This window comes from Phaseolus vulgaris, chromosome 1 (genome assembly GCF_000499845.2).
Source record: "Phaseolus vulgaris cultivar G19833 chromosome 1, P. vulgaris v2.0, whole genome shotgun sequence".
Taxonomy (NCBI): Eukaryota; Viridiplantae; Streptophyta; class Magnoliopsida; order Fabales; family Fabaceae; genus Phaseolus; species Phaseolus vulgaris.
This window is the reverse complement of record NC_023759.2, coordinates 41880444-42023020: the sequence shown is the minus strand read 5'-3', so window position 1 is coordinate 42023020 and position 142577 is coordinate 41880444. Positions and strand designations below refer to the sequence as shown.

The following is a 142577-nucleotide window of genomic DNA, read 5'->3' as shown; positions in this document are numbered from 1 at the left end:
GTTTTTTTCTAAACATTTAATAAAAACTTAAATTAAGTACTTAATAAATTTAGAATTTTGATTTACATATATATCACCTTTATTATATACATTGAAATCATATATCATCATATTAAAAAAATATATCCATTATTAGATATATATATAAAAAAAAAGTTAAAAGACAAAATTTTATTTTAAAATATTTCAAAGATAACAAAATAATATTAAATAGAAATAATTATTTTTTAAACTTAAACCAAAATTTTATAATTTATTAAATAATCACTTTAAGGATTAGTTTATTCAATATTTAGAACAAAAATTTGTAATTTATTATAAATGAAAAACTCTTTTAAATCTAACCTACAAAATATATAACTCTCAGTAAAAGAAAATCATTAAATAGAAATTAGTTTTAAAGATCAAAATAATTAATTACCATATTGACTAAATTAAAAATCATTTTATAAATTAAAAAGAATTATTGATAACTAAAGTAGTTTCTATTATTAATAAAAAATTATAAAGTAGTTTTTAAATTTATATCTAACCATTAGTTATCAAGATTTTAGCTACTAATACTCTAAAATAGTCTCTATTAGTCTTTTAGAAACTAATTTATAATATAAGATATTAATAATTAAAACTTTAGTAGCTAAACTAAATATCAATTCAGAAACTATTTTATAATTTTTTATTAATAAAAGAAATTATTTTAAATATCACAAACTTTTTAATCTCAAAAAAATATTTAATTTAGTCAATATAATAACTAATTATTTTTATTCATAAATTTAATTATTATTTAATAAATATTTTTAATTCTCATCCTTAAGTAGAGCATAATAAAATGGAATTAAAATAAAACTTAGATAGACTGTATTAGGTGAGCGCCGTTGTTGACTTAAATTTAAAGTTTCATCTTAAGAATTCAATTTTATAAAATGTATTTAATGTTCTCAAAGTCAAACACCAAGTCTAATTAAAAATGAACAATAAATATACAAACATTTTGTATTAATTCTTATTAATTATAATAATTGAGATTTATTCAATTAATCTCTTTCCTAGACCCTCCCCTAGTCAACAATGATGTCGCAATTATTTGCATTCATGTTCTTCTTCATCCTCATCAAACTCAATATTTCCCTCCCATAAATAGGAATATATATATATATATATATTATAAAGAAATAGATGTTAGTGATGAAATAGCTTCTGAAATGAAATCAGTGATGATGAAATTTGTGGAGCGGGTTGACATACATAACCCATACATATCCACATCACATGTACATCATATAAAGTGTAGTTTTCATTTTTAATTGTTATTCTTTTCCTTATCCAACTTTGAACAAACATCACTGCATATGATAACTTACCTTTTCTATACAATTATATTATAATTTTTATTATTATTATTTTAATATTTATTTATATTATTTAATTTTAAATTATCCTTTATTATATATTTTTATTTTTAAACTTATTACATCAAAAATTATATATATATATACACATATTTATTTTTAAATTTATTACAAGAATTATATACAACTTAAGATTTGTTTAAGAGTTGGAAGTAAAATTTTCCTATATATACTTATGTTGACATCACTGATTATGTAATGTAATAGCAACTATTGGCGTTTTGCACTTTCACATTATAATAATGGTTCACAATTTTTTTCTAGTAAACATGTATATGAACTATGAAAAATCATTGGAATATCTTTGAAATGCTCTTTTTAATTATTTAATTTACTATTGATAAAAAAAATGAAAATTATTGTAGTGAAGGAAACTACTCCAGCAGTTACTAAGCAAGAGAATTAATATGATCATTTTAATAAAAAAGATAATATTTTAGAGAATTTGTTTTCATTTTGTGCAAGGAAACTAGTCATTAAAATAAGTTGTATAAAGTGGTTCATAATATATAAAGTATAATGTAAATATATTTTTAATTTTTTTTAATATAATAGCATTTGTTATTTTTTAAATGTAATTATCATTTTAGAAATAAAACGGTTTATAAACTTTTGATTTAAATTTATACGTTCCGGTGTCACGTGACACTTAACTTCATACAGTTATTGATGTTGAGAAAAGAAAAAAGTCACCTGAATGTATTTGTAGAGATCGACCATATTTTTAATAACAGAAAACATAATTTTTTAAACTTACCCTTTATTATATATATTTTTATTATAAATATGAATTTATAAATATAATTTTATATTTAATACTTTTATTTATTTATTATTAATATTTATATTTATTGATATGACTTAATTTACAAATGTTTAAAAAATAAGATATGTACTTTGTAAAACATAAGTCATGATGATTAAATTAAGTTGATTTTAAATATAATAATTTGATATATTAATTATAATATGCGTATATATTTTTTAATAAAAAAAAATATTAATTTTTATTTTTTTAAATATAATAATTGTTTTATAAAAATATATCGATTCATAAGTGAAGCCGGTGTAAACCATTTAAATTGTCAACTAAAGGAATTGGACAAAGATTTAATTTAGGTTATAACTTTTTTTTACTGATTTATTTTACAATTTTTTATCCACTGAGTTTCTGTACAATAAATAGTAGCAGGTTCTTTTTATAGTCGTAGATATCCATGAAATAATTTTTTTTAAATATAAACTTAAATAAAAAATTGATGTTAAAATATAATTCAAATAAAATTATATAATAAAATATTAATATAAATAAATGTAGTTTTGAATTACGCTACAAAGTACAATTTAAAAAAAATCTTTAAAAATAACTTCAATTTTACAAGTATAAATAAAAAACATAAACATTTCATATTAAATTCTAATCATTTTTTAATTTTAATATTTTTCTAACAATAATTTTACCTTTTTCATTTGATTTTTTTGAAATATCTAATAAAATCACTAATTAATAAGTTGTGAATATCCGTAACGATACTCACTCTTCTTTTTTCTTTACATTGCTATATATTCCCATTCATTTTGATAGGTGTAAGATTTTGTTTGATTTGGAAGATGAATTTGAAAAAGTGTAAAATGAGAGAAAAGAAGCATAAATGGAGATTATTTAGATTAGGAAAATGATTCATCAACACTCAAAAAATATTGAGTAACATCTTAAGTACACATAGAAAAGGAATAGAATTAATATTATAGATTTATAGGATATATATGATCTTATAAGAAGAGAGATAGGAAAAAAAATAAATGTTTAATAGGTGTGTATCAAGTGAAAGTATATGTGTATCATTGTCCTTTTATATTAAGGAAAAAAGAGAAAGAAGTGAAAGAAAATGAATGAAAGGTTTGATATAAATTTGATTGATTTGATTAAATAAAGTAATTAACTAATGTATAACAACTTAAATATCTTTAGCTAATAAATATTTTTAAAAAATAAATATAAATTAAAATCGAGATATGATTTAATATGAAATAATCATTAATAAATAAAACATAATAATTAAAAAAATGTTTAAAAAATAAATTTTATAAAAAAATATTATTGTAAATATTATTAAGATAAAAAATAATAAAATATTTTTTAAAATTATTGATATTTATAAGAAATGAAAAAATTGATATATTACTATTGTTATTATTTTCTATTATACTAAATAATTTTTTTATTAAAAAATAGTAAAACTAAGATAAGAAGAGAAAAACTTAATACAACATTTTTAATATATTAATTTTTTTTCCTGAAATTTGTAAGAATTAAAATTGTTATTATTATTCCATGACAACTGTATATAATAATTACAACTCTTTATATATTTATATTCTAAATGTGAACTTATTTTCTGATTTCATAAATTTAAAACCATATATTAAAAACGTTGACAATTATAGTATTTATTATTGTATTTTAAATAAGGAAAAATCAAAAGAAAATTTAATCAACTCTTAATTAAATTTCTATAAACTAAGATTAATAATTTTTAGGAAAAATTAAATTTAAAATATCAATAAATAAAAATTGATGAATAATATAAAAAAATTATCTTCAAGTTAACAAAAAAAGAAAACTTTGAATGTAATATTTATTATCTTAATTCTTATTTTGTTTCTATTACTATTACATATGCATAAACATTTAATAGAAATAATATATCAGTATATTATACAAAAAAATTCTTCTACACCAATTTTTTGTTCCATCACATTATGAGTTGGCTTTCTAAGTAAATCTTCTCTCAAAAGAGAAACTTTTTAAGTGTGCATGTAAACTTTCTTTGTACAATAAAAACAAAAAACAAAACTCACCCTTGAAAATCTGAATAATAGTTCCGAGGTAAGAGAGGATAACATAACATAATGAGTGATGTCAGCATCGATTTGGTTCCTTCGCTGAAAGGAAGTAAAAGAGAAAATAAACTAAACCAAGTGGATGCATGTCATGTTGGTGGCCACCTTGTTCAACGTACCCCTCTTTTTCAAGCAACTTCATACCCAGCTATGTTCTGTTTATGCTATTTTATGTCCCATCTCTCGCCAATTTTGACACATGGAAATAAATCTCATCTCATCTCTCTTCCCTATATATACATCTTCATTCAACCTATAAAGGGGAAGAAAGGACCAACTGGGTCATACAAAACAAGAGCAAAACAAACAAAAACTTGTAAAGTAGCTTTCAATCAATTATCTATTGTTGCTTCTCCAGGTTTGTAGTTTGTTCTGGGGTGCAAAAGTTCAATTGGGGTTCCCTAAAGGTTCAGACTTTGTTTGTAATATGGAAGAGGGTGGGGGTAGTTTAAGGATTGGAAGTTCATCCATTTGGAGGAACAGTGACGCGGAGATATTCTCAAACTCATTCGAACAACCGAACGATGAAGAGGCTCTCAAATGGGCTGCTATTCAGAAGCTTCCCACGGTTGCACGTTTGAGGAAGGCTTTGCTCACCTCACCTGATGGGAAAGCCAATGAGATCGATGTACAGAAACTTGGGTTGCAAGAAAAGAGAGCTTTACTTGAAAGACTGGTGAGAACTGCTGAAGAGGACAATGAGAAGTTTTTGCTCAAGCTCAAGGACAGAATTGATAGGTGAGAATCCCACTCTCATTTCTTTCTTCTTGATTTTAATAGAGGTCCCTTTGATCGAAATGTACTAATGGCTTCTCCTATTTTTCTTCCTTGGATTGGATGATATTAGAGTTGGAATTGATCTTCCTACCATAGAGGTTCGTTTTGAGAACTTGAACATCGAAGCAGAAGCTCGTGTAGGAACTAGAGCTTTGCCTACATTCACTAACTTCATAGTTAATATTGTGGAGGTGAGTATATCGGTACCAGCTTAATTATATGCTAGAACTTGCTAAAGGATCTTAGCGAAGGAGCTAACCTGCAATTGTGTTTCATTTTTCTGCTTCAAGGGCCTTATGAACTCTCTTCATATACTTCCAACCAGGAAACAACATCTAAACATTCTCCAGAATGTTAGTGGAAAAGTAAAGCCTGGCAGGTATCGACGCTGTGTTTATTTGATATCTCTTTGGAGGAGAAGGGCATTAGCCATAGGACCTCTGTAACCAATATAACACGATTTTTTATTTTCTCTTCTCCAGAATGACATTGCTTTTAGGCCCTCCAAGTTCTGGGAAAACCACACTCTTGTTGGCCTTGGCTGGAAAACTTGATCCAAAACTAAAGGTTAGAATTAGAACAATGAAGAGAAGTACATTTATTTTGTGTAACAATGTTTTCATGCTTTTAGTTCTATTTTCTTATCTTAAAGCTCTAGCTAATATTCTGTGACCTTTTTATCAGTTCTCTGGAAAGGTAACTTATAATGGTCACGGGATGAATGAGTTTGTACCCCAAAGAACTGCTGCTTATGTGAATCAAAATGATCTTCACACTGGAGAATTGACAGTTAGAGAAACCTTGGCCTTCTCCGCAAGAGTCCAAGGAGTTGGACCTCGTTATGGTTAGTTGATAGGAATTCTTTATGCTTACACTCATTATAAAATTCAATGTTCCAAACACAGGTTGACTTTTTTGAGGAAATTAACTTTTGACCATGTCTAATACCTGTAGACTTGCTAGCGGAATTGTCCAGAAGAGAAAAGGAGGCAAGCATCAAGCCTGATCCAGATATTGATGCCTACATGAAGGTAATGATTTTCATTTGTGAAGAATGCGTTTTTCAGAAATTCTATTTTTCTACTTCTTGCTGTTTATTTCAAAATTTCTTACCAGTTCAAGAAACTTATAATGATTAAAACGTGTGTAATAAATAAGTTGTAACAGCTCACAAAGCAGCTGCTTCCAATCTCAGATACATGCATTAGCAGCTAGTTATCTTGAAAACTAGAGCGTCTATTTCTTTTCCATACAAAATAGGAATGACTGATTGCTAATTGGTTGTTCTTTTGATTCATAATGCTCAGGCTGTAGCATCTGAAGGCCAGAAGGCAAATATGATAACAGACTACATACTGAGGGTAAAATTTATACATAAAAATCCATCTCTGATAATTGTCAATTCATTTAATATTTTGTTTAAAAGTCTCTTGTTTCTTGGATATACATTTGCAGATTTTGGGACTAGAGGTTTGTGCTGATACCGTTGTAGGAAATGCAATGTTAAGAGGTATCTCTGGTGGACAAAAGAAACGTGTTACAACAGGTAAAGTTAACCTGATTTCCACCAGTGTATCTTGTTTAATCTCCTGAAAATTTAATTGCAAGTAAGATTCTATTAGTTAAAAATTATATATCTATATATACAGGGGAAATGCTGGTTGGACCAGCTAAAGCTCTTTTCATGGATGAAATATCCACTGGGTTGGATAGCTCAACAACTTTTCAAATTGTGAATTCACTCAAGCAATATGTTCACATTCTCAAAGGAACTATAGTCATCTCTCTCCTGCAACCAGCACCAGAGACATACAATCTATTTGATGACATTATTCTACTCTCTGATAGTCACATTGTGTATCAGGGTCCCCGTGAATACGTGCTTGAATTTTTCGAATTAATGGGTTTTAAATGTCCTGAGAGGAAAGGTGTGGCAGACTTTTTGCAAGAAGTAAGCGTCCTTGCGTATTGGCTCAACAATTAAATCTGTCTGCTCAGGTAAAAGAGGGTTTCATACATTTAATTTTGACCATTAATTATTATGTTATAGGTAACATCAAGGAAGGATCAGGAGCAGTACTGGGCACACAAAGATCAGCCTTATAGATTTGTCACAGCCAAAGAGTTTTCAGAGGCACATAAATCATTTCATGTTGGGAGAAGCCTTGCTGAAGAACTTGCTACCGAATTTGACAAGTCTAAGAGTCACCCAGCTGCTTTGACAACCAAAAAGTATGGAGTGGGAAAATGGGAGTTGTTAAAAGCTTGCTTATCCAGAGAATATTTACTTATGAAACGCAATTCATTCGTTTACACCTTCAAGCTTTTCCAAGTAGGTTTGGAAATTGAATGCTTCATTTTTTTGTCTTATCGCCTATTGCTGTTATGTTCTTACTGATAGCTTTCCCCTCCTTTCAGCTTGCAGTAATGGCAATTATTGCCATGACCATTTTCTTCCGGACTGAGATGCACAGAGATTCAGTGACTCATGGAGGCATATATGTGGGTGCCTTGTTTTATGGGGTTGTTGTGGCTATGTTCAATGGACTGGCTGAACTTTCCATGGTTGTTTCAAGGCTTCCTGTTTTCTACAAACAAAGGGATTATCTTTTTTTCCCTTCATGGGCATATGCTCTTCCTGCATGGATCCTAAAATTCCCTTTGACTTTTGTGGAAGTGGGTGTTTGGGTATTCCTTACCTACTATGTCATTGGTTTTGATCCATATGTTGGAAGGTAAAAAAGTTATGCTTTCTCATGTACTCAACAATCTAGTGAATTAGTAGTTTTTCTATTATTTAATTTTCTATTTGAATCCTGCTAATAACTAATAGAGAATTTATATGTCAACTTAATGCAGATTGTGTAAGCAATACCTTGTTCTTGCACTAGTAAATCAAATGGCTTCGGCACTGTTCAGAGTAGTTGCAGCAATTGGGAGGGAAATGACAGTGGCTCTAACACTTGGGTCGTTTACACTGGCCATCCTTTTTTCTATGAGTGGTTTTGTCCTGTCAAAAGGTATCATGGATACAGAACTAAACATTCCTAGGCTTTGTCCCTTTATGTTCTAGACTAACAATGCATCTTTGTTCCCTTTATGGCCCCAGACAATATAAAAAAATGGTGGCTATGGGGCTTCTGGATATCACCTATGATGTATGGGCAGAATGCCATTGTAAATAATGAGTTTCTTGGGAAGAGATGGAGACATGTAAGTTTTAACTAATCTGTATGTTTACTTTCATGCCTTCCTATGGTTTATAATATAAATAATATGACATTTGAACATATTTTCCCATGATAGGTTCTACCTAACTCTACTGAGCCTCTAGGAGTTGAAATTTTGAAATCGCGGGGTTTCTTCACTCAGTCATACTGGTACTGGATAGGTGTTGGAGCTTTGATTGGATATACATTACTTTTCAACCTTGGCTACATCCTTGCCCTTAAATACTTAAATCGTGAGTACCTTAAATGTATGACAAACCACCTAAGGTAGGCCTATGTACTAATTTCACCAAATTAATCATGCAGCATTTGGGAAAGATCGGGCTGTTATATCAGAGGAACCTCAAAGTAATGACCAGAATAGAGGTAGTAAAAAGGGAACTAATGTGATGAAGAACACAAAACATAGCTTTTCTCAGCACTCAAATAGAGGTAATCAATGCCATACCAACTGAAAATGAATAATGTATATCTACACAAGTAATATTTGATTTTTCAATTCACATTACACCATACGGCTAACATTGGGGCTACTTCAGTGAGGAATGGTGAAAGTACAAGTGGAAGCACCTCTCCCCATACTTCATGTACTAGGAACGAAGAAGTTGATGCAGAGACAAATCATAACAGGAAAAGAGGAATGGTTCTTCCATTCGAACCTCATTCCATCACCTTTGATGATGTAACATATGCTGTCGACATGCCAGTGGTAATGTGGAAACAAAAAAATAAATTGAAAAGGCTTGTGTTCAACTTTTCTAGCATTATTGTGACAAAATTATTAAATACTTGCAGGAAATGAGGAACAGGGGTGTTGTTGAAGATAAATTGGTTCTTTTGAAGGGTGTCAGTGGAGCTTGCAGGCCAGGTGTTCTCACCGCCCTAATGGGTGTCACTGGTGCTGGGAAAACAACTCTGATGGATGTACTTGCGGGTAGAAAAACTGGAGGATATATTGGGGGAGATATCAGAATCTCTGGTTATCCAAAGAAGCAAGAAACATTTGCAAGGATTTCTGGATACTGTGAGCAAAATGATATCCACTCTCCTCATGTTACAGTATATGAATCCCTGCTTTATTCAGCGTGGCTTCGGTTGTCCCCAGAAATCAATGATGGAGCCAGGAAGGTTAGTAATCCATATCTCATGCATTCTCCATGTTTTAATGTTTGTTTTTTTAGTTTTGCATAGGAAGATAACTGGTTTGAACACTTGAATATCCATGAGTATCTATTTGAATATTCCAACCAGGATTGGAATGCAAATCCTGGTTAGAATTATTATGTCATCAAATAACTCAAGTAACAAAATGTTCGTTTAATCATCGTTACCAAGTAAGTGTTAAATGGTTGCAGATGTTCATTGAGGAAGTTATGGAACTTGTGGAACTGAAGCCACTGAGGCACGCATTAGTTGGATTGCCTGGTGTCAGTGGTCTCTCAACCGAGCAACGGAAAAGGTTGACAATTGCAGTTGAACTTGTAGCAAATCCTTCCATAATATTCATGGATGAGCCAACTTCGGGACTAGATGCAAGAGCTGCTGCGATTGTCATGAGAGCAGTTAGGAACACAGTAGACACTGGAAGAACAGTTGTGTGTACCATCCATCAGCCAAGCATAGATATATTTGAATCTTTTGATGAGGTAACATATGAAGAATTAAAAAGGTAGCAATTTCAATTTGTTCTCTTCCATTTCTGAGTTTCTAATCTTTTTTGTGACCATGAAATGCAGCTTTTGCTAATGAAGCAAGGAGGGCAAGAAATATATGTGGGGCCACTTGGACATCATTCTTCCCATTTAATTAGTTACTTTGAGGTAGAAAATATGCAATGATAAATAAGGAATACTGAATTCATGTTGTGCTTCATATAATTAACTTCATGTAAAAATTTCACTCATGTGCATGCTTTCATCTCGAAGGAAATCCAAGGTGTCAGTAAGATTAAAGATGGCTATAATCCAGCAACATGGATGTTGGAAGTCTCCACTTCAGCAAAAGAGATGGAATTGGGGATCGATTTTGCAGAGGTGTACAAAAGTTCAGAGCTATACAGGTATTTTCAATTGAAGTCAAATCAAACTATAGAACTCAAATATAATTCACTGAAAGAACTTATAATGCAAAAGGTACAAGACCTTTTTTTATAACAGTATAGAATGTTTACTGATATTTTAGACTTTGGCATTCTTGTTTCAGGAGAAACAAAGGTCTTATTAAAGAATTGAGTACACCAGCTCCTGGTTCCAAAGACCTTTATTTTCCTTCACAATACTCAACTTCTTTCCTCACTCAATGCATGGCTTGCTTATGGAAACAACGTTGGTCTTACTGGCGCAATCCTCTATACACTGCCATTAGATTTCTGTACTCAACCGCTGTAGCTGCTGTGATCGGTAGCATGTTTTGGAACCTTGGCTCCAAAATGTAAGATCAAACCACAAACTTACAAACTTGGAAATGTTATGGCTTTAAACTATTACAATCAGTAACTAGCATTTGATCTAACAGTAAATTTTGACATCAATCTTTGCAGTGACAAACAACAAGATCTTTTTAATGCCATGGGCTCCATGTATGCTGCTGTTCTTCTTATTGGCATTAAGAATGGTAATGCAGTGCAGCCAGTGGTTGCTGTTGAACGAACTGTCTTTTACAGGGAAAAAGCATCTGGAATGTATTCAGCTTTGCCATATGCTTTTGCTCAGGCAAGCAAGCAATTCCTTATATGAAAAAACTTGTCCTTCGAGTGTGTCTATATCCTCACAAATCATCTTTGTGAAAGTCCCACATTGTCCAGGGTGCAGCTTACATATCTATTAGGCAATTGTACACATTACAATTTGGTTTCAAATATAGCACTGCTAATAACCTTACTTAACACAGAAAATGTTGAATGAAAAATAATTTATGCATTGAATTTCTTTCTAACATAACCTCTGCATTTTTCTGATATTTATCTTGTTCTTTGCAGGTTGTAATTGAGCTCCCATATGTTTTAGCACAAGCTGTGGTATATGGCATTATAATTTATGCCATGATTGGTTTTGAGTGGACTGTTGCTAAAGTTTTCTGGTACCTATTCTTCATGTACTTCACCTTCCTAACCTTCACCTACTATGGCATGATGTCAGTGGCAGTGACCCCAAACCAACACATTTCTTCTATAGTTTCCTCTGCATTCTATGCAGTGTGGAATCTCTTCTCAGGATTCATAGTCCCACGACCGGTAAGTTTTAGATCCCTTTGAAATTCATGCACTATTGTAGATGTGTACTTTCCAAGCATAGAAACATATCCTAATGTATTTTATCTTATTTTGTTTTTCTTTTATATATAACAACAGAGAATGCCAGTGTGGTGGAGATGGTACAGTTGGATTAATCCGGTGGCATGGAGTTTGTATGGATTGGTGGCTTCACAATATGGAGATATACAGAAAAGCATGGAATCCAGTGACGGTAGAACAACAGTAGAAGGCTTTGTAAGAAGCTACTTTGGATTCGAGCATGATTTTCTTGGAGTGGTTGCAGCTGTGATTTTTGCATTCCCAGTGGTCTTTGCATTGGTCTTTGCTGTATCAGTGAAGATGTTCAATTTCCAACGCCGTTAAGAACGCCTTCAAGTAGTATTTAGTATAGATTCTATAGAATGTTAAATGTAACATGTGGTCACAAAATGTCCACATAGCGTTCTGAATTCTTTTATTTACCAATTAAATGTATAACAGTGGAAATCCACCTTTAGGGTAGGTCAAAAGTAGTGGAAAAATGTAGGTACATTCCATGAGATCATAGATTTAAAAGTAGTGAATCTGTTCACTACCAATTTGACATCACAACCACATGTAACTTTGAGCTAAATTTTGTTTACAGTACCTTTTTTTTTTATAAAATTCACTTTTAGCCTCTTTACATTTTATTGACGGGTCTTAGTTTTGCTATTCTAAAAACACTACAATTTTTTTGACAATATAAAATTGTTAGAAACTTGCACAAGAGAGTGAACTTAAAAATAAAATAAGTAAGAATACAATTTACAACTCTTTCCTAATCTTAACCTTTAATCATTCAAAACCTCTCTATACATTCAATCCAACCAAAATTGACCTAGTTCATCTCATAGTAGATTGTTAGGTTAAACCGATTGCTCAAGAGACTAGAAAAAAATTTCCCAAACAAAACTTAACATGGTTGTCACAATATCATTTAGTCGTGTTCTCCAACTATAGAAACTATAAAAATTAACGAATAAAAAATTAGAAATTAACACCAGTCAAACACTTATCTAAGAATTAAAAATGAAAATCTCTAAAAATTAAAAGACTAAAAAACATATTTTTGTCATGTAAAGTTTGGTAAAAAAAATGTAAAATTTGGTAAAAAATAAAAGGTATATAGGAGGGACAACTCCTATTGCTGTATTGGGAAACTCGAGGCTTAGAGCATATGAATTCTATAAACTCTCAAGTAGAGCAGTGGCTTTATCTTGAAAAATCTGCCACGCCATAGTGACATGCCTCCTTTCTGTCAATGGTGCTCCTACTGCAAAACGTAGAATGTACTCACCTGATAGAACCTGCACATATTAGTTAACAATAAGGGAAAGAAAATTAGTGAAAATGAAAGAATAAAGAACAAAAGTCACAAAATTATGAAGCTAATTTATGCATACCGTGTGTGTTATGAAAATATTTCCTGTTGAATTTACTGAGTCGAGTAGATCACGATTTAGTTTATTACCGTGATCTTCAGAATTGAGAGGGGACAACAGCCGAAAGCAAACTAAGGAGAATGAGAGAGGTGAAATGACCTGTGTACGAAATTTGTTGCAATTTTAGAGAATATACCCAGATAAGTAAATAAAGTACTTAAGAACAAAATATTCAAAATTGGCATATTTTGACTTAACATTATTTAGATGGCCATATTTTGACTGAAGACATTCTCTAACACCTACCTAGTTATTACTGTCCACATGACGGATACGTTGTTTTTAAATTAAGAAATTAAGAACGAAGCTTTTCATAGAAGGAAGAATACCTTGAATCTTTTGTCCTGACTAACAAGCTCCTCAAAATAAGCAGCTAACTCAATGTGGTTTCTTATGTGACTTCGCAGACCTTCCAATCCATAAAGTCGCAACACCATCCACAATTTTAGTGATCTGGAGTTCAGTACAGTGAATAGGCAATTACACATTTGCTGGCAAAATATAATTTTTTAAGGTGTATTTATTAGAAAGAGACAAGACCAATGATTTAATAGAAGTTATGACATCAGAAGTTCCCGTAATCTCTTAAAATGGGAAAAATAAAAAGAAACTCAGACGTACAAAAAATCCAAAAAAAAACATTACAAATCAAGATCACAGACAAATTAATATAAGAAATTTTAACAACACTCTCTCTTGAACACACCCTTTACCATTGACCGAAATTTATTGAAAAATACAATTTTGCTGGGCCTCACATATTATAGTTTCCAATAAATTTCAACCAATAGTGAAGTCGGCTAAAGAGTGTATTATTAGCATTCCTCTTATTAATATATTTAGGCATAAATGAGTTAGAGCCCCAATGCATGAATAATACCAAATTTATGCATGTCCACATTGTCCAGTGATAAACTTCTTCTTTTTGGGCCCATGCCTCTTTTCTTTTTTTCACTGAGTGTTAGTTATATGGCCTTCTACTTTTGCCCAATACACTTTACTTTTTATATCTATGTAAAAACATCTTACATTTAATTTTTAATACACATCAGGAGATTCATTGTTATTCTTTTCATCTTCTATGTTTTTACACCACAAAGCTTCTCTTTAGGGTTTTGTTTTATTTTGTTCTTCTTGTTTGGTTTCCTCTCACGCAGCTCCTTGTTTCTCTTTCGTTTCACTGCAGTTCTTGTGCAATCTTAGGGATTGCGTTTTATTGCATTATGATATCAGAGCTCTTCTCGCGCTTTGGTTCTTGAATTCTTTCCTTGTTCTTTTTCTAAATTTGCTTGCTCTTATTCTTATGTTCTTGTTTTCTTTAGTGTTATGAAGAAAGAAGGAACGACGAGACCAGCTCCCTCAGATTCATTAACGAGTAGCTATCTCTACCTTTATCCCAGTGAAAATCCAACAGCTTCACTCATCCACCAGTGTTAGACTCAACGAAGTTCCACTTTTGGAGTAGGTCCGTCATCACCACCTTAAGCGCGAAAACAAAGTGGAGTTTGTCTTGGGTACACATCCTTGCCCATCGAAGGACGATCTTACTTTCTCAACTTGGACAAGGTGCAATAACATGGTAGCGTCATGATTAGTCCATTCGGTTTCCCTTCCTATTAGACAAAGTATAATTTGGATGGATAAGGCTGTGGATGTTTGGAACGATTTGAAAACGAGATATTTCCAAGGGGACCTTTCTAGAATATCTGATTTACAAATGGAGGTTTTTTCTTTAAATCAAGGTGAACTATCTGTCACAGATTATTTTACAAAACTTATATCATCAAGGATGAGTTAGATAATTTTAGACCGAACCCTATCTGTGATTGTTCTTGCTCTGCATCATCTACTATAAGTAAAAAAGATCTAAGGATCAGGCTATGCAGTTCTTGCGTGGATTAAATGACCAATTTCACAATATTCGTTCACATGTTCTCCTAATGGAACCTATACCACCTATACCCAAGATTTTCTCTCTTGTTGCTCAACAAGTACGTCAAATGGCTAGTAATTTTTTGGTTACCAATGTTAACAATGCCAGCACTAATCGTAATATTTCTACAAGTTGTTCTTTCTATGGAAAAATTGGTCACATAGAGAATGTATGTTTCAAGAAAGTTGGTTTTCCTAATCAAGACTACAAGACTTTCAGAACCAACAGTCACAGAAAAGTGTGCACTCATTGTGGTAAAACTAGTCATACCATTGACACATGCTATAGAAAACATGGTTTTCCTCCTGGTTTCAATTTTACTCACACTAAGACTAACCAAGTTCATAATGTTGTTTTATCTGATGAAGTTTTTTCTAAGCATTGCAATCAAGAACAAGAACAAGGAGGCATTCGCCTGACAGTCCAGCAATACCAAGTCCTGTCTACCTTGTTCAAACAACATACTAGCAGCAACGCTACCACCCCACAACAAGCACAAGTGAACCAGGTGGGTTCCTTCACTGTTGATTCTGCTCATAATGGTACAACACAGTCTCCACCAGGTAATATTTTTTTCTTCAACATCATTAAACCTGCTAGATGCTTATGGATCTTAGATTCAAGGCGACTGACCATGTATGCACATCTTTATCTGATTTCACATCATATAAAAGCATTCCACTTGTTTTCATTAGTTTACCAAATGAGCACTGTGTTTTCACTAAGTTTTCTGGGGATGTCATTTTTAATAATAGAATCTTTCTCACTAATGTATTGTATGTTCCAGAGTTCACTTTCAATCTTGTCTTTACTTCTAAATTATCTACAAATATGAACTGTCACTTAATTTTTTCATCAACTAATTGTGTGATACAGGACCATCAAACTAAAGAGAGGATTGATATAGTTGAAGCCAAGGATGGATTATATGTTTTTAAATCTTCTATTTTTCAAAATATGGTCGCAAACAATGTTATTCCTTCCTTTCATTGTATTGTTAAAAATATCAATCTCTGGCATTATAGATTGAGGCATCTTTCTGATGAAAGATTGTGTGTTTTGAGATCTCTTTATCCTTTCATTTCTAATAAAAGAATGCTTGTATGTGATACTTGTCATTGTGCAAAGCATAAGAAACTTCCTTTTGCTTTAAGTAAATCCTATACTGCTAGCATTTTTTATATTTTACATATAAATATCTAGGGTCCTTGCTCTATTGCTTCTATGCATGGTTTTCGATATGTTTTAACCATTGTGGATGACTTTTCTCGATATACTTGGATTATTCCTATGCATACAAAATCTGAAGTACGCAATCACATAGTTAACTTCACATCTTATATTGAAAATCATTTCAAAACTACTATTAAGACTATTAGGACAAATAATGGTTCTGAATTTTCTATGACAAACTTCTTTTCTTAAAAAGGTTTAGTTCATCAAAAACTTGTATTGAAACACTAGAGCAAAATTGGTATCGTTGAACGAAAACACCAACATATTCTCAATGTAACTCATGCTTTGCTTTTTCAAGCCAATTTACCACTTATTTTCTGGCATTTTGCTACTTTACATGTTGTTCTTTTCATTAACTGCATCCTTACTCCTTTCTTAAATAACATATCTCCATATGAAAAACTGCATTGCACTTTATATGATCTTTCCATTTTATGTGTTTTTGGCTGCCTTTGTTACTCTGGCACTATCACTTCTCACTAAAAGAAACTTGATGAACGCTCTATTTCTAGTATCTTTCTTGGTTTTCAACCTAATACTAAAGGTTACATTTTTCTCAATCTTAAAAATCATAAAATAGAGGTCTTCAGACACATTGTCTTTTTTGAAACTCACTTTCTTTACAAATTGAAAGATGAAGTTAACAAGAGTCCCAACAATTTATCATTACCCATTCCTTCTTCTTATGATTCCACTTATGATTTTCCCTATGATAACTACACTGCTAAAACGATATTGTGGCCCTTATGGACCAACTCATCCCTAATCCACCTCGACGTTCCACTCGTCCAAGACACACCCCTACCTACTTGAAGAATTCCACACTGATCTACCATCTACATAGACTGTAAGTACAAGATATCCTATCTCTAAATTTTTGTCTTATAATGCTTTGTCTTCTAATTTTGAACATGTTCTTTCCTCCTTTACATCACACACTGAGCCTAAAAGCTATGAAGAAGCTTCACAAATCCATGCTGGAAACAAGCTATGGAGGCCGAACTTGAAGCTCTCTCCACAAATAATACATGGCAACTTGTTCCCCTTCCACCGGGTAAGAAACCCATTGGCTGTCGTTGGGTCTACAAAATCAAACACAACAACGATGACACCATTGACCATTACAAAACACGCCTGGTTGCCAAAGGCTACACCCAGCTGGAAGGTCTTGACTTCCTAGATACCTTCGCCCATGTGGCCAAACTAACAACACTACGTCTTCTCCTTGCCCTTGCTACCACCAATAACTGGGCACTCAAACAGTTGGACATCAATAATGCCTTTCTCCATGGAGACCTCCATGAAGAAGTATACATGAAGCCCCCACCTGGTTTATTCTTCCAAACAAGACTATTGTTTGCAAACTACAGCGTTCCTTATATGACCTGAAACAAGCTAGGAGACAATGGTATGCCAAACTCTCACATTTGTTGCTTTCTAATGACCAGTCCTTATTTATTAGAAAATATCATACTAATATCATTGTTATTCTTATGTATGTGGATGACCTTGTCTTGACTGGAAACAACAATGAGGAAATTGCCCACATCACCAAACTGCTGCATCACCATTTCAAGATCAAAAATCTGGGTGACCTCATGTTTTTTCTAGGCCTTGAAGTTGCTCAAAACAGTGATGGCATTCATCTCTCTTAAAGGAAATACATTCTTGACCTCCTACATGAAACGGGAATGTTGGACTGTGCCCTTGTTTCTACACCAAAGGGTTCACTCTTCACGCCTCTCCAGTGAACAAGGTCTGCTGCTGAATGAAGAAGACTCATCTTCCTACCGACGCCTAATTGGGAGGCTCATCTACCTCACCAATACAAGACTCGATATTTCCTTCAGTGTCAACAAGCTAAGTCAATTTGTTTCTGCCCCAACCTCTACTCATCAACAAACAGTCTTTCAGATCCTGCGGTATCTCAAGAATGCTCCTGGCTATGGTATTTTTCTTCCTCACCAGAACTCTATCCATTTAAAAGCTTACAGTGACTCTGATTGGACCACTTGCCCTGAGACCAAAAAATTTTTTACTGGCTTCTCCATATATCTAGGAGAATCACTTATCTCCTGGAAATCAAAGAAACAACAAACCATTTCCAAGAGTTTCTCTAAGACTGAGTACAAAGCCATGGCTGCCACAACCTGCGAACTCCAATGGCTCACCTATCTGCTACAAGATCTTGGTGTCTCCTACACACAACCAACAACCATGTACTGTGATAATCAATCTACCATCCAGATTGCATCAAATCAGGTTTTCCATGAACACACCAAACATATCGAGATCGATTGTCATATTGTTCAGGAAAAGATTAATGTTGGTTCCCTAAAGTTGCTTCCCATCTCATCTTCCATACAGACTACTGATATCTTCACAAAGTCACTGCCTCCATCCACCTTTCAGCTTCTGCACTCCAAGTTGGGAATGAAAAACATCTATTCCCAGCTTGAGGGGGTAATAAACTTCTTTTTTTGCATTGACGGTTAGTTACATGGGCCTTCTATTTTTTGCTCAATACACTTTACTTTTTATACCTATGTAAAAACACCTTACATTTAATTTTTAATACACATCAGCAGATTCATTGTTATTCTTTTCATCTTTGTTTTTACACCACAGAGTTTCTCTTTAGGGTTCTGTTTTATTTTGTTCTTGTTTGGTTTCCTCTCACACAACTCCTTATTCCTCTTTCGTTTCACTGTAGTTCTTGTGCAATCTTAGGGATTGTGTTTTATTGCGTTATCTAGACGTGGATTTGCATGAACATTCTATGTACAAAATAATTCATTTTAAGAGAAGCAATGAAAACGTTTCCAAAGAAAAACTTCCAATAAACCACCTAAAGCGACGTCCAAGAGGAATTTGCCAATCTTTGTAATCTACGACCATGTTTCCTTGAGAGGCCTGCAAAGTCAAGAACGTAAGCAGACTATTAAACTAGGAATAAATAACAATAGCTGCGACGCGACCTTTCAAATGACAAGCTTCTTGTTTAAGTACTATATCCCACATGAGTCTCAAGATAAGAACTAGTTCACAGTGGAAGAGGAAATTAACTTTACATCGATACATAAGAAAAAGAATTGAAAAAAAAAATGCCCCGGGTTAATTTGTGGGTGATCCCAAAAGCATTCAATACTTATCATTCGTAACATTTGAAGCACCTCTCTAAGAGAAGAGGAAAAAGAGAAGGACATTTTTTAGGTGCTTCAATTTTGTTTCTCTCTCTCTTACCTTGACATGTATTTGCTTGCCATTTGGGTTCCTTTAAAGTAGAATGCACATTTCTTTTGGATTCAGTGAATAACAATTCATATTCTTCAATTTTCATCTAGAGATTTTAACTTATAAATTTAATGTGATGCTGTCTACACCTTGACTGAATGGAATGTAGTTTAATGTAAGATCCACACACACAAAAGAGAAAAAACTAAAGAATATTATTCAAAAGTTTGAAAAGCTCTTGCAGTTAAACTTCAGTATAAACCTCGAGCATGCAGTAGAAACTTACCTTGTTTTTCAGATATTCAGGATTTGTAGACAGTGATTGAATCAGAGAATTTCTGTCCTGTGTCATCAACTTGTAATCAGTTTGACATTGTTTTGATGCACATTGAAATGTTACAAATGAAGATGCAAAGTGAGATTGAGGTAAAAATATGCATTATGGATACCTTAACCCAAAGTACTGAACAGTCAAAGTTAGTCAAGAACCATTTATGTGCATTCATGTTAAATGAGTCCGATTCTTCAATACCGTCAAAGTAGTCGCGGTACTCTGGACATATACAAGCACTTCCAGCGTAAGCAGCATCCACGTGAAACCAAAGATTGTTGGTCTGCCAAAAAGACAGGCACCAGAGTATTATCAGATTGTATAGCTCTACAAAATGCATTCAAAAGACCAGTCAAACAATTTGATGCAGGTCAGCGGAGGTTTATGAACCGGTCATCCTAAAAGCCTAAATAGGGATCCTAAAACCTAAGCAGGGACAATGAGCCAAAACAGTTGGAAAATTCATGCATCGAACTTTTCTTTCTTGCAACTCCATAAGTATCATTATTCCTAACATACTGCATGCTGTTCCTTGAGAGTCACGTCTTTTTTTATTTTAAAAAATAAACGTTTGGTTAATAACCTTAATACAATGAATCAGAGGCTATACTAGCTTTTTTCATATCACAATTGAATAAAAAATATTACCTTGGCAATTTTCCCCAATGCAGGCAGGGGATCAATGGCTGCTGACGAGGTGGTACCAACCTGCATACATAAATGCGTAGTGTATGCAATTAATGCCAGAAACTTAATATCAATAATGGACTCTTAAGCTACCTTACATCAAGATTAGATACTTTTCACTCATCAACAAGAAATATAAATCCAACATTAGTTCCAAGTTCTGGTGATAAACATTCGCCATGTTAATTATCCATTTAGTACCATCTATAGATTTAAACCTTGAAAGAGTCAACATGCATATATTCAACACCAACTCTCTTGGATGTACAATTTAAAATAAAAAAAATGAGAAAATTTCATGAAACTGAATAATTGGACTGGAATAGAATGTCGAAAGAAAACAGAAAGTTTATAAACAGGAACCTGTATCTACGGGTCTGTATCACCGGGATAAAAGATCAGAAATGAGAAAGTAAGATTCTACATAGTAATGCAGAATAACAGTCACATCACCCTACTATTTTAGTCACATCACCCTACTATTCTAGATATTTGAGAGACATGGACTCTCCCCAAACTTTCAAATAAACAATTCCCCTAACTAACTTCGTTCAATCTTTTTCTCTCCCAAGTGTTACTATTTGCTGTCTATCAAAATTATGTTTTTTACAAACAGACTGGGATCTTAGTCCCTTACTCTCTCTCCCCTTTATTAGTCCTAAAATAGACCCTATTAGTGGTAGGTATATAACCATTTGTTTCCCACCAACAAATAATGAAGAGACAGAGGTTAGATAGCAACATGAAGAGACAGAGGTGAGAAATTTCTAATTTGAAGTTCTGTGAACATGGATGATGAAATATTGGATATAAGACACGTAAATAATGGTCAGTTAAGTTAATGCATTATAGTGTAATTTGTTTCAAATTCATATAATTGTGTTCAATTCTTACAGTAGCACATAAGAAAAATGGTACAAGACCGCCAGCAATGTCATTTGAAATTGCTTCAGAAAGTACTTCAGGAGAAAGTGCATAATTTGTTGAAGAATCAGCTTTAAGAAACTTGCAAAGCTCTGGATTAAGTCCTGCTATCTGCCAATGAAAAGTTCAAAACTATTACAATAAAAATTATCTCATTGATTATATTCAAGAATGCATCTAAGAAACACAGAGGAAGACTTCCGTACCAAAAATGGAATCAGACTATCATTTGATCAACTGGGTGATAAATACTAAACAAATTTTTAAAATACTCGCAGAAGAATAGGTTTTCTGTAATAACTCGTTAACTACTAATAGACTATAGAATAGGCTGAATAGTTTGAACTTTGTGTGATCGTAGTTAAGGTCAGATGTTATCAGGTGACACTGTAACACTGGCATATTCATCTATTTGGTGCTAAAGAGCATGATAATCATATAATTAAGGAAACAAATAGCCATTACAATTTATTTAAATGATAAAAAATCTATATAATTTCCCCATTTTGCAAACTATTAACAAGACGACTATGATTATAGAATTAAAAGATAACCAACACTTTTCCTTGGATAAAACAATAAACGGATCATAATAGAAAATTAAAAAACTTAAAGGCCTCTTAGAATTTTGGCATTCAACCTCACAAAATTTACTTATAAAAAGAGAAATGTTCAGGCTTTATACTGACTACATTGATCATATCTTTAGTGGATATGAATCTCCATACACCTACTCACGCCAAGGAATAACAAGAGAAAAGTTTAAAAAAATGTTCAGTGTATAAAATAGGTCAGAAAGCTAGGAGCACTTGCCAACAAAAGTTAAAGTTAGTGAAAATGAACAATAAGGTAACCCGTATGTCATTGAGTATATATGATAAGGTCATTTTATTGTTGTGTCATTGGAGGTACCTGACAAGCTTTTTGTAAAGCAGCGTGTGTTTGATCAGATGCATACATCACAAGCTTAGGGAGGGCACTCCTTCCAAGCCTTCTTAAGATCTTGTCACGTGCAGCTAACAGGACAACTAGTACAGCTTCACTTGCTGTTCCCTGTATAACTCCACCACCTTTCCCTGCAGTCAAAGTTTACATATAGTATTTGAGTTTTTCTATCAAATACATAATTCATATACAATTTAGGTTAACATTTTAATCATCTATAAAATTCAACCAAGTTGAAGGTTAATGAAAATCTCAAGCTTGAGTTTACAAGCTCATTCAAAGCCAGGAGAAATTTCATTTGCAAACCTACCTGAATTAGTCCTAATTCCTAAATTATGGAACAGTCCCATTTTCTCTTTTTCTTTTCCTTATCCTTTTACTCTTTCGGCAATATAAAGGACAGATATGAATTCAGAAAAGTGTCAAGGGCATGTAAGTCCACATTCTATTTGTTAGATATTATTAGATATAATTAGATATTATTTGATATTATGAGATATTATAGATATTGTTAGATATCTCATATTTATGTAATGGGCTTAGCCCATATGTTTCTTTTTCCTATATAAACATAACCCCCTATGTGTTCAATATACACAAGGGATTTACCCTATTCTTTCTTTTCCTTTAATATGGTATCAGAGCATAAGGTTAGAGTTTAGGGTTTAGGGTTCAATTTTTATTGGTGAATCCACTATTCACTGGAATTTTTCCAGCCACCACCCCTACCTTCGCCGGACCTTCGCCGGACCTTCGCCGGACCTTCACCGGAACTTCGCCGGACCTTCGCCGGAGACACCGCCGGAATCGCTGTCGGAGCCTTCATCTTTGTTGCTCCCGCCAATTAACCGGTGACTGGATTTGTCCTTATCTTTTATGGCTTCTTCCGCTTCCGCTGCCACTATGGCTTCTTCTTCCGTCATTATGCCGGATTCATCTATTTATACTAATTACGTCAATGTTCATCTTTCCATTGACAAATTGGATGGAACCAATTATGACACTTGGGCATCAGATATTAAATTATGGCTTAAGAGTCAAGGTTATGTTGATCATCTTACTCATCCTACTCTTGCTGAAAATGAGGTTGTTCGTTGGTCGAAAATTGATGCTCAATTATGCATTGTTATCAAATCGACCATTCACTCATCTTTAAAACAAATTTTTCGTACCTATGAAACATGTTCAGAAGTTTGGGAACAAGCAAAATTATTATACACCAATGATACTCAACGTCTTTATGGTGTGTGTCAAAATCTTCTCACAATTATTGCTCCCAAACGTCTTGATGGTACAATGGCAGAATATCTAGGTAAACTTCATGCTCTTCTTCATGATTTTAATGAGTTATTACCTCCTGCCTCTACTCCTTCTCAAGAACTAGAACAAAGATCCAAGTTCTTCATGTTATTGGGTTTACATGGTCTTCCTGATGATTATTCTCACGTTCGTGATCAAATTTTGGGATCTCCTATTGTGCCCAATTTTACTTCCACTTGTTCTACCCTTTTGCGCGTGCCAGGTAAACACACCGCTGATATAACGTCTCATGTTGATGACTCTTCTGCTTTAGTATCTCAGCATAATGATCGTACTCGCGCTCACAAGCCGGGCAAAGGGCGTCACAAGTGTGACCATTGTGGCAAACTTGGCCACAAAATTGACAGATGTTATGCCTTACATGGTCGTCCTCCTAGATCTGTTGCGGTTGCTCAAATTACCCCTGTGCAACCTTCTACCATGGACCATACTTCAATTGATACCCCAAGCCAGCCTGCTATTTTCAATGAATTTCTTAAATGGTATGAGGATCGTCAGAACCCTAGTTCCACGGCTTCTGTTGCACATTCAGGTACATCTTTTGTTGGCCTCACTCACTCCACTTCCCATGGCCCTTGGGTTCTAGATTCAGGTGCCACTGATCACATTACTGGTAATAAATCTTTTTTCTCTTCCCTATCTACTACGGGTTATTTACCTTCAGTTACCATGGCCAATGGATATAAGGTACCATCACATGGTGTTGGTACTATTAATCTTTTTTCATCTTTATCTATTGATAATGTTCTTTATGTCCCTGGGTCTCCATTTAACTTATTATCCATTAGTCGTCTCACTCGTTCCCTTGACTGTGTTATTTCTTTTACCAAAGATTCTGTTACTTTACAGGACCGGAGTTCGGGACGGATGATTGGCACCGGATGTGAGTCTCATGGACTTTATCAACTACAGATCTCTGCACATGTTGGCGCAATTATGGATTCTCCATCTCTCATTCATGCTCGGTTGGGTCATCCTAGTCTTGCCAAGATGCAACAGCTTGTTCCATGTTTGTCTAATGTGTCTACTTTATCGTGTGAGTCGTGTCAGTTAGGGAAACACATTCGTAGTTCTTTTCCTCGTAGTGTCTCACAACGTGCTTCATCTCCTTTTGCCTTAGTTCACTCTGACATTTGGGGACCAAGTCGTATTAAGTCTAATTTAGGATTTCAGTATTTTGTTACTTTTATTGATGATTATTCAAGATGTACTTGGGTATTTTTAATGAAAAACCGTTCTGAGTTGTTTTCTATATTTCAAATATTTTACAATGAAATTAAAAATCAATTTGGAATTTCCATCCGAATTTTGCGCAGTGATAATGGACGTGAGTATCTTTCTCATTCTTTTAAAAATTTTATGGCTTCTCATGGTATTCTTCATCAAACTTCATGTGCTTATACACCTCAACAAAATGGGGTAGCTGAGCGCAAGAATAGACATCTTGTTGAAACAACTCGTACTATTTTAATCCATGGTGATGTTCCTCAGCGTTTTTGGGGTGATGCCGTTCTTAGTGCATGTTATCTCATTAATCGCATGCCATCTTCAGTTTTAGATAACAAAATTCCTCATTCTATTTTATTTCCACATGACCCTCTCCACTCTTTACCTCCCAAAGTTTTTGGGTCCACATGTTTTGTTCATAATTTTAGTCCTGGTCTTGATAAATTATCTCCTAAGTCACACAAATGTGTCTTTTTAGGGTTCACTAGATCACAAAAAGGATATAAATGTTTCTCACCGTCTTTAAACCGTTATTTTATTTCAGCAGATGTCACCTTCAGTGAATCTTCCCTTTACTTTAAGTCTTGTCCTTCTCCTTCAATTTCTTCATCTAATCAAGTTAATATTCCTCTTGTTGTGCCTAGTGCACCTAACAATTCACCACCGCCGCCAACTCTTCAGGTGTATAGTCGTCGTCAACCATCTCATCGTCCATCAGCAGACTCTATTCTGGTGCCAACACCTCATCCCCCTCCGGCTCCTATAGTTGAACCTCCGACTGTTGAACCTGATCTTCCTATTGCTATTCGTAAAGGTATACGTTCTACTCGTAATCCCTCTCCACATTATACTGCTTTGAGTTACCATAGACTATCTCAACCCTTTTATACCTGCCTTTCGTCTATTTCTTCTGTATCCATTCCAAAATCTGTAGGTGATGCCTTAGCCCATCCTGGTTGGCGTCAGGCCATGCTTGATGAAATGAATGCGCTTCAGAATAATGAAACTTGGGAACTTGTTCCTTTACCATCTAGGAAATCTGTTGTTGGTTGCAGGTGGATTTTTGCTATCAAAGTTGGTCCTGATGGTACTATTGATCGTCTCAAAGCTCGTCTTGTGGCTAAGGGTTATACCCAAATTTTTGGTTTAGACTATGGTGATACTTTTTCTCCAGTAGCAAAGATGGCCTCTGTTCGCTTATTCATAGCTATGGCTGCTCTTCAACAATGGCCTCTTTATCAACTGGATGTTAAAAATGCTTTTCTTAATGGGGATTTGCAGGAAGAAATTTATATGGAGCAACCTCCCGGTTTTGTTGCTCAGGGGGAGTCTTCTGGATTGGTATGTCGTCTTCGCAAATCCTTATATGGCCTCAAGCAGTCTCCTAGGGCTTGGTTTGGAAAATTTAGCAATGTTGTTCAACAATTTGGTATGACTCGCAGTGAAGGCGATCATTCAATTTTTTATCGTCACTCGAGTGCTGGGTGTATCTATCTTGTAGTATATGTTGATGACATTGTTCTTACCGGCAGTGATCACCATGGCATCTCACAAGTAAAACAACACCTTTGTCAACACTTTCAGACCAAAGATCTTGGCAAACTCAGATATTTCTTGGGGATTGAGGTAGCACAATCCAATACTGGTATTGTTATCTCTCAAAGAAAATACGCATTAGATATTTTGGAGGAAATTGGGTTGATGAATTCGAAATCTGTTGATACTCCCATGGATCCCAACGTCAAGCTTCTACCCAATCAGGGGGAGCCTCTTTCAGATCCTGAGAAGTACAGGAGATTAGTTGGAAGATTGAACTATCTCACTGTTACTCGTCCTGATATTTCCTTTGCAGTCAGTGTGGTGAGTCAATTTCTTAATTCTCCATGTGAAGATCATTGGAATGCAGTCATTCGTATAGTGAAGTACATTAAAGGCTCTCCTGGAAAAGGTTTGTTATATGGTCATAATAACCATACCAAAGTCGTTTGTTATTCAGATGCTGATTGGGCAGGATCTCCATCTGATAGAAGGTCAACTTCTGGTTATTGTGTCTCCATTGGTGATAACTTGATCTCTTGGAAGAGCAAGAAACAAAGTGTTGTGGCAAGATCTAGTGCAGAAGCAGAATATAGAGCTATGGCCTCGGCTACTTGTGAGCTTATTTGGCTTAAACAGTTACTTAAAGAATTGCAATTTGGAGAGGTTACTCAAATGACACTGATATGTGATAATCAGGCTGCTCTTCATATTAGCTCAAATCCAGTTTTTCATGAAAGGACAAAACATATTGAGATTGATTGTCATTTCATTCGAGAAAAGATTATATCAGGAGATATCAAGACTGAGTTTGTTAATTCAAATAATCAATTAGCAGATATTTTTACTAAACCCTTACGAGGACCTAGGATTGATTACATTTGTAACAAGCTGGGTACATATGATCTATATGCACCAGCTTGAGGGGGAGTGTTAGATATTATTAGATATAATTAGATATTATTTGATATTATGAGATATTATAGATATTGTTAGATATCTCATATTTATGTAATGGGCTTAGCCCATATGTTTCTTTTTCCTATATAAACATAACCCTATGTGTTCAATATACACAAGGGATTTACCCTATTCTTTCTTTTCCTTTAATACTATTAAAGAAGAAAAGGCAAGACAAGACAAAGAATGACTCATGTCCTAAACAAACTCACAAAGGAACTTGTGGAGCCAAAAGGAAGGACCGAGGAAGTATCAAGATGAACTTCCTTTATTACAAGATTAATTGCTTAATTATAGACTCATAACTTCAATTTCTAGAGGATATCCCTTAGTATCATAGTTATATCTTACAATAGTTTAGAGCATATTAAATTATAATTATTATATATTTTAGATTGGTTACCCTATTTTCTTATATTTCATTATCTGTTTTCATATTTAATTTGGACTGATTCTGGTATTAATATCGATGAGGGTTAGTGCTTTATGTTTTTTAACACATCGAATATGTTTTCTCATATCAGGTAAATATCAACTTCAAAGTATCAGTCTCTATTCTCAACTTTACATCCCTCTGTACCTCAAATCCCATAATTTCTACAACTATCAGTTAAGACACGAACACCCCTCGAACATACAATCTCTTCCTTTTCATATACGAAGTAAAATAACAAAATACCCAAGTTCTTTCACTTGAGCTTAAAAAACATAGACTATGCATATTGTATCTTCACAAGCTATACAGCATTCAAGACCTTACCGCTAGAATAGAAATCTTCAGGCAACTGGAACGCCTTAGCAAGCCAGTCCAGAACAATGCTTTCAAGTTCAGTTGCAGCAGGAGAAGTTATCCAGCTGAAACCCACAATGTTAAGACCCGCACTGAGCATCTCTCCAAGAAATCCAGCAATGCTACTGTTGGCAGGATAATACGCAAAATAATTCGGGCTTTGCCAATGCGTCACCCCTGGGAGTATTTTTTCCGTTACATCTGCAATTTCACAAACAGTATCAAGCTAGCATTGCTCAAACAATTTTACATTCTACTAAAACTGTTGGGTTCTTAACAATAACACAGAAAAAAAACACAAGAACAAAATTGAAGAAAACACTTTTATTAACATCACTTTCTACTCACACAGTGTGTGGTATCTAAGCCCATAAAACCTCTATATATAGATCCTAAACTAAGGAGTAAGAGAATACTTACAACAAATACTTACTAGATAGTCTAACTTATCTTAACACTACTAAATTATTCCTAGTAGACAGTCTTCTTCTCCTTTGTATCAAATAGTGTAACCCGACCGTCTGACTAAGCTTTTTAGCAAACAGTTTGTTGTACTAAAAAGTCTAACTTGTCTTAACACTACTACACTAGTCCTAATAGACAATCTTCTTCTCCTTCATGCCAAACAGTGTAATCAGACGTCCGACTAAGTTCTTCAGCAAACGTTCTGTTCAACATGATTTAGAGTTAATCTTCAACCTATAAATGCAGTTTTCTATAACCATGGTATTAAAATGCAGTCTACAACCGCAATGAGTATTGCTAGCTGCAATTGCGGCCCCATTAGCCCGCAATCTTCTACAATGCCAAGGTTCACAACAGAACTGCAACTGTGTTGCAGCCAAATTTAAAACCATATTTGGAGAAGTTGAACTTAACTTCTCAATTGTCTTGTCTAGAAGTGTTTGTTTAAAGTTTATCCAAACGGAACCTAATAATAATAATAAAACATTGCAGTAAACAAAAAAAGGCTAATTCAGAATCGAAGTAAGAAGTTTCACCGTCCAAAACATTTTGCAAGGAGTCAGGATAATCGGGAGCAGAATCTGGTAAAAGCTTCTCCAGATAACCTGGCTAAATAGGAGAAATGGTGTAATCAAGCGTCATGTACGTAAAATCAGTTCTACAAATGCATTGATTGGGAAGAGAAGGAGGAGAATGAAGAACCTGGACTTGGCTGAGAACGGGGAAGTTTTGAATGGTTTTGTAGTAATCGGCAATGAAGTCGACCATCTTATGACCGTGCTCTCTCAGTTGCTCAGCGTCCATGGCCCTCAACGCACTCTCTTCCATCTTCAAACAATTTCAAACACTGCACGTAACAATGTAACCATCAACTTTCAATAAATCAGAATCAGAGCACTACACTAACTAACCATTCATACATTTCTCTTTCACGATAGTGCAAAGAGTGAACAAGAGCCACTCAAAGAATGAAGCTACCCTCCATCCTAACAAACATAACAAATATCATAATATTTTAGTTTTATTTTATTTAAATATAGGTTTTAAAAACACGGTTAAATATTGATAGGCAACTTCTTCCTGCACCTCTACAAATTTCTTCCTGCACCGTCATTGTCAGAAAAGACAGTTTTCTCCCTTTAAAAAATGACTTTCGAATCTTTCCCAAATATTTCCAGAACGTTTTATGAATTCCGGATTTATAAATCCGAAAATAAAAAATGTGTTTTAGACAAAAATATTTTGGAATGATTTTTTGTCTTTTAGATTTTATCTTTGGCTTATGGAACCACTATTCCATAAATACCTAAAACTACAAAAATAATTTTGATATTTTAAAGAATGTAGAGGTGCGGAAAAAAAAGTGTAGAGGTGCAGAAAGAAACACCTATATTGATATTTTCTAGAAGGCTGAGTTGAGTTTTAGGGAAAAAAATTATTTAATTAAGATAGTTTTGGATTAGATAAGGGTTGTTTCTTCATGCACCTTACATTTTTCTTCATACACCCCTACATTCATGTGTAATAACTAAATTTTCCTTAGAGTTTTGAAAAACCTTAAAGGCACCATAGCATTACTGTCACCGCGTATCTTTCTCCTTTCTTTGCCATTTTGTCTCCACATTCCCATTGCCATTGAAAGTTTTTAGAAGTTAATACTTATGTTTCTGCATTACTTCAATCTCAATGTAACCATTTCTTCGAGTTAACCACGTTATGATTTGTTATTGATTTGGACACTTGTAGTTCTGGATTTCATTATGAAAAGTGTTTTTGATTTGCTAATTTACGTGATTAGATTTTTTACAATTAAAAAAACAAAAGTTAAACCTCTCCAAACTTGTTACATTGGTGACATAACCATTATTGGATGCTATGAACCAGCACATCTTAGCCTTGATGTGTCACTGACACACCTTGTGCCTCTCTTGTGTATTGCTCGGTATAAATTAACATTTCACCATAAAATTTTAACAAATTATTGAAAATCATAATAAACATCAAAAAGTTAAAAAATCATTCTAGATTTACTAAGTAAAAAAATTATTCACCGATATGAACTCATCAATACATAAATATCCTGAACCAGATTTCTGAAAAGTCCCAAATCCCATAATAGTGTCTTTTCAAATAAAAATAACAAAACTAGTTTTCGTATTTTAAAAAATTGTAAGAATGTAGGAAGAAAAATGTAGGGATACAAGAAAAAACACCCTTGAATTAGAGGAGGTGTGAGATTTGTATCATTAAACCAAACCAGACAATTTCTTTTATGTAACTCCATAAATTTTTCAATTTCAAAATTATCCTTTAGCAAAAGGTGCAAGATTATTTTTTTTATTAATAGACCTTCAAAAGGTCTTTTTTGAGTTTGAAAATGAACTATAAAATTCAGAACACAATTTTATATTTTAAATTTTAGAATTTAGAATATATTTTTTGGGTTTGAAAATACATTTTGAACTCTAGAATTCGAAATAAAAAATTATATTATGCATTTTAGATAAAGGAGAAGAAGGGTGTCAATAAAAAAAATATAGAAAGGAAAAAATTGTCATGTTTTATGGAGGTGCAAGAAGAAAGCATGAAGTTACTGGAAGAAATAGTCACCAAACCAACACACTATTAGATGAAGTCGGTAGGTACTTAAAATATAAAAGTTATATTATTTTTCTTTTTAATTTGTTTTATGTAACTTTTAAACATTTATATTCAATAATAATATTTTGAATAAATAATGCAATTGAACAAATAAAATAATTTATGCAAATATAAGAATACATAAGAACATTTTTATTGACTATTCGTAATTCAATTTGTAAGTTAGCTTATTTTCATAAAAAAATTTGGAGTTTGGCATTGTAAAAAAAGACATTTTATATATAAGAATTTATTTTTATAAATATAAAAATAATTTCATTTTTTCAAAAATAATTTGTGTTTATCATTATGGATCGGGATTTTTAAACAATAACTTATTTTTATATAGAATTTTGAAATGTTTTATAAAAAATGTTATTTAAATATGAATTTTAAAAGAAATAAAAAATTATAAATTTATAAAAATAATTTACTTAGTTAAAACTATATTATTTTTATTTCTATTTTTATTTTTTAAAAGTAAGAATTTAAAATTCTTAATATTATTTTCTTTCTCAAATTTATGGCTTTTATCTTTTTATTATCTCTTCGACCTAGGTTTAACGGCTTAACTTCGATTGATACGTAATTAACTTAACATCGTTTTTTAACTAATATTGTATAATTTTTATTTTCATGTTATATCATGATTATGTTTTAGTCATCATTGTAATGTTATTTTTTTCTCAATGCAAGTCAATATTATTTATCAATTGACTTTGGTGAGAGTATTATTTTATTAACATCATTGATATTCTTTTATAGATGTCAAATACAACTTTGGCACGCTTTTTGAGTCAACGTTGATAAAAATTATTTTGGAATTATTTATCTGCAATGTAAGTTATAGTTATTTATTGATTGGTGTTTCAAGTCAAATGGATTCAAGGACTCGATTTATGTGATAACAAATCATGCAACAATTAGAATCAGAGTTTAAAATCTTAATTTTCTCTTAAAAAACTTTATTCACAAAACAACTAAATAATTATTGTTCTCGAACGGGTTTAGGATATAAAGAACGATTGCTTCAGCTTCCACCTTCGGTCAATCTACAATACTCCAAGTTTCATGTTACACCTTTCATTCTCTCATTGGTCTGACTTCACAGGCGGGGAGGGTACCTGCAAAAGGCACTCAAAGCTCAAGTCAGTCGAGATGTTAGCACTCGGGTGTGAGAGTACTGTAGATAATGACGTACCTTTCTCCTTGAAATGTGTGTTATTTATATTACCATAATGGACTTCATTGGTGGGTCGAATTAGAAAATTGATTCGTGTTTAAAGTTGCGCTAAACAACCCTTAACCACGGATTAATTCTGCTGACTTGGTCAACCATTGACTTAACGTTAAGGATCGGTCAACCACGTGTTGTCACGTGACCTTCTCACGATGGCTTGGGCGGTAATATGTCTCGAGTGATGGCCGACTCACTGAGTCGATCGGTCATACCAGTACAATTATAAACATAGCTGGTAAATATTCATTTAATTCATACAAGTAAAAAAACATAATATTGAACAAAACTCCACAATTTTCAAGGTAACATAATCAAGTTTGAAAAAATAATTATGTTATTACAATGGCTTAGAAATAATTTTCTTATTTCTTCTAAACTTGTTTATTCTCGGTCTTATCTCTCAGCTTAGGCTTGGTTTGTTATTTCTTTATTTAGGCTTGGACTTGGTTTATAGACTCTTACTCTCTGCACTGGATTAACTGGATCTCTCGGTTCTTGGTCTTGGTTTCCTCTCATGAATGGGTGTGTACCTGAAAGGTGCTCCAATGCCAAAGTCAAAATTGATATTAGTTAATTATGAGATAAATTCACTCTACTTACCTCTTGAATTGATCACCTATTTATAACACCTTCTTATTGGGATAAAACCTAGTTGGACTTTTACTCTTTGCACCTGATCTTCTTTAAATACACCCTTTATGTTTTGGGCAGTAACTATTTATTCATTCTTTTCTTATTTTTATTTTATTTGTGTTTTTCGATAAACCTTTCGGTTTACCTATCGGTCAACCTTTCGGCTCACCTTTCGGCCCAGATAGTACACTAGCCCCCCGAGGCATAAGGAATTTGAAAAGACGAAATGCTTGTCAAAAGGAATGAAAGGTTGCATTAAAATGCTTATAAAAAAGGAGTTCTTTTGGGAATGACTTTGATTTTAGCATTGATTAGATTCTGTTTATTAAATGAGTTTTTGTACGGAAAAAAATTGCATCGTTTCGCGTGTGTTATCTTTATTGTGCCATTTGACATGAAAGTTGATGAACTCTTGATCATTGGCTGTGTTTCCATTTGACGATCATGATGTTGCGACGTTTCGTTTGTAGAGATTTTAAGAACACTATAAATATTTGGTTCAAAATGGTATACCCTACCACTTTCATTACTTTGGTATTCTTGCATTCGAGAAATCTAGACGAGTATTTGGTCGAGAGATTTAGACGAATATTCTTGAAAGGTATTATGTCTTCTTCAAACTTTGTTTCCGTTTCTGATGAATTTTTGGGATTTTCGAGCTTATGAAAGTTTCCAGCTTATGATAAAATAACTCAAACTCTAAGCAACTTTAAAATGTGCTTGGAACTTTCGACCTTTCTTCCTTGTAGGTTTTCATAATAACTTGTGAAAAATCAATAAAATATTGGTTGAAAGCTTATCAACTTTTCGGTCTTTATTTCGACCAACCTTCCAACCTATAACTCAGTAAAAATCGATAAAATAGTGTTTAAAGGATTGTTTACCTTTTGGCCAACCTTTCGGCTTCTTAAATAAGAACTTCCTTCATTGAAATTTGATTTGAATGAAATACACTCTCGAGGGAAATTTCATCTGGAGTGAAAGCATCCTAGATCGAGAGATTTAAAGCACTAAACACACTCTAAGAAGGGATTTCACCTAGAGTGAAAGCATCTTAGATCGAGAGATTTGAAGCACTAGAGTGTGGATTTCACCTAGAGTGAAAGCATCCTAGGCTGAGAGGTTTGAAGCACGAAATCCATTATCGGGAGGGATTTCACCTAAAGTGAAAGCATCCTAGGCCGAGAGGTTTGAAGTACGAAACACACTCTCTGGAGGGATTTCACCTAGAGTGAAAGCATCCTAGGCCGAGAGGTTTGAAGCACAAAATGCACTATCAGGAGGTATTTCACCTGGAGTGAAAGCATCCTACGCTGAGAGGTTTGAAGTATACGAAGCATTTGAGAAAGTTAATAGTTTGATTCTTCATATGAATAATTTCTTCATTAAGTATTTCAATTTTGGATAAGACTTCTTTATACATGAGAAACCATCCTTGAGTGAAAGGTTTTATAATAATAAGTATTTTATTAGACTTGAGCTTGGTTTGTGGACTCTTATTCTCTGGACGGGGTTAACTAAATCTCTCAATTCTTAGTTTCAGTCTCCTCTCTCACAGATGAGTGTGTGTACTTGAAAGGTACTCCCATGTCAAAATCATAATTGATATTAGTTAATTATCAGATAAATTCACTTTATTTATCTCTTGGATTGATAACATATTTATAACACCTTCTTATTGAGCTTAAAACCTAGTTGACCTTTAATCTTTGCACTTAATCTTCTTTAAACACCTTTATAAACATTTTGAATGAGCTTTGCCATAGTAAATATTTATTTATTCTTTTCTTATTTTTATTTAATTTATGTTTTTCTATCAATCTTTCGGATTACCTATCAATCAAGACAGTACAAATTATTTTCTTAAATTCTTTAAAGAGAATTCAAAACAAAATCTACAGAAGTAATGAATTTTTTGCTTCTGCTCCATATTCTAGAAACATGTTCTAAGAAGTTGAAGCATGTATCAGCCCTTTAATTTTCTGGGATCTAGTAAGTTAAATAAGTTGGTACTGAGTACCAACCAAAAGTAATTTTCTGGGACCAGTTATCTCAGAAGTTTCAAAGTCACCATTAATATGTTGATCAAAAGGTTCAGAACTCAATCAATGCAGATTCATGTATCTCTTTCATTCAATTCAATGATCTTTTACTTTATTGCCAAATAAATTTGTTATCATGATTTTAATCTCTAATTTTCTATCATTAAAATATGACATTATTGGACATGTCAACAGTAACATAAATTAAGCCCTAAATAGTTAAAAACATGAAAAAACATGAAAAAGGTCCTACCGAGATTTGAACTCGGTTACTGGATTCAGAGTCCAATGTCCTAACCACTAGACCATAGGACCTTTCTCTAAAGATTGACTTTATTATTTTAATATTCAATCACTAATGGTTGAATCATCAATGACAGGAAAAATAGACATTTATAACACCCATAACTGTATACACTATTTGCAGCAACTTGACCAAATAGTACTTTTGATTATTATTGTTTTACTTATAAACTAGCACTTAATTTTTTCTGATAAATGTTTACTTTATATAGTTAAAATTTATATATATTTTTTAATTTACAATAAATCACTTGCATTGAGATATAAGGTTATTTTTAATTACTGATAATAGTTTATTTTAGAATATTAAAATTAAAAATAAAATGAAAATCGTAATTAATAGTTAAATCTGTACAAATATTTTGTTTCTTTTTAGAACAGTCTCATTCAAAATAATTATTCTAATTTATAGAAAACTAAATAAGATCTGTGAATTTAGGGTTAAATCAATAGAAGAAAAAAAATAGTGCACTCTAGGTCACTGTCCAAACAACTTGTACCTAATACATTCTCTTGAACATTTTTCATTACATACATGTCTATTTCCATTTCTGGTTATAAAAAAGTTAAACTTATGAATTTTTTTTTCATGAGTCTACATCAAAGAAAATTAATTTTCATAAATTTCATTCAATTCGTGATGACCCAATACAACCTTTTGGAAATTAGAAGGCACTTGTTTAATTAGTTTGACATTTTTTTACATTAATGAAAATTTTACAAAAATGTTAATAAAGGCAAAAAATAAAATTGAGGAACTGTTTTCCCAATTCTCAGAATTTCAAGGAGAAACGTAAATGAATAAATGTCCTAATTTTTCCTTATCGATAGTGCCAAAAATGATAGTCATGTTTGGCAGTGCAATGTCGTTGTCCATAAAAAAAAATATCAATCAAATCGAGTTGCTCGCTTGATGTCTTATTTTATTGTTAGTATAATTGATAAATTATTGAATTTATTTATAATGTTTAAGATATTAGCTCTGGATATTTTATTTAGTTAATTTACATTTAACAAATGAATAACTATCATTTGAATTATAGTAGTATTTGTTTTAAATTTCGCCTATAGCGGATTGTATAATAACAAATATGACACTTGTATCATATCAACGAAAACATATTTAGGTCTTACAAATATTATTTTTTACTTATCATTTAATAGTTTATATTAATTGTGATACCCTAAAATATATATAAAAAAACTAAAAAAAATGTTTTTCACTTTTTCCAAAGTCTCTTTTGCATTATGCTCATGTATATAATATATTCATACACAAATATCAGATGTAGAGGTAAGTTATCGAAATAAAATTATTATATACGATAGTATAAGTAAAAAAACCAATTAGATTAATCGTTCATATCAATAATTTTATTTAATTTTTTCCATCAATCATAATCATATAATACTCAATGTCAATCATCACAACCCAACTTCATTCCATTAGCATCATCAACAATCATATGAATCACACACACATTGACTCATACACCAAAGATATCGAACAGACGTCTTTCAAAAGACCTGTATTAAATAAGTTTTACTAGAGACAAACATCTGATCCAATCATGTACTTAGATGAATCCAAAAATCATGGTATCAGGGTAAATTCAATACATATGTTGTGCATCTACATAAGACAATGTGCATAAAATTCGCTCATCAGTTTCTCACCACCTAATATCTTAGTCTGTGTGACTTAGACCATCAACGAGGCTAGGGGATCTATGTTACAACATAGGCATCAATACTTAATACACAAACAACAATAGTCTACACATTGTTCCAATGTTTGACTTCAATTTCATACAATTTCACCATTCTCATACAATAGAAATTTCATGATTCAATTTAACGTACAAATTAATATCCAATTTGCATTAAAAATATATTCATACATAATTCAAATTATTGGAAAGACAAGAAGAAAATGAAAGAAAGAATGAAGGAAAAAGTATTTTAGGTTAGCTTGAGCGAAAATGTCTAGTTTTAGCGAAAATTGACTCACTTACGCGAAAATGAGACCGAAAGGGTTAGTTTTTCAGTGAAGTTTTCGCTTAAGCGAGAACATAACTAAAGAACAAGTCAAATTTATGAATATTTTCATTTGAGCAAGAATTATCTTGTTTGATAGAAAATATCAGTAAATTAGTCTCAACAATATACTCAAATCAAATTTTCAAATATCTTTTCACAAATATTTCAATACTACTAAACAAACATATTTTATATTTTTCTGGTGAACAATCATAACTTCATTTCCTTTATTATTATTGTTTGCGGATAGGTTTGAAATACTATTTCACTAAATTCTTAATTGGATTTGTTGGAAAATAACTTGGAGTCATTTGATCTTGTCTATATTATCATTCCTCTAATATTGAAGATCTATAATTATATTATTAGATAGTGTCTCTTCTAATCCTTTTAATTTAAGAGCTAAATGAACACTATCAACAACTATTATATAAAAATCCTTTTTCAAAAGACTTAATGAATGAAAGTTGTTACGATAAAGAGGATATATGTTATATTGAAATCCTAATAAAATTGTACCTAAAAGAATGACTTCTAATTGGTCAAAAGTTAAGTCGTGACTATAAATACGACTTCTTCACATTTATATGTGTTCATGTCGAGTGACTATGGACGAAGGAATTGTAATTGTGCACCTTGCTTTTTCCCAATCATTAGTACGCATGCATTTGATCTTCTATGCCATGAATAAGAATCTTAACTCCATTCCTACCATTTCTTTATTTCTTTTACCAAATTCCATGGCAACCCATGTGAATTTTAAAGCAATAACTGAAACCATTTTGCCTCCATATCTCCATATATGTGCTATAAATGTTAGGAGGTACAAGGCACACTACCTTTTTTAAATTCTTCATTTTAGAAAGCATTTTCCCCTTCTCCCACGGTGCCTATGGTTTCATTTTAGCTATCCATCACCATCAATCATTTGTAAACGGTAAGTAAGACTTATATATATATATATATAACTTTTTTACATCTTCGTTAATTTTTTTTTTTACTGGTATGCACCGCACGGTTAATACTATAACTCGATCTCCATGATCGAGTTGACCAAGCCCAACACGTCCGTACGGGTCGACCGACACATTTAGCCCATTAATGCTCAAATCAATGTCAGTAAAGCTAAACCACCATTAAGAACTAGGTAATACATCAATTCCACTAATCCAGTCTAATAAGGTAAGCCCATTAAAATAATATAAATAGTGCACATTCCAAGAACAAGGTACGTCATTATCGGATATACTCTGACAAGTACCCTTTGCTGACTTGAGCGTTGGAGTGTCTTCTACAAGTACCCCTCATTCGGCATTCACCTGTGATAGAGCGACCAAGATTTGAAGGAGTAGCGCGAAGGCGAAAAAGAGCAAGCTGAAGTTCTAACAAACTGCCCGACAAAAAGGAGGAAAACAAAGTCAGTCAATAGTTTTATAAGTTACATCTCCAAAGTAGTTTACATCTTGATGTATATATAAAGGTTTCTTCATTGAAGTTTTTTATTTTCACGCCTAGTATATTGCATGAGTTATTTATTATGTTAAAAAATTGACCTCGGATCTTCTATGTCATTTTGATTTCTGGTAATCTTGTAATAATTTATACCCCTTAATAGTGAAAATTATTTTGACATTTTAAAATCTGGAATAGTTGTATAATAGTTTCTGTATTGTAATTCTTAACAATGTAAAAATATATTAATAAGAAAAAGTATAATATTGAAACCCTGCATTGCCCTCTATATAAAACCAAAAACAAAAGATATTTAAATTAGAATAAATTAGGTTATAATTTCTTCATTATAAATTATGGCGAAAGTCTCCTACTAGATTTAACATTTATTGTTGTAAACTCATTAAATGTAATATAAAAAAATTATATTCAAATTTTGGTTGTATGTATAAGCTTGTTGTGAGAAAAGTCAGAGAGAGCGTTAGTATCACATGCTATACGGATATATGCATTTACTTTTGCATCAAATTAGAAAGTACATTAAAAACATATTTTTATAATTTAAAAATAATCAATACATATAAAATAAATTTCAAAATTAATATGTAAAAGTTTTGAATTGTCCTGAAAAATAGCCTTGACTCGTATTATTTTAAGAGATAAAATAGGAAAACACATACAACAGTGAAATGTTTTATTTAAGTATTACATTTAATAAATACTTAAAATAATTAATATTATACAAAAATGAATAGTCTATTTATTTATTTTCTTACAAAAATAAAATATTTATAACGTTAGAAAGTACATTAAAATTAATATATATAATCAATATCAAGACTAATATGTAAATTTGACAGTGACATCCTGTGTACTCAAAATTCTAGGAATTTATTAGTTATATAATATAAGGATAGTATTAAGGATTTTGATAGAAACTGTATATAGATAAAATAAAAGTTGAAAAATGTCTTTAGGTTAACGATTTATGTTTTTGCACATTTTCTTCAAATTAAGTATCTAATAAAGTAACTATTCTTTAAAATTAGAATTAAGTCACTTTCATGTATTAATATAATACATTTTTTATATGATGTAAAATGTTATGATAAAATAAATATTAAAAGGACCAAAAGATAACTATAAAAATATTTAGGAATTTAAATAAAAATAAATATTTTATTAAAGACTTCAAAAATATATGTTTAATTTATTAGATATCCGTATTAATTACTTGGTGAAATATTAAAAATATGAAACTTGTTTAAATCTAAAATAATCTTTTCATTGGTATAATAGACTTTCAGCTAGTGTGTTATTAGAATTCTTTATGAATAGGTATAATCTATCTATGTATCGTTTGTGTTAACATATGGGTTTTGGTCTAGTCCCCCCATATTTTTATTTTTTCTTTTTTTTTTCTTTTTTTAATAATATTTTTTTTTTCATGTGATGGCAGATGATTGTTGTTACTTGAGGTGTCAGCTTAGCTGAGATGTCAAGTTACATAGTGATGCCTAACACGAAAACTTTATAAAAATAAAAAATTAATAAACTACAATTTGAAGGTTTAACTTACTTTATATGTTTCATGTATCTATGAATTTAATTATTATTTATTGTTTAAAATATTTTTTTCTTAAAATTTATAAATAATCAGTATTCTCTTTAATATTAGGTTCTCATTAAATCACAACCTCTTATCTGAGATGTTAACAAAGAAGAAACGGAAATGAATAAATGTCCTATTTTTTCCTTATGGATTATGCCAAAAAATAATAGTCATGTTTGACAGTGTAATGTCATTGTCGTAAAAAACCCTCAATAAAATCGAGTTGCTCGCTTGATGTCTTATTTTATTATTATTATTATAATTGATCAATTATTGAATTTATTTATAATGTTAAGATATTAGCTCTGAATATTTTATTTAATTAATCTACATTTAACAAATGAATAATTATCACTTTGAATTATAGCAGTATTTTTTTAAAATTACACTTATAGCGGATTGTATAATAACAAATATATACTTATATCATATGAACAAAAACATATTTAGGTCTTAGAAATATTATTGTTTATTTATTATTTATATTTAATAATTTATATTAAGCATTTCATTTAATTGTGTACCAAGCATGAAAAAAATAAAACGCATTCCATCGTACCAGACAAAAAAAAATCAACAAATATGAATATATGGCCGGTCGAGTGAATAGGTAATATTGAATAAATAAATTTAAATAAAATAAATAATAACGATTGAATTCGAATAACGGATTAGAAGGGTTTTTTTTATCGTGATGGAGTTTTTTTTTATGTTTTTTACCAAAATTGGATCCGTTTTAAAAAAAATTACAAATTTAGACAAGTCGTGTCATATGAACAAATCGTCCCAATTTGACACGATTCTGTCATGTCATAATGAAGTCGTGCCAACTTGACACGACTTATGTCCTGTTATACTAAAGTCGTGTCAACTTGCACGACTTCTGCCACGTCATAATTTTTTTTTAAAATTTTATTGTTTATATATTGGGTAGTAAGTTATGTAATGTTAATAATCCCATCATGGTCAAAAACCCGGATTAGAATTATGTAAGTATCAATTATGATGTTTTAATATTTATAAATTTGTAGATAAATTTTAAATTTTATTTTTAGTGTCATATTTTTTTTAAAGTTAATAGTAAATTATATAAAATCATAGTCCATTATAAAAATTATTATTATTTTATATATTTATTTCATTTATTCCAAAATAAATATTTAAAAAAAATAACTAACCTAATATGAATTCCTAATCTCAATAACTTATTTGTATCAACCCACAATTCAAACAACTCATATCCAACTAATTCAATAAATTAATTTACCAAATATAAATTTTTAAAATACTAAATTCAAGTTTGGTTGCAAATCCGACCCAACCTAACAATCTTTAGAACTAATTGTTGCACCCACTAAAAAAAATTGAAGGGCCATAGGGATTCAAGTTAGGTCTCGAAATGATGAACTACCTTTTTTTTTTTTACGTTTTATTTGTTTGATGGTTACTTTTCCCTAAGTTATCTTTTTTTTCTCTTTTATACATCATAAAATTGAATTAAATCTAATGAAAATTTATTATTTTATAAATTGAAAGTGATGGCAACTTTTAAGACTAATATTTATTCAATTCATACAATTTATTGTTTTAAAGTAAATCTAACATTTATCGAAATGTAAAGTAAATACTAGTTATATATTCAATTGATTTATGACATTTTAAAAATTATGTGATCCAATTGTATGTTTATGAGTGACATGAACTCTGCATCATGTGAAGATGTGATCGAGACATGGTATTTTAAAGAAGGAAAATACTTTGAGATTGTTAGGATGTGTATTAATTAGGGATTAATCTAGAATCAGGTATCATGAGTCTATAGTATATTAGAATCATATAAATGAAGATTACTAGGCGGTGAGAGTTGAAGGAAATTTATATGACTAAGTTTGAGGTTTGAAAATAACTGATTAGAGCATATCATATGGATTAACCTTGTCATACAAGTTGAATGGATTCATATGTTTATGTGGTTTTGTGAAGAGATTCTTAAATAGGGGTAATATGACAAGTGCATATATCTGAGTCTAAATCAATGCACGAGTCTTTCGAAAGTAAAGTCAAATTTATATATGTGGATGTTAGTGGATTTCTACCATGAGTGATGTCGAACATGAGATATTTGTAGACACTTTGTGTTTTTAATACATGAAAATCGATGAAATGTGATGATTCATAGGTTCATGATTGTATTCATTGAATTGGATGAAATATCACTATTCATATGTTTGTGATTGTATTTCTTGAAATCTAAAGTTATATTGAAAGTCTTAAAAATACTACTTTATCTTGCTTTCTTGTTTGTATTGTTGTTTAAAAATCTAAGAATATCATGTTTTACCCGAGATAAGATACTACATCTGATAAAATATGTGAGGAGTTAGCATAAAGATAGAAAATTTTCTTTATCTTTTAATGTATATATTTCAATATATAGAGAGAGTATTTTGTACTACAAATATTATGAGTATGTAAATTATATGATATAATTATTAAGTAAGATGGTATGATATTGAATTATAATTTGTCAAGTCACACATCTAGAGATTATATGTTTGTAACATGTTCCTGCTAGGGAGATGGGACCTAGAGAACTGTTGAAGTCTTCTTCTCCTTCCTTCGGTCGGGCAGGTGGCTGAGTGATGAACTGGGATCCTTCTCTTCCTTCTGCTTATCTTTCGGCACTCGGGACTCGGTCGTCGGGTGTACACCGGATGGTGGGGGTACCTGCGAAGGCACTCCGACGCTCAAGTCAGCAAAGCGGATGGTTAGCTCTCAGGTAGGTGAACAGTAATAATGACATACCTTACTCCTTGGAATGCGTGCTATTTATATTATTTTAATGGGCCTACCTTGTTGAGCCCGTTTATCGAGGTGGATACCGCTTAGGGTTGCATTACCTAATTCTTGATGATGGATTAGCTTTACTGATCTCGGTTTGAGCGTTAATCGTAATAGGGTTCGGCCGTCGACCACATTCTCATGGTGAGGGTAGGCCATCGGCCAAATAAGTGTGGTCTTCGACCATCTTAGTTAAGTCTCCAAAGGTTTCGGCCACTCGTCAGTCGGCCAAGTATGCAAAGGTCTCGGCCATTCATCAGTCGGCCAAGTATACGGAGGTCTCGGCAATTCGTCAGTCGGCCAAGTGTACAAAGGTCTCGGCCAAGTATACGAAGGTCTCGGCCATTCATCAGTCGGCCAAGTATACGGAGGTCTCGGCCATTCGTCAGTCGGCCAAGTATACAAAGGTCTCGGTCTGCCGGCCGTTCGGCCAGATTTCTGAAGATATTAACTTATCAGTCTCTCGGTCAGGCTTGACTGAGAGTCGGGCAGGCAGGTGGGTCCCGGCCTCGCCCAGTACCGGTACATAACATTTTTTTTGAAGTTATGGCACAATATCTTCTAGTACAATATGTTTTAATCACATTATTAGTAATAGTAAGTAAAGTAAATATTTTATTATTTTTAAATCTCTAAAATAGTGAAACAACATCAAATAACTATTTAATGAATATAAGAATAAAAAAATAACCAAATATATATATAATATGAAAACATTGTTTTCAAATTTATCATAGTAGAAAGGGATAAGAAACATAGAAAGAGAAAAAAAAAATATATGGTTGTATGTACTTAATATCACACTCTTTAATTATTCCATGTTATTTAACTAATAATGATATTTTTTTATTGTACTTATACCTATTTCTTAGTTTATTTTACAATATATTTTTTTTGGTAAATAAATATAACTTACTATATATATAATATAACTTATGATATAATATTATTTTACTAATAGTCTAAATTAAGTAGATTAAAACATAAATAGGCAAAAAGATGAGGAAAATTTCTTATAGTAGACGATTTCATTGTAATGTAACGAATGTCACTGCATTAAATTCATCCTGATCATTAAATAGACTGTCAATCTATAATGCTTCTACATAGAAGATATATGATTATTGGATGTAAAATAGAAAATGTAAATGTATATCATATCAAAATAATTACGTTTATTGTTCAATTATATATTTATTTTATTTAGTTAGCTCACACTCTTTTATTGTATTTTATATATGAGTAGAGAATAATGCAAATTTTAATGACAATCCTAGGCACACTTAGAATTTCTTTATCAAGTTGTTAGATTTTACCAAAAATTTTATGTTTTGATATTTTAGATCTATGTATTTATGAGTCATGTTGAATGTATTTTGTAAACCTTTTTATTAGATAAAACATTGTATTACTATACACTTTATGTAAAATTTCATTACATTAGTGTATATTTATACTTTTGCTTAATATACCCGTAAGGGTGCTCATTTATTTTATAAAAGCAAAAAATATTTTGCCAAAAATAAATAATTTTAAATATTTATTTATAAAATAAATATATATTTTTTCAAAAAATATTTGTAAACATTTATTTTATAAATGCATTTTATAAAAATATTTTCAAATATTTACTTACTAATAAGAATATATTGTTTACCAAAATCAATAAAACTTTTTAACACTATTTGTTACCAAACTAAATATTTTAAATATTGTTGTAAAAAATATTTATTTTTATAAACCTAACTAAATTTTAAATATTTATTTTATAAAACCCAAAAAATTTAGGTTTCACAATTGTTAGATTGTTGAAAAATAATTAGGTTAGAATGTTGGTTGGGGTCCTCTTTTTTTAAGATGTAGTTGGAACATTGTGTAGTGATTTAATTCTTTTTTGGAATAAACCAAAAGAACTTTTCCTAGAGAAAAATCATGATCTAGTTGGGTATAACTCTATTAGTGACAAAGTTCTCTTTTTGAATGTTTGAGGTAGATGCATAGTCAAACTTGAAATTATTTGTCAAACTATACCTATTTATGTGTTGGTGAATAAATAGTATTTTAATATACAAACTATATACATCCTACCATTACTTGAAATTTATTGCAAATCACATTTTTTAGTCTCCAATCTTATTCAATTTGTCTTGATATAATGACCATATATTTTTTATATATTAAGTGGACCTAAGTTCGAATTCTATAGCATAATCTTAATATTACCTATAAAATGCATCTTTCAAAATCTTGTATGCAAATAACATATACAACTTTAATTCAAATGTAGAAAGACCTATATAGCAATTTCAAAAGATTTTACCAATTAAAAAAAAAACTCCAAAAGATAATTATTAGTTAAGGTATATACAACCATCATTACAAGAAAATCATTAGATAGTAATTAAATTCAGAGACAAAAAACAATTAGTCACTATATTGACTAAATTAGATACTAATTTAGAAACTAAAAAAATTAGTGATCTCTAATGTGATTTATATTATTAATAAAATATTATAAAATAGTTTCTAAATTAATATCTAAATTAGTTACCAAAGTTTTAACTACTAATATTTTAGATTCTAAATTAGTCTCTAAAAGACTATAGTAGAGACTAATTTAAAACATAAGTAGTTAATAGCTAAAACCTTGGTAGCAAATAGTTAGATATCAATTTAGAAACTAATTTATAATTTTTTTTATTAATAATAGAAACTATTTTAAATACGAATAATTTTTTAGTTTATAAAATGATATATAATTTAGTTAATATTGATAAGTGTCTAATTTCAGTAATATTTCATATTAAAATATAGACACTTATGAAAATTTATTGCTAATTTACATATAAAATAATTCTTAATTTATGAATTTATACCTTTTTACATTTGTTATGATCTTTATTTGAATAAGAATATTTTATTTCGAGGTGTTAATTGCATATTTTTAGGTATGATTGAAGATTTGGAGTAAAGGAAAATAATTTGAGCTAAAAAGAGAAACTATTTTAAATACGAATAATTGTTTAGTTTATAAAATGATATATAATTTAGTTAATATAACGATTAATTATTTTAATATCTAAAATTAGTTTCTATTTACTATTTTTTTTTAATTGTTCATATTAATAATATCATCTCTCATATACCATTCCCACGAATTATTTATGATACTTTCATTTCATCTCTATTATTGTTATATTTTCATTCAATAAAAAATTATTGTTTTTAATAATTATTTTATAAGAAATATTTGTCATCAAAATGAAAAAAAGTATTTTATAAAACTAAATAATTTTGACTATTTATTTATAAAATTTAGGTTTTATGATTGTTAGGTTTGAAAGTTAGTTGGAAGAGATTGTGGTGTCATGTATGTAAGGGAGTGAGATCCTATAATGGAGAGAAAAGTGAGAGTCAATGATTGGAAATAGGTTTTATAAAAAAAGACTTGGTTTAAATAAGTTTGTCTTGTTTAAAAATTTATGGTGGAAGTTTGTTCCATTATCAATCAAAGACTTTTATTTAGGTTAGATTTAGTCTTTTTGAAAGTTAGTTTAACTTAATATAAATATTTGTTACACGCAATTTTAAATAATTGTTACTCAATGAGGAAAGAACTCCAAAAAGACAGGTTGATTTTTTCAAAGAGTCTTGTATAATTTATGCATGTGATTCTCATGCTAATTTTCTAAAAGTCAAATTTATAGTAAAACCTTTTTTTTTTTATAAAACATAAATATATCCTTTGATAAGTTTGCTACCATTACTTTAAAAATTAAAATAATTATACTTAAAAATGGTTATTTATGTTTTTTTAATCAAACAAACCAATATGCTAAATTTTAGAATAATCATTTTTTAATCTCAATAATTTTTTTTAAATAAAAGCTTTTTTTTAGGCATCACTATGCAACTTGACATCTCAGTTGTGCTGACAGCTCAAGTAACAATAATCATTTGCCATCGTATGAAAAAAATATTATTAAAAAAGAAAATAAAAAATACAAAAATATAGGAGGATTAGACCAAAACTCGTATGTTAACAAAAATGATACACATGTATATTTATAAATAATTTTAAGAACAAACTAGATGATAGTCTATTATACCAATGAAAAGATTATCTATGAATAAATTCTAAATTAGTCAACTTATCGGCACATGTATTCCCATCACGAAAAATATGACTAACCCTAAACCTGATTTTCCTACAGTAATTAAGACAAGTATTCCATCGATTACAAAGCATCCAAGGAACATTGGTCATAGCAGTAAACGCAATACAAACAAAAACATAATCACATTCCAACCATACATTAGTAACCCCATCTTTTGAGCTTCCTCCATAGCATGTATAACCCCATAAAACTCAGCAACCAGAACAATCTGAACTTCAAGAAACGCAGAGAAAGCTCCAATAAATTCTCTCATACTCCTACCAAAAATATCTCCACAAGTAGCAAGACCAGGATATCTCCTAGCAACCCCCATCAATGTTAATTTTAACCCAACCTGGTAAAAGAAACTCCCATCTAACAGGAAGATGACGAGAAATACCAATACGAGTATTAATATAAAAAAACTTGATCACATTGAAATCCAACATATTATTATTCATTGAAGCTTTAGACGAATTAGCCATTAGACGAGTTAAATCTTTAATAATTTTTTTTATAAAAGCTTTAGTCACTTTTTTTTTTTTTTTTAAATAATATTGCTTAATTTCTTTTCACTCCTAGAAATAGAAACGAAAGTAATACATGGTTTATTTTTCTTATAATTTAATGACATTTTTTTATCTCTTAGATATAAAAGTTGTTGTCATTTAAGTTTTCCATGTTTTAATTGGGTATCCCAATATGACTTTTTGACTCCCGTATTATTTCCAAAAGTAACAATTAAATTTTCAAATATAATAATGATGTGATTTAAGTCCTTAAACAAAATCCGTCTAAGAAGAATCAAAATATCACAATTTTCTAAATAACTAAACATGAAAATGTATTTATTTTAATATTTTATTACCCAAATTGTTCAAAACCCTCCTAAACAAAAGGAAAACAAATTTCATAAATTAATATTTGTAGCATGACATTATCTAAAGATTTCGTTAATTAAATTGTCTATTTAGCACACACTAAACTATTCAATTTCATGAGAGGAACTAAAATAAAAAAAGATACGTTTAAAGATTATATTGATGATTTTTTCAAGACAAAAGTAAACACACATAAAAAAGAGTTTGAAACCAATTATAAAAAAGATATAAATACTCAAAAAGTGAATTTTACAATCAATTCCAAATATGTTATCCCTTTATGCTTTTATATACTTGTTAATTGGAGAGATCCCATTTAGAAGATTTAACTTTTGAACCAATTTTTTTTTATTAAATTATTAGTGTCCTTTTCTTTTTCTTTTAAGAACTTCACAATCATATGCATTATCCAATATGGGTCCATACCTGAAAAAGTTTTCATAAAAGTCAATAAAATTCTTACATCCACACGTTTTATTTAAGCCTACCAAGAAAAAAAATCACCTAACAATTTTATCCATTCACGCATCTTCCTAACCCTAAACCTTTTTAAAAGTGTTTCAATTGTGGTTACATTAATGTGGATGTAAAATCATCTTAGTGACTTTTACTATTTTTTTAATATATTTTTTTGTCAATCTTTTACACATTTTACCAATTTATTAAATTCTTAACAAAGTAATAACATGTTACTAAAAGAAACAAAAACAAAATTGTATTTGAGATGTATCATATTATCTTTAACCAAATTGGTCGAATATGAAAGAATTGGTTAAGTATCAAATAAAAGCTTTAGATATTTGAGGACTATAAGAAAATCAATCAACAAAAATGATGAACTTTTATGTTAAAAAATTAACACTCATTTTGAAAACCAAATTACCAGATTACATCATTAATTAAGGACACTCAAATTTTCTTTTAACATATTTAGAACGTGTAAAAAGATTATATATAAAAGGTATTTTTTTAAATTACAATAAAAATAGGTAAAAAAGAACAATACTTCTCAATATAACGGAGTTTGTGTTTAATTTTATATCACAAACTTGACTTTTACAATTTTTTTATAAAAGAACATACAATTTTATTTTTTTTTATGTAAAGAAGAGCGCATAAACAGTTTACATGAAAATAAACTCAAACAATAAGAATATAAAATATTAAAATTACAAAAAATGAAAATTATTATACAACTTAATTTTTTTTAATTGTAATGTATATTTATATTGTAATTTATTTTAATCTATTTTTATTTTGAAATATAATTTTTAAGAAATTTTATATTATTTATATTTTAAATTATTTTATTTTAAAATATACTTTTTATTTATGAAAATTTAATAATATTTTAATTATAATTTATAGTTTTAAAAAACAATTTTGGCATTAAATTAATTATTATATACATTATTATAAAAAAATTATCACAATAATAAATCATCTAGAATTTTTTTCTTCATTTTCCTTCTATAAAAAAATTTACTTTCTACTTTATTTTCTTTCATTTTTCGAATTCAAATAAAACCTTACTTTCCCTTGTTCAAATCGTTTTACTTCATTTCTTTTTCTCATTTTTCGAATCCAAACAAAACTTAAGATAAATTGTTATCCATCTCTTCATATATTTTTCAAATTAAATCAAGAGAAAGGTTTTGTATAATTTATTTTAAAATTTTAATAAAAAGTGTTTAAAAGTAATGATTAATGTATGATTCAATTAAACAAATGTTACATAAAAACAGAGAAATAATTCCATAGAAAGGTTATTATTATTCCTTATGCCAACAAAATCAAGAAATGCAAAAATTCTCATGCTTCTCTCCTATGTAACATCACCATCACACACACATCACAATCACAAATGGATGCCTAACAATTATATTTTTAAAGGTGTTCCAATCTCAATACCATTTTTTATTTACTGCACTCTTTCAATAAATAAATCACACATAGGAGACAATTTTGTTAGGTTATAGAAACTCAAACTTTTTCTAACATATTTAAAATTTGTCTCTTTTTGATTTTTAATTAATGAGGTTTTTTTTACAAGATAGAAATAATATTGTTAAGCCATTATAAATGGTGAAAGATTATTTTATTAAAGAATTGCATGAATTAAAAATGTAATGAAATTGTAGTAAATGTGTGGTTTGATGATATTTAAGTGATTTGGAATATTGTTGAAATATTGATAACACAAAAGAAGAAGAATAAGTGGAATGAAGCTATAAATAATATGGTAGATGAATGAAGAAGGTCTGAGTCAGTCTCAGAGTCACCCAGATCACACCAGAAACTGAGCTAAAATCTGTAGAAAAGGATTCTTATTAAAGCGAAAAAGGGTTTCCATTTTCGTTCAGCCATCACCAAATCTTCCATTTTTCTCAAACCTGATATAGAAAACTAAAAGGTTGTTCATTCTCGCACGCCACTTTTATGGTTACCAGCATCATCCACACACAGAGGGAAGCATAGTTAAAAAGGCAAAATAACAGAATATTAAAGAGAGCAGAAGAGAGAGATTCACTTCTCTGTCTGTCTGTCTCTCTCTCTCTCACTGTAAGACATTGTTGTACTTATTTAATAGCTGTTCTTCATTATCATTTTCTTCACCGTCACTGTCGTTGTCGTTCTCTGTATTGTCGTGATGTTCTGTTTATCTTCTTGCCCAGGTGCGATATTCTTCAAAGGTTGTAGCTTTTCGAAGAGCTTGATCATTCTGAGACCGACCCAGGTAATTTTTGTTGTTGTTTTTTATTCTCTGTTCATCTATCAGATTCTTTATTCCCATTTTTGTTGTCCCTTTCTGAATTTGGAATGTTGAAGAGCTGAGAGGTACTGGTGCCCGTTGTTTTTTTATGTTTTCGTGTGATGTTCCTCTGTTTTCTCTTCGGGTTCCGTGATGAAATTATCTTTGTTTGCGCTACAATGTGTCTGCAGAATCTGGCACCAGATGGTGAAATGCCCTTTGTTCAATCTCTCACGTTTCCATGACATCATCACAAGTGTAGAAACTTCTCAATTATCACCGACTCTCTCTTCTGAATCCACGTTTTGCTTCACTCAACAAGAATGGCCGTCGATGAAATTGGAATCTCGTCTCCGACGTCGTTTTTTTCTTCTTATTCTTCGGGATCGTTTGAGAGCCGTTGGACCGCGATCCTTGGATTGCCTTGGGTGGAAGTGGTGGCAATCTGTGCCAACTTGACACTGTTTATTGTGTTTGTGTTCGTTCTTTTGGCGAGGAGGGTGGTTGTGTGTGTAGGGGGTGGAGTTAGATTTGGTAAGGACGATGGAACTGGCAATGCCAGCCGCGGCTGTGATAGTGTTGATTTGGAAACTCGTGACGTTCGGATTGGAACGTGGTTCAAGTGGTCGGTGTTCTCTTGTTTCTATGTTCTGTTGGTGCAAGTTTTGGTGTTTGCGTTTGATGGGTTTGCTTTGTTTAGAGAAAGGGATGTGGATTTGGATTGGGGTTTGGCTCTTCTTTCTGCGCCTCTAGCGCAGGGTTTAGCTTGGATTGCTTTGAGCTTCTCGGCTTTGCAGTGCAAGTTCAAGGCGCTTGAGAGGTTTCCAATTTTGCTCAGAGTTTGGTGGTTTGTGTTGTTTGTTATTTGTTTGTGTGGTTTGTATGTTGATGGGAGGGGGGTTTGGATGGAAGGTTCCAAGCACCTGCGTTCTCATGTTGTGGCGAATTTTGCGGTCACTCCTGCTCTTGGGTTTTTGTGTATTGTTGCAATTAGGGGTGTTACTGGTATAAAGGTTTGTAGGATTTCTGAGGAGCAACAGCCATTGCTTGTTGAGGAAGAACCGGGGTGTCTTAAGGTTACTCCCTATAATGATGCTGGACTTTTTAGCTTGGCCACTTTGTCTTGGTTGAATCCCCTGCTTTCCATTGGGGCAAAAAGGCCTCTTGAGCTTAAGGACATTCCCCTTGTTGCTCCTAATGACCGATCCAAGACAAATTATAAGATTTTGAATTCTAATTGGGAGAAATTGAAGGCAGAAAACACATCCAGGCAGCCTTCATTAGCTTGGGCGATTCTCAAGTCATTCTGGAAGGAGGCGGCTTGTAATGCCATATTTGCTGGTGTCACCACTCTTGTCTCGTATGTTGGTCCATACATGATAAGTTACTTTGTTGATTTCTTAGTTGGCAAAGAGATATTCCCACATGAGGGGTATGTTCTTGCAGGGATATTCTTTTCGGCTAAGCTTGTGGAGACCTTCACTACTAGGCAGTGGTATATAGGGGTGGACATCATGGGTATGCATGTTAGGTCGGCTCTAACTGCAATGGTATATCGGAAGGGGTTAAGGATATCAAGCTTGGCCAAGCAAAGTCACACAAGTGGGGAAATTGTTAACTACATGGCTATTGATGTTCAGAGGGTTGGGGACTACTCTTGGTATCTCCATGACATGTGGATGCTTCCTCTCCAGATTGTTCTTGCCCTGGCAATTTTGTATAAGAATATTGGAATTGCCTCTGTTGCCACGCTGATTGCTACAATAATTTCCATTATCGTCACTGTTCCTGTGGCCAGGATCCAGGAAGACTATCAAGACAGATTAATGGCTGCTAAGGATGAAAGGATGAGAAAAACATCCGAGTGCTTGAGGAATATGAGGATTCTCAAACTTCAAGCTTGGGAGGACAGATATAGAGTGATGTTGGAGGATATGCGTGGAGTAGAATTCAAGTGGCTTCGGAAAGCCCTCTATTCTCAGGCTTTCATAACTTTTATGTTCTGGAGCTCTCCTATATTTGTTTCAGCAGTCACTTTTGCTACTTCCATATTGTTGGGTGGTCAGCTGACTGCTGGTGGTGTACTTTCTGCTCTGGCTACTTTCAGGATCCTGCAAGAACCTTTGAGGAATTTTCCAGACTTGGTGTCAACAATGGCTCAAACGAAAGTTTCTCTAGATCGGTTATCTGGTTTCCTTCTGGAGGAAGAATTGCAGGAAGATGCAACTGTTGCCATGCCACAAGGCATCACTAACATTGCTTTAGAAATTAAGGATGGTGTGTTCTGTTGGGACCCTTTATCTTCTAGACCTACCCTATCAGGGATAAGTATGAAAGTTGAAAAAAGAATGCGCGTGGCTGTTTGTGGTATGGTTGGCTCTGGGAAATCAAGCTTTCTGTCTTGCATCCTTGGAGAAATTCCTAAGACTTCTGGGGAAGTATGTTGGTGCCTTTTAGCTTTTGATTCCCTCTTTATTCTATTAATATGTTCATTGACATTTTAATCTTTGTGATTTTTAACACTTTTTACAAAATGCATTGAATTATTTTTCAGGTCAGAGTGTGTGGATCTTCTGCATATGTCTCCCAATCAGCATGGATACAATCAGGAACTATAGAAGAAAATATCCTCTTCGGAAGCCCAATGGACAAAGCAAAGTACAAGAACGTTCTTCATGCTTGTTCACTGAAAAAGGACCTAGAACTTTTTTCACATGGTGATCAGACAATTATTGGTGACAGAGGTATAAACCTGAGTGGTGGCCAGAAGCAGCGGGTTCAGCTTGCTCGAGCACTCTACCAAGATGCTGATATTTATCTTCTTGATGATCCCTTCAGTGCAGTTGATGCTCACACAGGATCTGACTTGTTTAGGGTTAGTTTTCCTTAACATGGAGTTGATCTGTTTAAAATTGTGGATATAGCTTACCCTTTGACATGGTACTGCAGGATTATATATTGACAGCACTAGCAGATAAAACAGTCATTTATGTGACCCACCAAGTTGAATTTCTACCCGCTGCTGATTTGATACTGGTATGTCTGTGTTGTACAGTTTTTTTGGCATTATGCAATAAGTGGCCAAGTTTATGATAATGCTTTATTTCACATTTAAATTTATGAATTGTGTATTCCCGCATGATGCACGATTCAGGGATTCAGTTTTTAAGATGCCCTTTGGTATATCAAAGTGAGGTTTTTCTCTTGATATCCTGTTTGCATTTTAGTTCTCTATATTACGTGAAGTCAGTTTGTGCACCTACTTGCTTCTTTATAGAAGGAATATTTAGCTAGTTACACGTTTTGGTGTTTTTGAACGAAAGAAAAGTCACATCTTCCTTACAATTTTCTTCTAAAAAATAACATATATGTGTGTGTATGTGTATGTATGTATAGGATAAGATCCATTGAGACTAGAAATAAGTAAATATCCTCCGCTGATGCAATTAAATCCCATGCCCGAAGTTATTTTACTTTAAAAAAATAACAAAGTGAGTCACACGACCTTCTTTTACTGTCCTTCAAAATTTGATAACCTTCTTTACCTTTTCTGAAATATTAGACCCCTTTTCCCTTTCTGATACATCAATGAAGCCCTTTTGTGGGTGTTCTTGCTTGTTCGTGATTTGAAGTACTTGATTCAAGTTTTCTATTGTGAGCTGATTGGTTTCCTTGCCTGTCCAACTTATTTTATCTCTAACCTATAACCAATCCCATGAGTTGCTACTTTCACATTCCAAATCAAATTTACAATAGCAAAAGCTTTGACATTTCAAGAAAGGATGGTTTCAGTACAGCTAGAATTAAGTGAAAGCTTAATATAAATTATAATAAATCATTCATAACAAAATGCACTTGACTCCTATTTTCTACACTCGTCACATTTTTTTGTAATTTCCCTTATAGTATAGTTATGGGAGTGCCGTTTGCAACTAGTGCAATTAGCGCTTGGAAGCTTTTTATAGGGAAGAAATATTCAAATGTTTCACATTATATGAAATTTTTATTTTTCTTTTCTCTTGACAAAGTTTTAAGTACTGAAAATAACTTATGTGATGTTAAGACGCTTTTTTCTAAATTTAATTTTCCATTCTTGAAGGTGCTTAGAGAAGGCTGCATCATACAGGCAGGAAAGTATGATGACCTTTTACAAGCAGGAACAGATTTCAATATTCTAGTTTCAGCTCATCATGAAGCCATAGAGGCTATGGATATCCCTACTCACTCCTCTGAAGATTCAGATGAAAATTTATCTCTTGAGGCATCTGTTATGACCAGTAAGAAGTCCATTTGTTCTGCAAATGATATAGACAGTTTGGCCAAGGAAGTACAAGAAGGAGCATCTACTTCAGCTCAAAAGGCAATTAAGGAAAAGAAGAAAGCAAAGAGATTGAGGAAGAAACAGCTTGTTCAGGAAGAAGAGAGGATTAGAGGTAGAGTCAGTATGAAGGTCTACTTGTCATACATGGCAGCCGCATATAAAGGCTTGTTAATTCCTCTCATAATCATTGCGCAAGCATTATTTCAGTTCCTTCAGATTGCTAGCAATTGGTGGATGGCTTGGGCTAACCCTCAAACAGAAGGAGACCTGCCCAAAGTAACCCCCTCAGTTCTTCTTCTTGTATATATGGCCCTTGCTTTTGGTAGCTCATGGTTTATATTTTTAAGGTCTGTTCTGGTGGCTACATTTGGCCTTGCAGCTGCACAGAAGCTATTTTTGAAATTGATTAGAAGTGTTTTCCATGCACCAATGTCTTTCTTTGACTCTACACCAGCTGGAAGGATCTTGAATAGGGTAAGTTCTCTTTGTTGTCATCTATTTTTTTTTATCGTATCTCTCTACCTGTATGGTGTAGATAATTATAACGTGTCACCTGTATCCCACCAGGTATCAATTGATCAAAGTGTTGTGGATCTTGACATTCCTTTTAGACTTGGTGGGTTTGCTTCAACAACAATACAACTTATTGGTATTGTTGCGGTAATGACAGAAGTTACATGGCAAGTTCTACTCTTAGTTGTCCCAATGGCTGTTGCTTGTTTGTGGATGCAGGTAATTAGAAATTTGTCCAGCTTAAAATCTTTCTAAATGCTCTTCCAAAATATTTGCATAAAAGAAAAAACTGCTTTCTTTTGGATAAAAATGAGAATTTTGTTCCTGAGTAAAAGAGAGGATGCACTGACAAAGTACTAGTAATCTTCCAATCTCATTGCATTATTTAAATGTTTGTATATCACCCTATGTTTTAATTTAGTCTAGCCAACAACCAATTCCATTGCAGAAATACTACATGGCATCCTCCAGGGAACTGGTTCGTATTGTTAGCATCCAGAAGTCTCCAATTATACATCTTTTTGGTGAGTCAATTGCTGGAGCATCCACCATCAGAGGTTTTGGACAAGAAAAAAGGTTCATGAAGCGGAACCTCTATCTTCTTGATTGTTTTGCACGACCATTCTTCTGTAGTCTTTCTGCAATTGAGTGGCTTTGCCTGCGGATGGAGTTACTGTCAACCTTTGTATTTGCTTTCTGCATGGTATTGCTTGTGAGTTTTCCTCGAGGAACTATCGACCCCAGTAAGTTCTTTGTCTGATTACTTATTTTATCCTTAGTTTCACAAGTGCTATGCCAAATCTTGGAGGGTGAAGTTTTGTAGTTTTAAGTAGAAAATAGATTTACTTTCACGAGTGGTGGTTGTGGTTGAATGCAATAATGGAAGATTATTCTGTGCTCATTGCTGTTACCTTTTCTCTGTAGGCATGGCTGGACTTGCTGTGACATATGGCCTAAATTTAAATGCACGCTTATCACGGTGGATACTCAGCTTTTGCAAACTTGAAAATAAAATTATATCCATTGAGAGAATATATCAGTACAGCCAAATTCCTAGGGAAGCACCCACTATAATTGAAGATTCTCGCCCTCCATCCTCATGGCCAGAAAATGGGACAATCGAAATAATTGATTTGAAGGTTCCAAGCTCAGCTTCACATTTATTCTTTTTTTGTCTTTTTTTCTTCTAGTCAAATCTTTATTGTTTATTTCTTGATGAATAGTATGATGTCTCCTGGTGTACAGTATCTAATCCTAGGTGTTAGCCTTCTTACATTATATATCTTTATTATGATTTTTGTGCTGCAACTGGCTTTGTCCCATCACGAGTAGAGGAACTCCACTTCTCTTATCCTTACTCTGTCTCTCTTGAAGGTCCGTTACAAGGAGAATCTTCCTTTGGTGCTTCATGGAGTAACATGCACATTTCCTGGTGGAAAGAAGATCGGAATAGTTGGACGAACAGGAAGTGGAAAATCTACCTTAATTCAGGCATTATTTCGATTGATTGAACCAACTAGTGGAAGTATCCTTATAGACAACATAAATATTTCAGAGATTGGCCTTCATGATCTTCGAGGCCATCTCAGTATCATCCCACAAGATCCAACTTTATTCGAAGGGACCATTAGAGGCAATCTTGATCCTCTTGAGGAGCACTCAGATAAAGAGATTTGGGAGGTTAGTATTATTTCATACCTCCATACTTTTATTGCACAGCTTGTATTATCTGTTTAGAAAACTGCTTATGAAGTTTACTTGTATTCAGTTTTGGATGTCTATGTATAGTAACAGTCAAATTATTATAAGAGAAATGGAAATATTGTTAATAAGGCAGGATTAAGGAGTAACACGAAGTTCAGGATATACAAGCAAAGAGATCAAACAAACTGATATTGATAAAGGGGGAAAATGAGAACATGAAGCCAATAATATAAAGAAAAACACTCCAATATTTGGTTTAGAAGTAATCTATGCAGTAAACTTCTTCCAAGCCGAGCCTCCACTGTCGTCATACCTAACAAACTTCCTCCACATATGCACCTTCCGTGGATAAGAAAGAAAACTTACCACATATGCCAAAAATAACCTTCCATTCGAGCTAAATGTGGTATGCAAAAGAAACTTGGGTACTTGATTACTTGTTCATGAGTGACAAGTAGTTTCAGTGCCTAATTTGGAAGACCGTGTGCTTAGCCTGATTAATATCACACTCCAAATCCAATAAATCACTCTATATCTTTACTCCTAAGCAAAACTCAGTATAAGAAAATAGACCAATAAGCTTTGATTTTTGAAAATTATTGCTATTTGAATAGAAGTTTGGGCGTTATGTGATCATTGGGTTTTAATTTTTCTCAGGCACTTGACAAGTCTCAGCTTGGAGAGGTTATCCGTGATAAAGGACAACAGCTTGATACACCAGGTAGGTGACCAAAAGAAATATGAAAAGCCACAGTATCTTTCCCTCCCACCCCTTAAAAAGAAATAAACAGTGTTAGTTACAAGTAGCCATCTTAACAAATACTTTGAAATCTGCAGTTCTAGAAAATGGAGATAATTGGAGTGTAGGACAGCGACAACTTGTTGCTCTGGGCCGAGCACTGCTGCAGCAGTCAAGAATACTTGTACTGGATGAAGCAACAGCATCAGTTGATACCGCCACAGATAATCTTATCCAGAAGATTATCCGAAGTGAGTTCAAGAACTGCACTGTCTGCACCATTGCACATCGTATACCTACTGTCATCGACAGTGATCAAGTTCTTGTGCTCAGTGATGGTGCGTATAAAAGCATCATGTCTTATTCTTCTTCATGACTTCTATCCTTTTTCTTCTTCTCTATTTATATATAAATTTGCATAATGGTTCTTTAGTGTGTGCTTCTGAAGTTATCCTTTGGATACTTTTTGCAGGTCGAGTTGCAGAGTTTGACACACCTTCAAGACTATTAGAGGACAAGTCTTCCATGTTTCTGAAGTTGGTGACTGAGTATTCATCACGTTCGAGTGGTATACCAGAATTTTAGATCAAATGGAACGTGTTAATGGTTTCTTAATGTGGTGGCTTAAGACAGTTCAAAAAGTCGAAGCAGGAAGTGATGCCACCTTGCATGCAACTGGTGCATTCGAGGCATGCATAGACACGAATGGAAACAAACAAAATAAAAAGGAGAGGTTTGTGCCTCATCAACCAAGCATCCCACTGGCAGAAATTTGTTTGATTCTTCCCCTTAAAATTGAGAAATTCATGCATGGTTAGCATGCTTTGTAACACAATAAGAGTATCTGTGATTACAGGAAAGCACCGAAGTAGTTTGTAGAATGAGGCACTAGGATTTTTGCTTTGTTAGAAAAGTGTAGAGTTTAATCTAGTTGTGTATTCAACAATTTTCTTGTAGTCAGAAGTTTAGATGAATTAAGCTCATATCCATCTCCTCTCTAAATGTTATATTAGTAGTCGTTTCTAAATTGTTTCTTATTTTATTGTTTTTCTTAATTTTTATTACTAATAGTATTTAAATATATTCATCATGCTTAGGGATTTTATAATGAGAATGTCATGAATGTATGGGCTCCAATGTTCTAGTTTTGGACCATTTCCAACAATGATTCAATCGTGGCCTCATTAGCCATAAATTAATATACATTTTCATATTATATTATATGCTATACCAAGAAATAAGTTCCATAAAATTTTTAATTATCACAAAATTTATTTTTTATACTCTGCTTGATATAACAAAACTAATAATTAGAGATTCAATAACAATAGTATTTTATACACATTGTCATTCGGCTCTCATTTGACTTAATAATTTAAAAAGGTTCACATTGTTCCATTGGGACTTTTTCTGCACAATTGTGCCTGTCCAACATGAGTTCACATTGGGACTTTTTCCTAAAAAAAACTATTTTTACATTAATTTTCCAAAGTGCTGCTCCATTTTTTTTTTAAATCTATATAAATTATATTTAAAAATAGAACACCAAAAATTGTCTCTTTGAAATGGATGTGATTTGAATGCTGCCGAATCCAGTCAGAATACCTTTGGCAAGATTCTTCCTATTTTCCACTTAGAGTGTGGTTCAAGTAATTCCAGGAGATCGAACATTGGGTTCCTTCAGCAGTAGGAAACCTTCGGATTCAATCTTAACTTTGAGAAAACTGAGAAATCAAAACCATGTGACAGCAGAAACCATAATATTCCCCATAGCAGCAGCAACTCACACTCCTCAACCAGTGATGACTCTCTCATGGACTCAAAATTCAAGAATGACTCCTTTGAATACATCAACTTGGATGGCAAAAACGTGGGTGCCACGATGCACATTCATCATAGAAGCACGAAGGGTGACCCAAAAGATTGCTGTTGCATCAACATTTATGTGAACAACAATGTTCAAGGTGTCTCAAATTCGGTGTTGCACGGTAGTGAGGTAAGGATGAGAGACCCAGGAGTTAGTTTATACTTTGAAAACTTGAAGTTTGACAGAGGAACTCCCACATCGAGCAATAACTTTTTCTGGCGTAACAGATTTGGGTTTTGGCTTTGCATGGTACATTTGTTGGCTCTTATGTTTCTCTTGGTGCTTCTATTCTCAACTAGATCCATCATTATTGTCTTCTAATTAAACTAGGCATGCTATAAATTCATCTTTAGGTGTTGGATTCTTTTTGGGGCATTATATGACAATGCTAATTATGTGTTCATGTTTGACTTCATCTTAGGTTGTGTTGTTGCTTTCATGTATGCCAAGGTCAACTTTAAGAATGTTAGGAATCATAATTAACAAATTCTGGATGCTTGGGATCTATAATTGTTTATAAGGCCTGCATTGGATCAACACAATTGGAGTTATTATTATTATTATTTTATTATATTTATTAAAAAAATTCTCTATGACTCTCTTTGTTTCTTCCCTTGCATTAAATGTTTGGTTAGTGGTATCCCACTGGAAGAAGAAGATCCGTGGCTGATGCCCAACCACAAGACAGATAAATGCACCCAATTCACTATCACTGCTATGTAAACTCGAAAAGACATAAACATGATCATAAATGTGGTTTTCAAGTTTCTTTATCCAACCACACATCTTAAATATTTAAATATTTGTAATTATTATATTATTATATTGAATCATTATCGGATTATAAAATAATGTATAATCCATAGTCTTACAGTGAAAAATGTGTTAGAAATCTCACATTAACTAGAAATAAAGACGTTTTATGGTATATAAATAAGTACAAACTATATGAATCGGTTTTATATAAGGTTGAGTTAAACTTGAGATTTATTTCTTGATATAGTATAGTCACACTCATGAGATTGACAAATTTGAGCGTGAAATATTGCGTTGAAGATCCCAAATCGATTATATTAATAGATAAAAGAATAAAGTAAATTAAAATTCAATCACTTTATAGACTATCAAATAATCATCAAGTTTGTAATCTTAGACTTCTGACAGTGCGAGTTTTAGGATGAAGTGTTTTAGGTCTTTTATTGTGTATAAGGGTTGAACCACCTGAAGTGGTTTACATTTATTTTTTTATTGTCGAATAAAAAAAATCAAATACTCAATAATTTTTTATTTTATTTTAATTTTTGAGGCACAAGAGGAACCTAAACTTTTTTTTTTCTCTTTACCAAACAAAATTATATTATGGGCGCAATTGAAGGCATTGTTAATTGACATTTGTCACTTTTGATGTCTATTTTTCTAATAATTTGTGGATTTGTGGGGAGTGATTAGTGGACTGACCTTAATCTAATAATGTATGGGAAGTGAATGTGACGACTTTTTCCTTTTCAACGTGACCACCTTCTAAAATTGAACGTAGTTAATTTATGTGAATTCTATTGTTTTTGTTATTCATAAATGAGAATGGAGCTTCTATTTTTTTTATCGTGTTCAAGTATCATGTTTTTTTGAGAATTTATTTACGAAAACATTTTGCTGCTGAGAAAGACATTTTACGAAGAATTTCAAAATGATTAATAAAATTTAATGTAATCAACTTATTTCTTTAATCTGCGTGATTTTTTTTTTTCACATATCAACGATAACGGAGTTGATATCTTAATATTGTGTCACAGTATCATATTGTTGCTTATCAATGTTCTATAATTAAAATTACAAGTGCTAAAACTATTTTCCTTTTTAAAGAATAAAGAGGTGATGGATAAAAATGTAAAAAATAAGTGAAGAATAAAGTAAAAATAAAACATATTTATATATAAGAAATAAAAGATCAAGAAAAGATATAAAAACAAATAAATAATAATACAATATATATTACAAATTTTAAAAGTATTTTCCACTTTTTTTCCTTTACAAACCCGCGAATATTTTTATTTATCCATTTTCTCTATTTTTAAGTCTACTAAAGACATCTAACAACAGAATACTCATTTTTGTGTTTGACATCTTTTGATTTGCACTTTAATTAATCAGTAAAATTATGAATTATAATCAACAAACTTGTTCTGGCTAACAAATATTCATAATGTGATTTAATTAATTTTATATGACTGAATTTTTTAATACGGGTATGTATGATTTATAAGGTTGGATCTCTACTTATCTAGTTCTTTTAATCAGTAAACAATAAATTAATAGAAAAGAAATACAGAGGGGTATTCTAAGTCTTATACATTTTAAAGATATAAACATCTTTAATAAGTACCCCACAATGAAAGTAAACCTGTCAAAACAAAACAAAGCAAAAAGTCCACTACCCTCACAAAAAAAAAGTCATGCTAAACAGAAAACACTAAATAGCTCCCCAACATGGAAAAATTGTACCTTTCACAAAAGAAAAACCAAATAACCAAAGCGGCAAATAGAAATAAGACGCACACATGCCGAGCCAAGCATTTGGAAAAGATAACTGACATCTTTAACTCACAAAGTTCAACTTTTTGCTGCCATATTAATACAAGTAGTTGGACATTGGATCCAATCTGAAAAATAGAAAGACACTATTGGAACTTTGTTTTTTAACCAAGTTCACGATTGCATTTGAACCAAAGAGAAAATTTCACTTGCATCCACTTTTGCTTGGTTAAACACTATCCCATTCCTGTGTTTTCAAATGCACCAAATGATGGAAACTCACACTCCTTTCCACAACTTATTACCTTCTTTGTTAAACTAAATACAATGAAATTGTTCGAAGTGTTCCTTCAGAGCAAAATGGTTTACCGATCTAACCCCGATCCATTTTCTGTAGGAATTCCAAACAACATTTGTAATCAAACAATATATCAGAATGTGGGAAATTGTTTCCTCCTCGCTCAAGGTGAACCGACCTTCTAAACAAATTTTGCTTTGTAGAGATCATTTTTTGCAATGGCCTCCAAGCAAAGCATTGTGTCGAAGGTGGAACCAACAAAACCCATAGGACTTTAAACTAAATGCATCTAGTTAATAGAGAGGGTTTTTATTCAAACATGATAATTTCTTAGTTTACTTAACGAAATAAGTAAAATTTTAAAATTACTAAAATAGGTAAGCCGTGTAAAGTTGACACGATTTTATTGTTAAGAAATCGTATCAAGGTGGCATGATTTTAGTGTATTTAGTTTTCAATTAAAACAAATTCAATATTAATCGAAATTTGATTTGAAATTGTGCTAAAATGACATGACTTATCCATTTTTGATAATTTCTTAAAATTTTATTTACTGTAATAATTAATTTATAAAATTATTTTAATTTTAGTAAAAAACCTTAATAGAGACACGTTAGTCAAATATAACTTGTATTTATTTCCTAAGTTTAAAATTGTTGATGTAGGTTGTGTAGGTTGATTAGAACACCAAAATCTAAACAAATATTTTTTTACATAAAATTAATTCTTACATAAAATTAAAAAATTTACTTCCTTCCAATTTTTAAATTTTTTAGTGATCTTAAAATAAAACAAATTTTATTTTAAAAATTTGCATTGTCTAGGTTGGGTAGTCTGGCAGTTTTGGGCATGGGAGTTGTCATGTTGCGGCATTCACGTGGCTGCTGCGACTGGCTTTTGGTGCAGTGGTTCTGTAGTGCAAGTGCAGGATTGTTTGTGGGTGTATATTTGGTGAGTGCGTGCAGTAGTATTTTTGTGTGTATGGAGTTTATTATTGGAATACTGTAAGATAGGTATGAAAAATTTTAGATTTCAAATTTTGTGGAAGTAGATCAAGGTTTTTTTCAAATACAAAGATTTCTTATGCGAGTTAAGTAAAAAAGAAAATCTTTGTGTGAGCATTGAATAATGCTGGTACCATTTCTCTCTCGCAATTGCAGTTTAAATTCCTGAAGATATTTATCTCCCTGGTTTGGAAGAGTACAAAAATCACCTTCAAGATTATTTTAGCTAAAGGTGATAAACCTATAACTCATTTAGATTTTCGCAAAAAAACTAATATTAATTTGTTAGGCCGATGAAGGGCTATTCCCCTTGGAAAAAAGGTTTTGAGTTTGCTTTTGATTCCCTTGAAGATACGAGGATAACTCTTGTCGAGGGTTCTTAGAATATCAATTCGGGGTTTATGAGAGTTTTTGCTTGGTCTAGAGATTTTTTTTGTACTTCCTTCTTTGAAGTTTACCGAAATCCAATGTTGGATTAGGATTCATGATTTCCCTTTAGAATATTGGTGGCCAAAAACTATTTTTATATTGCAATCCCGCTAACTCTTGATGATTACACAATGAATAAATCTAGAGAATTTTTTGCTATAGGGTCCTAGTTGATATTGATATATTATCAAACTTTCCAAATCAAATTGGAGAGACCTGACTTTGTATTCATTGCAGGACAAAATGTGTTGTATTTGTTAAGGATATTGTTGTAGCTCATGTTGCTACGGTTGATGTTGTTTTCACTCTAAAAGTATGATTGTCACCCACCTGTCACCCACCTGTCACCCACCTTACCGGCGAACATCACAAACCCACACCTCTTTCTACATACAACCCTAACTCTAACAATGTCATTTTTACAAATTAAACTTCTCTCTCATTCAACATAGAATGCTCCATAATTTTTTGTTTGAAATCTTTTGATGAACTAAAGTTCATCCTGAACTTGAATTTAAATTTCTTGCACATGTCTTGAAATATGAACTTGGGAAATTTATGCACACAATGGTCATCTTCATCTGCATCACTACCTAACTCTTCACTAATGTAATAATCTCAATTTATTTCATGATTGTCAAGGGTCTTACTTGGCTAGAAAGTACCCTCACCCTCATCGGTATCTATAGTCTCAGATTGACTCGTTCTTTTGTTCACCCTCTTAATCAATTTTGCCCATCTTTTGATTACATCACCCACATTTATTTCCATCTTCTTCACTATCATTAAACTTCAAATGTTCAACATCTCCATCATCTTCGCTAGCATCTTCCATTTTAGACTAACCAACACCTTCCACATTACATCTTCATAGCCATTCTCCACACCATGACCTACATCATGCATTTCAGTCCCCGAATCCTCCAAACTATCACCTACACCATGCATTTTTGTTCCCAAATCCTCCATACCATCATATTCCACACCATTAAATTAAGTTCCCAAATTCTCCACTTCATCATGTACACTATAAACATCACTCATAACACCCTCCAGACCATCACTTCCAACACCTTCCACACCATCACCCTCAACATTGACTCCATCACTTTCATCAAATCCAACATACTGAATTATATGTGATTTACTAACAAGATTGTGTTGAACATAAATTTCTACTTCCTTTCTACTTTCTGCACACTCAATGAATTCCATAACATATCTATCCCCAATTGATTGTTTCAAATTTGTGTCCATCCTTCCTTTCTTAGATTTCTACCACAACTTGACCTTAAAATCATACTTAAACTCCTGAATTATCCCAACCGTTTCAAAATATGATCACCTATATGAATCCAACCCAAGAAAAACACATTTTTCACCTTTATTGTAATGCAACAACGAATATATTATAAACTTTCATATATGATGGGGAGTGACTATAAACTACATTTCCTCCATTTTTATTAGAACAAAACATAAAAAACTAACTTTATTTATTAAAGGATACAGATACCAGAGTTATAGAAGAATCCTAATATTAATTGAGTGTCTTTTCTAATTATCAGTTGTTTCTCTTTATAAAGGTAAATAACCTTTATTTTTGTCTTTGTGTGTTATGATTATAATATTTAATTATTGATTCTTTTCCTCTTTAATTAAATCTAGAATGAGTGTACTAATTGTATATATTCAGACCATTTGTTTTGATTTCAATAACAAGAAAAGAGAGATATTCATTCTCATATATTTTATTTTCTTTTTACTCTTTTGTTCACCTTTTGTTCTCTTTTATTCATCTTTGTTCTATTTCGTAATATTATTATCATTCATAAATTTTGAATCCAATGTCATTCCACCAAAACAACCAATGATCTTCAACCCTAAAGATCACCCCATCACAAGCCCCAATTTATGAACAAATGTAGAATAAAATAGTTACTACGATTTCACCAAACACAATCCCACTTATCACAACGAACGAAAATGTAAAATCACAAACCAATATCAATTCACTTTCCATACAGTAACAATGTCACAACTAACAATCACTCAACAAGAAACTCCTTTCTCAACAAGAAACACCTTTCTCAACAAGGATTTTAAACTTTTTGAGTCAAATATTATCACTCTTTGGTTTCTTTCTCCATACATAATCCTACAATCAATGAATCCACATGAATGTTTTAATAGACTTCACACTAAAAGTTTGTTCGTCATGTGACAAAAATATTAATATTAATATAAATCTTAATATCATAATCTGTTTATAAGAATCTATACAACACTTTTCAAGTAAAAAAAAATAATTTTAATACCAAGTGCTTATAGAAATAAGAAATAAATTACACAAGGAAGGTTAATAAAGAATAGATTAGTAACGAGTAACTGGTTTTGGGGAAACCGACACGTGACAGGAGGTGTGAATTGGTGGAATATAAGAGGCACCGACACGCGACAGTTGCCACCAGCGCACGTTGCTGATCTCCACACTCTCCGTTCCTTCAAACTCTGCACTTTTTTCCTTTCTTCTCAATCCACCACAGACACAGTCGAATCTCCATTCCTTGATCCTTTCATTTCCTCGCCATTCACATTCTTTCTCCTCTTTATTTAGGGTTTCGATGAGCGGCCGGAGTTCCGTCGGAATCGGAGTCCAATGAGACGGCGCCCCGTGGCGGGCATTTTCCCGGAGCAGATGGAGAAAACCACCTCCAGGAACCCTAATTCCCGCCTCTGCTTCCTCGCATTGCTCTCCGCATTCTTCTGGTTCCTCCTCCTCTACTTCCACTTCGCCGTTCTCGGAAACCAATCCCCCAAAGTATCCCCTCTCCCCATCACCTTCCAACAACCTCGCAAAAGCCTCGGCTCTCAAACACTAACCCCAATTGAAACGCCTCCGACACCCTCCTTCCCCTTCGCACGTGCCCTACGCACCGCCCTCAACAAGTCCGACAGGTGCGGAGGGCGCTACATCTACGTCCACGACCTCCCCTCGCGCTTCAACGAGGACATGTTGAAGAAGTGCAGAACGCTTTCCCTTTGGACCAACATGTGCAAGTTCACCACCAACGCCGGCCTCGGCCCCCCCTTGGAAAACGTTAAAGGCGTCTTCTCTGACACCGGCTGGTACGCTACCAATCAGTTCACCGTTGACGTCATCTTCAGCAATCGGATGAAGCAGTACGATTGCCTCACCCGCGACCCTTCCCTTGCCGCTGCGTTCTTCGTCCCCTTCTACGCCGGCTTCGACATCGCGCGCTACCTCTGGGGCTATAACATAACCGTCAGAGACTCTGCGTCGGTTGAGCTCGTTGATTGGCTCATGAAGAGGCCCGAGTGGAAGATCATGAACGGGAGGGACCATTTTCTCGTGGCGGGGAGGATCACGTGGGACTTTCGAAGACTCACTGAGGACGAATCAGACTGGGGGAACAAGCTTTTGTTTCTGCCTGCGGCGCGGAACATGTCCATGCTTGTGGTGGAGTCGAGTCCCTGGAATGCGAATGATTTTGGGATTCCTTATCCCACTTATTTTCACCCTGCTAAAGATGATGATGTGTTCATTTGGCAGGAGAGGATGCGGAGGTTGGAGAGGAAGTGGTTGTTTTCTTTCGCCGGGGCTCCGCGGCCGGATAACCCCAAATCGATAAGGGGGCAGATTATTGAGCAGTGTAGGGGATCCAGGGTGGGGAAGTTGTTGGAGTGTGATTTTGGGGAGAGTAAGTGTCATTCCCCCAGCAGCATAATGCAGATGTTTCAAGGGTCACTTTTCTGCCTTCAGCCTCAAGGGGATTCCTATACCCGAAGATCTGCTTTTGATTCGATGCTAGCTGGGTGTATACCTGTGTTTTTTCATCCGGGTTCCGCTTACACACAATACACTTGGCATCTTCCCAAGAATTATACTAAGTACTCGGTGTTCATTCCGGAGGACGATATTCGGAAGAGGAATGTTAGTATAGAAGAGAGGCTTAGACAGATTCCCGAGGAGGAAGTGAGGATCATGAGGGAGGAGGTCATTAGTTTGATCCCTAGATTGGTGTACGCGGATCCTCGATCCAAACTTGAGACTCTTAGGGATGCGTTTGATGTTTCGGTGCAGTCTGTGATTGACAAGGTTACCAATTTGAGGAAGGACATCATGGAAGGTCGCACTGATGATAATTTCATTGAGGAGAATAGTTGGAAGTATGCGTTGTTGGATGAGGGACAGCGCGAGGTTGGACCTCATGAATGGGATCCCTTCTTTTCTAAACCCAAGGATGGAAATGGGGATTCCAGTGATTTGTCTTCCGAGGCTGCAAAGAATTCTTGGAAAAATGAGCAAAGGGATACTTCTTGATTCGGGCAGGGGAGGTAAAAATTGCATCTGTAGGTTCTTAGATGTGGTTTATTGCTGACTCAAATGGTTTCCCTGAATTAGGGAAGAATTACAGCTATACAATAATTGCTGGGTTGTTGCTACAATCTTACTCCAGAGAGTGTACCTGAGTTTACTGAGCAGACTTTCTCATTGAAAACCACTAGCATGGAGAGATATTCTCTGCTTTCTACAGTTTTGTTATATAGATTTTCTTTTTCTGATTTCTGTCTTATGTATTCGTATTAGTGGTTCCTAGATGTATTTTCCTAAATTAATAATTTCTTTGTTGCTATATATTTTCCCCCTTGATTCATATAGGAAATATAAACAAAATTATGGTTATCAATGAGCTGAAGTGTTCACTGAATGGTAATATCATTTGGCAGCTGCATTATCAGAGTTGCCTACATTTAGTGACCTTATTTGGATTGTGGTTAACATTGAAAAGATAGATTACTCTATTTTGATAACCGTGAAAATAATTGTTGCTTCTGATTTGTATAATTCTTGTTTCCGATCTTTGCTTGCATGGCAATCCATAGCATTTGACACTGTCTTGTTAATTTTAGAAAACTCTGCAAGCTTGTCTGGTGTCTGAATGTCCATTTCTCTTTGTCGTCTTCGATCTGTTCAGTATGACTGTGCAATGAGGCAAGGTAGAAGAGAACTTGTGCGTGGAAAGTGATTGATTATAAAAGGTTGTGCAAGTAAACTGTATTGCATGCAAAATCATAATTTATTTCGTTTGTAGACTAGTGTTGTGTGATCAATACAATCGTGTATTTGATGTCAAATGTTTGATTTGCTCTTTAATCTTGACACAATGAAATTCAAAATCCATTTATTTGTTCTTTTATATCCCTCTCCAAAGTCAAATAATTTGAAGCTTCTTACTGTGTTAAAATTTTCTGCTCAAGAAAAGTGAAGACTGCCATAGCACGAGGAAGAGGACTTGAAAATAATTACTGGATGACAATTTAATCTTTCTTACTGTAACATTACAGAAAAGGGGATTCTTGTAGGTAGCAAATATGGAAATTATGATTTGTTCTTTCCTAATTCACGAAATGGCATTTTGTTGCAGTGGTATAAGAAATGAAGACAGGTTATAAAGTGGAGGAATTGAATTGACGCATGGAACCTGACACTGAAAACAACGAGAATAACTTTTTGTTGCTTTACTAGTTTCTGGCTTTCTTGTTGTTTTGTGTTAGTGTCTCCACAGGACCCACGCCCTACGTCTGCTATGTGAAGCCATTAAGGTGGATACACATGCAGGTATAGAGAAAGGAGTTGAATGAAAGAAACATGCATGACTCACTGTGTTGTTTTTTTTCTTTTCATTTGGGAGCTCTGGCATGGCATGTACCACAGTCTTGGCATTTGGCAACGCAACATCTGAAGAGCTCATGTAATGCACGAGGCTCACTCCTGCATTAATATCATCCATCTATCTATTTACTCTTTTATTATTTACTTTTATCCATGGTTTTTGAAGTCTTCATATTACCATTCCTCAACCATGGATTTCAGACACTGCTACCAAAAATAAATATTAAAACAAAAATTAATAACAAAGCATTCAAAACTTAAAATAATGATAAAACATTGAATAATGTTCTTACCAAAATGTGAAGTTTTAACATGAGATTTGATATTCGAGTACCAAATAAAGATTCAGGAGAACGAGATCAAATGATAACGAGTAACAAAGTGTGTATAAAAAAGATAGACTTTTATAAGTTGTGGCATATTCTCTTAATTTCTCACACAAGGGAAAGATAAATAACCTAAAAATATCAAATTGAGTTTCATTATCGCATGTTAAGTAATTGAGTTGTTATCACTAGAAGTAGGTTAAATATCTCCAAGTGTATTGGACTTAGTAACTAAAGTTATAGGTTACCTTTACAAGAGAAAATGTTGAATAGAGCTTATTTTAAAATACATTTGGAAAACCTTTCGCAAGGTTCTACCGAATGCAAGAAGGGGTTGACTCATAGTTTTACAAATATTGTTTTGCAATCCTTTTATAAGGGAATACTAACAGATAATACACTAGTAAAAGGAATAAAAGAAGTAAAAATAATACATAATTTATATTGGTTAACTCAACCAACATATATTCAATTTTATTAATTGAATTTTTTTTTAATTAAATATAAATGTCTATGAATGAAAAACCAAATTGTAAGTTAAAATCTTGACGACAAAAAAAAACTATGTTGTCCCTTTAAAATACCTAACTAGAGTTAAGACAACAAAGTGAATGTCTATCTTAAGTGTCTGGTTGAACAAACTGGGTATTGTTTGACAAAAAACTATGTTATTTATATCAAAACCACATTCTCGTAGTGAAACTTGAGAATTTATCATATCATTATTTACGTGCTTTTAGGGAGGGAGATATGCTAACAGGGAAGTGGCACTGCACCAATTTCTTCGTGCATTGAATAATATACACTAATTCAAAAGTTGTCTCCATGATCAATTATAGCATTTATAAATATTATTATATCTCCCTTTTCAAATATTTTATATTTTTATTTATAAGCTCTATATGTGATGGACCACTAGTTGGGCCCGATTGAATAAAATACAAATAAGTGTTTATCGAATACCATATAAGTTGTTTTATATTTGAAAAGAAAATAGGACTAAATTGTTTTATAAAGATTTTAAGTTATTTTTATAAGTTATGTCAATAATACTACGTTTGAATAGAAGTTGAAATATGAAAGAGAATAAATAGCGAAAGAAGAAAAAAAATGAAGGGGAAATTATGCTGTATGAGTTTATGAACTTTAATATTGAATAATTTCAAGTCATTTGTTTGGGTAATATTGAAAACAAAGGAAAATAAATAAGACTACCAAAACAAGAATGCAAATTCCCCTTAAAACTTAGATAACAAAAATAAATAAAGGTATAAAGGAAACATGAAAATATAAGTCCTTTCACTTGCCTTTTACATCTTTCATGAGTAAAAAACTATTTATCGTTGGACCCATATTTTTTTCTGGTTTTCTTTATGTCACCTTTGTTGCAAAAGAATAATAAAAAGTGTACCTGAGTGGAGAGATGGGGCCCAGGCACGGTCGGTTGACGTGGTGTAATTGCTGACGTGTTGATCTTCTTCTCCTCTGGTCGATTGTCCTTTCTTGCTGTCTCCTTTGGTCGGTCGTCCCTTCGTGCTATCAACTTCGGTCGGGCGGGGGAGGGTACCTGCGAAGGCACTCCGACGCTCAAGTAAGTATGAGATTCTAAGCGCAGTTTCGTAAGTGAATGAAAAACGTACCTTTCTCTGGCTTGAGCACAGTATTTATAGGATTGCCTAATGGGCTTTCTATCCCTTGGGCTCAGGGTGGTTATGGATATGTCTTGTCAGTCGTGCTCCGGAATACCCGGGGAACATATCTTCTCTAAACGCATATTCCTTATTCTTCGGAGGTGTATCTTAACCACCTTCGCTTGTCACATAAATGCCCTTACATTTAGTGTGTATACGGCCGGTCGGCCACGTGCGTTCGTTTCCATTTAGTGTATAAGGCCGGTCGGCCACGTGCGTTCGTTTCCATTTAGTGTATAAGGCCGGTCGACCACGTGCGTTCGTCCGGTGCCTACCAAACGTGGCATAAAAAAGTCTGATTACGTTAAGGTAATAATTCAGATGCCGAACGAGGCATAAGATTGAGTAAATAATTCTGATGCCGAACGTGGCATAAATAATTCTGATTACGTTGTAATAATTCAGATGCCGAACGAGGCATATATAAATCCGATAACGTCTGATGCCGAACGAGATATGAATTGAGTAAAGGACTAGGAGATTTGGATTTTAATTTAGTGCCTCGTTAAAACCTTCCCGGTCGTAAACCCTCCTTAGGGAAAAACCGACTGAGCGAGGAAAAAGTGCACTTTTATTATTAAAGTTCAACTGTAATAAAATTTGAGATCTGTGGCATTCCACGTTCTCGGTATTTCCTTCCCAGATAAATATTCTAAATAATAGGCTCCACCGGCTGCCGTATCAGCTATGCGGAAAGGTCCTTCCCAATTGTTGGAGAACTTGCCTCCTTCCTTTCGTGCGCTGCTCCGCATTCGCCATACTAAGTCGCCTTTGTGGAACAATCTTGGTTTAACTTTGGAGTTGTATCGTCTGGCCGCCCGAATTTTGCATGCTTCTTCTCTAATTCTGCACTTGTCCCGGAGTTCGTTGATGAGATCGAGACCGACCGAGAGGCTTTCCTTGTTTAGATCAAGATCAAGGGTTTGCCGGCGGAGAGAGGGTTCGCCAATCTCGACAGGGATCATAGCTTCGGTGCCATACGTTAGGCTGTACGGCGTTTCTTGTGTAGTCATCTGAGGAGTACAGCGATATGCCCATAATACTTCTAAGAGTTCTTCAGTCCAGTTGCCCTTTGCTGGGCCGAGACGTTTCTTCAGTTCGTTCAAAATAACTTTGTTTCCAGCTTCTGCCTGTCCGTTTGTTTGCGGATGTTCGACTGAACTAGCGATGTGTTTGATGTGGAGCTTCTCGTAAAATTCAGCTAACGTTCGGTCGGTGAATTGCCGACCGTTATCGGTGATGATGATTTGTGGAAGCCCGAAGCGGCAAACGATATTTTTCCATACGAAATTTTGAACATTGCGGGCGGTGATTGCAGTCAGGGGCTCGGCTTCGATCCACTTGGTGAAGTAATCAATGCCGACTAGTAAGAATTTACACTGGCCTTTACCGGGGGCGAAAGGACCAATGATGTCCATACCCCATTGGACGAACGGCCAAGGTGATAACATAAAATGGAGTTCCTCAGGCTTTTGATGGGACAAAGTGCCAAACTCTTGGCATTTAAGACATTTTTGTACGAAATTGGTGCAGTCACCCTGGACGGTCGGCCAGTAGTATCCAGCCCGGAATACTTTGGCAGCCATTGTCCGTGCGCCGGAGTGAGTTCCGCAAATTCCTTCGTGCAACTCTTGGATGACATAGGAAGCCTGGTCTGGTGTCAAACATTTAAGGAGTGGTTGGGTATAACCTCGGCGATAAAGGTCGTCGCCGATTAAGACAAAACGGGCGGCCTGCAGCTTCATGGTTTTTTCGCCGAGAGGACTACATGTGTCGTCGAGTAAATATTGCTTGATTGGGGTAATCCAAGTAGATTCCGTGTCGGTCGTCAGGCATTCCTGTAGGTCGATGCTTGGGCGTGCAAGCGTAACATGGATGACCGACCGATGCATTCCTTTACACTTCGTGGTTGCTAATCGGGACAAGGCGTCCGCGCGGGTATTGTGATCGCGTCGAACGTGCTGCATAGAAATTTCGGAAAAGGTGCTCATCTCTTGTTTGACTAAGTGATAGTATCGCTGTAAAAAGCTTTCTCGGACTTCATATTCGTCGTTAAGCTGACCGATGACAAGCCGAGAATCACTTTTGCAAATTAACTTAGTGATTTCTAATTCTTGAGCGAGACGTAGACCGGCTAATATGGCTTCATATTCGGCCTGATTGTTTGAAGCTTTGAAGTCGAATTTGAGGGCCTGCTCGATGACAATCTCGCCGGGGCCTTCCAAAACAACTCCAGCGCCGCACGACCTCTCGTTGGAGGAGCCGTCAACATATAAGATCCATGATGAATGTTCGGTGTCGGCTGAAGAAGTAGTGAGTTCAGCTGCGAAGTCGGCGAGAGCTTGCGACTTGATCGCTCCGCATGGTTGGTACTGAATATGGAATTCGGATAGTTCGATCGTCCAACCGATCATTCGTCCGGCTAAATCTGGCTTAGTGAGGATCTTTACAATAGGGTAATTTGTCCGAACAATAACCCGATGATTCTGAAAATACATACGCATTCATCGGGCGGTAATGATGAGGGCCATGGCTACCTTTTCGATCGTCTGGTATCGGATTTCGGCTCCATGAAGGGCGCGGCTGACGAAGTAAACCGGCCGTTCTTCAAAATTAATTTCTTGCACTAAGACTGAGCTGACAGCTTCGTGTGAAACGGCGAGGTAGACTATGATGGGTTCTCGTGCGTCCGGTTTCTGGATGACCGGCGGGGTTGATAAAAAAGTTTTCAAATTGAGGAAAATTTCCTCACATTCGGTCGACCACTCGAAACGGGATGCTTTTTTCAGTAGTCGGACGATGGGCCTCGTTCGTTCGGCGAGTTTAGGAACAAATCTGGATAGTGCGGTGAGTCGGCCGATAAGTCTCTGAATTTCCTGAATGGAGTTGGGACTTCGCATTTCGGAGATAGCTCTGCACTTCTCGGGGTTAGCTTCTATGCCTCTATGAGTTAGCATAAAACCTAAGAACTTCCCCCCCTCGACGCCGAATGCACACTTGTCCGGATTGAGTCGCATCTGGTGTTGGTGGAGGGCCTGAAAAACTTCTTTTAGGTCGGCAATATGTTGTTTGCATGAGTCGGACTTAACGACGATGTCATCGACATAGACTTCAACATTCCTACCAATCATGTCGTGGAATACGTGGTCCATTAGTCTTTGATAAGTGGCTCCGGCATTTTTGAGTCCGAAGGGCATCACTTCATAGTAGAAATTGCCGGAATCAGTCATGAAGGCCGTCTTCTTCCGGTCGGCCGGGTGCATTTGGATTTGATTATAGCCAGAGTAGGCATCAAGGAAGCTGAGGATGTGATGCCCGGCTGCACCGTCGACGAGACGATCAATGGTAGGCAGAGGATACGAGTCTTTTGGGCAAGCTTTATTGAGGTCTGTGTAGTCAACACACATACGCCATTTTCCGTTCGCTTTCTTCACCATAACCACGTTGGCTAGCCATGTGGTGTAATGGGCCTTCCGAATGAATCCAGCCTGTAACAATTTGTCGGCTTCCTCACGTGCGGCTTGACGTCGTTCTTCGCCTATATGTCTTTTCTTTTGAGCTATTGGTTTAGCTTCTCTATACAGTGATAATCGGTGAGTGATAACCTGTGGGTCTACGCCAGGCATATCAGCGGCCGTCCAGGCGAAAAGATCGGAATTTTTAACAAGTGTCGTCCCGATGGCCATTCGGTCGTCCGGTTTCAGCGAAGTACCGATGTGCGTAGTGTGGCGATCATCGCGAAGCGGGAATGGATGCAAGTCTTCTCCTGCTTCCATACGGGGATCGTCCATGCGAGGGTCGAGGTCAACAAGGGCTATCATTTGACGACGGGACATGTGTCGTCCGGAACGCCGTGTGGGGGAACGTCCTCGTTTTTGCGGGACTCGGTCGTCCGTATTGGTTGTATAGAGTCGTCGAGTTGGCTCACTTTTCAAACTTGCTACATAGCATTCCCTAGCGATTTTTTGATCGACATGGATGGTTGCAATGTCGTTGTTAGCCGAGGGGAATTTCATGGCTAAGTGTGGAGTGGACACAATGGCTTTTAATCTGTTAATGGACGGACGACCGATCAGGATGTTGTAGGAAGTTTGTGCGTTAACCAGGAGGTATCGTACGTTTATTGTTTTATGGAGGCCGTCTTCCTCACCAAAGGTTGTGTACAAGTCTATGTACCCCTTAGTATCGACCCGTTCACCTGAGAACCCTACAATTTGTTCGTTATAGGGCTGAATATGTGCTTCTGGGATGCGCATTTTCTTGAAAATGTCCCAATACAGTATGTCGACCGAGCTACCCTGATCTACCAAAGTCTTGGCAATTGCGAACTTGTCAATTTCTACAGTGATGACCATGGGGTCGTCCTGGGCTGGATCTATGGCTGTAAAGTCTTCGTCAGTGAAAGTAATCGGAGGTATATGTGGACGCCTCCTCGTGGTAGCATGAGCGGACTGGATGTCACGAAGATGTTTCTTTCGGGCGGAATTTGAGCACCCGCCACCGGCAAATCCTCCAGCTATATAATTTGTTTCGTGGTTCGGTTCGCCCAATTTAACGGGTCCAGCAATCATGTTGATGACTTCGCGGACTCGTTGGCGAGGTCGGGCATTTCGGTCGGGACTTGTGCTACGGGGGCGTGTACGCCGAACGGGGCTTTCGCTGCGTTTTCGCGAAGTCTGGCTACGGTCAGTGTGGCGTTTGTAATCGTTACGGTACGACCGGTCGACACCACGGGAAGGACGGTCAGTATTCCGTGGTGGGGATCTTGAACTCCTTGTCCTCTTGACGAACTGCCGTAAATGGCCAGCTTGGATGAGTTCTTCAATTTTATCCTTCAAAGCTTGACATCCTTCGGTCGTGTGACCGAAATTCTGATGGTATTGACAACGCTTAGCAGTATCTGCATTCGGTGGTGTTTGATACTGCTTCAATGTCGGGATTAGGTCCGTTTGTAGTGCTTCATCTAGGGCTCGTCCCCTCGGCACAGTTAAAGGGGTGTAACTGTTAAACCTGGGGATTCGGCCTCCCCTATTCCGGTCGGACCTCAGAGTGGTTCGGACGGTTCGTTCGGTTTCGACTTCTCTTTCTTTACTTTGGGTTTGGTCTTTAAGGGCTCCGAATCCGACAGCTTTGAACCGTTGATGGTAATCAATGTGTTCTTCGATTTGCATGAATTTGGTTGCTCGAGTTCGAAGGTCCTCCATGTCTTGAGGTGGTTTCTTGATGAGACTTTCAGTGAAACGGCTCGGTCGGATGGCCGAGACCAAATGGTGCAATGCAACCTCTTGTTTGAGCCCTCGGATGTTCATGCATGCTTTGTTGAACCTATCTAGAAAGGTTCTAAGAGATTCACCTTTTTCTTGTTGTACCGCTAGGAGAGACATGGAGGACATGTGATGCGGTCGGCTAGTGGCATATTGAGTGGAGAATTTTGCGGCTAGGGTGTCAAAATCGTTAATGGAGTTTGGAGGCAGCTCTGTGAACCAGGTAAGAGGTTCTCCCTGGAGCGACGTGGGAAATACTTTACACCACACATTGTTATCTGTGGTATACAAAGTCATTTGCGTCTTGTAGACATTTAAGTGTTCGTCCGGGTCGGTCGAGCCGTCATAGAGTTTAATGACGAGGCCTCTCCATTTGTCAGGAAGTGGAGTGGTGATAATTTCGTCTGTAAAAGGATGACCCCTTTTCCTTGACTTTCTTTCGACTGTTTCAGCTCTGGAAGCAGGATTGGTATTGGCAGGTGTAGGTATGCGAGAGGCGGTTCGGTCGGCCATATGGGATTGGCCTTCTCGTTCGGGATTATCGACCTGTTGTTGGAGTCGTGCATTCTGCTCTCTTAATAAGGCGATTTCTTCTTCTTGGCGGCGTCTATCTTCTTCTTGGAGGCGTCTATCTTCTTCATGTTGACGATGGTCTTCCATCCCCTTTTGTCGCAGTTCCTCCATCTGAGCTTGGAGGATTTGAATCATAGTCATCTGTTCTGCCATAGCGTCGTTGTTGTTTCTTGTCGCAACCATTATAGCTTCAAAAATTGAAGATTTGCCTCGGCCCCACGGTGGGCGCCAATTGTACCTGAGTGGAGAGATGGGGCCCAGGCACGGTCGGTTGACGTGGTGTAATTGTTGACGTGTTGATCTTCTTCTCCTCTGGTCGATTGTCCTTTCTTGCTGTCTCCTTTGGTCGGTCGTCCCTTCGTGCTATCAACTTCGGTCGGGCGGGGGAGGGTACCTGCGAAGGCACTCCGACGCTCAAGTAAGTATGAGATTCTAAGCGCAGTTTCGTAAGTGAATGAAAAACGTACCTTTCTCTGGCTTGAGCACAGTATTTATAGGATTGCCTAATGGGCTTTCTATCCCTTGGGCTCAGGGTGGTTATGGATATGTCTTGTCAGTCGTGCTCCGGAATACCCGGGGAACATATCTTCTCTAAACGCATATTCCTTATTCTTCGGAGGTGTATCTTAACCACCTTCGCTTGTCACATAAATGCCCTTACATTTAGTGTGTATACGGCCGGTCGGCCACGTGCGTTCGTTTCCATTTAGTGTATAAGGCCGGTCGGCCACGTGCGTTCGTCCGGTGCCTACCAGTACAAAAAGTATAAAATAAAATAAAATTAGAGAAAAAGAAAGTGAAATGAATATAATAACTATAATAGATAATACACTACAGTAAAAAAACAAGAGTGTGAAAATATGATATCTTCTTAGTCATTCATTTGTATGTAAAAACCACTCGTTTCCTTCTTTTTTTCTCTACATTTGGACGATGAAGAGAACATATTTTAATAACTTTTATTCTTTTCTTGTGCATTTCTTTCTCTTTCAACGGATCCATACATAGTATAAATAGACGAGGTAAGAAATGTATAACAATCTTTTTAATTTCGTTCCTTTTCGTGTAAGTAAACAAAAACAAATTTATTCGAATAAACTAAAATCAACATATGAACATCATAGATCATTTTTACAAATTTTTCCAAATACTAAGATAAATACTTGTACATAACGTAATTATAAATTCTTCAAAGGACAACAAAAAGTGGGTTATAATGTAGTAGTTTGTTAAATATCTTTTGCCCTTAAATTTTGACCAATAAAAGGTTCACATCCTTGAATGGTTCTATATTATAATTTCTAAAAATAGAAAAAAGAATAATTTTTATTTAAATGTGAGTTTATATGAGAAGATAGAAAAATTTGAAAAGATTAAAATAAAATTTTTATAAAGTTTATTTGACACTCAAATAATAATAAAATAATTATTTTTTAGAATAAAATTATAAGTTTTTTAAGTGTGAAGTAGATCAAACTGATATCAAAGTATCATTAGCTGGATAAATGACTATTATGATTAGTCAAACAAAACAAAAGCAGAGTTAAAGGTAATGGTGATGATATACTTTAATAACATCAAATTAAAAATATTCAATTCACATCCCCAAATAATAATATTTATTTTATTTTTTAATTTAAAATTTTAACATATATTATTATATTATTAAACCGTAAAGTGATGGAAAAAATAGTATGCAGTGAAAGTACACACGAGAGACAGAAAGGAGGGAGCCAAATATAACATGGAACAAGAGTTTAATAAATTAACACAGTTTTGAGTGAATGGTAATAACTTGCTCCATTCATAATCCTTTTGGCTACTTTAACTCATCAATTTAGTTAGCAAACAAAAGCAACATTATTTGTAAAACTCAATTTTCTGTGTTTGGCTTTCATAGTAAGTAGAGGAAGAAAAGGAGAATGTGAGTTTTTCGTTAAAATGATTTGGTAACAAAAACACATAAAATGATTTGGTAACATGGAATTGAGAGAATTTGAATGAAAGGGTTTTTTCCTATTAAAGGGAAGTAAAAGATCTCGTGACACTTACTACGAGGTTTCGGCTCCCGAATTGTAAGTCAAATTGAGTTTGGGAGTTCTCTCTCAACAAAGGATCCTCGTGATGAAGAGCTCTCATATTTCACGAGCTTCGTATCAACAACGCTTACCTTCTTCACTTTTCAATTCTTCTCAACACCTTCAAATACCCCTCCACAACATCATGCATCACCAACCAACCAACAACAACACTTCCTCTTCCTCGTACTACAACACCCAATGGACTCCAAATCCAAAATTCAACTCTTTTTCCTCACCACCCTTTTCCTCTTCACTCTCACCTTCGTCAATGCACAAACGCTTGGAACTTACATAGTTCAGCTACACCCTCATGGCACCACCAGCTCTGCCTTCACCTCCAAGCTCAAATGGCACCTGTCATTCATCCAACAAACCCTTTCCTCCGATGAGGACCCTTCTTCGCGTCTTCTCTACTCTTACCGTTCCGCCATGGACGGTTTTGCAGCCCAGTTAAGTGAGTCTGAGGTTGAGTACCTCAAAAACTTGCCGGATGTTATCTCAATTAGGCCTGATAGGATGCTCCAGATTCAGACCACTTATTCTTACAAGTTCTTAGGACTGAACCCTGCTAGAGAAAATGGCTGGTACCAATCCGGTTTCGGCCGTGGAACCATAATTGGGGTGCTTGATACTGGAGTGTGGCCGGAGAGTCCCAGCTTCAATGATCAAGGAATGCCCCCGGTTCCCAAGAAATGGAAGGGTATATGCCAAGCTGGGAAGGCCTTTAACTCTTCCAATTGTAACAGGAAACTTATTGGTGCAAGGTACTTCACCAAAGGGCATTCGTCAGTGTCACCTTTTAGAATTCCGGAATATCTCTCTCCAAGAGACTCCTCTGGACATGGCACACACACTTCATCCACCGCTGGAGGAGTGCCTGTGCCTTTGGCGAGTGTGTTTGGTTACGCGTCTGGCGTGGCGAGAGGAATGGCTCCTGGTGCCCACATTGCGGTGTACAAAGTGTGTTGGTTCAATGGCTGCTATAACTCAGACATCATGGCTGCAATGGATGTGGCAATCAGAGATGGGGTGGACATTCTCTCCTTGTCTCTAGGTGGCTTCTCTACGCCTCTGTATGATGATAGCATTGCCATTGGAAGCTTTAGAGCTATGGAGCATGGGATTTCGGTTATATGTGCGGCAGGAAACAATGGTCCTACGGCAATGTCTGTTGCCAACGAGGCTCCTTGGATTGCCACCATCGGTGCAAGCACACTTGACAGGACATTCCCAGCTATAGTTCACATGGGAAATGGACAAAGGCTCTATGGAGAGTCCATGTACCCATTGAACCATCCAATGAGCAAGGGAAAAGAACTTGAGCTGGTTTATCTTTCTGAAGGGGACACCGAGAGCCAATTTTGCCTCAGAGGGTCTCTTCCAAGGGACAAAGTTAAAGGCAAAATGGTGGTCTGCGATCGAGGCGTCAACGGAAGAGCTGAAAAGGGACAAGTGGTGAAGGAGGCTGGTGGTGTTGCTATGATCCTCACCAACACGGAGATAAACTTGGGAGAGGATTCAGTTGATGTTCATGTCTTGCCTGCAAGTTTGGTTGGATTTGATGAAGCAGTTACCTTGAAAGATTACATAAACTCCACTAGAAGGCCTCTTGCAAGGATTGAATTTGGAGGAACTGTGATAGGGAAGTCTAGAGCTCCAGCAGTGGCAAGATTTTCAGCTAGAGGCCCAAGTTATACCAACCCTTCAATCCTCAAACCTGATGTTATAGCTCCAGGAGTGAACATCATTGCTGCATGGCCTCAGAACCTTGGCCCTACTGGCCTTCCAGAGGATTCTAGAAGAGTTAACTTCTCTGTCATGTCTGGTACCTCAATGGCATGCCCTCATGTTAGTGGAATTGCTGCTCTCGTTCGCTCGGCTCACCCGGGTTGGAGCCCTGCAGCCATCAAATCTGCAATCATGACAACAGCCGAGGCAACAGACCACACTGGAAGGCCAATACTTGATGAAAGCCAACCAGCAGGAGTTTTTGACATGGGAGCTGGACATGTGAATCCACAAAGAGCATTGAACCCTGGACTTGTGTATGACATTAGGCCAGATGACTATATCATCCACCTTTGCAGCCTTGGATATACAAGGTCAGAAATATTCAGCATCACACACAGAAATGTGAGTTGCAATGCAGTCATGAAGATGAATAGAGGCTTCAGCCTTAACTATCCCTCATTCTCAGTGATTTTTAAGGATGGGGAGAGGAGAAAGATGTTCAGAAGGAGACTAACAAATGTGGGAAGTGCTAACTCCATCTACTCAGTGGAGGTTATGGCACCTGAAGGAGTAAAAGTGATAGTAAAACCCAAGCGGCTTGTATTTAAACAAGTGAATCAAAGCTTGACTTACAGGGTATGGTTTATATCGAGAAAAAGGGTTAAGAGAGGTGATGGTTTGGTGACCTATGCAGAAGGGAATTTGACATGGGTACACTCACAAAATGGTTTCAACAGGGTTAGAAGCCCGGTGGCAGTGACTTGGAAGTCAAAGTAGCATGGAGATTAGTAGTAGATTATTAAGTTTCTCTAGGGACGTAATCATTATGGTTATTGGTTCAATAGGTTATTTATGATTGCAGAATTATACTGAAGTTGGTGTTACGAGTTTTAGTAGAAAAAACTCGATAGGAATCTTTAAGAGTAAGCCCATTTATAAATGCTAAATAAATTGGTTGTGCCAAGATTTAGTCAAAATTCTCTGCTTTACGTGTTTTCTGAATCAGAATATGTAACTCGTTCACTCCTTAAAATTCCCAACTCCTGTTTCTCACAAAACAAGGTTAGATTCGTACAATATTGTATCCATCAAAATGTTCAAAGTTCGCACAAAATATCCCATTAATATTCTTTTCTATAGGCAAAAGATGTTAAAAAATGATAGAAGGAAATAGGCACTCACTCAGGCCATAAACAAGCTATAAAGTTGGGAGCAAGGTTTTAAATTATGGTCACAGTTTAGTTGTGATTGTTAACAATGTGGAAAATTATGGACAAAGAGGGAGGGAGCCATTGAAGCACAAGTAGTGTCAAGTAGAACAGTTTGGCAGCATGCCAAGCACCTTTTTTCGATAAATATTGGATCTCAGAAGGGTTATGTATGAGACTATTAGCGTAAAAAATTAGCATGACAAAAGGGTAGAAGACAGAAGGTATTCCACATTAACTTATTTTTTAATGAATTGCAAACCATTTGCATCAGAATATCGTTCCATAAATCTCATGAATCTGTCCCAATCTCGTGGAGTCCGCATCACATACTTGGCTTCAATTCCTGAGGGCTTTCCATTGACAAACTTAGCACTCACATCAACAGACTGAAGGACTCCTTCCTCATCAACCATGTATAAACCAGTGATATCACCAACTTCACGAGAAGAATCAAAAACTGAGGGTTGATCAAAGTTGAAGATTGCCATGCCATTTGTTCCATCACGTGATGTAGTAAGCCTCACATCTGGTATTGTCTGTTCATCAGTTCCCTTAATGAACTGTATGGCTGGTTTGGCCATCATGATAGCAGGCATGTGTTTTGGAGTCTTTTGCTTTAGCTTGGATAACCTCAAACGTGGCAGGTTTACAGATTGGCCAGTGAATGAAGAGTGTCTGCTGTGATGAAAAATCATAGATGGGACTGAAAACACAAGATTATCATGTTAGCCACGAACAACATCAGACCATATAAGCAGAATACTACTTCAAAACTCCCAAAACCTTCAAAATTGTGAATTTTAATAAAGGCATGAATTCATGATGGTAGAAATTCAATGACGGCTCATACAATATGCAGCTTAGTTTCATCACCCCTACTATTTGTTTACACTTAATGGAACAGAAATGCAAAATCCTTTCAAAAAAAGAAGAAAAAAAATGTAGTTAGAGGAGATAAATGTACCTGAAGATGAAGGTGAGTTGTTTAGAGTTTTTAACAGGGAGGAGGAGAATGTGAGGGAATAGAAAGAAGATGCCATTATGGAGAGAGGAGTTGTGAAGAATTGTGTCTTGTGTTGTGTAGTGTAGTGTAGTAATTATAAATGAAAGAGAGAAGTAGCATTGTGTTGTGTTGTGAGGTTATTGACAGAACAAAGTAGTATATGTGTAACAAAGAGAGCCATTCATTTGATGAAACAAAATTTGAGGTTTTGGAAAAATGGTTGTTTGTGTGTAGGTTAGACTGACACTGTGATTGGATTCAATGGCTCATATCAGATTCACATGCTGACATGGCACACCACAGTATGATGGAAGAAGAACATCTCATTGTAGTATTTTAAGATTTTTTTTTAATTTAATTTTTGCTAGTTTCCTGTTTCATATAACCTTTAAGAATTTTTTTGCAATTTTTATTTCAATTCAAGATTTTTCCGCTCTTACTAATGCTCTATTAGCTATATAGTACATATATGGATATGACACGATACGGATACGGAGATAAGTATAATCACTAAAATGTAGGACGGGTGACACGGATCTATATATTATATAATTATGTGCAAAAGTATGTTTTAAATTCTGTTGAGAGAGAACAGGAAAATATTCTTCATGACTGGTTAAAAAAAATTGTTGTTTGTGTGTAGGTTAGACTGACACTGTGATTGGATTCAATGGCTCATATCAGATTCACATGCTGACATGGCACACCACAGTATGATGGAAGAAGAACATCTCATTGTAGTATTTTAAGATTTTTTTTTTAATTTAATTTTTGCTAGTTTCCTGTTTCATATAACCTTTAAGAATTTTTTTGCAATTTTTATTTCAATTCAAGATTTTTCCGCTCTTACTAATGCTCTATTAGCTATATAGTACATATATGGATATGACACGATACGGATACGGAGATAAGTATAATCACTAAAATGTAGGACGGGTGACACGGATCTATATATTATATAATTATGTGCAAAAGTATGTTTTAAATTCTGTTGAGAGAGAACAGGAAAATATTCTTCATGACTGGTTCAAAAAAAATTGTTCCTTATTTTTATAATCATAATAAAAATTTACACAATAAATTTGAGTTTTTATAAAATTATTGTATTTATACATTTTAAAATTGTGTTAGAACCGTGCTAAAATTTTAAAAAATCCAATAAATATTTTTTGAAATGAACATTTCACCGATAAGTGTTCTACGAGTGTCAACACCGATACGTGTATCCGATACGGATACGCCATTTGATAGAAGTGTCTGAGCCTCATAGGATGTTAGACATAAATATATATTTTCAAAATCACTACAAAATAAACGGAAATTATATACGGATTATTACATACGGATAAAAATCCGTATATAAAATCAATATTATATACGAATTTTATTCCGTATGTAAATAGAAACTTTAACCACTACATCCCTCCGACAAATTCTTTAATATTATTATGATTTTTATTATACTTATTATTATTAAAAATATTAATAATATTAATAATATGAATATAATTTTTATTATTATTATTATTATAATTTATATTATTATTATTGATATAATTTATATTATTATTATTGATATAATTTATATTATTATAATTATTATTATTAATAATAAATATAAATTATATTAGTAATAATATAATAAGTATAATTTTTTTTACTAATTTTGATAGTATGTAATTGACGTGTTTTTCTGATTGTGAATAGAGAAATAATTTTATTCTTATAATCAAGAATTTTATTAATCCAATAAATAAGTTTACTTTCACTTTAAAGGTGAAACAAACTTTAAAATACTGGTGTCAAAAAACAAAAATAGTTATAATCCTGTAAAATAATTAATTTATGCTCCTATAGGAAAAATTGTGATATAAAACAAAAGAAAAACTTTCAATTAATTATAAATCATTGCTGTTGTGCTTTTAAAACAAATATTATTATAAAAGTATACAAAATCATTAGATGCGTGAGCGTGTTTGAAAAATATTATTTATTTATAAATTAAAATTACTTTATATTGGAACTAATTTATCTAAAATCAAACAGATTTTAAATTTTAATTTATTTATGAAAAAAATTATTTATTTTTTATCTATTTCTTTAAAGTATGTATGAAAATAAACAAAATATTATATTGTTTAATTAAACTAGCGGGCACACAATAGCCTTTATCTTAGTTAAAATTAGTATTTGTATTAATTTTATATTTTTTAAAATAAAATTATATGTATTATTTTTTTCTATATTTGATTTGTAATCTATAATTTTAATGAAAATGAAGTTAGAAAACCAATATAAATTATATGTTGCATAAAGGAAAAAAAAGTTGTAAAGTAAATAATTTTTTAGTGGATGAATAGTTTATCTCTACTATTTTTTCGTTTTTTTGGCACTGGTAACAAAATGATAATTTTGAGGTTCAAAATGCTAGAATTTAAAAAATAATTAAAGACAAAAATATGAATACAAAATGGGAATAAATCCTATATATATATATATATATATATAACCTATTATTTTCTACTTTAAGTGATGAATCTAAAATAATTGTTTCACTATCAAAATGCCTGTCATTTTGTAATGTTAAGTTTAGCAATGAAATCATTATTTATGTCCCTTATACATGTTACAATACAAAATTTAGTTTAGATTTTATCTCATATTTCTTTAGTTATCTTAGTATCTTTAATAAAACAAATTTATCACAAAGTAATAAATGTATATTTTTTAAATATTTTAAATTTAAAAGATTTGAATATTTATAGAGATAATTAAACTATAATAATAGGGTAAAGATAGATAGAAACAATCTATTTTATAATTTAAGTATAAATAATCATAGCATACATATGTAAGCAAAATGCACTAAGAGAACAACATAACCCTTGATACTATTTTGAAAATTAGGAAATCTTCACACCAATTTGTAAAGTAAGTGGAGACATATACCAAAAATAAATAAAAATATTGAGATTATGAAAGTTTATAATCAGATAAAAAATTTAATTTAATTAATTAAGAACAAACTCAATTAATTAAATAATTAATATATTTGATAGTAATTTTTTATGAAAAAAATAGAATAAATAGAAGTATTAAAAGTACTCTAACCCGTTACAAAAGTTCTTAAAAAACAAAATAAAAAACTTGACAAATAAATAGGGTTTTGATAACCTAAACCTAAACAAAAGGAACATCTGCCTAGATCAAAGCCTCCCCTTTCAAATTACAAAAGAGTGACATTGGTGCGTTTCATAGGCCTCACAGACACCAAAACCAAATAATAAAAAAAAAAACATAATTACAAATTTGGCAGCAAGTTTTGAATTGTCTAATTTGAAAGTACATATATTTTAATTAATTTTGAATTATGTAATCGAATAAATATTTTTGGATCCGAAAATACCTCCAGATTCTTCTATAATTTAGAATGTATTTTTTAAAGAAAAAATATATTCTGGATTGTAGAATACATAAGGTAATACTTTTCAAATTTTACTACATTATGCAAGATGCATAAATTCTTAAAATATATGTTAATTCGATCTTAATTAATTTTGGTGTATTTCAATTTAAAAATTGGCCTAACAAGTAGTGGAGGAATTTTGTCTATCGACTAATTATTTCCAAAGATAAGATAATTAGGAATGCAAACGAGTTATCTAAATTTGTGAATTATTAAGCTTTGATTATTTGATGTTCTATCAAATTTGTTTCTGTAAGTTAAGTTTAAAATAAGATCTAATTATTTAAAGGAGTTATAATGAAGGTTTTTTTTTTTTTGTAGAATTAATGCTAGTAGCTCGAAATAATTTATGTACGTATTATATGAAGAATTGCAACTTTATTTATTATACTTGAAAAATTATAATTTTCTTTACTACCTTCTCATATATTATTTACGTAAGTTTAGTTTTAGAGATCATATTTTAAATAGGTTACCACAACTTTCTAAAACTTTCTAACATTCATCATAAAAATATTAATTTCCAAATCTTAAGAGTCTTTATGAATACAAAATAATACTTTTATATATAATTGTACTTTTATTTTTTTTATTAAATTCTAAACTGATAAATAAAATTTATTCAAAGGAAAAATAGATGAGAACATATAATTTGGTCATGAATTAGTTAAATGAGTAAAATCTAAGTTTCATACTTTTTAGTCAAGCCAAATTCAAGCTTTACATTTGACTCATATAAATAAATGAACTAAATTTAAATTATCTTTTTGATTCATAATCCTAACCTACAGTTTAAGTATTTGGCCTTTGATTAATCTATTTTCATCCATATAACAACAATTCCTATAATACTCACATATAAAAGCGGATAAACATTTTAATTTGGTCTTGAAATATTACCTTTTTTTTCTAAATAGTCTTTAAACTAATTAAATTACATAAATAATTCTTACAATTATTAAACATCACGTTAAACAATCCTTCAAGTGTTAATTTTTTTTAACCTGGTGTTATTTTTTTTCGAAATTAGTCCCTTAATGTTAGTAAACTATATCAGTTCAGAAACTAATTTAATAAATATTTATATAATTTTATTAATTTAAGAATTATTTTAAGAAAATCATACATTAAATACTAAAGAAACAGTGGAAGAGTTTTCTCTGTAAAAAGTTATATATCTTATAAGTTAATATTGAATTTGAGACTTTTCTCAAGATTGAAGAGTGTCCTTGTTTAAAAAATTATTTTACACTAATTTCATATAATTTATTTAAGATTATGACTTTTTTTATATTTTGGTTCTTATTTAGGATTTATTTGTTCTTATGAGTAGGGGACGAATATTTTTTAGGGAGATTTTTACTTGAACTCTCTTTAATGAAAATCTCTATCATCAAAATTTACATTTTTTATTATTTAAATTTTATTCGACGAAAATGTAACGCGAGAACCAAACCTTAAGTAATTAATTAAGATCTTAACTAAAGATATACTTTGGTCTTTTTCCATCAGCTTTAATAAGATATTGTTTGAATAGTAGTTAAAATTATAATAATTATTTAAAATATTTTAAGTACATAGAATACAATTTTTATTTTATTAAAAAAATAAGAACTGAAAATTCTTTATATCCAATTTCTCTCTATCTTTCTTTTCTTTCCTCTCTCCTCTTTCTTCTCTCTAATCATATGCTGAAAATTAAATGATATTCAAACTAATAATTTAAAGTTTTTTTTATTCAAATAAGATATTTTAAAATTAAAGAAAAATACGGATTTATTGAAATCTTTGTTTAAATAATTTGAGGTTAATAAAATTTCTGATTGAAATACAAACTAATATTTTTATTTTTCAATTAGATATTAAATTACCAAATTTGTTAGTTCTCATTTGGTGTTTCTATTGATACTATATACTGCAAAGTTGAGCATTTTTTTTTATCAGATTAATAATAAGAAGAAGTTTTAAACCCTAATTGGAACCTGGTTTGGTGCAAGAGATATATATCCATTTAGGGTTCTAGATATAATGGAAGCCCAAAATCCAGTTCTTGGTTTGATGAAGCAAAGGAAACCTAGGAATGATTTTCCAAAGCAATAGAAGTCTGAGCCACGTCACATGCACGTGCTGCATGTGCAATTAGGAGCACCATGATCCCATTGTGGCATCTCTTCGCTGTCTGCAAAATGGTTCTCTTTTTCTTTCCATTTTTTATTAAATGGTGAAAGCTGGTTCTGGTTTTTCTTGTCACCAAGGCATTTGGACTCAACTAATCAAAGTTTTTTCAGTTCTAACCTCTCTCCATTCTCCACCAAAGAAATGTGAGATGGAATAACCATCAGACAATTTCAATACAAACATATTTTAAATATTTGAACTTCTCATTTGTTTGTCTCTCTCCAATAATAAGGAAGAACGTACTTCACTAGGAAGCTGCTATTTCACATGGCTTCCATCTGTCTCAGCATCAGATGTGATCTAAGCAATAGGAAGGGCACAAATATTGTCACTAAATTAATCTCTTGTTATAGCAGTCCACACCATGTGTGCATGTGAATATTGAAAGAGAGAAATGAAAAGAAGAAATCTATTTTATATGAGAAGTGGCAGTTGGTAGGCTCAGACCATGATTGATCTAGAGCTGCACTTTTCTCCCATTTTCTTCTGTTTGCCAATTCCCCTCATAGTTTATTCTCCATTATTATGAACATGTTCCTATCTTCATCTAACACTTGTTAATTTCTTCATCTAAAAGACTGGTTTATGTTTTATGAAAAACAAAAAACAAATAAACAAACCTACTCTAAAGTCTAGAAAAAACAAGGACCATTAATTCCCGGATGCAATTGAAGATTTATTCTGGCACATTGCATCTGCTTCTACTATTTCACCAATGGTCAATTGAGTGTACAAGCCATGCACTAGTTTAAAAAATACCCTTTATATTTTTGTGGCCCATGCATTTTAATTTTTTTAAGTTAATGGGTGGTAGAACTTGTCTTATTTTCAAGTTTCTTTCACCCTATAACATGGAAAGATTCCCTCATCAAAATCATAATGAATAATTAACATTGATGAGCCTAAAACCATCAAGTGCATGATGGGTGGTGTTTCAGATCTTTTCTTTATTCTTTTTTATTTTCATCTTTCTCCCTTTCCCACCCGTGTGTCTTTTTTTCTTCCTTTCCTTTCTAGCCCTTCCTAGTGGACTTAAAAAAAATATACAGGGGCATGATTTTTCTCTGTGTGTTAAAAGCTATTCTCATCATCACATGACTGGTTTGGAATTTGATGTTAAGATAATCACAAGCACATCAATGTTCTTTGGTGGATCCTACATTAACCATATGTTAGTTGGCCCACTAATGCATCATTTCTGAATCTTTGTCATACTTAGAAGTTACCCTTCAATCAGCTCGAACTTGAAAGTGCATTTTCACACTCATAGCGATGGAACACACTTAAAGCGGCTTAACAAAAAAGTTGTATTTAATTTACTGAGAAAGATGCTTTAGACAATGCTTATTGTCTGAAAACAAAACCATAAAGCTCAGAGGAGGTTGAAAATAAAGTTCCCTTTAACACTTTAACAGTGTAGTACTGTGTTAATCTGGATGCCATATTCTTCTATATTTTTACCTCACTTTTTTCTCGTTTCCCGCATCTGGTTGATCTCAACTATAGATTGTGGAATTGATGTCTATGTTTGTGAAGCTGTGAGATCTAGTGTTCTGATAGTTTAATTGGAAAAGTAACTCGGAGATGGGGTCAGTAATTATTATGATTACATTTATTAGTATTAACTGCTAGAAAAGAAATATAAAATCTTAAGGCCATTGTGGATCAGTCTTCTGATCTATGTGGAGAAGATTTTAAATTTCACATTCCTTCGCTAACAATCATGTTAGCAAGAATTTGATTACCGTAAAAGGAATTTGTAATAAACAAACAAGAGATAAAGTTTTTTAAATAAAACAAATTAACTGCATTATCCCTCTTCAAATTGACAAGGACAAGCAAAAGATGAAGAAGTAGAAACTTAAACAACATTAAGAGCCATATTCTCCCATGTTTTATGACGGATAAACTTGTAATAGATCCAAAGCTTCACCTGTCTTTACATACACTGTGGTGCACTACTAGCTTCTTTGAAATACCACTTCATAAATCTGACTAGTTCTTAAACCGAAACTACTGTTTTCTGGTTTATTTATTGGTCATATAATATACAGAATCACATCCATATGCAGTTCTTCTTTAAACCATTTTTCACAAATTGCACATATTACTCTCTGTCAGTGTTGTGTCCATCCTCACAACCGTCTCCCTCGTTTCACAAGAATGCAAATGATGGACAAGTGAACCATTAATCAAACAGCATGAAGAAGATCAAGAACCAAATGAAAATCCAGCTTTTCATCTTCTTTTGCTACATTGGTTGTTCCTCCTATGGTTTCTCTGCTGCTGTAAATGATGAAGTATCGACTTTGCTTTCTATAAAAGCAAGTCTCATTGATCCATTAAACACTCTTCGGGATTGGAAACTGCATGACAAAGCACCGGGAAAGGATGCATCTCATTGTAGCTGGACTGGCATCAAATGCAACTCAGCTGGAGCCGTTGAGGAGCTTGATCTCTCCCACAAGAATCTCAGTGGTACAGTATCCAATGTTATACAAAGACTTAAAAGTCTTACCTCTCTCAACTTGTGTTGCAATGCTTTTTCATCACCATTGCCAAAATCCTTAGCCAATCTCACCACACTTAACAAACTTGATGTGAGCCAAAATTTCTTCGTTGGTGACTTTCCATTAGGCCTTGGAAGAGCATGGAGACTCATGACTTTAAATGCATCCAGCAATGAATTCTCAGGTTCTCTTCCTGAGGACCTTGGAAATGCCTCCTCCTTAGAGGTGCTTGATCTCAGAGGCAGCTTTTTTGTAGGGTCAGTTCCAAAATCATTCAGTAACTTGCATAAGTTGAGGTTCCTTGGTCTATCAGGGAACAATCTCACTGGTAAAATTCCTGGAGAGCTGGGACAACTTTCATCACTGGAGTATATGATCCTTGGATATAATGAATTTGAAGGTGTCATTCCAGAAGAGTTTGGCAACCTCACCAATCTTAAGTATCTTGATTTAGCAGTAGCCAATCTTGGTGGTGAGATTCCAGGTGTATTGGGAAAGCTCAAGTTGTTGAATACAGTTTTCTTATACAACAACAATTTTGAAGACAGAATTCCAGCAGCAATTGGCAATATGACTTCTTTGCAGTTGCTGGATCTTTCTGATAACATGTTGTCAGGACAAATTCCGGCTGAAATAAGTCAGCTGAAGAATTTAAAACTTCTCAACTTGATGGGCAACCAGCTGACAGGTCCTGTGCCTTCTGGCTTTGGAGATTTACCACAACTGGAGGTACTTGAGCTATGGAACAATTCTTTGTCAGGGCCATTGCCAAGAAACCTTGGAAAGAATTCACCATTGCAATGGTTGGATGTGTCATCCAATTCTTTCTCTGGAGAGATTCCAGAAACTCTTTGCAGCCAGGGCAATCTCACCAAGCTTATACTATTCAACAATGCCTTCTCTGGTCCAATTCCATCAAGCCTATCAACGTGTTTTTCACTTGTACGTGTTCGAATTCACAACAATTTTCTTTCAGGGACAGTTCCTGTGGGTCTTGGCAAGCTTGGGAAGCTTCAAAGGTTAGAATTGGCTAACAATAGTCTTTCTGGTGGAATTCCTGATGACATTGCTTCTTCCACATCCCTTTCCTTCATTGATCTCTCAAGAAACAAACTTCACTCTTCTCTTCCCTCCACCGTCCTTTCCATTCCAAACCTGCAGGCTTTCATGGTCTCCAACAACAACTTGGAAGGTGAAATCCCAGACCAATTCCAGGACTGTCCATCCCTTGCAGTTCTTGATCTCTCATCAAATCATCTATCTGGAAGCATTCCAGCAAGCATTGCTTCATGTCAGAAGTTGGTAAATTTGAACCTCCAAAACAACCAATTGACTGGTGAAATCCCAAAATCTTTAGCTAAGATGCCTTCATTGGCCATGGTTGACCTTTCCAACAATTCTCTGACAGGCCAAATACCTGAAAGCTTTGGAATATCTCCAGCTCTTGAAGCACTCAATGTCTCATACAATAAGCTAGAAGGCCCAGTCCCAGCGAATGGAATACTAAGAACTGTAAACCCGAATGATCTTGTGGGCAATCTTGGCCTATGTGGTGGTGTCCTCCCTCCATGTGACCAAAACTCTGCATACTCCTCAAGGCAAAGAAGCTTACGCACAAAGCATATGATTACAGCATGGATCACTGGAATATCATCAATCCTAGTTATTGGGATAGCGATTGTGGTAGGTAGATCTTTGTACTTAAGATGGTACACTGATGGGTTTTGCTTCCGAGAAAGATTTTACAAGGGTAGCAAAGGATGGCCCTGGAGATTGATGGCATTTCAGCGGCTTGGTTTTACAAGTACTGACATTCTAGCTTGCATCAAGGAAACAAATGTGATTGGCATGGGAGCCACAGGGATTGTTTATAAGGCTGAGGTACTGCAATCAAACACAGTTGTGGCAGTGAAAAAATTATGGAGAACAGGAACTGATATTGAAGTAGGACGTAGTGATGACCTTGTGGGGGAGGTGAATCTTTTAGGGAGACTAAGGCATAGGAACATTGTTAGACTATTAGGATTTCTTCATAATGACATTGATGTGATGATAGTTTATGAATTTATGCACAATGGCAACCTAGGAGAAGCCTTGCACGGTAGACAAGCAACCAGATTGCTTGTAGACTGGGTTTCACGGTACAACATAGCTCTAGGAGTTGCACAGGGACTTGCTTATCTTCATCATGATTGTCATCCCCCCGTTATCCATCGAGACATCAAGTCAAACAATATATTGCTTGATGCAAATCTTGAGGCACGGATAGCAGATTTTGGTTTAGCCAAGATGATGATCCAGAAGAATGAAACAGTCTCCATGGTTGCTGGATCTTATGGTTATATTGCCCCTGGTGAGTTACTAGTTCTATACATCTTACTTTATCAATTCATAGCTACATTAGCTTCCAAACCACTTAAGATGAAGCAGGATATGTAGCGTATACATTAGAGCAAGTATCTTTCAATTAACATATCATTAAATGTTTATATTTGTGAAGATTGTCTATGTTCATATTTGCTCTACCTTAGATGTAGAAATTCATGACATTTCAATGATTTACTATTTGGCAGAATATGGATATGCCTTGAAGGTAGATGAGAAGATTGATGTTTACAGTTATGGAGTAGTTTTGTTGGAGCTTCTCACAGGAAAGAGGCCTTTAGATCCAGACTTTGGAGAGTCAATAGACATTGTAGAGTGGATTAGAATGAAGATTAGAGACAACAAATCACTGGAAGAAGCATTAGACCCCAGTGTAGGAAATAGCAGGCATGTTGTAGAAGAGATGCTTCTAGTTCTAAGAATAGCAATTATTTGCACAGCCAAGCTCCCCAAGGACAGACCAACCATGAGGGATGTCATTATGATGCTTGGAGAGGCTAAGCCTCGAAGAAAGAGCAGTGGAAATGAAGCAGCTAACAACAAAGAGTCACCAGTTTTTAGCACATCACCGGTTAATGGCCTAATGTAGAAGCTGAAATCAGTTTATCCTTGTTCATCAACCTATTTAGAGCTGTAATTTTGTAATCAGCTATTCGCATGTATCTTTAAAATATTAATTGGTATATCAAGATGTATTGATTTTTGCAAATAAATTTTCTTTTGTATCCTGGTTTTGGTACAGAGACATAGATTTCAACAGAAACCAAGGTAAAGCAATTGTATCTATTGTTCTTTGAATAGGAATAATAACTCTCTAGACGTACTGATGAAGTAAACACAAGTAATTAACTTAGTCTGAGTTTTTTTCTTTACACTTATAAACGTGATTCTTTCACAAAGATTCATTGGATCGGTGCACTTGAGCAACGCACGATTTCCTTAATTCATAATCTCAATCCTGACCAACAAAAACAAAAATAAGCAACGAAAATAGTGCTTTTCTTGCACTAAACTCTTCAAACAAAAATTTGCTCTGGACTCTGAAGTACTAGACTCAATTTTATTTATGATTAATTAAAAGGTTTAAGTTTTTAATTCCATAAATATGGATTATGTCTTTTTTAGTCCCTAAAAAACAAAAATATTATTTTAATCCTCCAAAATTGTTAAATGACTTTTAGACATTAAATTTTTGTGACGTGAACAATGGAATCTATCAATACTTATAATCTATTAAGCACTTACAATAATCTATTTAACGCGCAATTTAATGTTGATCTACATAGTGCAAGGGTTGCAATTTCTGGCATCAATGACATTCACAACACAACACTACAAAGTATTGAGTTTATTTTAAGTTTTTATGAGCTTAAAGATGTTATCCAATTACAAAAACGAAATCAGGCAACCTTTAGCTAGTCAGTCCTCAGCAAACCAAACCAATAACAAACACAAATTAAACATGACAAGCAAGCGCAAAGCGCTACAAAGAGATAGGACTTTTATTAACGGATCACACAATAAATTACATGTATTATAGTTGTATCCTAAGTAAATGTGAGGCTAAGGTGAGCTGACAGCTAGCTACTCGTTGTATAGGACTGTGACGTGAATGATACAATTTTGTTATCACCAATAGTCACCACAAGAACAACTACCATTTCTAAAATGGTGAAATCTACTAGCATCTTTTATCACAATTTCTCGTCCTGTAACCTTGGCTATAAGTTTAACTGCACTATGGCAATCACCACACACACGATGACTCTGAGTGATTTGCAAAGGTGTCCAATATGGAGTGTTGATAAGTCCAAAAGCTATAGCCAGCTTTTCACTGTGGTATTTTAGAATATGCTGATCCTCTTCAGCCACATCAGGAAGCAAAGTTTCATTCTCCACGGCATAACCATACCTAGATATTTCAACCATCAGGCTGTCTACCTTATCATAAATTTCCTTTCTTTGGGAATGAGATTTGTCTCCACAAAGGAAGGCATAAGGTTGTTTCTTGACTTCAATCCAGCTACATGCTGAAAGCATTCTTAAACCCTTCCTCTTTAAGGTCTGCAAAACACCTGCTGCTTCCTTCAATTTACCAGAACTGTTGTATAGGTTCAGAAGCAATATATAATTACACAGCTTCTCGGGCTCCAACCCATAAAGCTTTTCAGCAGCTAACTTCCCCAGCTCTAGATTCTCGTTCATTCTGCATGCTGTCAACAATGCTGCCCACATGTTTGTGGTTGGTTTGAAAGGAGCACTTCTTATTAGTGCGTAAGCTTCGTCTAATAAGCCCTCCCAGCCTAATAGTTCAATCATACATGCATAATGCATTGCTCTGGGCTTAACCTTGTGATCTCTACTCATAGAGTGAAAAATCTCCCAACCTCTTTCTGATAATCCTGAATGGCTACAAGCAGATAAGACAACAAGGAAAGTCACATGGTTAGGAATCATCCCTTCTTGAAGCATCTGCTCAAACATCTCTACAGCCTCTTCTCCTTGACCGTGGTTACCATATCCGCCAATCAATGCATTCCAAGATATGACATTCTTGCAGCGCATCCTGTTGAAAACATGCTGGGCATCCTGCATCCTACCCCATTTGCTATAGAAGTCTACAAGTGCAGTGTTTGCCACTATATCAGTGCCATAACCATGACGAACTAAAGCAGCATGCACTTGTTTTGCATGATCTAGAGAAGCCAATCTTACACAAATTCTTAACACTATTGAAATAGTAAAATGATTTATTGTAGCACCGCTATCTCGCATGCCAAAGTATAAACTAAGAGCCTCCTCACTATAACCATGAAGTGCATAGCTAGCAATAATGGAATTCCATCCTACAGTTGTCTTCTCTGGCATTTGATCAAATACAAAATGAGCATCATCGATGCTACCACACTTACTGTACATATCAATCAGTGCACAAGACACAAAATTATCATCACCAACCCCTCTTTTCAAAGCGCATGAATGAATCTGCCTTCCCACTTGAACAAGACCCAATCCAGCCGACGCACGAATCATGGTGACAAACGTGCGAGATCTTCCATCATTAAACTCTTCCCACATACACAGAAACAACCTAAAAGCTTCAGAGAAATTCCCACAATCTACAAGTCCACCAATCATGGTCATCCACGAAACCGCGTTTCTCTCAGGCATTTCATCAAACAGCTTCCATGCCTTAAGCATGAGACCACATTTCACATGCATAAACAAAACCCTGTTCATCACAAACAAATCAGGCTCAAACCCACTATTGATCATATAATTATACACCCTCTTAACACCTTGAATCGATCTCAAACAGACACAAGCATTCACCAAAGCATCATAGGTGCTGCCACCCACATCGAAACCATCATATCCAACTTCCAAAATTTCAAACAACTCCATTGCCTCCCGGTACCTATTACACAAAACCAACTTCTCAATCTGACAACAAATCCTAAAAGAGGACAGTTTCCTGATCGGGGTACCCTCCAAAACTGTCACTTCTCTTTCAACATACTCAACTTTCTTTGGTTTGGGTTTCAGCCTTCGTTCCATGGAGGAACAACAAATCCGGGAAAAGGGGTGACACCAATCTCTTACCTTTGAGGCAAAGCAACGCCCCAAAGAGGAAAGGTTCCCAGGAGATGAAGAACCCAGAAGTGGGGTTTGGGAATTGTGAAGAGAAAGTGCAATTTCCATTGGCAATAACAAATGCTGTTAACGAGGAGGGAGGATTAGAATGAGTGCCCCCAATTCCTCGAAGTGAGGAAGGGAACTTGAACATGGATGTGAATGTGAAAAATAGGAAAAAGTGAGATTTGGAACAAGACCTCGTCAGAAACATTGAAGTTTCCGCCCAGGTAGGTTTGGTAGTTACCAACTAAATACTTTTGCAACATCCACATGCACCACGCGTCAACACTGACGTTGTTTCCAAAGTTCTCCGATTGGTGCAACATTTTCTGTGCATTGTGTGTTTTTTTATTCTGTGATTTCATTGGTTTATGTGCATTGGGTTTTTTGATAAATTGAAATCAAAATCCTATTTCATTGCGTTAGTCCATGTTCTCAATTCCGGTAAGTCTATATCAAAATTGTAGCACCACAAAAAAGGGCATCAATTCAAATTTCACAACCATTAATCCGGCCAATTATTCTTTCTAAATTCCATTGGATTGCTTGTGCTTGAGGACTTGCTGTTTTTTACTTAAACATTGTTGTTAGACAAAGAAATGTACAAGATAGTATGCAATCCCTTGGGGTTCTCAAAGTTCTTATAAAAAAGTTAAGCGTGTTCAACATGGAGAAGAAAAAATAAAGTAAAACAGGTAGATTAGTTTAGACGTTTAACAAATTTGGCATCAACAAATTTTGAACAAACTCATATAAGAAATATAACCACATTCAACCCAAAATCATAAGATAATGAATTTATGAATTTTTTTCTTATATAATATCCATCTTACTATTTTTATCAACTTTCCACTTATCTTAAATTCCTATACACTATTTTCAACAGTGGTTCTGAAAAACAGGGAAAACAATTCTTATTTCAACTGAAAATTCAAAATACAATAACAGAAATCAAAATTTGATAAGAGAGATAGCAAACATCTCATTTACATTTACATTATGAACAAACAGAAATTACTTATATTACAAATGTATGGCGCCTGTGCCTTCTATGTGATATACCAAGAGAAATTTAACAACCACCCTTTCAATTGAACCAGAAAAAAAAAGACGAGGTTTGATTATTTAAATATCAAAAATCCATTACTTCGCAGTATTACTTAACATTCCTGTTCCTGATTTTTCTCCCATACATATTCATTCTTTTTGTGTTGTACGTTTTAGGCCATAAGTTTTGCGATTTAAAGTTGTAAACGGGAACATTATCTATATGAGCTTGCATTTCGATCTGTTATTCTTCTTTCCAATCTTGGAGCTGCACATAAGTAACTAAGTTAGAGAAAGAAAAAAAGAGTAAAGGGAGGTAATGGTAGGAATAATAATGAATCTACTTACCAAGTCCATTAGCTTCATGTGTCCTCATGATTCTGAGCCTCCTCACAGAGTTAAGGAACATCCTGATTGCAATTTCAAGGATCAAGGTAGAAAAGTATCAAACAAGATAAAACAAAAGGTCCTACACCTCAACAAATCAATTGCTTTCTCAAATCTCAACAGTTCATGCTTTTTGTTCTGGTTACAATTTTTCACACCATTTCCCTTGTTCCAGAAAAGACCATGACCGGTAAACTCTGATATGATGGATTGTCCACTGAATGGAAGCTTAAGTGTTATGAAACACAGGATGTGCAAATCAGTAGCAAATAGTGATATATTTAATTTAAGCCTTATAGTAGCTAGTAGCTACTTTCTGGCACCATCAATTTTTCATATAGAATCCTGGTACCCCACAAACTACACAAGGGTAGCAGAAATAAAGGTTTAGAACATATAATACTGAGCATAACCATGTTTGCTTCTTTCAGTTATTACCATTAGAGGTAATTTTTCAAAAGGGCTAGGAATCATCAAGAAAGCAGCATGGACTTCCTACCGCACATTCTTAGGTTTGCCACACCAAATGAAACAATACACATATACTATTTGAAAATCAATCAGCAATGCAAATTTTAGGTGGATGGAAAAATATAGAGCATGTGTCAATGATATGCAGCACTTAAAGGGAGAGAAACTTTGAAAACTAAAATGTAATTGATGAGTTCAAACCGAATACTTACCACCAAGGAACATCTCCAACGAGCATCCAATCTCCTTCCTTGTCTTCATAAGTGAGCACAAAGTCGGAAGAACCATCCAGCCATTTTGAATGCCCATTTCCTCCAACTATTGTACCATGATCTTCTCCATTTGATCCTACTACAATGATGTCATCGCCATTGGGGGAAAAGAGGAGTCAAGCACATTGAATAGCCAAAATTAAACTCTATGTTATTTATCAAAACCAAAATGTACTACACACCAACAGAAAAAAAATAAGCCAAACCAGAACTTTATTTATAAAAACAGAATATAATGTTGCTATGTAGTTTTGTACTTTGATCTGTATCTTTGAAATTTGTTACATTTTGATTACTAAAATATGGAGTATACACCAAGATATCTATTTTATTCACAATTAGATAAAACAAAAGGCAGAGTAAAAGGCTAAACCACATGTGCTTGTCAACTTTTCAACCTTCTATTCATGTACAAACTACCTTTTGAACAATAGTAAATAACACATAATTTAGATTTGGCACAGTGAAAAAAAGAGGAAGAAGTTATCATCATGACATGCCAAAAAAATCCATTCCAATGGATTCCAGCTGGTAAAACCCATGAGTTGGATTTGTTTGTTAGACCCCTTTTCCACCTACTTATTAAATGGGGTTGGGGGCGGGTACTGAAGTATATGATACCTAAATGCATTAAATTTACCTTTTGATTTTAGTTGTTTTGATTTATGGGTTGATTAACTTCTCAATTTTGTTGCATTTAGTATGTGGAGCTGTTGATCATTTAGATTTTGATTGTTTTAAGTTATTCGATTGTTATTTTGTAGAGTTTGTATTGAGTGTTGAGAAAACTTTTGGATTTTTTTTCAAAAGGAAATTTTACCTTTGTTAGGGAGGACTGTAGTTGATTCTTCAAACATTTCCTCCAAAGTTTGAGCTAAGGTTTCATAGGAACCATGAACATTCAAATCAACCTTCCTTCCAATTGGTATTCCATCCATTTTTACTTTCACAAACAGGGAATTCCTGAGATTTACGTTTTCCTTGGAAACAGTGTTGTTACTATCACTGCCACCATCTGCACTCTTCCTAACCCCAGTACTAGTGCTTGCTCTTTTGTCAACTGTAGAATTGAAAACTTCCGTGGCTGGTGACTTTGCATGGCTATTATAGTTGTTCATTCTATATGCTCCAAGGGGAGGCCATCCAACAACTTGTCTGCATAAAAAAATCAGTCACAATCACAACAGAAGTGATAATTCCATCACAAGTCAAACAAGAATAACACATGAATCAACAATGTATATTAGGAAGTGGACTTTCACTGTATTATATATTATGAAATGTTTCTTATATGTTCTATACTATCATTATTACAACACAATGAAGAATGTATTAACATTAAGATTTTGATTTAGATATCAAATGGTGAATAAATGAAATTGGATCCAAACATAGCAGACATATTTACAACAACTCTCATATACTTTTGAATCAAGTGAGTTAGACCTTTTAACATATTAGTATACTAGATTAAACAGCAAAAGAAACAAGAGGGTGATTTGGTATTAAGGTAATTTACCTGGGAGAGGTAGCAGGAAGAACAGAATCAGAACCAGAATCAGAAATAGAGACAGGTCTCTTGGTTCCAGAAGTGAGAATGGTAATCCCACTGAATGAGGAAGCTGGGGCATAGGGAGAGAGGGTCAAGGAGAGAGCCAATTCAATATCAGATGAAGAATCCTGTGAAGAGTTATCATCTTTAGACATTGAAGCACACCTGGTGTAATGAGAAGCGTGTGTGAAGAGTGGAATACTGAAGTTGAAGAGTGAAAACAAAGAAGAAGAGGAAGAAGACAATGGCGTGGTGAACAAGGGTCTTAGAATCGTTACCGTGTGGTCCACGTGTCTGCTTTGATCATCATTCCTCGAAATTAGGAGAAGTGGTTGCAATTAGCAACCGTGGTAGGGCCCACACTAGCTTCAAAGACATTGCGACAAACGCTCCACAAAATACCATGTTTCTGTCCTTTACCTCAACAAAAGTAACCATCGACGTCGTTTTCATATAAATAAACTGCCACGTGTCAATCGTGCTTCTTGCCACCTGGCGTTTGTCCATACTGCAGGAGACCGCCATCTACAGCATGACGTAGAAGTGGTAGAATATGAAAATGTCATTAAAATTCGTATTATCTTTTTTCCTAAAATTTGTATTTTGTTTATTTTATCTGCTATGGTTAACATGTTTTTATTTTTCATCTGCTTTGGATATATAGTTAGCAAACCAAAGACTTCCTCATGGATTTTTAACTGTATAGTATTAAATTAAGACAAAGTTTAATGTCGTAAGTGTATATATTCTTTGGTTTAAATTAGAATTTTATATATGCTTGTAACAGTATTAGAAAATTATTAAATAATAATTAATTTTTATATTAATTAAATTATATATTATTTTAGAAATAAAAATTTATTAATATTTAAATTAATTTTTATTATTAATAAATAATTTTTAATTTAATATTTAATTAGTTATCAATATTTAAATTTTAAAATTAGTTAATTAAAGTATTTGATAACTAATTAAATACTAATTTAAAAACTATTTATCAATAATAAAAATTAATTTAAATATTAATAATTTTTCCAGTCTTTAAAATAGTATTTAATTTAATCAATATAGCAACTAATTATTATTGATCTCTAAAATTGGTTTTTATTTAATAATTATTTTAGTGTGAATTATATAATACAAGTCAATATTAAAGGTCATTATAAATTGTTAAAGAAAAAATTTAATTTTAACTAAATAATTTTAGAAAATGTATATTAAATATTAATATCACATTTCACTACAAGAAAATCATGAAATATAAACTAATTTTTAGAGACTAAAAATAATAAGTTGCTATAGTGACTAAGTTATAGACCATTTTAGAGACTAAAAACAATTAGTTTCTATCATTGTTAAATGGTTTCTTAATCAACAACCAAGGTTTTTGCTACCAATAATTTAGATTCTCAATTAAAAATTGTCCCTAATCTATTGCCCTAATTTTTCCAATTAAAAACATTTTTTCTTGCAACAATCAAAAACTCATTAGCACCATCACCTTGAAGAGTCTCACTTAATAATATCAGGTGATCATTACACAATCAGAACTCAGCGACCACGACAGAAACACAATCGTCGCACAACCAGAACTGAGACAAAGGTGAACACAAACTCAATGAACATGACAACAACAAAGGTGAGGGAAGTGACCACAAACAGAGGTGAGACAACAATGAACATGATAAACAACCACAACGAAGCGACCTCAACCAACGAAAGAACATCAATTTGATTTCTAGTTTAGAAACGATATTATTTTAGGTTTAAAAAAATCCCTATGAACTTATCGACTTGGTTGCCAACTCATGGGTTCAAACGAATTCACTAAATTTACAACAAGTTTATCACTCCAAAAACAAGTTTGCTTTTGAGTTAACTCGTCCATAGTGAATGGAAATGTAAACTTGTCAGGAGTTTGATAACTTGTGCACTTTTATTGCAATGGAATTGTTTTCCTAAAACAAAAATCTAGATAAATCTTTGAATTTCTTCTTATTTTAATTTTGAATTTTGCTATATCTTGAAACAGGGATGCGTGGCAGATAGGATCATATAGGTTGCTTTTATACATCTAGCACGTAAATAGGTTATATCCCCTCATGTGAAATAGGAGTGGTATGTCTTTACATATGTCACCCCTTATATATATCTGATAAAAATAATGAAGTATATTATTACCTAGATGAAATAAAACATGGGATACCAAGTTTCTTAAAGTGAAAACACATTTTTATTTTTATCATAACAAATGATCACGTCTTGCTATTCTTAAGCATTATTACTTTGGGGTCACTGATATTTGTACCCGTGGTAGACACCCTCATGACACGTTTGGTACTTCCAAGAAGAAATAAATGAATTACAAGAGTGTGGAAGAAAATCATAGCTACATATACCCTTAGAAGAAGATATATGTAAATATAAAACCAGTATGAAAACATTGCTGAAAAGAGAAGAGAATATATATAAATATAAAACCAGTTCACAACTTCTTATACCAAAACCCCAGCAAAGTTTAAACCCTAAAGAAATAACTCACAGATTTTATTATCTTTTCAAACTAAATATCCTCTCAAATCCGATTTATTTATTAACTTTAACGTAGCTGATTTAGCTTTCCATGAGAAAATTAATTTAAACAACTGAGAAATTACGAAACTCGATGCAAAAAAGTTAAAACATCATACATAAAAAAATACGATATTAAAACGGCAATTAAAAAAGTGATAATTCTGGGTGTAGACTTTATAAAAAAAACTTAACATAATTGAAAAGTACAATATTATTAAAGAATATTATTCTTACGTTCCTTCATCAATATTGCATTAATTCTGCCAATTCACAATCAGCACCACCAGCACTCCAAAAAGGATCGCAAGCTTAACTTTTTCAATGAGCTTATCTTATAATAGCATATATAGAATCTGTTTAAATACAATAAAATTCCATAAAAACTAATGAGACAAAAAAATCTTCAGAACTTAAAATTAGTTTATACAAAAATTAAAAATTAGACCCACAATGATTTTGAAAAATTTATTCAATTTTTCTTTCTATTTTCTTCTCTTGTAAGTGTATATCAAAATGTTTATTCACCCGGACTGATAGTAAAGGAGACATTAATAGGCTGCCAATGACAAAGTAACCAAATAAAAACTACCACAGTGCTTACCTCAGTAGTCAAGAAAATTACAATCTCCAAAAAATAGCTAGCAAGATCAAAAGGAAAAGACAAAATGCAAAATAAAGAAAATTTACATCACTCCACAAGGAAAATTTTATTTTCATTATAAAATAAAACGGTGAATAATATTATAACACGTTACCCAAAGAATATTTGGAAATAAATTTATTCTGTCAAAGCCAAAATATTGACGTCCACCTAGACTAAAAATCATATAAAATATTTAAACAAAATGGTCAAAAACTTGTTTTTAGATGGATTAAAGATTGCTAATTAAGCTTTTATTGATTAGAACTCAAATTTGCCTTTGAATTTTCCGATGGATGAGGTGTGCTCTCGGTGCAAGCAGTGCAAGAAAGAGGATTGTCAACAAGATTGATCCGCAATGTTCGGTGCCTCTCCTCATTCCCAGGTACATGGAGGAGAGCATCCATGATTAAAATGTCCCAGTCACGATGAAGGAAAAAGGAAGACCAAGTTTCATCTGTTTCAAAGAAGCCAAACCAATAATAATTTCCGTTACCTATCAAACTGGCCTCGGTGTTCCCACTTTCCAAACTCTAGATCTTATAAAGTCAAGTACAATTCACAAGCAAAAGAATATAATATGTCAAGGTAAACAGCCAGATCATGGTGGTTATACATACACACTAAAATGGTTAACTAGCAGTTTGTGAAAAGGTTTTCATTCGAATCATAAAGATAAATATTCAAATTACTAACCTCCATTTCGAACTGCCTTCAGCTGCAAGATACCGGTGCCTTGCGGCCCAGAAACAGGAAATGAGCATGAAACAGAATGTCTTTTATGAGCTACTGCAAGAGATGCATTGTACCATGGACCTTTAAGAATAGGTTCTCCAATAGCATCTATTAGTCCTTGGTTCTTGATAGCCTTCTCCATGGCCTTGCTGAAAATTTTGCAGCCAATAACTTTAGGGGCTGCCATGGTAGACAAGTTTTCAACTTTGAAATGTAAAGAACAAAAGTCGAGAAACTACTTATGAGATAAGTCATATGTATTAGTAACAGTCTCATAAAAGTATTGAATAAGCTAACTATCTAGTATCTAATATGTAAAAGAAAAATAAAAATAGAATAGGATTTATAAGGTGAGATAGGATGATGAAGAATTTGAAAATAGCGCTTATTTTAATCAAAGTTGGAGAGCTAGGTAGCTGGAGTGTAGATAGAAAAGGACAAAAATAGAACAAATATCTCAGAAGCCCCTCTTACTCCATGAGAAACTTTTGTAGTTAGCAACTAAGAGTATAATTATTATCTCAGTATTCTAGATCTGATTTGTGCGCACCACCTTAGTGCCCTTGTTCTTTTCTATGGAAAATGAAAATGCCATGCAGAGTAGAGCTATTTCGGGAAAAAAAAAAAGATAACCACAAAACTTAGATGCTAAAAGGTTTCAGTTAAACAAGGACAAGTTTTGGCCTCCTTGAGGAACATAGCCTTTCCATGGACAATAACGATGGGAGTTAGGAAATATCATAAACAAAGTCTAAAAAACACTATGTTAAAATGCATCTCTTAATAGTTTTCTCAGGCCCGGCTAATGCAGTCCCAAGAGATTAAGGTAAAATAACTAGCTATTATCAACTCTTAACTCGGAATACCAAATAACATCTCAATATACCTGCTACATCCACGATATATGGCAAGGTCATCAAGGGCACTCAGAGCGACACCACCAGTAATAGTAACCAAAATAAATGACACTGCCTTTCTACCATAGTATTTGCTGGTCTCTTCATCCACATTCCTCGTGGAACTGCAACAGTTTAAAAAATGGTAGTATATTACAGTTCAATTATGATGTCAATTTCAAAAATATACCTAAAAAATGCATCTATTCTTTAATCATCTAGGAAAAGCATATCTATCTACAGATCCCTAACTAGATAAAAGAAATATGCTAAGAATGACAAGCAACAAGAGCACAAATTTGTATGAGTACATATCCTCCATATTCATTTAAATGAAAAATGTTAACAAGTACTTCGTTTTTTCACTTGCAAAAGAAGTTCAGCTTAAAAAAATAAGTATTACTTTGGGTAGAAATATAGTTTGGATCCCTCATCCGATTTTATTTTTTTTTGTATTTGCTCTGGTAATTTTAAAAGGTTTCACTTTAACACGTTAATCTGTTCAATTTGGTGATACGTGACAAAGTTCGAGAGATGCTACTTCAGATGGGCATTTCCACATTAAACAAAATTAACAATGTTACTGCATAAAATAGACAGAAAGACCATTTTGATATAACAAAACCTAAATAAAACTTTTTAAACTAAACCAAACACTAAGATGAGGAGCCAAAAAATATATTTTTAGCCTATTATTCAACTTCCTTTGCTTTAGAACTCGTCTCGGAATATTCTGAATTCACGGGCTTTACCTATCGCGATGAAAACTGTAAAATTCCTAATTTGAGTTACAGAATATAATTACTTTGTTGAGCTATGAATTCGGAAATTTTAAAGCGTGAAAAATTGAGGGCATTAATGAGTGTTTGAGTACACTCAAAATCCCCAATCCCCAATTCTTGCAAACCTCGTCACATACATATAATTTAACAATTGATCTCTAATAGAAACGCATAACTTACAAAATCTAAAACAGCCAATAAAATTTACGAGTAACAATCAAATCCACTACAAGGCGAAAATAAAGACAAGGAGGGCAATAAGATGGAAATAGAAGAAGAACCATAGAGCTTACGAGGAAATCTGAGGTTTTGGGGAGAGTTTGAGGAATGAGCTTAACCTCTTCACCAACATGATCAATCAACAAATGTCGTGTCACCGTTGTCGGTGGCTTGCGATTTCGCGGTTATCAAAACGAACTACGAGAAATTGCGATGTTGCGTAGTATATTAACGTGAAGATGAAAAATTGTAGGTTTTTTTGGGAACGAAAATGGAGCGAAAACTCAATTATGATAAACCCTAAACTTACAGGACGAGATTCGAGAAAGATTGTGAGTTTTAGTACTATTATTACATCCCAAAACTCAAATTTGAAAATAATTTTACATTTGATTTATTCGATTTTTAGTTAATTCTGTTTTTGTCTTCATTTAATTCTTAAATCTTTTGCATAAATTGTGAGAGGAATAATAAACAGGCTTGTTTTGTTGTTTTCTTTTATTGAAAAAAAAAATCTACAAAATAAACAATTACTTAGTAATTTCTTTAAAAAAAAGAAAAAAGAAAACAAAAGTTTTTTTTTTCTACTTCTACTTTTATACAGTCATATTTTTTAAGCACAACTAAAGATTCAATGATAAAAGACTAATTGCAAAGTTAAAAACAATGTTAGTATAAGGATATTATTTATTTCTGTTTTTCCATTCTTTTTAGAAGATGTTAAGAAAATAGAAAATGATGTGTTAATTACAATAATTTAAATATCCTCACATATTCAGTAGTGGTGAAAGTTCTTCTTATTTTAACGTGATAATTAAAAAATATATATATTAATTATTAAGAAGTAGATTTTAAATATAACTTAATTTTATAAAATAAAATTTATTAAATACTTTAACAAGAAGTAACAATAAAATCTCATTAACGTATGTTCTAAATAATTATAATATAATAATATTTAAATTTAATTCAACATTATAAATTTATTTTATAAGTTTATTTATTTATATACTATAAAATATTTTTATATTTAATCGATTTCAACACTAATATTTTAAAACATTTTAACATTTATATTTTTTTAATAAATAGTTTGTTAAATTACAATTGAAATTTTCATATGTATGTTATTTGATAATACATGTGAGTTTTTACTTCATGTTATTTTTTTCGTATTTTAAATATAGTTGTCAATAAGATTAAATCAGTTTCTTCTTAGATTTTAAGTTTTTCTTTCATAATTTTTTTCTTTTGTAGTATTTTATTTTCTATGTTTGACTTCCTAGAGGATCTTTAAATATCTTTGACTGATTAAAGTAACTTAAAATAAGAGAAGTTAATTATTTTTTAAATTCTAATTTAAGTTTTGTTATAATGATTTGATTTTATATGTATGTATGTGTGAAATGGTGGAAGTTTTTCTTTTGTTTTGGAAAAAATAAATAAACCTTATTAATAAGTTTATGGACATAAATTGAAAATGTTGGATAAAAAATATAAATGCACTATAATACTCTTATTTAGCATCTAACTACTTACGATAATATAAGTAAAAATATAATTTTTTTCAATTTATAAACATCTATTTAGAAAATAAAACAGTGCTTAGTTTCCATGTTGATATATGGGCATAACAAGTGTAAGTATTATCGTCTACATCTTTAAAAAAATAAAACAAGGCAAATTCGTATTCGAATATAATATTTTAAATTCATTTTCATTTATTATTTGATAAACTTGTTTGGGATATAGCACATTTTTCTTAACCATTTAAATGCATTAATGTCTTTAAATGAATTATATTGCAAATTATTGATTTTATTTTATTTCGAATGCCCTACAACAGAAACATAAAAGTTCAACAGAAACATAAAAGTTCAATTATATATATTTATTAAATATATAATTTTAACTTAATTGTTTTAATCATTAAGATTTATATTATTTAAATTTTAAAATAAGTATTTTATGTGTTGTATACTTACAGAAAAAAAATTAACATATATTTTTTTTTCTTTCACTATCTTTTGAATTGATTAGTTTTTTTACACAAGATCATTACATTCAAGGGAAATTTTACCAGTATTTTTTTATTGACTGAAATTCATCATTTATGTGTGATCTATAAAAAAAACTCTTAAAATTTTTATTCGATATACTTATTTAGAGAGTTTTACTCGAATTTCATTGATGATAAAAATGTGTTAAAAATAATGTATTATTAAGTTTGAAAACAAAATAATGTATTAGTCAAGAGCTGAAGGATGTTATCTCCGGTTGCACATATCATTTTGATTATTAAACCTCATATTGACTTTGGGTTCTAACCTAATTTTGCATAGTAATTTCTATTACCGTTTGTTTATATATAAGCTATAAGTATTTGTTAGAACCCATCATTAATTAAAAATACAGAACTTTTTCCAGTAATTATATTTTTATATTTAATCAAAATGTTAACTTTTCATAAGTCTAAATGATGCACTTTCATTTTCCTTTTATTTGAACAAAACTATACTTTAAGTCTCTTGTATTCTCATATATATGATAATTATTTTTCTATATTTTTTTTTTTTAAGTAAGATTATCAATTTTTTAATTATTTAATATTATTTAAAATGTTATTATTTATAATTTAAAAGATAAAAGATTTTATTACTATTATTTATATTATAGAAAGTCAAAACACTACTTCCAATAACGTTGTTTTTATCACAATTATATGGAAAAATTTGTCATAAATATTTCATTTGAGAGTTAAGAGATTACTTCTAATTCAAAATCTTAAAATAATAGATATAATGTATGTTTTTTTTTATATAACTCATTCATAATATTTATTTATGCATGCATGATATCAAACTCACACTTATAATAAAAAAAATATTTATAAATGAATTGATGAATTTGTGACCTCAATTCTAATTAGAAAAGGCATGGGAAGATGATAGGTTTACAATTTTAGGTTTCGGCTGCTGATAAAAATCTTCAATTGAATTTCGTCTATGTATCAACACTGTAAGACGTTTTCTTCGGAATTGTAATCATCCTTTTTATTATAACAAGAGAGAAAACAAAAACAATATAAAGTATAGGTTACGTATCCAGAATAAAAATAGTTTGACATTGTAATCAATTTTAAATTAGCACATTTAGAATAATTGATTTAAAATTTATATCAATAATGATATTTAATCAGGTATTAGTATAAAATTATTTCTTTAATTGCCCATTTAGTCTTTAATATTTATAAATTTTACTTTTTAGTTCTTATATTTAAAGATTGTCAATTTTATCATTTTACATTATTTTAGTTTTTATTTCTACAATTTATAGGGTTTAAAATACATTTAAATGTAAAATTTATTCAATCACATGTAGTAAATGGATAATTACACCCCTTTTGTCATCTAGAATTTGTATCCATCTTCTCTAGGTTTAATTAATCTTTGTTTTGATGTCTAATGTAAAAAGTTTATGGTATTAATTTTTTTTCATTTTTTCAATTTTTTTTTTGTTTGTTTTTATATTTCAAATGTCACATTTTTGTTGCTTTTCTTTCTTTATTATCTTTCATGACTTAGAAAGAAATAGAAAACATTAAAAACGACAAAAGAAATAGAAAACTTGTTAACATAAGAGGATGTACAGCAGAATACAGTTCCAAAAACGAGGAAGCACGTTTTGATTTTGTTTCTACAATTGAATTTTGTTTCAGGAATCTCCCATGGAATATCTTGGAAGATCAATTACAAGTTGTGTACTAGAAATGCAGAAGTGTCAAATAAGCGCGTGAACGAGGCACGTGTAGGGAGAAGAAGAGTTTGTTTGTGTCAATACAAACGTGAAATGAAACAAAGTTGAATTAAGATTTTGGTGTCCCAAGCCAAACAATAATTAGGGTCATGCCCTCCATGTGAAAGGTTGGTATGCTAATGCTAGTACTTTCTTCAATAATGCTTCATTTTCTTTTTCTTCTTTTTGTAATAATATTAATAATATTTATAATGCTTCATTTTAATTACTGCATTGGAAACAATTGTGCCCTTTTCCAAGTTCTTTTCAATTTCCATGTGCACTGTCGTCCAAGTACTCTTCAAGTTGATATTTTTCTGTCATCCAAATGCTATATCTACCACACATTCACCACCCAAATGAATTTTTATTTTTTAGGGGGGGAAATAAACCACCTTTTTTTGTTTATTGATTATAATATTTGACAGAGAAGGTTAAACCACTCACATTCACATGCACCCTCAGGAAAAGTCTTCTACTTTATTATATAAAGGATCCTGCTTTTGTACATTTAAATGTTTTCATTTGGTGTGTGCTACTATAAAAAATCTCTCCCTTCCAATCACTCCTCTGAAATTACATAGATTAAAGGGTCATCGAGGACTCTTTCAGCATCTCAAAAGGGTATTGTTCTTTTCTTCTCTTTCTCTTCCTTTTCCAAACCAAACATTATTTTTCTGTGTTATTTACTGGACAATTAGCATCGTTACTTTTCCTTGTATCCATCATGTCAATTTGTTTTGTGTTTGAAAAACCAATATGCTTTATGACTTTCTCTTCTCTAGTGTTTTTTTTTTTTGGTTTTCCTGAAGAAGTAATTTGCAGTTTTGTTCTATTTTCTCCATGATTTATACTCAAAAGGCTAGGGACAGCCACACAGAAGTTATCTTGAATCAGAAAACATGCTGCTAAGAAGCTCTTCAACTCCAGTTCTTGGATCCCTCCTTTCTAACTTCACAGATAGTCCTAACAACAATATTCACTCAGAATCCAGTCATGCACCTAAACACCTTCCACCAACCAGCTTCCCCCAACATTATCACAAGCTTTATGTCCACCAAACTGGGTCCTTCACTCACCCTTCCTTCTCATGTGGTTCTTCTCCAATCTCTCCCTCGATCGGTGAGCTTGAAAGGCAAAACAAAGGCTTTAGAAGAGTTCAATCTGATGGGAACTTGCAAGACTTAGCCTACTCTTGCAACAATGAAGACATTTTGGAATTTTCCGAGCCTCCTAAGAGGTTTTCAACGAGGAACAGGTGCTTAGTGCTGGAGACCATTCCTTCTTTCTCGGTGGGTAAGCACAATGGCTTGCGTGTAGAAGAGGAAGATGAAGAAATGGAAAGTGAGAGCGAAGATGGGGAGGAGAAGAAAGGAGAGGGGTTGAGTGTGGTGAATGGAGTGGTATTGAGTGAAGGTGGGAAAGCTGAAGATGGAGTTTGCAGGGTGAGTTTTGGTGAGCAGGAAGAGGTTGGTAGTGGTAAAGAAATGTATCTTGCAAAGGGGCTTGGTGTAGAGTGCTGTGGGGATGGCATAGGTGGCTGCATAGGGGGTGGTGGAGGTAGCAGTGATCAAAATCCTTTGGGTTCTGGAGGGAATGGAGATAGGCATGAAGTGGAGGAATTTTACAAGAAAATGGTGAAAGAAAATCCTGGGGATCCTTTGTTTCTGAGGAATTATGCTAATTTTTTGTATCAGGTTAGTTCTGCTTCCTTGTGTTTTCAAAACAAAATCTTGAAATTTTGAAAGGAGAAAACTTAAATACAAGTATTAGGGGTTATTTTTATTATTCTTTAATTTTAATAAGATTTGATACTTTGGTAATTACAATCTTTTAATACTAACCCTTATTATATAGACTTTTGAAATAAAATCTTCAATTCTGATCCGAGAACGTCACAAATCACATCTAAACAGCTATATCTAAGCCTTGATAACCAATTTGTTGGGTCATAATAAGCTACTTTTACAACTTCTTTCAGAGGATTTGGTTACTTGGAAGTGAAAATCCAGTGTTGATTTCAATCAAATGACTTTGTAACTTTAACTACAAATCCCTTAGTGTTAGGAAAAACACCAAAACTTGGGTTTGTTAGTGGGTGTTTTTGGTGATGATTTCTGTCTGTTTACAGTGCAAACAGGATCTTGAAGGAGCAGAGGAGTACTATTCCCGTGCCATACTGGCAGACCCAAATGATGGAGATGTTCTATCACAGTATGGGAAGCTAGTTTGGGAGGTACACCATGACCAAGAACGTGCCTCCAGCTATTTTGAAAGAGCAGTCCAAGCCTCTCCTGAAGACAGGTATGCATGTGATGTGGTGCTGTGCAGAACATTTAGTATATTATGTTATTTTTTAGAGCTTTATATTGTATGGAAATGCATTCTGACAATAGAAGTTATGGTTTTATGATCACAGCCATGTACATGCAGCATATGCTAGTTTCCTATGGGACGCAGAGGAAGAGGAGGATGGTAACAATGAACCACAGTGTTTACCGCCTCATTCTCATCAAGGAGCTATGGCTACAGCAGGTGCTTGAATGGGTGGGGTTCGACAGCACAAGCGAGTGTCTTATCATCATGTATTGAAATTCTTGTATCGAAGGCAATGTATGTAAGGGTTGGTTCTGTTCAGAGGGCTGCACATTCTATTAATAACACAAACCTACGATCTGTAGCTTTGAGTTTCTGTAGCACAGTTGGTTCGTTTCCTTTGGATGCCAAATTAGTAAGACGTGCTCAGAGTTGTGCGAAAACCAATAATTTAATCAACGTCTACTGCTTGTTAACACGTTTTATTTGGGACTAGTACTTGTATGTTTCATCAAAGGCATTGCACTACTTAAGAAGGAGAATATATATTAGATGAAGAAAATGGCATGAACTGAGGAAACAACACATTAAGCCATTGAACTACAAATATCAGAACATTGACACACAGGAGGGAATCAACATGGTAAGTAATGAGAACGTACCAGCTTGAAACATACACAAGGGACGGATCATGAAAAAGGTTATGGAAGACCTCCATCTGAACTCAACTTTGAAGGTTATGAAGGGTCTTCTTGAACTGATTATAGAAAGGAGAAGAAGGAATTGAATGTTGTTGCTCAACATCTGTCTCATGGAAAAGCCACTTTCTATTTCGTCAAATCATGATACCCACAAGAAATGAGACCGATAAACTTTAAAACTGACTTTTAATAGCAAACACACATGTTTAAACGAAATAGTAGATTTTATTTATAGAATATTATGGAACTTTACACGTAGAAGTAAAAAAAACTTTGCGTGGTGTTCAATAATCTTTACTCAAGATTCTAACAAAATAATCTAGCATGTAAAACATGTACAGGATAAATGTCTTTTTTATATAATTAGAACATTCGTTAAATTAGTAATTTTTAAATATATTCATCAATTACAAAAACAGTATGTTAAAACCTTTGGAAGAAAAACAATTACAAAGTCATTTTTAAATTAAATTAGAAAAACAATTACAAAGTCAAATACAAATGAAAAATAATTCATATTTGGAAGAAATATTTTTCATGAATTACAAAAACAGTATGTTAAAACCTTTAAAAACGAGTATGAAAAACTCTTAAGAATGTAAAAATAATGAGATTTCAATTTTAAAATTTATAATACCGATGAATTGCTAACACAGCCAAACGGTAGAAATTCAATTAAAATATCTAGAATTTTTAACCACTTGAGAACAATTTGTTTATCAAACTCAATTAAAAATACCTAAAGCTTTAAATATCATCCGTAGCTTTTGATATACGGTTTAGCTAACATAACATAATTCTAACACGTTCAAGCATTATCCATATGCGGCATAAGATTAAAATTATAAAACCATGTTCACGATGAAAATAAAGACCCAGTATGTAGCTATATTAACAAAATGGTTTTGAATTGATTTGGGTTTTCAAAATAATAGATAATGTAGTTTTAGTTGTTTTGAAGTAAAGTCGATGATTAAATGAAAAGATTTGACTATTTACTAAAGGCAAAATGGAAGAGAAAAATTATAAGATTCCACCCAGGGGTACTTACTAAAGGCAACGAGCCGATAAACACATAGATGCACCCCATCTGATTGATTTCTAAACTAAACCACATATTACTTTCAACACCCCTTCTGATTAAAATGCCGCCACAATCCAAACACGGAACATTACAAACAACCAAAACTTCCCACCTGAATGGCATGCTAAAGAACATTCAAGGGGAACCAACTGATCTATGCTTGCGAAACAAACTGTTTTTAAGTCTCAATGGCTTTTACTTGAACAAGACGCACCCAAACGTAAGACTACTTTATGTGAAACCACAGAAGAAAATGTTCTGCAGTAAATACCCACACCAAGCATAGATTTCACTGTTCTGCAGTATAAGCCCTTTCAACAGCATCTTCTCAGTCCTTGCTTTTGCCAAAATTTTATCATCGTGAACTACGCTGAACATAACCATCGCCTCTTAGTCTGGAGTAGTCTGAATTCTCCAGATTACTTCCCCTTCCCATGTTCCTAGCACCAAAACGCCCTCTTGGAGCATCTGCTTGATAGCTGCTTCTGCCTCTTCCCCTTCCTGATCACCAAAATCAAAAGTAAGTGGATGTCAATATAACCATATCATTTTATAATTTTAACAGAAAACACTTCAGAACTGACCACGAAGACCATCAAAATTTTACAGACATATCTCTTCCAAATCAATTTATGTATAAATATTGATAGTATACTAGGATGAGTTTCTCCATAAGCACCTCTAGGAAAAAAAATTGGAATTAACTTTCGATACTAAATTTAGTTCATCGCTAAGCTAATTTGTAAGAAAAAATCATATATTTTTTTATGTTTAACCTGTGCATAAGTTAATTTTAGTTATGGAGAAACTCATTTCAACCTTTTCTTGTGTTTCTCCAAACGGGTCCAAAATAAAATAAGTTTCAATAAAAAAGGGAGCACGTAGTGTAAGTACAGATGAAGCTTAGGTATGCCATAGGCATTTACAAAAAGCTTAGGTATCCCTAGAATAAAACTAGGCAAAAATCCATCGAATACAAGAAAGCCCAAAAGAATCCCAGCTCAAAAAAAAAACGATAAAACCACATCATTTTTAATGTACTGGTAAATCTTCTAAAAGTTTTATTTTGGTCATTCACACCAAGTTAAACTGTAGTACCAAAAACACATATTCCAATCCTCTAATGTTATTATAAGGACAACAATCGAAACAAGGATAGCCAACCTGCAACCAGTCATATTATATTTGGTCTGGAAAAAGAGGAAATAATTGCATTACATATATTTGGTCTGCAAGTCTACTTCCTGGGTTTATACCTTACGATTCAACCATATTATCTTCAATCCAATTCCAGGATGGACCCATAATTCCTCCTTCTAAAACTGTTGGAGCCCTCTTTCACTAATTAAAAAACGAAAATATAGACACCATCCACAAAAATTATATTTATTATGTCTGTTGCTTAACAAAAAGTCTGTATTCTCCCTAATCTTAAATCAAACCCATTAGTCTCCTTCAAGTACTAATATGACATGCCCTTTAGAACTTAATACTTTGGGGTTTAACCTAAATTACCTAATAGGGATCTGTTTATTAGAAAATTCTTTAGAAACACTATTAGGAGAGAAAAATACAATACAAAGGAAAAAGGAAATCAGTTTCTCCATAAGCTAAAATTAGTTTATGCATTAAAGAACAGATTTTGGAGAAGCTAATAGGAAACAACTATAAATTAGCTCATGCGTAAGATAATATTAGCTTATGGAGAGGCTCATTTCTTTTTCCTTATTTTTCTCTCTAAAAATTATTTATGGAGAAGTTCCTCCAATCATGCATGCACATTTAGTAATAAATACCAATTTCTTCATAACAGGTTCCCTAGCATGTACAGCCAAAAGAAAAGGCTATCACTCAAATCACTAATGCTATTAAACATGTATTCATTAGGTGTGCACTGCTACACTAACAATTGCAGCAAGCGATAAACACCTTCCAAGGATATAGACCACACAACTTGAGAAGCTAAAACCTTTGAAAAGAGTAAGAGATAAATGAAAAGGTAGAACATTACTTCCTCCTCGAACTGCACTGCCACTGTTTGGCCTCCGCTCCTCTATGTATACTTGTCTTCCAGCCAACTGAATTGGAGAAGCCTATAATAAAGTATAGAATCAAGTTAGATAAGAACCATGTCATTACAACAAAAAGAGTCCTGTAAATCAACAACAAAAAAAGATGTTATATGTGTGTTTTCAGTTTAACAAGGTACTTAATATTAGATTATCAAATGAATGTTGGGTTTAACAAGAAAACACGACATAAAATAAGCACAAACCTGAAGCGCATTTTGAACACCAATAATGTCTTCAAATTCCACAAATGCATAGCACACTCCAATTTCCTGTACACATCAATTTTTACTTTACCTTTTGTAAATTTCTCATGAATAATGAGCATTTAATTTAATCCAACGAGTGAGGAGCTACCTTTCGAACCCTAATGAATATTCCATCTGGCTTAATTCTGCCAAAACTCTTAAATTCCAGGTCAATCTCTGCTTCAGTAACGTTAGCAGGCAAGTTTCTCACATAGACAGAGGTTACTTCACCTGGAACGATTAAGATCAGAAATCAACTTTTAATGTTTTAATTCTAAAAATTCTAAGACTATGTTAGACAATGTGAGTCATGCAACAACGTTCAAGAAATGTGGTTTCCAAAATGCTAGAACTGAACCATTTTCACCATAAAGAATGTCGAAAAAAAAATTATAAATATTATGGATCAAAATGTTTATGCACATAACATCCTCTGGCGTTTAGCGTCTGCCAAAATAATTTTGGCCTGAAAAATCTTCCTGCATGTATAATTTTCACTCCTAATAGAAAATAGAAAGTCCAGCAATCAAGACTTCTCCAAGAATGAAAACAAAATCCCACACCATTACAAAAATGATACAAGTAATAAAAGTATATAGACACCAGCAACACAACGAAAAGGATCATAATATGATAAACTAAACCTTCATCTTCTAGTCCATAACTTTCATCTGCAGGCTCAGACCCTGACTCAGGGACATACATAGATGCAGGGCTTGACTGCTGAATAGCAGGCTGTGCTACATGGTTCAACTCTGAAGGAGGTGGACCACTTTTAAAGGTATATTGTGGAATATGCTGTGGAGCGGCTGACAACACAGGCTGCCCTTTGGAGACTAGTAACTGCAAGTTCATTGTGACACGATTAAATTAAGAAAAAATCCCAAAAGCTGAAAATCAATTCTTCTTTGATTATGTTTAAGTCCAACATGTATAAAAGGACAATAAATTAACACTTCACTAATATTTGATGCCAAGTTTTTATTTAAGAGAGGCCAGGCAAAGAAAGAGAAAATTCCAAAGTAACTTCTGACAAGAAAACTGAATTTCTTGACGACCTTAAAATTTTCAGTCCTTTACTGTTTTCCTCCGTCATCTAAGATACTACAAAATATAATTCTGCCTAGTCAAAAACCCCCCTAAAGAAGACAAATAAGGGAAAAAATTACATAAAGTTTCTGTGTTGTTTGCGTGTACTGTTTTTCAATCAAAATTAAATGCTAGTAGCCCAGACGGAAATCTACATCTAGGAGAGCTAAATAAACCTCAACACATTCTTGATTGCAAACAATTTCAGGAAATCATGATTATGGAAACATAAAAGACTACTTAAAAGATGGTTTAAGTAAAGATTTGTTACTTCAACAGTATGTACACGTTGTTAATGGACAGTGCATAGTTACACAAAAATAAAAAGTTTATTAAAAAAAGACTGGTGGAAGTATTACATACAATAGAAGCGTAAGTTTTCTTAGGAGGCTCTTCAAAAGACTCTTCCACAAGAGCTGCAGGGGGGTCTTTGACAGTGTGCGCAACACTATGCATTGGGGGAGATGCCTCCTGCGCAGAAGTTTCCTCCACAACAATTTCGTTTTCAAGATCTTCATGTAGCTGCTGGTGGTGCTCAGGAAGACTGTACTTGTCCACTGGATCATCATCAATATGAACTGAGTTGACATATTCCCTAGCTTCTTCCTCCAAACCGTAGTCTGATGCTGCTAAATCACAAACTCAGGATTCAATAAAAAAAACACAATTCTTTTTCTATAAAAAAAATTCTGCAATACATATACATATTATTTAATTTTAGTTTGGACAGATCAAGATTAAGGGCTGTGAGAAAATCTGTCATACCAGCAAGCATTCTCAGAAACCTATTATGGTTACTTAAAAACTTTGTATTGAATATGGAACATTTGATGCACAGATTATGAATCCCCTCTTAACTAAATAGATTAAAGCACAAATTTTCAGTTAAACTAGTACAAAATTGTCCTAAAAACATCATTCTGCAGCTAATTTACCTGGGGGCTCTGCAAGAGATGCAGAAACATGTGGTTGTGTATCCATTGCTTCGGATGCCACTGGTATCATATTTGGGTATGTAACGTCTTCTTCAACAAAATGAAAGATATCATTCAGGACAAAGTAGCCCTTCTCCTGAGGAGCGAGAAAGAATGTTTGAACAAACTTCCGCCTTCCACTGATATCCTTCAACTTCACAGAACCTGAGACCATGACAAGGACACCGCCATCCCAAGAGTCAAGAGAATTGATTGTCTTGATCTCAATTGAAGTGAAACTCAGTAACGAGACAATTGAATGAATTTGCTGCATGAGAACCCTAACTTGGTCAGCTATAAGCAAGCATTTAAACCAAAAATAAAATGTAGAAAAAAATCACGCAAGTAATTATCAGACATGTATCTGAAAAAAAAAATAAGGGTATGTTAACTTTGAGAGAATATTTTTGTTCACTCTTTCATCAGCTTGATTTCACTTCTAGTTTTTTTTTTCTGTTTTCACTGTTTCCTATATAAATTTTTCAAAACACAACAAAATAATGCAAATAGAAAGCATTCTCTCAGACAAAAGAGAAAAAAGTGTAAAAACAGGAAGTAACAAACAAAAGGAAGATTTCATACCAAAACAGACTGAAATGACAATTATGTGTCAATTGAGAGCACCAAAACTAATAGAATTATAACAAACCTACAGCCAATTCATCCAAAAACCAAACCAACCTAAAATCGAACATCCAATCAGTGTTCTCAAGCTACAGCCACCATGTAATAGAATTTTATCGCCATGTTTACAAAAAAAAAAATAACCTCCACAATATTCCAACCAAGCACAAATCGAAAAAAAAAAATTCCTTAGAACATTGACAACCTAAACAGAACAGCCACCTCAGAAATCTTAAACACCACTTCTCATAAACAAAAGTTAAAAAAAAAAACGCATGAGCTAGAAAGGCATACCAACACATCTTGCGCAGATTCCACGGAATCGCCATCGACACGAATCATGGTACTGGAATCAGAGTAAAACTGGTGAACAAGATTCGGCTGCTGGCGGAGAATCTGGTAGTACTGTCCAACGAAGTAGGAGCCAACCTGAAAGCATAGAATGAGAGCAGCGACTAAGCCCTGACTTACGGCGGATCAAAGCGCAAACAACGGAAACAAAAGGCGGCATAAGAGAATACCTGCGTGGCACTAACGGAACCGGGATAAGACGACGCCATCTGAAAGAGCGTTGAAGTTCAGAGCATGCAGAGATTCTCCCAGGTCTTGCGGCAGATCGAGGAGAAAAGAGCGCGCGAAAACCCTAAATCGAGAAAGAGATGAAAAGGTTTTGCGGCGTTGGGCTTAAAACCCAATGAAGAGGCCCAAGGAGGGAGAGAGAAAGAGATTGGAGTAAAGAGAAGCAAGGATGGAAAATGATGGAAGTGTGCAGTTATAGATCGGAGCTTGAGAATGGTGCTGCGCAGCTTAGAGTGTTAAAAAATGAGAGAGCTCTTCTGAAGAGATGCGTGAGTGGAATGTGATGTGATTCTTTTATATTTTATTTATAATAAAAGAAGTGCGTCAACAAACCATAGCCCTCCGATTGCTTATCTTATGTTTAGTCTGCCAAGTGTCAACGGGTCAGATTGATTTCAGGCTACACACCACACTTCTAGACTTTAACTACCAATAGTTAAGCCATGATTATGTATAGTTAAGCTGCAAGAATCTTCCTTAATTGTGGACTTCAACAAGTCACAACTTTTCTATCAATATTCAATCAATAGTGTAAATGCAAAAACAGTTTCTTAATTTTAAAACTTTTTCTAAATTCATCTCAAAAATTATATCATTTAAAGTGAATATATATTTATATATTTATATATTTATATTCCGTATTATGACCGTATCTAATCCATGATTAATGAAACAATCATGTTCTGTTATAACGTTAGGCGTATGAGTATTGTTATTTTTCGTTCATTTCTAGTTTTTTTTTTCATGGTTTGCTTTAATTGTATTTTCGCAACAATTCAAGCATTATTTTTCAAAAAATCTATTCAGATTTATACCAGCTTATAAATCACTAACCTAATCTGATAAAATAATTATTGTGTAAAATAAAATGGTTTATTTACAATAATATATAATCCATATTCTAGTATTTGGTGGAAGACTCCACCACTCAAATAATAAGGTGTTTAAATTATTAATGGTCATTTAAGAGCGAAGTTCCTTGATGCTAATTGTGTGGGAAAGAGACGCTGTTAAAACAAGATGAGCTCACCTAAAAAAATGTGATGTTACAATAAATTATGTAATTGTTGTTACATGTGAATTATAATGATTGTGTGTATGACAAATCTTTATGACATGCTTAGAGCAATATACAATAAAATTAAAATTCTATACTTTTTCATTTTGCTTAATAAAAAATGGGTTATAAAAAAGTTTAAATATATAAAAAAATATCTTTATATTAAAATATATGTAAGTAATTTTAAAGGATAATTTATTTAAATTTTAAAAATTTATGTAAGTAATTTGATTACTTAAAACTATGAATTTTATTTTATTTTTTAAAAATTATAATCTATCCACCACTCTTTATACGTGCATTAGTTTATTGTATATATTGAGGTGATGAAAGATGACATTAGTTTGTGTGTTAGTATCAATGTATTTAGAGAGCAATTTGTGCAATAAATAACATGTGTAGTTTAGTATATGAGTAAAGGACATAGTTTCATTGGAAATTTGATTGCATAGATTAAGATATTAAGTAATTAAAAATTAAAAGAGATTCATAAACCAAGCTTTGATAATTAGGTGTATCGACTACCCTAGTCTAGAAAGAATAACATCTTGATAAAGTGGTGATGGTGCACACTCATGACTAAATTAATAAATGTTTATATCCCTATTATGTGTTTAAAGGTATGTATAAGTGAGTGAAGTTGTTAAAAAAGATTTTGAGTGATCAATCTATGGGAAATGGGTATTACTAGGTAGGTGTGTTGAGATGTGTTACATGTGATAACATAATTTGATTAAGATATTGTGGATATATCTATTTTTTTAATGTTGAAAATGATGCATACACCTATTACCCATCTTCATACAATGGATATGTTATATATAGAAAGGGTTGTTGAGATTATGGTGATTGCATTGAAGCAACAAAGTGTCATTATGACATAAAAACAACTTGTGTTACATCAATTAGAGAATTCTAAGAGGACAACTGAGATATCTCCTCCTATTTTGTAGTATGTGTTTGATAATCTGGATTATTTTACAAAGCATATACCTCCTAAGTTTAATAGGAAATTTGTTCCAAATCAAGCAAAATAGTGGATAAAAAATATCAAGATTTTTAATATTATAAACTACTATAGGAATATAAGTTTTTCTATATTGTATATGTATTGATAGATGATGCACAATTTTGATGGAAATGTGTGAGGTAGATTGTACAGACCCAAAGAGATGTATTATATTGGGACTTGTTCATAGAGTATTTCTCTTATAGCATTTGATATGCTAAGGAGTTAGAGTTTATACAGATGACCCAACAAGATCTTTTGGTATTGGAATATGTTACTTGGTTTAAGCATTGGCAAGAATATACACTCGAGTTATATTTAAGGCTTGGAAATGTTGAAAGTTTGAGAATGGCTTCAAACATGATATAAAGGGAGTTGTCATTCCTTTATTGTCCATTTGAGATTTTTCAACTTTAGTTGAAAAGCCAAGGGATTCAAGGCTAGTTGCAGAATAGTTTGGACACAAATGAGTGGTTCTTTTGGTAGCAATGAGAAAGCTTATTGAGAGAAACCATGTTTTTGGCCCTAATTATGCATAAGGGATGCATGGGGAGTACAACAACAAAAATAACAATTTTTGTTTAGATGTGGAAGACCACACCTAAGTGAAAATTGCACTCAAACTCAAAAAGTTTGTTTCAAATGATAAAAGTTAAGTCATATAGCAAAGGATTGTAGATTAGAACAAATATTTTTGTTATAAATCGTGGTCATAAAAAATGACATTCCCTAGTCTTTAAAGGGATGGCATGATGGTAGTACATCAATTCAGGTAGAATAAGTTGAAAGATGATGAGTGTTTTATATTATTAGCTTAGATAATGATGAGTGGAGATGGTTTTGAGAGGAACATGTATGTCGTGTAGGAGTTCCCTAATGTCTTTACGTATGAGATTTTGCAGTTGTCACATTAGCGAGAGATTAATTTCTCTATTGGTCTAGTTTCGGATGTTGGGGCTAATTTCTCTATTTTTCTATTTCATTCTCCTTAGTGTTCAACTTTGTTACATCTCAACTCTAATATTGGACAAATAAACACAATCACTTTTGCTATGGTGTGTCTTCATATCAACCATAGCATTATTGTCTCTATTGTTCATCTTTGTCGTTTCTCTTTGTAAATCTCAACCTTAACATTAAATAAACAATCCTAAACATTATTGTGATGCGTATTCTTCTTTGTATCAACCCTAGCTTCATGTATTTGTTGTTCTCCACGACCAATCTAATAGTAAGTGAGTTTATGTCTAACTCAACCTCACAAAATGGACTTGTAAGGTGAAGAATGCACACTACTTATATAATATAACATAACATAGTCTCATGTTGAGAAACGAACATATTAACCTGAAATTAGATATTTATGAATGGTCTAACATGATCCTGATAACCATAATAACACCAAAGAATTTGACTAGAATATACTTTAAATGACTCTGATGCCATTTTAATAAGTGGATTTATTCACAACTCAAGCCTACAAAACTAGCTTATAAGGTAAGGATTACACCCCATTTATATGTTATAATCTGACATAATTTCTAGTTGATGTGGAATCTTCAATACACTCTCACATATCGATGAATGATTTTCTCTAGAATTGGATTAGATATTTGTAATATGAGGATTTCACCCCATTTATATATTGCAATTTAGCCAACTTCCTAATCAACGTAAGATGCCTACAACTTCAGTTATGCCATTTGCTTTGCATGGTTTGTCTCCATCATTTCTCTCGTCGTTCACATCCATTCTTTCCCTTTGTTATCTCTTATCAAACATCATCTTGTCTTTGACTTTTGTTTCAAGTGAAACAATTTACACATTAATTTTTTGTTCTTTTAATTGAAATATTATCTCCCTTCTCTATATCATCTGTCTCTTTGTGATTATCTTTCTGATAATTTGAAAGAACACAAGTTCTTCCTCACGAGCAAAAAGCACATCAATAACATGTATTATATGATTTTATTGTGTTTGTTGCATTTGATTATGTGGACATGGGAATAGATATGATTATATTGTTTTTGGAATTGTTTTTTATTATTGACAAAATGTTTTTGTTATTGAAATGTTTAGGTGATTTATATTGGTTCAAGTATTAAAAAATGGAAAATATTAATTATATTGAATACAATCAAGCTAAAAAAATTCGTTAGATTTCATTATTGTCTCAAATATCACTTACATAGTAAATATAAATGTCTCTAATCCTATGTTATTATTGTCTTAAGGTCCAACTTAATTTGTATCTTCCAAAGTTCAATCATCATCCGTGTCAAAAGTTCTTACAACTATAATCATCTAAATTATGTCAAAGAAAATATACAAAGGTTTGGTTAGTGACAAATCTTATAAAACTAATAAGAAAAGTATGAAAACTTGATTACATATGAGAAACAAACAATATTAAATATTAAAAAAATATAAAGGTGACACTAATGTCATGAATTTGAAAAATATTCAATTTAATAAAAAATTAATAAATATTGACTATATTTTTTTGTGTTGTAATGTTTGACATTTTGAAAAAATTTCTGTACCAAAACATTATTACTTTTATTTAAACTTTAAATTATATGCAATTTATATTGATATTTATTTTGTAGTTATAATGTTTTTCTTTTCATGTCTTAATTTGAACAAACTTATGATTTAAGTTATTAGCTTAATTGAAATCTTAAATTAATTTTCATAACCTTGTGTAACTTTTTTAATAAAATTTATATTTCAAAAACATTAAAAAAAATAAAAATCTTAATCTAATTGAAATCAATAATAGATTGAGTTTACCGTAAAAGAAAAATGTAGAAACTGAACCCAATCTAATATTTGTTCACTGGTTTCAATAATGAATTTATTCAAATTCTACCCAAACCACATAGATCCTTAATTGTGATATTCAAAAAAATAATTTTTTCGAACAAAAATTATACTCCTTTGAAATTAATGAAAAAAAAATAGAGAAAATTTTAAAACATCTTTGTTTGCCATTTTACTACTTAATATCTTGCAAAGAATCCAAATGAAAATCCAAAATTACATAACTTGATAGCAGAACTATTTAATGCACAGATTCATTGAATCTAAGTGAAATTATAAAGTTCTAAAGACGAACTTAACTGGATAAATTTAAACATAATTCGTAGAGCAGCGAAAGAGGGATATATTTTGCAAACAATATCATAATTTAAAAATAGGGATTCATTTTAAACATGATACACCAAAATGTTACTTAATCCTCATTAAAAAGAACAAGTATGAAGCGGCAAAAAGAAAATTACGAATAGAATGTACAGTGAAATAACTAAAAAAATACAATTGCAAATTAGTCAAAACGATTTTCTATCTTGAGTAGTATAGCTACAACTATGCTCCATACCTAATATCAAATTACCTATAATATAAAGGGAAAAAATACAGGAGGTGAAAACAGTTGTCAACTCATTTTGTCATCTCAGTAATAACTCCCGTAATAGGCTTGAGGAACTGCAGCAGGTTGCTGTGCAGGGGCTGCAACAGGTTGCGCATAGTTTTGTTGAGGAACCGCCGGCTGAAATTTCAATTCATACAAAAGAATCAACCTTAATGAAATTCCCCATGCTTAAGAAACAACGTTAGGTGAGTCAAATAAAAAAGTAGCAGTGCATATTTCCTTTATTCGTTCACTTTCCCTTCTTCAATACAAAAAAATCACAAAATAGAAGTCCCATGAATGACTCAATAGAATTGTATCCACTGATCCGAATACATGCTAGGGGCCAAATAATCATTAAAATAAAGAGAAACTGCTTTGTACCTGTGCAGGATATGAAGGAGGATAAGCTCCGTATGCAGTACTTGGGGGAACTGATGCAGGCAATTGAGAATTTGCATAATTGCCGCCATATCCAGCGTAAGCACCATAGGAAGCCTGTACAAAATCAGAATGAATCAGTATAGAACATATATGACTCGATCAACCTGCTAAAACAATCGGCGGAAAATGACTACAGAATTGACCACAAGATAATATAACAGTTTCGCTTAAAATAATGAATTTAAACTACACCGAACTCGGTGCTTATTTTATGAAATAATAGGTGTACAAAAACACAATGACACAGAACAAGAGTAAAACATATGTTAACTTTATCATAGAAATATTAATCATTTTAGTACACAGAATTAAAACCAATATAAATATTAAATTTCAATTCAATAAAATAAGATAGTATAATAAAAAAATTCGGAAAACAAGCTCAATGGTGCTACTGTAGATAAAGATGCTTGAAGTAATCATGGAGTTAAATCCCAACATGATTTAAGAAGCAGAAATTCTACAACAACAATGCCGCAGCTTAGTGGAGAGGGTTTGGCACATCTCACATGTCCATATTCGTGTCTAAAAACACAAGGACGACATCTGATTAACAAGTATAGCAAACAAAAGTGGTTAACACTACATTGCTTGACAGACTGAACAGCCAAAACAAGCCCAACATACACAACATGTCAGCAAATAAGAGGAAAAGGATAATATACCTGCTGGGTGTAGCCAGCAGTCCATTGTTGCCCTTGTGCTTGTGTAACCGGAGGCCAAGTTTGAGGTTGTACTCCATAATTAGTCCATTGGTTCTGTGCATTTGGATACGCACCAATCACAGATTGGGCAGGTGATTGAACAGAATACGTTCTTGACACTTTTACTTTGTCTGAAGTTAAGAAATCCTCAGCATGACGTTTTTTCAACTCTGTCATGCTTCTGTGTGGCAAAAACAATTTCGCATGCCTATCCTCGGCCCTCTTGATCGATTGGACATCTCCAAAGAGATTTAAAAACTGGAAAATAAACAATCCCCAAGAATTAATAATACTCAAATTATACTTAAACGCATAAAGTATAGAATGAGGAGGCCTTTGAAGAAACAGAAAACCAATAGCCGCAGACCACCAAATAGGTGTACAATACAATAGAAAATGTATCCAATTAAGATATTTATAACAAACCAATGGTATTTGTGAAGTACTGCTATAAATAAATTACCATTTCAAAACCGTTCATAGAGACCAAAGTTAAATTCAAGGCAGTGAAACATATCAATATCACCATTGCTGTATTCCCTCCAGTCACTCCTATATTTACAATGTGAACATGTTCAACCTTCTATTTTGATCATGATTTTTCAGTTTCCATTAAAATCTTTATTTTTCCAAGACTTGAATGAAATTCTGATTTCCTGGCATACATCATAGCCCAATACATAAATGATCCAAGGCTAGCTTAAAATTTTCAATAACAATAATTTTATTAAAAAAAGGTCAGTACCCCTAATTATAACAAGACTAGTTCTGCAAATGAGACTTGAGGTTAGTGTTAACAAACTAAACTTCCGATCATGGGTGGTCAAAATTAATAAACTAAACCAATCTTGATATGATTAACATCATCTCTTCTCAATCTAATTACCGGACAAGACAGCAACACACACACCCGCACCCAAGACACAGATGCAAGTTGCCTGCACACACCTGCATGCACACACAACATATTTAAATTTACCAATCATTAACCACTTTAGGCACATGTACTTTCCCGTCACAACCTCAAGGTTAAAAATTATAGGTAGACTGTGGATTAAACCATTATATATTACTTTGATAAAGTAATATTGTCTGTCTCAAAGTGGATGTCATTCAGCACTGTTAGTAAAAGCCATGCCTCAAATGGCAGTCTACAAGGACTAATCGACCCACTGGAAACGCAGACAACTCAATTTTCCATAAAAGTCATTTAGTGTAAATGAAATGGTAACTAATAAACGTACACCAGAAGTAAAAAAAATATCCTGAAAGCAGTATTTAATTACTCGAGGAAACACATTCTAAAACATTCTTCTGACAAGGACTTACCTCCAGAAAAATACTAGAAAGTTCCTCACGCTCAATTGCACTTGCTACACCAGGACTCTCTGAGTTAGGCATTATGAATTTGCAAACCCATGACTCCAGAAAGTCAATATCTACTCGCTTTGGAAAGGGTTGAATAGCCTCAAAATGCAATAAAGCCTGTGTTATTGAATTAAGAATATCATTAGATATGAGGAACATCAGTACAAAAATATAGAGAAGAATCTCTAACTATGTAATCAAAGTGAATATAGTAAAGTAAAGGACAGACCTCAAGTAGTGGTTTTGACAACAAAACATTCTCCAGTCCCTCAACTAAAATTTGTCTAGCCTTCTCTGCATTCCCAGAAGCCTAATAACGAAATAAGAAGAATTAAGAGAATAGATGTCTTAAAATTAAATTTGTAATTCTCTTCCTAAAATAATTTGGATGCTTTATTTATTGCCATATATGAGAAGTATACAAGGAAAAACACGGAATATAATTTAACACGATGAAGACATGCTAAAATAAATAAGCTATGATTCTAATCAATATGTAGTTGGCCTTCTAAAACCAAGGGGTGAGTTTAAAACAAAAGGGAAAAGAACATTCAACCCCTTACAAACGTTGCCTCTTTTTTAAATAGAGATCCTAAACTTTAACTTCATCCCAGTGATTCCTAATCTTCATCTTGTTTGCAATACAAACCATGAACTTAATTTTATCCTAATCAATCCTTTAACTTTACCGTTTTTGTAAATAAAACCTCAAACTTTAAATTCATTCTTTGTATCACATTAGATTTAAATTATTTATGCTATTTTTCAATAATTAATCAACTTTTTTTCTTGTTTGCCACGAATATTTTTTGATATATAAAAAATATAATAAAAATTTAGAATAAATCAAAAAGTCTTTATTAAGTTTTTAATTATAAATTCTATTATTTTAATGTTTGAAGAAGTGATTTATATAAATAAAACCATATATTATTCAAACTAACCTGAAGGCTGAATTTATTCTCAAATAATATTCACAAAAGAAGAAAAGAATTGAGATAAAATTGAAATAAGGGCACTATGTACAAAAAAGAGATAAAGTTTAAGGTATTTGAATGCAAATAAATTATAAATTATATTACTTTAATGTTTGAAAAAGTTATTTATTATCAAAGACTACTCACAAAAGATGAAAAGAATGGAGATAAAATTGAAATTAGGGCACTATGAAAAAAAAAAGGGATAAAGTTGAGATTTGAATGCAAAGAAACTTAAGCTTAAGGAACTTATGACAAAAGTTCAAGGTGTCTACTAGCAAACAGATCAAAAGTTTAAGGGAGCTAAATACTTTTCTTCTGAAAAAAAAAAGGAATGCATGTCAAACCAATAAAGAGCAGTTGAATGCAAAAATGTTAAGGACATACCAAATATACAAATCGAGAATACTGAGCAAACAACATCGGCAATGTTTGTGAATGTTCTTTTCCTTTCTCGATAGCAATAGCCTGTTCATACAAGGAGAACGCATCCTCCATTTTTCCCTATAATGGATGAATGGAAAAGCTGTAAACAAATCAACCTAAAATTAAGTCAAATCTAAAAACACTTTCACAAGCCAGCATACCAATCGGTGTTCCATATTGGCATGCCTGATTATTGCTTCAAGAAGACCAGGGGAAGTTTCAGTATGCACAAGTTGATACGCAGCTCTAGCACCATCAATATCTCCATTCTGCTCCTTAAACCGGGCACAGAAAATATGTATCTCAGCTTGTCTCTGCATTATGGCAAACAAACCAAATGACTAAATTGAAAATTTAAGGTTAATTCTTTTTTAGCCAAATAAGTGAGTAAAGACTGTAATTTGTAAAATTTAACATGCTAATTATGCTTATAATGAGATGGCATTACTGAACATTAGATTGTCTAAATCAAGACAAAAGACCAATAAATGGAATGCATTTGTATGACTCACTGACAGGCCAAAAAACTTATAACGGATATATACAAACACTATCGGGAATACACTTATTACCTAAGTTCAAATTCTAGGAAACCTGATTTTCAACATAGTATCAATGCCTCTTAAGAGCAAATGTCAGGAACTAAATTATTACTGCCACCATTACTAGGCATTCTACATAATTGAGTTTTGACAAATCTATATATAAAAAAGATTCATTTCTCTAACCTCAGATAGTCAAGGGGAAAGAGAAAAGAAGTAAACTTTTAGAAATACACAAATTGGCAAAAATGTATCTTCAAAGAAATCATTCGGATACACCAATAAGTACCACTTTCTATTTCCAGTCACAACATATTTAAGGAAATGTCATCATTTTTTGACAAAATCATAAGTGGCAACAAGTCCCAGAAGTCAGAGTAATCAATTTCTTAAGAACAAAATTCTAAATGGATAAATATTAAGATAACAGAAAGCCCTTATTCTGAAGCATTAATTACAATCAATCAACTACTTTTCCGTTAATGAGACACAGGTTTGACGATGAGTATATCATCACACAAATTCAAGTTTCTAAAACTGTTATGCCAACAACAATAATTCATTTAAAAACCAGCATCAACAAGAAGTGGCCATGAACTGGAGTCCAGTAGATAAATTGATTGATCACTTCAACCAAAGCTCAAACTTTGTATGAATTCAAGGATAAATGCATCTCTATGAATGATATTTAGATGAAATTACCTTAACAAAGACTTGGGTGGCTCGGGCAAGAACATTATTTGCAAGATCCATGCTTCTACTGGCTTCCATGCACAAAACATAGCGTATCCAATACTCAGGATAATTGGCACATGCAATGACACACCTCTCATACAACTTGACAATCTAAATCACACAAAAATAAGACATTGTTGTAAAAATTGTCATCGATAGTATAGAAACAAGAAAAACCAACAATATAAAACAAAAGGAAAATACAAAGCATCAAGAAATACTCCTTAGCGGGACAGAGAGGCCCCTCAAATATGAAAGGAGGGACCCTCCTTGCCTGTGACAGATCATTAGGAAGATAACAAGACACCTGCATGCATAACATTCGCACTTTAAAAAGAATAAACTTTCACAAACACATGACAAACCTAGAATGTCCACTGACAAATTAGGGTTTGAAGTACTTAGCCTCAAGAAACCAAATTGTAGGCCCATGCTTTTAGTCTCAGTTCAATTTCCCGATTAAAAAGTTGCTTCATCCAACGGATTAGCCAATAAAACATATAATGCAACAGATATTACTTACTGTAAGTCAATCTATAAGAAGAAAAATTAGGAACATAATGCAACCTAAAAGGAAACCATTTGTTACCTTGCTTAAGTCCCCTTCTCTTTCTAAAAAATCCAGATAGTTGTGCCAATTTTCAAGCTCTCCAACATTGAGAGGCCGTACATGAAAATAGGGCCTCCGGATAGCTGTTTCAAAACCAATGATCTTAGAATCGAACTCTTTAGCTTTTTTATAGATCTCTTCTCTAATGGCGATATACTTCTCCAACTCTTCTGCTTCTGTTAAGCCAGCACTTACAGATTTAGGAGAATTCTCTGCACCATCAGGATGAACCTCTCCCTCGGTACCTTGTCCAGCAGCCTCAGAAGCAACACTTACAGCAGCTTCTTCAGTAGTTCGTAACTCTGACAAAGGTCGGTTTCCAGCTAACTCCTTGAAGCTGCAACAACCATTACAACCAAGGGACTAAAATTAACCCCAAAAAACAGAGTATAATCAAAAACTTAAAAAAACAGCTTTTCTTTTACTAAGAATACTAGAGAGGAATAATAAATTTAAAACAGATAATCACCTGCTGAAATACCGATCTAATTGTTGATTTGGATTCTCTAATATTCTGGTGTAAATTATGGCAAGGCGTGCCCAGTCTTGCTGCATGTACTCATATTCAATGTATTTATCCCAGAGGGGAAAAGAAAGATAATCTGTTCCGACATAAGCTAATCCTCGTTCAAAAAGCCTGAAACATGTGAACACACAGTTCTGGTTAATATTTGACTTTTGAAGCATCCATTTACTGATGCACATCCATGTATGGGAGACAGCAGCACTAATGTTCAAGGAGAACAAACAAATCACTCGTAACATCATGTAAGACATCCAAACGCTGCATTTACCTTCCTGCAATAAATCATACTATGTCTGAGAAATGGAGCAGTCATAGAGACCATCTTAGCCCTTAACCAGACGAGATCTTCTCGGCAGCAATTTGCAAATTGATGCACCTCAGAGTGTCAAAGATAAAGAGAGCTACCATTCCAACAAGAAAAAAAACTAGAGAACTATGGACTTTGAAATCAAATGAAAAAAAAAAGTATATTGGAGAAAATGACCCTAAAATTTTCACACTACCACAAATAGTGGACTCAAAACCAAGGATTTAAACATCAGAATGGAAAACATTCTGGTATGTAATCCCATCAAAGCTTTTCCGCCATACAAGGGAGATATCACTGTTGCACGCATTCTGAAATTAGGTTAGAAAGCAGGCAAGAAACAGCTGAGCCTAGTGAATGGAGTATCAAATAAAAATCTCCCAATGCAAAAAAAAAAACAAAGAATGACAAACAACTAAACTTCCATTACCTACGAACTGTGTCTGGATCCCCATACGTGCTTATAGCAAATATGCAATAATGCAACCACATGTCCACTGAATATGTAACCCCTTGAACAGCACGCTCATACACTTCAACAACTTTATCTATAGAGCCAAGTCGTGCCTCATGGTCGGCATATTTCTTCCAATAACCATAGCACAAGGGAAATTCTGCTAGAAAGGAATCATAAACTCTTCGAATCTTCAGAATATTGTCCTTCAAAAGAGAAATCATTAATGAGCTTCACAAGCATCAGAAAGCAACACCCAGAGAGTAGTGATAAAATATATTACATTAACTACACAACTGAGAACAATTTCAAGGATATTAAACATCCACAAAATGAGGTGTAGAAAAAAAGAAGGGGAAAGGATGTCACTTGGTACAACTTCAATAAAAAAAATCAAAACGAAACTAATAAATTGCATATGATAGTTGTTTGATTGTTTCTGCAATTAAAACAAGAACATCCGCCAACAGAAAAAATTGTATATATAGCCACTTCTAACTATGAATAAAACGGAAACAGAAATCCAAATTTAAAAATATAGCATGATGACATGCATATTATATCATACATTCAACAAATCTGAAAGCACCGTGAAACAGTCATTTATTCAGAGTCAACCTTTTTACAATACTGGCTTGTATTACATGTTATCCAGTAATGGGTAAAGATAATATCTCAGAAATAACAAAACAGATATTTCACATGTATTTGGCTGAAGCCAACTCTTCTACCATAAACATCCAAAAACTGTTTCTCACATAATAACCAGAGACACTAGATACAAAACATTATCCAGCCACCCAACTGTGTATCTGAAATATGAAAATAGTAATGCATCCCAACAATGTAATTCAAGTTAACAAACATACCTCGGCTACCTTCTCGGTCTCTTCAATCAAGGAAGTCCAGGCACTGAAATCTAAAGAATTAGCTCGTACAATATTCCATAGTCGATCTTCCTCAGCAGACAAGGCTGCTGCAAATGGTAAGCAGAAATTGAATGAATAGCACCAAGTTCATTGACAAGAGCAAGAGCATTAGAAAAACAGAATTATTGAAAGCCTCACATACAATCAGCATTCGATTGGCAATATAAAAGACAACCTTAAACAGAAAAATCCACTAGTTTTATTTCATACAATTTTAGGTGCACAGTCATATTTATACACAAAATACGGTTTATTGATCTTATCAATGATTTTGAAATGAACCATCACAAATTAGAAGTTTAAGATAGACTAATTATCAAGCCACTTGAAATTAAAGTGAACATCAATACCAAAACAGCATCACACCGATGCATTGGGTTTTCTTTCACATCATATCTCATCACACCGAAAAATCACTGACTATCAACATGGATATGCTACTTGACATGGGAAATCATAACAAGAAATTGCAGCAAGATATACTAGATATTTGCCAGTTACTAAACCACAAAGACCTTGTCTCTTACTCATGATTATACACCAAATAGTTCTGCCTAGCTTGACATTTAACGTTTTGGCACCAAAAAAAAAGTAAAGACAGAAACAACAAAATTCATAAAATATATCGATAACATGAAAAAAAAAATCCACACCGTAGCCATCTGCGAGTTGTTTTTCATCAGCTGACCCGTCAACGTTTTCCAACGCATTTCCGTTTTCAAGTCCAGCAGAATTTGCCACTGCACCGACTACACCACCATTGACAGATGAACTGTAGTCAGAAACCAGAGCAGGTTCAGCAGCAGTGTTTCCAACCGCAGCAGAGGCCTCGTTAGCATCAGGAAGTCCACCAGCTGGCTTGGTATCTCCAGTTGCATTGAATTGGGCTTGTTGTAAAACAGAATTCGGATCCCCAGTATACGCATTCACATCACCAGTATTAGAATAACCATATTCATAGGTTGAAGTGGACTGTGCACCTTCTCCAGCAGGTTCATCAACAGTAGTACCTGCCTCAAGAGCAGGATTTGACCCAGACTCGGCATAACCAGCCGAAGCATACGTCTCAGCAGCGGAATGAGCAGATGCTTCAGTGACAACGGATTCACTATCTGCCATACTTGAAAAAAAAATGCCTTTACCTTCATAAAATACATCAGAAAAAACAATTAGCGAGGCGTTGAACGCGAAACCTTAATTCGAAATCGTAGTAACAATAATTCGGAATGTAAGATCACCAAGACCAGATAATCCAATGCAGGCGTCAGCACAACGCAACATTTGGAAAAATAAAGATAGATAAGAACAATATATAAACAGATATTTTCAAATCAACTAAAATCCCTAGGGTTTCAAACACAAAACCCTAACCGAGAGTGGAGGGAACGCTCAAAGTACCTCAAAGAAGAGAAAGAGCTTCGACGCCAAGAAAAGATTGCGCCTTGCCTAGTTCCGAAGACGAAATTAAAACCTGTGGTGGCTGTTTTTGGTGGTAAATCAAGAAACTCGAATTGGAATTGCGAAGTAGGGCAATAAAAACGTGAGGTGCTACACTTATATAGTGGAGAAGTGGGAGTTGGCGGCTCCATGGCGCGTGATGGTTCTGTTAGATCTGATGCCGTACGTGATGGATAATGCTGCGATCTGAACCGTCCGTAGTAACAAGCTATGATGCAATGGGCCTGTTTGGTTAAAACTGGCGTTGGACTCGTGACACCATTGAAGAACACAAACATTACAGGCTGTTTCTTCCTGCACCCCTACATTTTTCTTACTCCACCCCTACATTTTTTAAAATACCAAAATTAGCATTGCTATTTTTATTTGAAAAGGCAACTATATGAGTTTTATAGGTTTTCGAAATATTGGTTCCACAACATCTATGGATTGGTGAATTCGGAATGTGTTTTTTTACTTTTCATGTTTGGTTGTGATTTCAATAATTTGTTGCAATTTTATGATAAGATGTAAATTTGTATAAGTATGGACAATACCGAAGAATTTGTTTAACTTCATTATTAATCAATTGTAAGACTCATTGAAAAACTTAAACATAAACATTCTTATGTAATCACCAGAGCTTGGTCTTCACATGTAGTTATGAGGTTGTAATTGAATTCATAAATTAATATGTAAACATACATTGTGGCTATTATAAACGCCTCGATTTTGTAAAAACTAATTTTATTACCCTTTAAAATAATAATGTAAATAATGTGTAGCTTCATCAAATTACAAAGTAGGAATACAACTAAAAACATAAAATATATAAATAATCATCATCGTTCATGTCATTGTTTACGAACATACACTCACATCATACAAATAGGTCACATGGTTTTCACAAGTTGTTAACAATGATCTATCCACTTTAATATTATACTTCAAGTGTTTCTTCTGCACTCCTTCAATAATCCAGTGGATGAATCACGTTTCACAACTTATTGATTTATGAATTCGATTACAACCCCACAACTACATATGAAGATCAAGCTTTGGTGATTGGATAAAAATGTTTATGTTTATGTTTTTTATCGAGTCTTGAAGTTGATTAATAGTGAAGTCAAAATCCTTCGGTTTTGTCCATACTTTTACAAATTAACATCTTACCTTGAAATTCCAACAAATTGTTGAAAACCACAACCAAATATCAAAAGTCAAAAAAAGAATTACGGATTCACCAATCCACAAGTCAAAATATGCATTCCGGATCCTCCAATCCATAAGTCAAAAAAATGCATTCCATATCCACCAATGCATAAGTCAAAAAATACATTCCGGATTCACCAATACACAAGTAAAAAAAAAACATTCCAGATTCACCAATCCATAAATATCCTAGAACCCGATTTCCATAAATCTATAAGCACCATAATGGTGTCTTTTCAAATAAAAAGACAAGGTTAGTTTTGGTACTTTAAAAGACGTGGAGGTGCAAGAAGAAAAATATAGGGATGCAGGAAGAAATAGCCAACATTACATGGGTTACTCAAAAGGAAGGCACATTCTCCCTGCACCCAATGCTTTGTGACTGGCACCCAATCAGATTTGTGAAAAGACCATATTACCCTTAATGAAATAAAAAACACATATATTATGATCTGCACCCAATGCAAGCACCCAACAAATAGGGTTCTTCTTCTTCAGTTGTGCCTTTCACCGTGAAGCAGCAGCAACCACCTTGAGCCACCGTGAAGTTGCAGGGAGACACCGTCAGCCACCTTCGCAGAGTTGGTTTGCTTCGTCGTGAGTGAGCTTCATCGTCAAAGAAGTCAAGGTACCGTTCATCGTTTTTTCTTCGTAGAGTAGTGCATTCCGGATAATTTTATTCGCAGATCACCATTTGCTTCCGGATAATTTTATCCGTAGATCAGCATTAGCTTCCGGATAAATTTATCCACACATGAATATTGGCATCCAGATTTTTTCATCCGCACTTGAATAGTGGCTTGCGGATATTTTTGTCCGTAGTTCAAGAATAGGTTCCGGATATTTTTGTTCGTAATTCAAAAGTGGGTTCTGGATATTTTTATTCGTAAGCTACGTTTGACTTGTGGATATTTTTATCCGGAATGTTGTTATTGTTCTGCGGATATTAATATCCGTATTAGTGTGAAATTTTTCACAAGTGTTTTAAACTATATGTGTTATAATTTTGTTATATATGTTGGATTGAATGTTACTTTTATGAAATGTAAGATGGTGCGGACTAGAGGTGGAGGAAGTTCTAATTTGGATCGTGTGCGTCCAACTGCATCGATTAGAAGAAAACGGGGTGGGCCTAGTACTTCAATTCCAAATGAAGAGTTTGAAGATTATATTGAACAAGAAGAAGTTGAAGTTGATGATGAAGGCTATCCAGGAGGGTCATTGGATAAGTCCTTACTTGTTAATTATGAACATCGCGTAGCCAAACAGTTGTGGGATGGTTTGGTAAGTAATGAAAAATAAATTTTTGTATTTGTTATGTATTCCTGATTATTGATGATATATGTTGATTATTGTAGGATCGTGGTGAGCTGAAGGTCGTTTCACATGGGAGGAAGATAAATAAGTTAGGAGCACCTCATGAGCGCATAGAAGCTGTTGTAGAATTGTCTGGCTTAGGTGGTCTGCTTCATGCTAGGTATGAGAGTCTAGACCGAGGACTGCCGTGTGCTTTTGTAGAGAGGTGGCATGCAAAGACAAACAGTTTTCATTTACCCGTTGAGGAGATGACCATCACTCTTGATGATGTGTCAAATTTGTTACATTTACCCATTGTCGGTCAGTTTTACACGCAGGAAACCTTAGATTCTGATTCGGCGACTGATTTATTGGTAGAAACCCTCCGTGTTGACCGTGCACTTGCATCTGAAGAAACAAGACACTGCCGGGGAGCTCATGTGCGCCTGAGCTGGTTAAGAGAAGTGTATCAAGATGCATGCTCAAGGAGGCAGTGGACTGTGGTTGCCAGAGCATACTTACTTCACCTTGTCGGTTGCACTATTTTTGCGGACAAGAGTGCTACATCAGTAAGTGTGTTTTATCTTGGATTTTTTGTTGATTTGAGGCTTACCGGGGGATATTCTTGGGCAGCAGCTGCCCTAACTCACATGTATGAGCAGCTAGGAGATTGTAGTTATGCAAACACAAAGCAACTAGCTGGTTATGCAACATTGTTACAGGGGTGGATTTATGAGCATTTCCCGTCTATAGGGATGAGACGTATGCAAGCATTGTATTCTGAAGATCAACCTCGGTGCAGGTTGTATGATGCTGGAAAAGGTACCTGTCTCGCTCTAGTAACAACATCAGTTGTTGCATTTCTGTTCAGTGACCTCGTTGTGATCTTCGGTGAACAGTGATTTCATTATAAACCTGCTTAATCGTTGTCACATTCTTCTCATTTCTCTCTTTCATGGTTAGTAAAACATTTCTTGGCTTCACCGCAGTTTTACTCATATCCTCAACCATAACCTTTTCCTTTATACTTAACCTTCCAGCATAGGGATGACCCACCATTGTCTCTACCAAGTCATGATTGTGAGAACCACAAATTAATTCAACCTTCCACCCTTGACCACCTTTGACTGGTTTGCCTCGCAATCTGAAAGGACACTCACACTTCCTACTTCCAGTTTGACTGACATCTACTTCTTTTTTATACCGTCTGTATTTACCTCCTCTCTCACAACCTAACAATACATAGGTCATCCTTCCTCGTTGGCCCGTCCATGTATCTGACCTTAATATAACAATGACAAACCCATAACTATAGCCAACACTTCTCGCCCAATCTAACAGCTCATCTCGATCACGAAATACCTACAATAACATTCTTAAAAATTTAAAAGAACATCTTGATCATCATGCCAAATTTAAAAATAATTCATATAAAAAACATTCACAACCCAACATTGACCGCACCTCATTTGTAGAAAATGCCTCACTACATTCATGTGCCCTGTGTTCATTATCTAATGCGTTATAACTTGTTGCCTGCTCCAGATCAACATCATCTAATCCATCCCACACATCAATCTCCCCTAAAACTCCCATGTATGACTCTGTTGTATCCATTCGGTTGCTGAAAAAAATGAACACTTCACTTCCGGATAAATTAATCCATAACTAAAAAAATATCAACAGTTAACTTCCGGATATATATATCCGTAAGGCAATATTATGAACTACGGATATTTTCATCCGTAAGGCAAATATGAACTACGGATATCAGCGTCCGTAGGCAAATACTAGTTCTGGATATTATTATCCGTATTGAAAATTTTGACTTTCGGATATTAATATCCGTAGGCAGAAAAAAAATAATTTCGGATTTCGATATCCGGGACCAGCTGAGCTCGAGAAAAAAACCAAAAATGAACAAAAATGGATTACTTACCTCATTAACTTGGCAAACGAAGCTTACACTCAACTTAGCAACAATGAACGAAGCACAACCTTCTCTTTTGCAGCTCAAACCAAAGCTTCACACATTCATGAACTTCTTCTTCCTCACCATTCAATGTTTTCATAAATGAAGAAGACAAGGGCCTTTTAGGATTTTTAAAAATGTGTCGTGTGCCAATCACAATTGATCGGGTGCAGGAAGCAATTGCCCGAAAGGAATGACCTGGGTACTTCGCATTTGTTGGGCTCCGTGGCCTTTTTTTTCGTCATCCCAAAATTCACAAAACCCTTTGTTTGTTTTTACTAATTTACTATTTTAGTGTCTATTTTTTTATTTTTAGCTTGTCTTTTGTAACATGTAGATAATATAGTAGTCTAAGAAAAATAAATAAACATCTTCAAATTATCTCAGCATTTACTACGATCTGAAATTTCCTATTCATATAAGATGAATGGTTGTTTTGTCGGTTCAGTGAATAATTAAGTATATTTTATTAAAATTATAAACCGAATTAGGTTTGATTGATATGTTGAGAGATTACTGTCACTTTTAGACTTTAGAACAAACACTTTTATGCATTTTCTCTTAAACGTTTGAAATTGCATAACTGGTAAAAACAAATACTAAAAAACACAGACAAACTTACTTATGAGGAGAGACCTAGGGATTGGTGTATCTTTAAATACCAATATAAGGTATATATTGGAAAGTGGTTGAAGAATAAATCTTTGATCGTTGAATATTAAATGAAATTTAAGTATAATAATTATTGTTAATAATTAAGCAATGGTCAAGATAATTTAGGTTCTCAAACAGCTAATTGTAAAAAAACAAAGTTGGTAAATGTATAATAATGTGAAATTTTTGGGGTTTTGTCTGAATATAAGTAATGCCTTGCTTGTTACACAAAAAAAATTGTAATACAATTCACATTTTTTGGTAACTCAATGAGTAGATTCAATAAATTCAAACTTATATATCAAACAATATTTGTCGAGTTAGACTAAGAAATTACAATGGCTATTAATAAAAAAAGCATTCACATATTTTAGATAATGTTACAAAAGACAATATTATTTACTCACACAAGTATTTCTTTATTTTCTTTTTTTCTAGCTTATGGACTTAATTAATTTCTTTAATTTTTTAAAATTTTGGTTTATTTGTAATTATAGTTTGAATTAAATTTGGACTTGAATTGAATACTCAATCAAGCTCAATTGCAACTCGTGAGGCTCAACCAAAGAGGAGGAAAAAAAAAGTAAGGATAAAAAAGAAAAACATGAGTGTGAAATTAAAATGCACCTCAAAAATTCAATCAAACTTAGGATATTTTAGAATCTCAAATTTTAATTTTGAATTTTTCCTCTTAAACAGTGATATTTCGGATCAATGTAAATTCTCTTTTGTAAATCACTTTTTAATATATGAAAAAGTCAAATAACTTTTAGAATACTGTATACTATTAGGGTGATTCTCATTATTTAAATATTATCTTAATATCATGTGACTCTAGTGGTGATTCTCGTATGCACTTATGTTGAAGACGTTCTTCAAGTGATGTATTCTTCAATTTATAACTCTTATCCATCATTATATTTTTGTTAGTTTCAATTGTTTACTTTTTTTTTTCTAGTGTGATTTCTTCTCTTATTTTCGTTGTCATATTATTTCTTAACTTCATGTAATTGATTATCAATATTCATAGTTTTGTATATGTTATTAAGTTGTATGTGCAATACTA

At 33.5% G+C, this 142577-nt stretch overlaps 15 protein-coding genes, 1 long non-coding RNA gene and 1 other non-coding gene across 26 annotated transcripts; 9 read left to right on the top strand and 8 right to left on the bottom strand.

Moving 5' to 3' along the window:
• Positions 1–4576: 4576 nt before the first annotated feature.
• Positions 4577–12247, top strand: LOC137814335 (pleiotropic drug resistance protein 1-like). The gene is made up of 24 exons (XM_068617019.1): positions 4577–5054; positions 5164–5284; positions 5384–5472; positions 5576–5660; positions 5778–5937; positions 6048–6124; positions 6401–6454; positions 6549–6639; positions 6743–7044; positions 7144–7425; positions 7512–7828; positions 7953–8113; positions 8203–8306; positions 8400–8556; positions 8630–8755; positions 8863–9032; positions 9119–9451; positions 9679–9969; positions 10060–10143; positions 10249–10382; positions 10526–10753; positions 10863–11034; positions 11301–11555; positions 11673–12247. Exons 1-24 carry the CDS (start codon positions 4744–4746, stop codon positions 11937–11939), a joined length of 4371 nt encoding a protein of 1456 aa, XP_068473120.1. The 5' UTR covers positions 4577–4743; the 3' UTR covers positions 11940–12247.
• A 309-nt stretch (positions 12248–12556) lies between these two features.
• LOC137814336 (tyrosine decarboxylase 2) lies at positions 12557–29668 on the bottom strand. 2 transcript variants are annotated; one of them, XM_068617020.1, is made up of 13 exons: positions 29548–29668; positions 29330–29474; positions 29164–29236; positions 28133–28363; positions 22297–22460; positions 21355–21495; positions 20422–20481; positions 19892–20056; positions 19729–19785; positions 19057–19121; positions 13369–13492; positions 13001–13138; positions 12557–12904 (listed from the first exon to the last, which is right to left on the bottom strand). In XM_068617020.1, the coding sequence occupies exons 2-13, from the start codon at positions 29453–29455 to the stop codon at positions 12782–12784; spliced, it is 1467 nt and encodes a 488-aa protein (XP_068473121.1). In that variant the 5' UTR covers positions 29456–29474; positions 29548–29668; the 3' UTR covers positions 12557–12781. The 2 variants fall into 2 exon arrangements, with proteins under 2 accessions (XP_068473121.1, XP_068473122.1); XM_068617021.1 differs by having other exon boundaries at positions 29164–29232; positions 29548–29603.
• Positions 14129–16125, top strand: LOC137814337 (uncharacterized). Its single transcript, XM_068617022.1, has 2 exons — positions 14129–15535; positions 15849–16125. The coding sequence occupies exons 1-2, from the start codon at positions 14920–14922 to the stop codon at positions 15860–15862; spliced, it is 630 nt and encodes a 209-aa protein (XP_068473123.1). The 5' UTR covers positions 14129–14919; the 3' UTR covers positions 15863–16125.
• Positions 18352–18807, top strand: LOC137814339 (uncharacterized). The gene is made up of 2 exons (XR_011081632.1): positions 18352–18470; positions 18576–18807. It is a non-coding gene; the product is annotated as an uncharacterized lncRNA (long non-coding RNA).
• A 5758-nt stretch (positions 29669–35426) lies between the features above and the next one.
• TRNAQ-CUG (transfer RNA glutamine (anticodon CUG)) lies at positions 35427–35497 on the bottom strand. The gene has a single exon. It is a non-coding gene; the product is annotated as a tRNA-Gln (tRNA).
• Positions 35498–50658: 15161 nt separating this feature from the next.
• On the top strand, positions 50659–59524 carry LOC137814334 (ABC transporter C family member 5-like). Its single transcript, XM_068617018.1, has 13 exons — positions 50659–51030; positions 51144–51205; positions 51412–53658; positions 53775–54095; positions 54170–54256; positions 55320–56015; positions 56109–56273; positions 56503–56797; positions 56979–57193; positions 57429–57734; positions 58416–58479; positions 58596–58835; positions 58970–59524. The coding sequence occupies exons 3-13, from the start codon at positions 51544–51546 to the stop codon at positions 59080–59082; spliced, it is 4617 nt and encodes a 1538-aa protein (XP_068473119.1). The 5' UTR covers positions 50659–51030; positions 51144–51205; positions 51412–51543; the 3' UTR covers positions 59083–59524.
• A 7479-nt stretch (positions 59525–67003) lies between these two features.
• Positions 67004–69342, top strand: LOC137814333 (xyloglucan galactosyltransferase MUR3). Its single transcript, XM_068617017.1, has one exon. The coding sequence runs from the start codon at positions 67287–67289 to the stop codon at positions 68970–68972; it is 1686 nt and encodes a 561-aa protein (XP_068473118.1). The 5' UTR covers positions 67004–67286; the 3' UTR covers positions 68973–69342.
• Positions 69343–80047: 10705 nt separating this feature from the next.
• LOC137814331 (subtilisin-like protease SBT1.2) lies at positions 80048–82968 on the top strand. The gene has a single exon (XM_068617015.1). The coding sequence runs from the start codon at positions 80459–80461 to the stop codon at positions 82766–82768; it is 2310 nt and encodes a 769-aa protein (XP_068473116.1). The 5' UTR covers positions 80048–80458; the 3' UTR covers positions 82769–82968.
• Positions 82969–83300: 332 nt separating this feature from the next.
• Positions 83301–84436, bottom strand: LOC137814332 (photosystem II reaction center PSB28 protein, chloroplastic-like). Its single transcript, XM_068617016.1, has 2 exons — positions 84167–84436; positions 83301–83905 (listed from the first exon to the last, which is right to left on the bottom strand). The coding sequence occupies exons 1-2, from the start codon at positions 84240–84242 to the stop codon at positions 83439–83441; spliced, it is 543 nt and encodes a 180-aa protein (XP_068473117.1). The 5' UTR covers positions 84243–84436; the 3' UTR covers positions 83301–83438.
• A 7235-nt stretch (positions 84437–91671) lies between these two features.
• Positions 91672–95586, top strand: LOC137814327 (MDIS1-interacting receptor like kinase 1-like). Its single transcript, XM_068617004.1, has 2 exons — positions 91672–94712; positions 94933–95586. Exons 1-2 carry the CDS (start codon positions 92051–92053, stop codon positions 95331–95333), a joined length of 3063 nt encoding a protein of 1020 aa, XP_068473105.1. The 5' UTR covers positions 91672–92050; the 3' UTR covers positions 95334–95586.
• Positions 95587–96222: 636 nt separating this feature from the next.
• LOC137814326 (pentatricopeptide repeat-containing protein At5g50390, chloroplastic) lies at positions 96223–98988 on the bottom strand. Its single transcript, XM_068617002.1, has one exon. The coding sequence runs from the start codon at positions 98444–98446 to the stop codon at positions 96374–96376; it is 2073 nt and encodes a 690-aa protein (XP_068473103.1). The 5' UTR covers positions 98447–98988; the 3' UTR covers positions 96223–96373.
• A 281-nt stretch (positions 98989–99269) lies between these two features.
• LOC137814325 (auxin-responsive protein IAA11-like) lies at positions 99270–102341 on the bottom strand. 2 transcript variants are annotated; one of them, XM_068617000.1, is made up of 5 exons: positions 102077–102341; positions 101378–101712; positions 100498–100636; positions 99776–99837; positions 99270–99695 (listed from the first exon to the last, which is right to left on the bottom strand). In XM_068617000.1, the coding sequence occupies exons 1-5, from the start codon at positions 102262–102264 to the stop codon at positions 99643–99645; spliced, it is 777 nt and encodes a 258-aa protein (XP_068473101.1). In that variant the 5' UTR covers positions 102265–102341; the 3' UTR covers positions 99270–99642. The 2 variants fall into 2 exon arrangements, with proteins under 2 accessions (XP_068473101.1, XP_068473102.1); XM_068617001.1 differs by having other exon boundaries at positions 100498–100633.
• Positions 102342–105365: 3024 nt separating this feature from the next.
• On the bottom strand, positions 105366–108316 carry LOC137814323 (uncharacterized). Its single transcript, XM_068616999.1, has 4 exons — positions 108030–108316; positions 106945–107079; positions 106020–106207; positions 105366–105780 (listed from the first exon to the last, which is right to left on the bottom strand). Exons 1-4 carry the CDS (start codon positions 108086–108088, stop codon positions 105578–105580), a joined length of 585 nt encoding a protein of 194 aa, XP_068473100.1. The 5' UTR covers positions 108089–108316; the 3' UTR covers positions 105366–105577.
• Positions 108317–111827: 3511 nt separating this feature from the next.
• On the top strand, positions 111828–114446 carry LOC137814330 (uncharacterized). 3 transcript variants are annotated; one of them, XM_068617013.1, is made up of 4 exons: positions 111828–111878; positions 112612–113447; positions 113882–114054; positions 114170–114446. In XM_068617013.1, the coding sequence occupies exons 2-4, from the start codon at positions 112653–112655 to the stop codon at positions 114291–114293; spliced, it is 1092 nt and encodes a 363-aa protein (XP_068473114.1). In that variant the 5' UTR covers positions 111828–111878; positions 112612–112652; the 3' UTR covers positions 114294–114446. The 3 variants fall into 3 exon arrangements, with proteins under 3 accessions (XP_068473114.1, XP_068473113.1, XP_068473115.1); XM_068617012.1 differs by lacking the exon at positions 111828–111878 and adding an exon at positions 111987–112374; XM_068617014.1 differs by lacking the exon at positions 111828–111878 and adding an exon at positions 112364–112468 and having other exon boundaries at positions 112576–113447.
• Positions 114447–115885: 1439 nt separating this feature from the next.
• LOC137814329 (nuclear transport factor 2) lies at positions 115886–121760 on the bottom strand. Of its 2 annotated transcripts, none has more exons than XM_068617011.1 (9): positions 121377–121760; positions 121150–121284; positions 120193–120499; positions 119621–119883; positions 118813–119011; positions 118278–118399; positions 118127–118192; positions 117863–117944; positions 115886–116352 (listed from the first exon to the last, which is right to left on the bottom strand). In XM_068617011.1, the coding sequence occupies exons 1-9, from the start codon at positions 121413–121415 to the stop codon at positions 116207–116209; spliced, it is 1359 nt and encodes a 452-aa protein (XP_068473112.1). In that variant the 5' UTR covers positions 121416–121760; the 3' UTR covers positions 115886–116206. The 2 variants fall into 2 exon arrangements, with proteins under 2 accessions (XP_068473112.1, XP_068473111.1); XM_068617010.1 differs by having other exon boundaries at positions 119621–119886; positions 121377–121721.
• Positions 121761–126764: 5004 nt separating this feature from the next.
• LOC137814328 (pre-mRNA-processing factor 39-1) lies at positions 126765–136471 on the bottom strand. 5 transcript variants are annotated; one of them, XM_068617009.1, is made up of 15 exons: positions 136339–136471; positions 135594–136082; positions 134881–134987; positions 133988–134217; positions 133803–133868; positions 133194–133361; positions 132704–133061; positions 132082–132225; positions 130999–131151; positions 130799–130915; positions 129664–129744; positions 129396–129551; positions 128028–128324; positions 127303–127416; positions 126765–127056 (listed from the first exon to the last, which is right to left on the bottom strand). In XM_068617009.1, exons 2-15 carry the CDS (start codon positions 136057–136059, stop codon positions 126961–126963), a joined length of 2553 nt encoding a protein of 850 aa, XP_068473110.1. In that variant the 5' UTR covers positions 136060–136082; positions 136339–136471; the 3' UTR covers positions 126765–126960. The 5 variants fall into 5 exon arrangements, with proteins under 5 accessions (XP_068473110.1, XP_068473106.1, XP_068473107.1 ...); XM_068617005.1 differs by lacking the exon at positions 133803–133868; XM_068617006.1 differs by lacking the exon at positions 133803–133868 and having other exon boundaries at positions 134881–134984.
• A 2168-nt stretch (positions 136472–138639) lies between these two features.
• On the top strand, positions 138640–139787 carry LOC137816060 (protein MAIN-LIKE 1-like). Its single transcript, XM_068619161.1, has 2 exons — positions 138640–138873; positions 138948–139787. Exons 1-2 carry the CDS (start codon positions 138640–138642, stop codon positions 139785–139787), a joined length of 1074 nt encoding a protein of 357 aa, XP_068475262.1.
• The last annotated feature ends 2790 nt before the right edge of the window (positions 139788–142577 follow it).

Coding starts and splice junctions, on each gene's coding strand:
- LOC137814335 (XM_068617019.1), top strand. CDS start 4,744: ATGGAAGAGGGTGGGGGTAGTTTAAGGATTGGAAGTTCATCCATTTGG. Junction 5,661..5,777: donor AACTTGATCCAAAACTAAAG/GTTAGAATTAGA, acceptor CCTTTTTATCAG/TTCTCTGGAAAGGTAACTTA. Junction 7,426..7,511: donor ACACCTTCAAGCTTTTCCAA/GTAGGTTTGGAA, acceptor CCCTCCTTTCAG/CTTGCAGTAATGGCAATTAT.
- LOC137814337 (XM_068617022.1), top strand. CDS start 14,920: ATGCAGTTCTTGCGTGGATTAAATGACCAATTTCACAATATTCGTTCA.
- LOC137814336 (XM_068617020.1), bottom strand. CDS start 29,455: ATGGAAGAGAGTGCGTTGAGGGCCATGGACGCTGAGCAACTGAGAGAG. Junction 21,496..22,296: donor CTTTACAAAAAGCTTGTCAG/GTACCTCCAATG, acceptor TTTCATTGGCAG/ATAGCAGGACTTAATCCAGA. Junction 13,493..19,056: donor CCTCTTGGACGTCGCTTTAG/GTGGTTTATTGG, acceptor ACTGAACTCCAG/ATCACTAAAATTGTGGATGG.
- LOC137814334 (XM_068617018.1), top strand. CDS start 51,544: ATGGCCGTCGATGAAATTGGAATCTCGTCTCCGACGTCGTTTTTTTCT. Junction 54,257..55,319: donor CCGCTGCTGATTTGATACTG/GTATGTCTGTGT, acceptor CCATTCTTGAAG/GTGCTTAGAGAAGGCTGCAT. Junction 58,836..58,969: donor AGTTCTTGTGCTCAGTGATG/GTGCGTATAAAA, acceptor TACTTTTTGCAG/GTCGAGTTGCAGAGTTTGAC.
- LOC137814333 (XM_068617017.1), top strand. CDS start 67,287: ATGAGACGGCGCCCCGTGGCGGGCATTTTCCCGGAGCAGATGGAGAAA.
- LOC137814331 (XM_068617015.1), top strand. CDS start 80,459: ATGGACTCCAAATCCAAAATTCAACTCTTTTTCCTCACCACCCTTTTC.
- LOC137814332 (XM_068617016.1), bottom strand. CDS start 84,242: ATGGCATCTTCTTTCTATTCCCTCACATTCTCCTCCTCCCTGTTAAAA. Junction 83,906..84,166: donor CAACTCACCTTCATCTTCAG/GTACATTTATCT, acceptor TTGTGTTTTCAG/TCCCATCTATGATTTTTCAT.
- LOC137814327 (XM_068617004.1), top strand. CDS start 92,051: ATGAAGAAGATCAAGAACCAAATGAAAATCCAGCTTTTCATCTTCTTT. Junction 94,713..94,932: donor TTATGGTTATATTGCCCCTG/GTGAGTTACTAG, acceptor ACTATTTGGCAG/AATATGGATATGCCTTGAAG.
- LOC137814326 (XM_068617002.1), bottom strand. CDS start 98,446: ATGGAAATTGCACTTTCTCTTCACAATTCCCAAACCCCACTTCTGGGT.
- LOC137814325 (XM_068617000.1), bottom strand. CDS start 102,264: ATGTCTAAAGATGATAACTCTTCACAGGATTCTTCATCTGATATTGAA. Junction 100,637..101,377: donor TACAGTCCTCCCTAACAAAG/GTAAAATTTCCT, acceptor ACATCATTGTAG/TAGGATCAAATGGAGAAGAT. Junction 99,838..100,497: donor GTTGGAGATGTTCCTTGGTG/GTAAGTATTCGG, acceptor AATTGCAATCAG/GATGTTCCTTAACTCTGTGA.
- LOC137814323 (XM_068616999.1), bottom strand. CDS start 108,088: ATGTTGGTGAAGAGGTTAAGCTCATTCCTCAAACTCTCCCCAAAACCT. Junction 106,208..106,944: donor ATATATCGTGGATGTAGCAG/GTATATTGAGAT, acceptor CAAAATTTTCAG/CAAGGCCATGGAGAAGGCTA. Junction 105,781..106,019: donor GAAGGCAGTTCGAAATGGAG/GTTAGTAATTTG, acceptor TCTTTGAAACAG/ATGAAACTTGGTCTTCCTTT.
- LOC137814330 (XM_068617013.1), top strand. CDS start 112,653: ATGCTGCTAAGAAGCTCTTCAACTCCAGTTCTTGGATCCCTCCTTTCT. Junction 113,448..113,881: donor ATGCTAATTTTTTGTATCAG/GTTAGTTCTGCT, acceptor GTCTGTTTACAG/TGCAAACAGGATCTTGAAGG. Junction 114,055..114,169: donor CAAGCCTCTCCTGAAGACAG/GTATGCATGTGA, acceptor TTATGATCACAG/CCATGTACATGCAGCATATG.
- LOC137814329 (XM_068617010.1), bottom strand. CDS start 121,415: ATGGCGTCGTCTTATCCCGGTTCCGTTAGTGCCACGCAG. Junction 121,285..121,376: donor GTTCCGTTAGTGCCACGCAG/GTATTCTCTTAT, acceptor CTATGCTTTCAG/GTTGGCTCCTACTTCGTTGG. Junction 120,500..121,149: donor AATCTGCGCAAGATGTGTTG/GTATGCCTTTCT, acceptor GTTCTCATGCAG/CAAATTCATTCAATTGTCTC.
- LOC137814328 (XM_068617009.1), bottom strand. CDS start 136,059: ATGGCAGATAGTGAATCCGTTGTCACTGAAGCATCTGCTCATTCCGCT. Junction 134,218..134,880: donor AGACCGAGAAGGTAGCCGAG/GTATGTTTGTTA, acceptor TCTCTTTTGAAG/GACAATATTCTGAAGATTCG. Junction 127,057..127,302: donor CTCCTTCATATCCTGCACAG/GTACAAAGCAGT, acceptor TTGAAATTTCAG/CCGGCGGTTCCTCAACAAAA.
- LOC137816060 (XM_068619161.1), top strand. CDS start 138,640: ATGGTGCGGACTAGAGGTGGAGGAAGTTCTAATTTGGATCGTGTGCGT. Junction 138,874..138,947: donor AACAGTTGTGGGATGGTTTG/GTAAGTAATGAA, acceptor TGATTATTGTAG/GATCGTGGTGAGCTGAAGGT.